Source organism: Cucurbita pepo, chromosome LG09, assembly GCF_002806865.2.
Source record: "Cucurbita pepo subsp. pepo cultivar mu-cu-16 chromosome LG09, ASM280686v2, whole genome shotgun sequence".
NCBI lineage: Eukaryota > Viridiplantae > Streptophyta > Magnoliopsida > Cucurbitales > Cucurbitaceae > Cucurbita > Cucurbita pepo.
Window position 1 is genome coordinate 598,681 of NC_036646.1, and position 135,428 is coordinate 734,108.

The following is a 135,428-nucleotide window of genomic DNA, read 5'->3' on the forward strand; positions in this document are numbered from 1 at the left end:
ATTACTATCAAAACAAAACCAGGTATTATCGAGGAAGAAATTGGGTATTAACAAAGACACTAATGATGGAGAAAGAGAGTGGAGGTACCTTCTTGAGCTCGGAATGATCTTGGTGATGGCGGAAGAGACGGTGGGAGTGGGAATTCAGTGAAGGAAGAAGAGCAAACACTGGAACAATCACTCCAAAAGCTGTAAGCAAGATGAGGAGGAGGAAGATTAGAGAAGCTCTCACAGGTCGTCTCTTCGCCATAGCTGAAAGTTTCGAACTGTAACTCATTCAACCAAGTCTTTATTTCCTTTTTGGCTCGAATTCGATCATATGTTAATAGATTAGTTAAATAATCTTCCAAATAGTCACGTTTGATAGATGTACATAGTAAGATGAGAATTTATGATTTCCTAATTTGGTTTGTATAAGATAATATATTTGGTTTGTAGTAAGATAATGTACTGATATGATTACGGAGAATCTATTATTTTATGATTTAGTTTGTAATAAGATGATGTACTGATTTAATCCAGTAGAATCTATGATTTTCTAGTTTTGGTTGTAGTGAGATAATGTATTACTGATTTAATCCAGTAGAATCTATGATTTTCTAGTTTTGGTTGTAGTGAGATAATGTATTGATTTAATCTCGAGAATCTATGATTTTCTGGTTTGGTTTGTAGTAAGATAATGTATTGATTTAATCAGGAAGAATCTATGATTTCCTGATTGTTTGTAATAAGATAATGTACTAATTTAATCAAGGAGAATATTTTATGGTTTGGTTTGTAGTAAGATAATATACTGATTTATTCAAGGAGAATCTATGATTTTCTGGTTTGGTTTGTAGTAAGCTAATGTATTCATTTAATCGGAGAATCTATGATTTCCTGGTTTGGTTTGTAATAAGATAATGTACTGATTTAATCAGAGAGAATCAATGATTTTTTGGTTAGTAGTAAGATAATGTACTGATTTAATTGAAGAGAATCTATGATTTTCTCATTCTGTTTGTAGTAAGATAATGTACTGATTTAATCAGGAGAATCTATGAATTTATGGTTTAGTTTATAGTAAGTTAATATACTGATTTAATCAAGGAGAATCTATGACTTTCTGGTGGTTTGTAGTAGGATAATGTACTGATTTAATAGGGAAAATCTATGATTTTATGGTTTGTAGTAAGATGATGTACTGATTTAATCAAGGAGAATCTATGAGAATCTATGACTTTCTGGTTTGGTTGGTTTGGTTTGTAGTAGGATAATGTATTGATTTAATAGGGAGAATCTATGATTTTATGGTTTGGTTTGTAGTAAGATAATGTACTGATTTAATCAGGGCGACTCTATGATTTCCTGGTTTGGTTTATAGTGAGATAATAATCAAGGAGAATCTATGATTTTAGGGTTTGGTTTGTAGGAAGATAATTGACTGATTTAATTAAGGAGAATATATGATTTTATGGTTTGGTTTGGAGTAAGATAATGTACTGATTTAATAGAATCTATGATTTCCTTGTTTGGTTTGTAATAAGATAATGTACTGATTAAGGAGAATATATGATTTCTTGATTTGGTTTGTAGTAATATAATGTACTTAGCTAGTAAGATAATGTACTGATTTAATGAGAAAGAATATATGATTTCCTCCTGGTTTTGTGTGTAGTAGATAATGTATTTTGTTTGTAGTAAGAGAATGTACTATTTAATCAATGAGAATCTATGATTTGTAGTAATATAATGTACTGATTTAATCAGGGAAAATCTATGATTTCCTGGTTTGGTTTGTAATAAGATAATGTACGGGAAAAATCTATGATTTCCTGGTTTGGTTTGTAGTAAGATAATGTACTAATTTAATCCAGGAGAATCTATGATTTCGTTTTTAGTAAGATAATGTACTGATTTAATCAAGGAGAATCTATGGTTTTATGGTTTGGTTTGTAGCAAGATAATGTACTGATTTAATCCAGGAGAATCTATGATTTTCTGGTTTGGTTTGTAGTAAGATAATATACTGATTTAATCGGTAAAAATCTATGATCTCCTGGTTTGGTTTGTCGTAAATACTTGGGTTTGTAGTAAGATAATGTACTGATTGAATCAAGGAGAATCTATTTTATGGTTTGGGTAATAAAACAATGTACTTATTTAATTAGGGAGAATCTATGATTTCCTGGTTTTGTTTGTAGTAAGATAATGTACTGATTTAATGGAGTAGAATCTATTGATTTTCTAGTTTGATTTGTAGTAAAATAATGTACTGATTGAATGAGGAAGAATATATGATTTCCTGGTTTTGTTTGTAATAAGATAATGTACTGGTTTGTAGTAAGATAATGTACTACTTTAATCAAGGAGAATCTATGATTTTCTGATTTGGTTTGTAGTAAGATAATGTACTGATTTAATCCGGGAGAATCTATGATTTCCTGGTTGGTAATAGGATAATGTAGTGATTTAATTAGGAGAATCTATGATTTTATGGCTTGGTTTGTAGTAAGATAATATACTGATTTAAATAGGGAGAATATATGATTTTATTGTTTTATTTGTAGTAAGATAATGTGCTGATTTAATCCGGGAGAATCTATAATTTTCTGGTTTTCTTAATCAGGGAGAATCTATGATTTCCTGGTTTGGTTTGTAGTAAGATAATGTACTGATTTAATAAAGGAGAATCTATGATTTCCCGAGTAAGATAATGTACTGATTTAATAAAGGAGAATATATAATTTCTTGAGTAAGATAATGTACTGATTTAATGGGAGAGAATCTATAATTTCCTGACTAAGATAATGTACTGATTTAATCGGGGAGAATCTATAATTTCCTGGTTGGATTTGTAATAATATAATGTACTAATTTAATCAAGAAAATATATGATTTTATGGTTTGGTTTGTAGTAAGATAATGTACTAATTTAATCCAGGAGAATCTATGATTTCGTTTTTAGTAAGATAATGTACTGATTTAATCAAGGAGAATCTATGGTTTTATGGTTTGGTTTGTAGCAAGATAATGTACTGATTTAATCCAGGAGAATCTATGATTTTCTGGTTTGGTTTGTAGTAAGATAATATACTGATTTAATCGGTAAAAATCTATGATCTCCTGGTTTGGTTTGTCGTAAATACTTGGGTTTGTAGTAAGATAATGTACTGATTGAATCAAGGAGAATCTATTTTATGGTTTGGGTAATAAAACAATGTACTTATTTAATTAGGGAGAATCTATGATTTCCTGGTTTTGTTTGTAGTAAGATAATGTACTGATTTAATGGAGTAGAATCTATTGATTTTCTAGTTTGATTTGTAGTAAAATAATGTACTGATTGAATGAGGAAGAATATATGATTTCCTGGTTTTGTTTGTAATAAGATAATGTACTGGTTTGTAGTAAGATAATGTACTACTTTAATCAAGGAGAATCTATGATTTTCTGATTTGGTTTGTAGTAAGATAATGTACTGATTTAATCCGGGAGAATCTATGATTTCCTGGTTGGTAATAGGATAATGTAGTGATTTAATTAGGAGAATCTATGATTTTATGGCTTGGTTTGTAGTAAGATAATATACTGATTTAAATAGGGAGAATATATGATTTTATTGTTTTATTTGTAGTAAGATAATGTGCTGATTTAATCCGGGAGAATCTATAATTTTCTGGTTTTCTTAATCAGGGAGAATCTATGATTTCCTGGTTTGGTTTGTAGTAAGATAATGTACTGATTTAATAAAGGAGAATCTATGATTTCCCGAGTAAGATAATGTACTGATTTAATAAAGGAGAATATATAATTTCTTGAGTAAGATAATGTACTGATTTAATGGGAGAGAATCTATAATTTCCTGACTAAGATAATGTACTGATTTAATCGGGGAGAATCTATAATTTCCTGGTTGGATTTGTAATAATATAATGTACTAATTTAATCAAGAAAATATATGATTTTATGGTTTGGTTTGTAGTAAGATAATGTACTGATTTAATTAAGGAGAATATGTGATTTTCTGGTTTAGTATGCAGTAAGATAATGTACTGATTTAATCAAGGAGAATCTATAATTTTCTGGTTTCCTTAATCAGGGAGAATCTATGATTTCCTGGTTTGGTTTGTAGTAAGATAATGTACTCATTTAATAAAGGAGAATTTATGATTTCGTGAGTAAGATAATGTACTGATTTAATCGGGAAGAATCTATAATTTCCTGGTTTGGTTTGTAATAATATAATGTACTAATTTAATTAAGGAGAATATATGATTTTATGGTTTGGTTTGATTTAATCAAAGAGAATATGTGATTTTCTGGTTGGGTTTGTAGTAAGATAATATACTGATTTAATCCAGGAGAATCTATAATTTTCTGGTTTCCTTAATCAATCAAGAGAATCTATAATTTTCTGGTTTCTTAATCAATCAGAGAATCTATGACTTGCTGGTTTGGTTTGTAGTAAGATAATGTACTAATTTAATAAAGGAGAATCTATAATGTACTTGTTGGTTTTGTAGTAAGATAATGTACTGATTTAATCAAGGAGGTTTGATTTGTAGTAAGATAATGTACAGATTTAATCCGGGAAATCTATGATTTCCTGATTTGGTTTGTAGTAATATAATGTACTTAGTTTGATAGTAAGATAATGTACTTATTTAATCAAGAATATATAATTTTATGGCTTGGTTTGTGGTAAGATAATGTATTGATTTAATCTAGGAGAATCTATGATTTTCTAGTTTTGTATGTACTGATTTAATGAAGGAGAATATATGATTAGTTTGGTAGTAAGATAATGTACTGATTTAATCCAGGAGAATATATAATTTTATGGTTTGGTTTGTAGTAAGATACTGTACTGATTTAATCCAGGAGAATCTATGATTTTCTGGTTTGGTATGTACTGATTTAATGAAAGAGAATATATGATTTTATGGTTTGGTTTGTAGTAAGATAATGTACTGATTTAATCTAGGAGAATCTATGATTTTCTGGTTTGGTATGTACTGATTTAATCAAGGAGAATATATGATTTTATGGTTTGGTTTGTAGTAAGATAATGTACTGATTTAATCCGGAATAATATATGATTTTCTGGTTTGATTTGTAGTAAGATAATATACTTGGTTTGTAGTAAGATAATGTACTGATTTAAAGAGAATCTATGATTTCTCTATAATTTTCTGATTTGATTTGTAGTAAGATAATATACTTGGTTTGTAGTAAGATAATGTACTATTTAGTCCAGGGAATCTATGATTTTCTATAGTAAGATAATGTTCTTATTTAATCAGGAAGATTTATGATTTTCTGATTTGATTTGTAGTAAGATAATGTACTGATTTAATCAAAGAGAATGTATGATTTTCTGATTTGATTTGAATTTGTTTAACATTGTTAATGAATATAACACGTTTATCTAATTTGATTTGAATTTGTTTAACATTGTTAATGAATATAACACGTTTAATAGATCACATTTGTACATAATAATATAGGAGAATCTATGATTTCCTGGTTTGATTTGTTCATAAATCTATGATTTCATGGTTTGTTACAATGTAATCCTCATTATACACGTTTATAAATACATGAGGTCGTGATCTATAAAGGTCAAACCTAACAAACATATGCTATAAAGTTTTAAAATATTAAAAAATTCAATAAAATTTAAATTTTATGTTTAATTTTTTTTTTTAAGTCAACCAAATTAAAACATTTTAATATCTTTCTTAAATCTTGGCTGGTTAAAAGAATTTTGGGGTGAACTTAGAATTTCAAGGAATATTGGGAGGAAGGGTGAAATTATGAAAGTTGAGGGAGTAAATTGATATTTTAAAGAGTTTAGCGCTATTTAATCGTATATAAATTCAAGCCGCGGCGGGCCTAACGTTCGTCGTTGTCGATTACTTCTGAAGTTCTGAAACTAAGGGTTTTAGGTGAATCCAGAGAGGCGAGAACAGCTTTCTATCGATCATCAATGGCGGATGATGATTACAATGACGTCGACATGGGGTTCTCTCTTTCTCCTTCTATCTATCTATTTGAATATATTTTTGTCGAATCTTTTTGTGTTACTCCTGTCAATAGGTTAGAAAATTTGTCAAATGCTGAACCCTAATTTCGAAACTAAGTTCGTTATTTCAAGTTCAAGATGCTGCGGTTAGGATTTGGAATAGAATTTGTTAGGGAGATGCTATCACGCATCAGAACCAAACTTGATTTTTCGATCGATTTTGCATCAGTCCGATTTTCTGTAGCTATGAGCTTGAACTAGGAACTTAAAAGAGTTGTGTATGCAAGCGCATGATTTTCTGGCCGCCTAACAGCTCACAATATCAAATTTTAAGGTTTAAGCGTATGGAATTAGGGGCTCCTGGCATATTCAATTAGGGTTTAAATTATTGACTTCTATTTCACTCCCAAGGCGTGGCTGCTGGAAGGATGTTCTTATTTAAAATTACAACTTTTTATTTTTACCTTCATTATCAGATTCCAAATGGAAGTTTGTAATTTGGTGGAATCGACAGCTTAAGCCCCGGGATATGAAACTTATGCTTGATACTTGATGCTTATGTTCGTAAGCATTATGTTTTAGTGAACGACTTTATCTTATAGGGGTTTTGCTTATTTGTTGGGAAATACACGTCTTCTTCATAGTTAAAAGGAATTCTAGTGACCTTTATCTTTGCAATGGATTACTGTGTCTCAGATTCAAGCTTGTGCTTATTTGAGTTAATAAGTTTTATTAATTATGCAAAACGTACACAAGAAAAGCAGATAAATGACGTATAGTTATAAAAATCTATGGGCGTGGACTTGAAATCCAACTCTTGGGCCTACGCACAATTGTTTGCTATTTGGTGTAAATTTACTAATACTCCATTCTTAGCTTGACCACACTGCTATAATCTTGTTTTTGTGAAAGGCCTTTATATTTTCATCTTGGGTGATTGGAATGTACAAATATCTTTCAACCCTTATATTAATTAGTGTTTTTTGCTGCAGATATGAAGATGAGCCACCAGAGCCTGAGATGGAGGTAACAAATAATTTGTTTAGTTCTCTATTGGGAAGAATATAGATAACTGTTCTTTTTTAAGTTGATTAATTATAGTGGAACTGTGGATGATGTACAGGAAGGAGCTGAAGAAGAATTAGATAACAATAATGCCGATGATGTTCCTGGTGAACCTGTTGAAGCAGAGGATAAGGAAGATGAAGAACCTATTGAACGTGTGCGTAAAACCTCAAAATTTATGACGAAGTACGAACGTGCTAGAATTTTGGGTACTCGTGCCCTCCAAATCAGGTTCTCTTTTTTTACATTTGTTACATCCAAACTTTTACATGCATCAAGTTGATAAATGTTCTGATGATTCTTTTTCCTTTTGGGCAGCATGAATGCTCCTGTCATGGTCGAGTTGGAGGGTGAGACTGATCCACTTGAGGTTAGACTTTTAAATGTTAAGATAGAATCTTTGAAAAGCCTTCTTTTGGCTTTGGCATTCTTTAGGTGTATTTTAGTTGTCTTACATGGTTAGTACGCCTACTCAAAAGAAAAATGTTAATCTAAATCATACAAAGCTGTCCCTGGGGGTTAAAATGAAGCCTCTCAAACAATAGGGAATGACTGAAAACCGACATCAAAGCTTGAAGGAAATTTCCATCAAGATGTTTACCGATTCAATCAACCCATGCTTACCCAAAGAAATATGTTGGATGCCGTTCATGGGTTTGGCTTACTAAGTTTCTTGAACTTATATTATTGTTTACAGTTCGTGATATCTCATTCTTTTCTAGCGAATGAGGATTTATGCTTGTCAGTCTTGAGTGCTTTCCACTTTTTTTGGTTGGTTTGGAATTATTCTCTGACATCTCATCTTATCCTTTGCTGTCTTAGATTGCAATGAAGGAGCTTCGTGAGCGGAAGATACCCTTCACCATTCGTCGCTACCTACCAGATGGAAGGTTAGGCTTCTTAGATCTTCTATATTTGTGCTAGTTTTTGTTGTTTTTACAGAAACCTTAATTTGTCGGTTTTGAAAAAACCAGAAGAGTTTTCTTCCCCATGTCTCCCCGGGGCTTGAACTGAACCAACTATACGAGTTTAAAACTAGTTTTTGAGGGGAAAAAAGAATTCCTTCTGAGGTTTAGTTTTCGGATTTTTTGGAAACCAAATGAAATCAAACATTCCAGTACTCTGTTGGCTAAGATAAAATGCTAAATCATGGAACTGTCTCTTCATTTTTGGCGCAGTTATGAAGACTGGGGCGTTGATGAACTTATTGTGGAGGACTCTTGGAAGAGGCAAGTTGGTGGCGCTTGATCTATATCCTTTGTTGTGTGGCTGTCAGCGTATGTGAGATAGTAGTTTCAACTGCATGGCGATTAGAGCCCCATGGTCCAATACAGTCATCTTCGAACGGTGAGATGGTTGCTCGCCATTATTGTTTTGTTATATAACTATCTATAGTATATTGGGAAAGAACCACTAATGGCAAACATTCTTTACTATTATAAAGCATGTCATTAACACTTCCATTAGTCGGTAGCTTTTTTACTCTTCAATTGTTCTTTCTAACCTGTCATTAGAAAATGCAAACAAAAAGAGTCCCAACTTTTTATTGCTCAGTTCAAACAATGCTTTCTTGTTCCATTAGCTTGGAGTAATTTTTTAGAAAAAAAGAAAGTTCGCGACAAATTTTTATGAGAACGTTAACCGCACGGCTAGGCTGAGCCTGCTGGCCGATACTTATCGTTTATGTTTTTCAACATGTTAAGCATAGATTACAATAGATGATACATTTGAAAGCACAAGAGAAGTACCAAAAGAAACGCTTTGGGGGTTCGTTTATGAATGTAATACATAAAAAGAAATGAAGATTTTCTTTTTTCAATTTTTTTTGGACAATAACGCTCATTTTAACATTAATCATTTCAACATTAGCACGTTAATTTTGATTCTCAATAAATTTACTAAATTAAATAGAAAAAAAGGGTAAAAAGAGGAAACGAAAATCTCTCCTTAAGGCTGCACCATTCACATGTGGAGGCGTATCAGTGGCCAAATTTTAGTTGCAGCTCAGCATTTTGTTTCGTCTGGAGGTGCCACGATTTAATATAAATAACGAGAATGTGAAATGAAAATGAACATTCACCAGGGCAGTTCCTTAGTTGATCTTTCGGACAAAAATGCACAATTCACGTTAAACTAAACGGATTTAAGATAAAAATAGAGTAACAGGAAACTAAGGTAGTTGCCAAGGTTGTTTTTAGAGTTTCCATGTCAATTGATTAAACTTGGAACCATGGAATGAAAGCCCCAAAGAGCAGTGCTAAATCAGCGAGGAGTTGACAGAGAGCATCTCCACATGCAGCAGTACCAACGGCGGGGAGCTTCCGTCGAGGCATTCAAATCAAATGATGCCACAGCAAAGCCACAGATTACGAGGGGGAAATAGGGAGGGAACAAAAAGGACCCAACTACTTCATCAGATTTATCATCCTGTACAGTTTTCTTCACCATAATTCGGGAAAGGGCCCAACAATGCCAGCCAAATTATGTTAGTCAAGCCTTCCAGACATAACCCAAATCCTCGTCAAGGTCATTGTTTATAAACCCATTTTCAGGGAAATCTTGGCCTATATCTTCTACCAGACCCTCAGGCAGAGGAAGATCTTGCTGCAAATCAGAAGCCTTCTGATTGAATCCACTGTTACCAGCTGAGGACTCGCTATTTGAAGCAGCTTTGAAGCTATTGCTTCTACTCGGGCCAGGGCCAGGGGCATTGCTCCCAGCTACAACTGATGTACTATTGCCCACAAAACTCATACCCCTTCTTCCCAAACTTCTATTTGCATTTGGTCCTGTCAGGGGCTGCTGTTGTGCACCACCACTCTTACTGTTACTTGACATCTGCAGTAGTTGTTGGATCATCTGTTGTTGTATGGCCTGGCTACCTTGAATTGTCTGAGGATGATTTTGTTGGACCAAGGAGCCAGTATTCGGTGGATGCTGCTGCAGCTGCTGCGATTGCTTTTGCAAGGTTTGCTGAACGCTTGAAAAGCCACCGACAGAGGAGTTCTGTATAGATCCAGGCATCAAGGATGCAGTCCCATGGAGTGTAGGGGATGGATTATAGTTGGCATTATTGAAAGATGACGAGGCCTCCTGTTGGTTTGGGCTCGGGTTGGAATTCATAGAGCTTTGTCTCATGAGCATATTCTGGTATGTAGTCAGTGCCAAAGCGGCTTGTGAACCACTCATACCTCCTCGACCAATCATTTGATGGTTGTTAATCCCATGATTATCAAGCTCAGAATGCATTGCCATCAGCTTATTCATTGTGTTGCGATCTGTGGGAAGACCTTGAATGCTTGCTAATTGCTCCATCTCCTGCATTTTCTGAATCTGGAGCTTGGCTGCAGTGGCATGTCTGGGATAATTTTTCAAGCCCTCTGTAAAAATATCAAGTTCCAACATGTAATAACAGAAAACTCGAGTTATTCATCCCCCTCCACCCACACACACAACAAAGAGGGGGGGAAAAAAAAGGAAAAGAAAAATCAGAGAACAGAGCACTGAATAAAGATAGGAGGACCAAGCAATTCAGATGTGAAAGAAAATATCGTCCATCAGAAAATAAAACATACCCGCAAAATAGACTACTCAAACGTTTTGAAGCTCAAAAGTATGATACATTTCATAATAGAAATTAATATTGTATTGTTATGCTTTAGTTTCCAAGCTTACGTCAAATTGAAGTTGAAAATCCCTAAATGCAGTTGTATATGGAAATTCGAAAGGTGGGGTTCTTATACAACTAACCCGCAGGTGCTGTATTTGACTAACGAAAGGAACGATTAGAAAGCAGAGTGGAACTGAGAGAGAAGTAAGATACACGAGGAAAATTGGTTTTTTCAATTTCAAGCTAGGTCAGGGGAATCTGGCTGATTTTGTAGCGAAATTTGATTTGGTGAATACACTCTTACCAAACAGATGTATCTACGTAACGCTTGTAAGTTGTAGCTTAGATAAGAGAGATAAATCCATATTTCAACCAAAAATAATTGGTTCACAAGTTGTCATTTTCAGTATGCTAACAGCCTACTCTCTTAGAAGCCAAACCTAGTGAAAGTGACGATAAAAAATAAAATTCAAAAAAAAAAAAAAAAAAAAAAAACCTTCAAACAAACCACAGTTTAGACAAAAAAATATTTTATAAACCTAAATACGTAATTCCAATTGAAAGAAATTTAATACAAAACCGCTACAATATCTATAGAGAATCACAGTCGATCATAACTAAGTTGCAGAAGATGAGGATATAGGAGCATTACCAATAGGCCCAACTTTTTGATCTCGGCAGAAGCCAATCAGATCTTTCATTCTGTTGACAACCTCTGATATCTGATAATATTTTGAGATTTTAACAAAATTAACACTGTGGGAGTGAAATAAAGAAAACAGTTCTCCAGTAATGGCTTTTAAGAAATGCATGAAGTTACCTGCAAGCATCTCACGTATCTTTTAGAGAAACCCAAGTCATTCAGCAACTGCAACTCCAGACTTTTAGCAAGCTGACGACCAGCCGTCAGTACCCTAAGAAATCAACCACATTACTGTGTCAGTACACATCCAACTGCACAATGAGTTGGTCGCCAGCCCTGGAACTCAATATGAATTGATAAAATGTCCAAAATAACGTTCCTATTAAGGGCAGACGGACATCAACAAAAGATTGTGCTATATAGACAGAACATGGTGTCAGAAGGGAAGTCAAACCCCTGTACACCTAAAACCATAGGGACGAACAACTCACATATTGCTATTTGCCTGCAAATCTTTCTGAGAGACACCATCAGGACCACTTTCAGCAATTGTGCTTTGGCTTTTCTGGGCAACCTGTAACAGCTGATTCACCTGCAAAATGAAACTACCTCGTTGAATTACAAGTATTTTTTCCATCTGAAAGACTTACAAGAATGTAACTGATTTTGTTTAATCAAATTCTTATTTTTAAAGTAAAAATAGAAAACCAATCTCAAAGGTAAAAAAAGAAAAAATAAGAGGAAAGGACAAGTAGCAAGACAACACGAAAAACTGAAGTTTAAGATGGCCTTTAGAAGGATAGTATAAGATGGCTGAAAATAAGAAAACTGAAGAACTATCACAACGATGTTCCATGTAATTAGTTACAGAAGAACGGGTATGCAGACATAATATGATTCAAAACATGAAAATAATATATAGAAGGCAGTCTGAACTTTTTTACAGCCAACCAGGGCCGTGCTATGGTAAAATTTAGAAGGGTTTCATTGCTTAGCAGTGAACTAAAAGTATCTTCCTACGCTTTTACCCTAGCTCCCTTTTGTGCATAAAAAGCCAAGCATGCTCTTCATCTGTGATAAAAACTCAAATGAAATAGATTGCCCACGCCTAGCAGCAAAAATAACTTGAAAAAGACAACAGTCCATATTACTTTTATTCCAAGTAGAAGTTGATAAGGTTCAAAAACAATACCTGAGGTGCAACCAACCTACGTGGAAGAAGTTCTTCATGACGCCGTGCACAAAATTCCCAAGACAAAATCTGATGATTACATTTACATTAGGCTAGTAACGATTAAATTAGCTGAAAATGCTGGTATGAATTAGCAATATATAAACCTTCAAGTCTTGTGTGAATATGATACGAAGATGACCCTCACGAACAACACGAAGTTGCTCATATACACTCTCTTGAATTGCTTTTTGATATTCTAACATCATAATTCCAGAAGGAAAGCTCCTTTCATGTGGACGGTCCAGAAATAAAAGCTCATCAATAACTCCACTTCCAAATTTGATCTCGTTGAGTCTTGGGAGAACTTCAAACGTGGCCTCTTCAATTCAACTCGTTAGCATGATAGCAAAAAGTTAGATCTGGAAAGAGACCAGAGTGCTAAAACCAGCATTCAAGAAGTTCAAGTTAAAAAATTATAATTCATGTGCTCAGCTTCAGTTAGTAATTCAAAATGAAGTATTATGGTACATAACTTACCAGCCAATGGGAATTATGCAAAACATTTGTTTTCGTCACTGAGTCCATAAAAAAATTAAGAACAGAAGGGAGAAGAATTAGAAACTAGGGAATCTAAATGAAGTAGTTTTTTACATGAGAAGAAATAAACAATTTTTTTTTTATAAATGCCGACCCAAATGATTTCAGCTAATGGTGGAAGTAAATCTGAAGTAATTTCTCGAGAAACTAAAGATTTAACTTATAAATCCAAATAAGACGCTACATAATTAGCTAGTTCTAAGCATCAATGAATGTCAAATAGATCATGCTGCATTATCAAAGAATGTAGATAGCTTTATGGATGGAGAACAGGTCCAATATGTAGAGATCATATATTCTTATGTACATGCGGGGGGGGGGGGGGNTTTTTTTTTTTCTTGCTGATTGTTTCTCTATTTATTATTATTATTATTATTATTATTTGGGTGCGGGGGATGTTGGAATTGGTCGAAAACAATATCTATCAAGGTCTCCAACATTCCACCCTGTGAAAATCAAATAGAAGATTGCTTTCTTCATCCTTACCAAATCCCCTTCCTGATTTGGAGCCACAGATGTCGCAGTGCCACGCATCCTGAAATCAATAAAAACGTATGTTCAAGGGAAGTTCACAATAACACAAAAATGGCAGACAGCTACAATGAATTGAAGCGAATGGGAAATAGCATTACTGAAGTACAGACAACAATTGAAATTTGAAACTAATAAATGTGACTGCAGTACTCATAGCATTTAGATTTCTAGAGTAGAGAAAGAGATACTCAAGACTTAAATCTAGATATATTATCAAAGAATTGTTTTGAAATGTGAATGTGGAAAAGGTAACCATATTAAATATGAATAGACGATCCTATCTTTTCATACCATTTAGCAATTAAAAAATGTAAAATATAATTGGGCAACTGATAATATTAGCAAAAAATATCACAAATGTATGAACTGACCATAGCTGCCTGGGGAAACACACCAAGAGCATGGTGGCCAACATTCTCGTACAATGACAAGCACCATCTTTTCTTCGCACGAGGAGAGTAATACTCTGCCACAAACTTTCTCCAGTAGGCTATACTATTCTCCTATAAAACGTCAATAAGAGAAAAGGGAAGACAAAAATAAATAGTTAAATGAAGCCTAAAAAGGTAGGAAGAGATACAATAATTAGAAAACAAAGAGAACCAAGTGAAAATAGTAGGTCACATGGATGAATATAGAATTTTAAGAATGATAAGATAGAACGAGAGAAGATAACTCACGGGAGGCCTTTGCCGCTGATGATATAAATATTGCATCATCCGACGAGAACAAACACCACCATCAAATGGGCGCTTCATGGGTGATACTGGCTGCATTGCCTGCGGTTGTTGCAACTGCTGCCTCAACTGTATCTGTTGCTGCTGCTGCTGCTGCTGAAACTGAGCTCTGTACTGAGGTAGAGACTGCAAAATCTGTTGCTGTTGTCGCATTCTTTGTTGTTGAAATAAAGCTTGTAACTGCGAGTTACTGTTTTGTGAATGCATGGAATCCTGTCTCTGAAATAGCTGCTGCAAAACTTGCTGTTGCAGCACATCTTCCTGCTTTATATCCAGTCGTGGTTTCTTCTGCATCTGAGAATAATTATTTGGATCTGGAATAAAAGACCCCTGAAATTTTGCACCCAGGGGAAGTGGTACTTGGCCTATTTGTGATGTTGGTAATGATGTGGCATGTGAAGCACCTTGCTGTGCCTGTTGCTGAATGTGTTGGACATTTTGGTCCTTTTGAGAATTTTGCTGCACCACGCAGGATCCATCTATAACTGAGGAACCGGACACACTAATGTTATTTGAATTGAATGACATAGGCGACGCAGGCAAGCGCATGTATGACTCCGTATTGATGCTTGCACTCCTTTGCAAATGTGGCCCTCCTGAAAGCGAAGAGTTTGCATCAGTAACCAATGAACTTGCACCCACACTGGGTCCTGAATTTGCCACACTATTTAAAACTGCATTATTCATGTCTCCGGAAACTGGACCAAAATCAGAACATCCAGTTCCTGGAATTGAACCCGATGAATTTGCAAATGATTGGCTCAAGTGGGAATTAACAATAGCTGAAGACTGCCCTTCTCCTTGGTAGAAAATCCCAGAACTCGATGAAGACTGCGCTAATCCTCCAGCCAAACGAGAAGATGCCATTGAAGCCACCACCCCTTGGCGGCTAGCGTCTAGGTAGCCAGCCAGACCTCACCACAATAGACATTCTGTAAACATTCACAAAGATAGAAAAACTATACCCACGAGAAAGAAACCCAGAAACCGCCCACAAATTCCTCATGTCAAATTTTATAAGAAGAAAATGTGGACAATATCATGATTCCACTTGAAACGTTAAATATAAAGTATCTGAGCCTTTGGACCCTGAAGCCGGGGGAAAAAAAAGAAAAAGTAAAATAAATCAATCTCTATCAAGACCAGTTGAGGCGCAGGGCTATTGAAGTTTCAACCGTAAGCCACAAGGATCTGTAAGGAAAGGGAAGGAAAGAAAAGAGTTAGTAGATGAATGAGAAAATGAGAGAAGCGAAATTCAATTTTAACGATTTTAAAATCAATCTCTTACAGAACCCTAACAACTTGCTCAAAACCAGACAAATTTCCCGTCCGACTGACGAAACCCTAAATTAGCTATACAAGAAATAAACTCCGGCAGAAGACTCACGATTGAAATTAAACTCAAATATGGCAAACTACATTCTCTGAACTTACCAAAAACAAATTAATCCTAATTTCTCATCGTTTAAGAATTAAAAACAGTGATGCAACAGACAGCAACTCAAATCGAACATGAAAACACTCCCTCCCTCCCCTGCTCAGAGTAAAGAGGGGGGGAAATGAAGAACAAACCAAACTCAGTAAATTAATCAGCTCAGCATCAAATTCCCCACCTAAACACAAGCCGAACATGAACATCGAGAGATAAAAAACCCAAAAACAGTGAGCTTTAACAGTGTCTGAGAGATCAAATCATGGAATCCAATGAATCGAAAAGAGAAGCAGAACAAGAAAACTTGAACAAAATTGTAACAATGAAGAGAAAGCAGCTAAGATTCGAAACCTTTGAGAGATTAACAGAACAGAGAAAGTCGGCTCTTTTTTTTTTTTTTTTTTTTTTTTTTTTTTNCCTGAAATTTCATACAAAAGAGGAGAAAGAGAGACTTGGAGGATACTTGTGTTATGTAGTGAAGCGTAGATAGCGGGAATTGCAGCGAGGGAGTAACCGGCTGCACTGATAAACCAGTCATCTGTCACCGACTACTCCCGGTCAATCTCGAAACACGTGTCGTCGCAGTGATCGAGAAACGTATACGATGCCCGATCTGGCGGTGACGAAACGAGGTTTGTTACGACGTGGCAGGCTCTCATTGGTCTGTTTTGGGGACGCTTATGATGGGTTTTGGAGATCTTTCGTCACCGTTATTCTTTAGAAGGGAAATAATCAGGCGCATTAAAGCCTATCCAAATTGAACATCCCCCGTTTGCCACCTCATCGATGTAAGGACATTTTTAGATTTTCGGAAAACATGTAGGGGCCATTTTGTCTTTTCGTTCTAACATTATGCAACGTGTCTCTCCTTTATTGGTTGGAAGTATGAGAATCCATGTGAGCGTAGACTTTCGACGCTGGTGATATTACCAATCACGGTTAATAAAGACCACGTTTAATTCGATTTTATAATAATTAAATTAAAATATTAATTTTTAGACTAATTTCATTTCATCCACATTTCCCCCCTAAAGTAAGGTATTAAACATGTGAATAAATTATATAATTAAACCATAGAATGATAAAAAAAAAAAAAGAAATTAGTTATCATTTTAATTTCATAACCATTTTTTAAACTTTAAATTACTTTTAATTTCTTAATTACTTAAATGTCGGTAACTAATATTCAACGAATGTTTAAAACTCACTTATTTAAAAACTGCTAACGGAGTAAGTTTATGAAGCTAATATAGTCACATACAACCTCGATTTATCATGATTCGAGCAAGACATGTCTAGAACATAGTTCATGATTGACAAATGACATGTTTCGTTGGACAACAAACCAACATATGAACTTGGGGTAGTCAGAGAAAGGTAACACGAACCGCCCTATTTGACATTTGACAATACGTGTTACATGCTAACACTAGACATAACCCATGCTCGTACTTTTGTATTAATGTCATTATTAGGTTGTACTTGAAAAAATGAACGAAAACGAGAGACAAAATATTTTAAGGTAGGTAGGCACTATATTGACAAGCGCTAATTGCTCTCTCCCGTTAAGTTGCTTGGAAAAAGCGCAAAAGGTTTAGTCAATGAGCTCCATCAAATGATTGCTTGTTTGGTACGCCCCTTTTATTTATTTATTTATTTTCGAAATATCATTTTTTTAATTTTAAATTTATTATTAACTATACATTTTTAAAGTATTGTAATTAATCAACCATTTCATTAAAAATTATAAATTTGGAATATAATTTTAACACTCGCATAAATTTTGTATATATAATTTATTTTTAATTATTTTTAATTATTTTAAAATAAGCATTTAAAAAGGAATGAATATGGCCTACCACAAAGTTTATTATTGACCATCGGAGGCACTAATTTTGATGTTTAGAAAGCAAAAGCAACAATTTGTCCTTTTATGTTTTTTGAACAATAAAATTCAAATTAAGAACTTGTTTTAAAACAAACTCCAAGATGCTTTTAACAGCCTTTTGTAATGTAAATTTTACAAGAACAATGAAGAATATAATACATTAATCTATCCATTTTGTAAATATATCGATCATATATGTAATACATAAAGTTTGATGTAAATAATTGAATGCATATTAAATTTATCATATGGTATAAATGTTTAATATATATATATATATATATAAAAGTTTCTTGTACACCGACCCCACAAATCAACATAAGTCACTCTGTTGTCATCAATTATAAAAGTAAAATCTAGTCGTCAAGAAGTTACTTGTACAGCTCATACCCCTACAAATTAATACGGTCCTTTCAACAGTTAAGAAGTCAATTGTAACAACCCAATCTCCCCGTAGGAAATGTTGTCCATTGTGACCCATTACATATCATCGTCAGCCTCATAGTTGAAAACATGTCTACTATGAGGAGAGTCTGACCTTATTTCAACTAGTGCCTCGAGCTGTCCGATGACTGACTCTTATACCATTTGTAGGAATTATTGTCCGTTTTGACTTATTACATATCGTCTCAGCCTCATAGTTTAAAAACATGTCTACTATAGAGAGAGTCTGGCCTTATTCCGACTAGTGCCTCGGACTGTCCGATGACTAACCCTGATATCATTTGTAATGCCTTAATTCAACCGCTAGCAGATATTGTCCTATTTGGGTCTTTCCTTCTGAGCTTCCTTTCACTGTTTTTAAACGCGTCTGCTAAGTAGAGCTTTCTACCCCCATAATAAATATTTCGTTACCCTCTCTAACCAATGTCACGTCACGTAACATAGAATTGTTACAAAACAAAACACACTTAACCTTAGAATTTCTAAAATTGAGCTATCAAAATGGAAGATGCGTTATAGACAGTAAATTTTAATTTTTTTAAGTATTTCCTAATCATCATATCCTTAAAAGTCAATTTCATACATATATGATCGCAGCATCACAATTTATTTTATTTTAATTAATTATTTTTTATATTTCTCATAATAAATATATGTTACAATAAGATCCCAATTAATTGGTATTATAAAATAATAAAATAAAATTAAAAAAAAATACACGAATATTTTTGTTTTTTGTGACCATAATTTTTTCACCATTTCCTAAATGTAAGCTTTTTCAATATTTATTTATTTATTTTCTTCTTTGTTCACAGTGCTTTTTTAAGAATAGTACATAATAAAGCAAAATTTAATATTATATTTCTATATAAACCATATATATATATTTTTTTATATTTATTAAAAGATAGTAATACATAATTTTTTTTCTTTTAATTTGAAATAAAAGAAATTAATCTCACTAGAATAATTTCAATTCAATTAAACAAAGAGTCAAAGATTGGAACCCTCATCTTGTATTAGATGAAATTGTCCAATTTAGGGAATGATCCTGAATTTATTATCAAAGAATACACTTTTCATGTAAGGTTTTTTGGGAAGCCCAAAGTAAAGCCATGAGAACTTATGCTCAAAGTGGACAATATCACAGAACTCCATTCATATTCATCGCGAGTCCAATTGAAGGGATTGGGATTGAGCAGGGAAGTGTCCGGCCCAATGATCCTCGGTGGAATTTAAGAGAAGTGTTTCTAATGGAATTTGTTTTCTCGATTGCCAAACGGGGAAAGATAATGAGCTGCACAATTCTCTCTCCCGACCCGTTAATTCGGTTGTCATCCACTCACCGATTTCGCGCTAAAAATGGGTCGAAGAGTCCAGTGATTACTGCTCGTCTTGACGATTCTAAGAACTCGCCCAATCGCCAACTCAATCTCTCTGTTCTTCGCTTCACACTTGGTATCTCTTTCTCTTCCTCTATTGTAAATGGGTAATTTCTGAAGGAATTTGATAACATTTCTTTGGAATGGGTTTAGGGATTCCTGGATTGGATGAGTCTTACTTACCCAGATGGATTGGTTATGGATTTGGTTCGCTTCTGCTTTTGAATCATTTTGTTGGTTCGAATTCAGCTGCTCCCATCACCTCAGCACAGTTAGTAAGCAATCACAGTTTTCTGGGAACGCCTTTGCTTTTAGGTTCTTGTTGGTGTTTTCGTTATTTCTGCTATTTGATGTGTTTTTTTCTTTTTTTTTTTTTGGTAGAGAACTGAGGCTTTAGGCATTTCCTTGGCTGCATTTTCTATTGCACTCCCCTACTTGGGAAAGTTTCTTGAGGTAACATACGAGATATTACATTATTGTCCTGATTATACAGTTATTTTTTAATGTTCTTCTTCTACTTGCTGGGAAACTTCCGTTAATCTCTGTAAGAGTGTGGAAAAAGGAGGATTCGAGGGACTTGAAACTGCTGGCTTGTGTAGTACTTAATGATCAAGTAGGGATTGTGATGGAAAACAAGAGACTGGGACGGGGGGAATATATATTTGATGGATCTTGTTAAAAGAGAATGACCTTAACGAGAGATGAACTTTTATGTGACCGGATTTGTAAAATAAAATTGTATCCCTTAAGAACAGGACGGGCATCTGACTCCTTCATGCAGGCCCCACTTGGCTCGGGGGGATATAGCTCAGTTGGTAGAGCTCCACTCTTGCAATTGGGTCGTTGTGATTACGGGTAGGATGTCTAATTGTCCAGGCGATCGATTTCGGTTGGGTGGATGCCTAATGACAATCCTATCTAATAAGTTCAAAGATGCTTCACCTGTTCAATCCAACTCTTCCCAAAGTTGATCCAGCCTGCCTTGAATTTGAATAAGATTGTCATTCTAACCCTGATGGTTTTCTAGACATTCTACGTGTAGTGTTCATCTCGGAATCTTCTTGAAGATTGAAGCCCTCTTATTCGTCCTCTATCTTGCGTAAATTTCTTTTCTAACGTCCTGTTATTGTTAATTCAATTTGGCTCAAATGTCACCTCAGATCTCTTTATCTAGCCTTCCGTCTCCGATAATGACCTATTTGGTAACTGCCCAAGCCCACAGCTAGCAGATATTGTCCTTTTTAGGCTTTTCCTTTCGGGCTTCCTCTTGAGGTTTTTAAAACGGTGTGCTAGGGAGAGGTTTCCACACCCTTATAAAGAATGCTTCGTTCTATTCTCCAACAATTCTCCTCTCCAACCAACGTGGGATCTCCCATATTTGCTAGGACCATACAAAAAAAGAAGTCTCACCACCTCCTTATATAAGATGTTCTCACATTGTTGACGAAGCCATTATCACTTTTTTGTTATACATTCTAGCATCATACCATTCCATGAGCTGCTGGCTTGCTTATTAGACTAACTTCATCAGGCACCTTGTTGATGTCTAGTTGAAGCATTGGGACTTTTGCTTGCAGGGTGCAGTTCCATCTGGCGAAGCTACCCTCCCTGAAGGTGCCGAGCAAATATTTGTCTTGTCACAAAATGTATCGGATAATGTGAAGGATGACTTGGCTTGGGCAACATACATCTTGCTGCGCAATACAAACAGTATATCAGTGGTATGGTATCTCACCAATTTTTGTAGTTAGAGAACACGCTGTGTTCAAAAGATTAAATTATTTAGCTTCCCTCGACACTGTCTAAATTTTAATTTTTGCATCAATTATTATCTTTGGAACCAGTTAATACAGATTCAAGGGGAGTTATGCGTTCGAGGATACTGGAATAGTCCAAATGATATATCAGGAACAGATTTACTTGCTTGGTTTGAGGAGCAGCTTCAGAGCATTGGCCTATCTGCATTAAATGATGCCCTCTACTTTCCTCAGATTTCAGGTATATGATTGCATTTTTTATGGTATTTTTTGCTCTCTTGCTGCACATGGAATAATGTCTTAGAAACGACCATAATTAGTGGAGAAAACGTTGTTATCTCCTTAAAAATCAACCGCTATCAATATTTGAAGACATTTGCAATGTCATATTGGTTTCTTTTCCTTATGGTGATGAGGTGTTTCTCCTGGTTGTTTTTCTGATGAAACATGCATTGATAGTAATAGTTAAACAAATGCTATGATGTTCTATGAAACCTTTCAAAATCATGGTTTTCATAACTTTTTCAGAATCTGGACTTTGGCAAATGCTGCCTAAGGGCACTCGCTCAGTTTTGGTACAGCCAGTGGCTCAAAATCTAAACCAAAGTGGCAATGAGATGGAAAAGATTGGAGGGTTCATATTGGTGGCTTCAAGTTTAAGTTATGCATTTAGTGATAAAGATAGAGCCTGGATAAGAGCTCTTGCTACCAAGTTTGATAATGGGGACATATCGGGGGGAAGTAAGTAATAAATCTCCAATATATTTTTTGGTTATTGACGTGCCTTTCTCAGAAGTCATGAGCATGGTACTGATACTCATTTTTGCCAATAAATTAGAGAATGTTACTATTTTTTTAGTTCAACAATCTTATTGACGCCCATTTCTTAGAGCTCACTAACCTTTGCATTGATTGACGTACAAAAATTACTTTTTGATGCAACTGTTTCGAGCAAGACATGGAAAGAACAGAAACGTGACGTTATGGATTTACTTAGAAACTTAGGAAAGGGATATAATCTGTATTTCAATGCTTTTTCTTATTTTTCACTGTCTTTGGGCCAAAATCTATGAGAGGTGCTTGTAATTTTCCCCTTAATATATTTTCTATCAACCTGCCTGTAACAGTCCAAGCTCACCGCTAGCAAATACGGTCCTCTTTGGGCTTTCCCTTTCGAGCTTCCTCTCAAGGCTTTGTAAGACGCATCTACGAGGGAGAGGTGTCCACACCCTTATAAACGGTGTTCCCTTCTCCTCCCCAACCGATGTGGGATCTCACAATCCACCCCCTTCGGGGACCCAGCGTCCTTGCTGGCACTCGTTCCCTTTTCCAATTGATGTGGGACCCCCCAATCCACCCCATTCGAGGCCCAGTGTCCTTGTTGGCACACCGTCTCATGTCCACCCCCTTCGAGGCTCAGCCTCCTTGTTGACACATTGCCCAGTGTCTGACTTTGATACCATTTACAACGGCCTAAGCCCGCCGCTAACAGATATTGTACTCTTTAGGTTTTCCCTTTCAGACTTCCTCTCATGGTTTTTTAGAGCGCGTCTACTAAGGAGAGGTTTCCACATCCTTAAAAATGGTGTTTCATTCTCCTCCCCAATCGATGTGGGATCTCACCCTGCCTTTTTGCGAAAATGGTTTTGTTCTAAATTCTCTTTTATTTATACCTAATGAAGTAAATTCTTGGAATAAAATTTGGAGTATCCTGCACCTAGTTGGTACATGTTGCCATTCGCGCTTGGGCAACCAAATGAATGCTTGTTACGAATTTGTATAGAACAGAAGCTTAGCAGATCTTGGCATGATAATTTGGACATGATGCAGCCTCAACATCTATTGAGAGCCTTTGATTTCTTGGGCTGATCTGCTGAACTCAACTCTTTTTCCTCAAATCTAATTTGTTGGGGTGAAAATGTAAGAATCTATTAGAATCTGTATGTTTGCGCGAAGAAAAATGTACATGAAAGAATATATGAAGAACAAATGAGGTCATACAAGTATCACAGTGACCCTTTTTAGAGGTACCCTTCTTTAAGAACTATAATTTAATTTCTCCATGTACACAAGGAAAATGAAAAACAAAAGTTATCTTTCAATTCTCTCTAACTTGAGCTCCTGACTCTTCTTTTTGTTATCAGGTCGAAAGTTCACTCTGTCCAATGAACAACGGAGATGAAGTTTCAGATTGAGCTACAAGGAGAGAGCCTTCGAAGCCTTATAAAAAATTCTCCCAGCCGTATACCAGATTCTGCCAAAGTAGCACAGAAAGGCGATAGTTTGACACAATACAGGATAAAGAAGATCATTCAAGAAAATTCGAGGTGCATATCCTGACGCGTGTTTAGGTACCTTAAGACGCACCACCTTTCTAATTGCCAATAACAAGCCTGGTATTAGACATTGCACGTTTGTAACATCATGTTTGAGAGTGTAAACCTGTGGTGCAAGCCAAAACCTACAACTCTGGTATGATATTGTCCACTTTGAGCACAAGCTTTCATGGCTTTGCTTACCAATAGAGATGTATTCCTTAGTTATAAACTCATGATCATCCTCTTAATTAGTCAATGTGAGACTCCCTCCCAACCACCACTCTGGTTGTAGAATGAGTAGAAAAGATTAAATTTACGAGTCTCTCGCAACTTTCCTAATGTTAGTTAGATAAGAACAGAAACACGATCTATAACTTATCCCTCCAGAAGTAGACATTGGTGCTGGAAGGATGCTCTGGAAGAACTAGGCTGTGCACTCGAACTCGATCTTCTCCAACATCTTGTCCCTTTGCCTGGTAGGAAAAAAGGAGAAATAAGCAAGCGAGTCTTTTTTCTAAATGGGCGTCTGAGTTTGATGTCTTTACGAGGTGAAAGTAAAGAGAATAAAAGCAGGTACATTATGATATATATTTTATTTCACATCATGTCTCAATTCTTAATGACTGATACATCAAATTAAATGAGGCAAGAGACTGCTCATGAATTCAGCTTACCAGTCTCCGGTTGAAATATCTTCTCTGTTGCAGTTCTGGCCCAAGTTTAAGAGGTTGTTAGCTATTTGAGATGCATCTGAAGATGGCACATCCTGTCACCAAAAAAGTCAGTATTTAATGCCCATCTGCTACATTTACTACTCTCTCTTAATGTCCTCTGGTATTTTTCATATTTTTTTAGTACAGCTTCATATGGTATTTTATAATACACTAATGGAGATTTGAAAGACTTGAATCCATGTACTTGATTCAGATGTTAAACTAAGCTAATGTAGGTGAGAGAGGAGTGCATGTTGATTCATCTATAGTTTAATGACAAAGGTCGCAGCGTTGTACGAATGCAATGAAAATGGAAAAGTATTGCCTATTTTTCTTCTTCTTTATGATTTTCTTTTCCTTTGAAACTGAAATAGCAGATTAGTTGATGATATGATTTGATTAACCTGTGCATTCTATCTGGATTCCACAGTCTCAACATTGCAGTAATGGGAGGAAGCTGAAATTGCAACTTGGTGGAGGAGGATAGAACCAATGGACTTAGTTGGGGTGACAAGCCAACCCTGTGACCAAATCCATTAAAGCAGAGAGAGAAAGAGAGGAGAGGGTTATCTTAGGAACCACACTTTCAAAATGGTATGATATTATACACTTTGAGCTCAAATGCTCATGGCTTTGCCTTTCGAGGCCTCGTACCAATGAAAATGTATTCATCATCCCTTTAATTAGCCAATGTGGCTCCCTCTCAACAATTCTCCCTTTGAATAAAGTATACCATAGAGCCTTTCCCGAGACCTATGGAGTCCTCGAACAGCCTCCCATTAATCGAGGATAAACTCTTTCTTTGGAGCCCTCGAACAAAGTACACTATTTGTTCGACACTTGAGAGTCATATTCGACTTTACTTTCGAGACTCACAACTTCTTTATCTGACACTTAAGGATTCTATTGACATGACTTTGATACCAGATAAGGAACCACAACTCTCCACAATGGTATGATATTGTCCACTTTGAGCATAAGCTCTTTTCTTAAAATGCGTCGTACCAACGGAGATGTATTTCTTACTTATAAACCCATAATCATCTCCTTAATTAGCCAACGTGGGCTCCCTCCCAACAACCATCCTCAGCAGGTTGAATTAAAATATCTCGCCCTGCACTCACCATGCTTGCTTTCTCACAGAGATAATGCAGTCACTGTGTCAACTTTTATTGCAGGAACATAAACCTCACTTCTCATACCAAATGAAGTTGCCTAAACTGAAAAAAGAAACAAGGCAAAGATGAAGATTTGGGTCTCGAATATTTGCAGAGGAGATAGAAGGGCCCATCAGAGAAAAGAAAAAAAAAAGTTTGATGTTTGCCAAATGGGGAAGAAAGATGAAGATGCTACCTGCTTCACGTTCTCATATACTTTAGAAGGTTGGGTAAAATCAACAACTCCTGTTTCCTTTGACTGCAAATTAGCAATAAAATAGTAAAGTTATAAGACTTAAAGCCAGACAAGGCAATAGATAAAGTTCCAGAGGTTCCTAACCTAATTTCATTTGTACAGATCAGCAAAAACACAGTGAGGAGAGAAATGAAACAGTGGGGTTTCATTAAAAAAGAAAAGAGATCCAGGGCCGCCATTGTTGTTGTTGAACAAAAGAATGAGAGTTATTGCAGGTGAGTGTGGGGTTACCTTGATATTACTCTGAAGAGAAGCGAATTCAAGATGTGATAGTGGGTTGCTTTTTCTCTGAGTTTTTAGACACTGTAAAGGGAATGAGCAAGCCAGGGCCGCCATTGTTGTTGGTTTCAAAGCTCTGTTTCTTCTCTAATTTCTCAAAGAAGATAAGCCCATTTTTAATTGCAAATTTGAGGTCATGCGAAAGCGACAGGATCACAATTTTCAAAAACATTAATCTTTCATTTTTAAATATCTTTATGTAGAGAATTAATAAATAAATATATTATTAATTAACAAACTAATAAAGAAAACTAGATAAAATTATAAAATGAAAAAATTAGAATATTACTCTCTATTTTCATAAAAAATTTAAAAACTAATCTTAAAATAGAATATAATCTAATAAAATATTAAACGTTTTAAATATAAAATCAAATTTGGAAAAAAAAAAAAAATCTATAAAATAAGATATAAAAATAATAAAAGTAGCAATAATTTTTTCAAGATTTTGTTGAGGATCTGAAAGAGGAAAGTATTAAAACAATTTATGAGTATTTTTTTTTAGATTTTTTTAAAATAAATTATAAAATTTAGGAGTATTTTTATTAATTTAAAATTTAAAAAATAATTAAGTTTTGAAAAGAGAAAACACTAAAAATGGGTGGGAGTAATTAAAAAAGATAATACCAAAATCCACGTAGCTTTCTGAAAACAAGTTACATTAAATTAAATAAACCAATCCCTAGTGACCCAATTAAAAGTTTTTTCTATTTTAATATATAGTATTTAAATTAAATTACTCTTTAATCCCTTTCCATCTAACTTCTAATTTTGATTTGGATTAATTTAAATAATTTTTAATTTTTAATTTTTTTTTGGAAAAAATAAGATTCCAAAATAAAGAGGAGATTGAAATATTAAATTATAAAAATAAGGAATCAATAATATAATTACTACAAAAAATATATTTATTGCTATTTTATTGAGTATTTACCAAATGGTTTAGGGATAATTAGAGAGGTAATTCGAAGTCCACCGACACTGTAAAAATTAATTAAAATATTTTTCAAAAGAAAAAGAAAATAAAGGTCCAAATTATATGCTTTAATAAAAGGTCAAGTCATAATAATAAAACAATTTAAATAGAATAATAAAGAGTCAACGAATAAAGTAGGTTGCAACGTCCCTATCGGAACGACGTCCGCATGGAATAAACTCTTTGATTTGACCTGCCACGCGCAATGACTTTTTTACCCAATGCATAATCGACGCGTGGTATACACACGCCGGAGTGTCGGTGGTGGTTGCCAATTCACCAGACCGTGATGCGTTGATGTGGCGTCCTTGTGTCCAATGGGTCCCACTGCCACATGTCATTGCTTAATTTTCCATATTTTATTCGGAGATTCCATTTTGAAAGATTTTTTTTTATTTCCCAAAATCTTTAGCTAATTTTAAAATTTGTTATATTTTGATATGTTTTTAATTTTTTTTTTATAGAAAATTTCTAATTTAATTATTTTTTTTATTATATTATGCATTTGCATGTAAATATATAAAATTAAAAAAATCAATAATTGGTTGAATAGATATATAATTATAAAACAATTATTTTTTTTTTCAAAATGTGAGATTTTCTCCATTTAAATGAAATTATGATTATAGGGAAAAAAAATTAAATAATGGAAGTTAGTGAAATGTCTAAATTACCCCTAATTTGGAGACAAAATGTTTGATGAAAAATGGGAAAAAGTGGGATTTTATTTTGAAGTTCCAAAATTATATTCATAAATAAAATTGGAATTAGTTTCATAAAAAGAAAAAAAAGGAATCTTATTTAGTAATTTACTTTAGGGAAGTTTCTACCAAAAACCAATTATGTTATGCAAAACTTATCTTCAAAAGGGAAAAATGTATTAAATACAATAATACCAAAATAAAATTATTTATTTATTTTTATTTTTTATTTTAGTAAATTTTATTTATTTATTTCTATGAATGATACTATAATAAGTTTCACTCTAAAATATTCATTGTTTTGTGTACTTAATTAAGAATATTAAATAAAAAATTCTTTAAAAAAATGAAAAATATTTCTTACAATATTCATGAAAAAAAAATAATACTAAAAATAGTTTTTAGCAAACATTCCCACTATAACTTATATCAATAAATCACATCTTAAATGAATTTACTTTCAATTTTGTGCAATAAATGGGTCAAACACTATATATATATATATATATATATATATATATTAGTTAATTTATTTTTGAAAGAAACTTCATTAAAAGGATTTGCGGATAATGAGCATAGTTGGTGATACCGAGTGAAAAAAGAATCCTCGGATGTCGAAATTTCAAGAATTTAGTAGAGTAATGAACATAACCGTTAAATCTTGATATGAGATACTTTGTATAAGATATATAGACTGACCGTTCAATCAATATAATATTGAATGAGCAATTGACGAAATTCTTTGTTTTCAATAGGCTTTAGTCATACATGTAATAGCATCACGTCCTTGAGAAAGATGATCACTATCTCCCTTTAACCCTTTGAGCAAAATGCAATAAAAGGGAGAGATTGATTGACCTCATTCCCTCTACTTTGTAGGAACTACCATATCAAGCTAAGGGTGCCTTTGGTGTCCAAGGTTTGTGAATCAACCATAGAACCTTGTCCAACAAATAAGTCGAAGAAGGTAGCTTGTAACAGCATAAGTCCAATGCAAGTAGATATTGTCTACTTTGGCCCGTTACATATCGTCATCAGCGTCACGATTTTTAAAATGCGTCTATTAGGGAGATGTTTCCACACTCTTATAAAGAATGCTTAATTCCTCTCTCCAACCGATATAGAATCTCACAATCCACACCCTATTTAGGGATCCAGCGTCCTCACTGTCACACCACATGATATTTGACTTTGATACCATTTGTAACCGCCCAAACCCACTGCAAGCAGATATTGTCTGCTTTGACCCGTTACGTATCGCAATCAACCTCACGATTTTTAAAACACATATGCTCGGGAGAAGTTTCCACACTTATATAAGGAATATTTCGTTTCTTTCTACAACTAATATGAGATCTCACATAGCTTGTTTGACCCTTACACTCGAACATATACAAGACATGACAATGTTTGACGAACGATTGTGATAGACAAGATAACGAGACACATTTTCACGTATACTAAATTAACAAAGCCAATGAGACGAACATAAACCAAATGGATAATTAGGAGATGGAAAACAAAGGGCACATGTAAGTGTTAAGTGTTAATGAACGAGAGGGGAAGGGATCTTTGCTTTGCTTTTAAGACACACAGAAAAACACGAACACAAAACAACACACCATAATACATATAATAATAACGTAATTTTGAGACACAACAGTTCCTCCACACATACGTAATATGTCTCTTCCATTTCCCCTTTTCCTTTATAACCCAACCCACTTCCAACACAACCTTTGGCGGCTTTTGATTTCCCCCTCTTTTCTTATATAATATATGAGAGTAAATCAACACCCAACTTAGCTGGCCACTCGTTTTTATGTTTTCTTTCCTCCCTTTTCTCTCTCTGCTCTTCGCTGCCTTCGTCCCTCGGTTTCTAGAGGGATTTTCTCGGGAAAGTTTGAGACTTTAGCAAGTGGGGTGGGGAAATTTTTCGCAGGGGAGGCAATTGGTGGCTGATTTGGGCGCATCCCGATTCTGGGTTCTTCGGATTTGAGTCAAAGGAGAAACCCCATTTGAATTTAAGAACAAGAATCGGATGAAATTTTGGCGATTGGGGGCTTTTGATTTTGATTTTGATTTTGTTTCTCAATACCTGTTTTAGACGCGTGGCTTTTGCAATTTGCTTCGACAACTCTGTTAATGCTGGCGTCACTGCCTTTTTCAACGATAATCTCTTGACCTCTATTGGGTGGGTCTCTTTCCATTTCTTTAACAGATCGCGGAAGAAAATTTTTCACGCCGTTGAGATCTGCTGCTTTCCGATTGGTTCTTCAGTCAAAGATGATGAAAATGAAGACGAAAACGACAGGGCTGTCTCAGATTAAGGGTAGTTCCGCAGTCGGTGACGGTGGTGGAGACGGTCAGTTGATGGATTGGGAATTACGGCCAGGGGGAATGCTTGTTCAGAAGAGAAACGCTGATTCCGACCGGGAATCAACTCCGGCGCCGCCGACGATTAGAGTTAGAGTCAAATACGGCTCTAATTGCCACGAACTTAGTATCAGTTCACAAGCCACATTTGGTGATGACCCTTTTCTTGTATCCAAATTTCTGAGAATCCCAAATGAATTGGAGGCTGATTTTCTGTTTTGTCGGTGTTTTTGTTGGTTTGAGTTGCAGGGGAGTTGAAGAAGATGTTGGTCGGACCGACAGGATTGCACCATCAAGATCAGAAGCTGTTTTTCAAGAAAAAAGAGAGAGATTCAAAGGCGTTTCTGGACATTTCTGGAGTGAAAAACAAATCAAAGATTGTTGTAATGGAAGACCCAATTAGCCAAGAAAGAAGGTATGTTGAGATGAGGAAGAACGCCAAAATGGAGAAAGCTTCAAAATCTATATCAGAAATCAGCTTGGAAGTTGATAAACTTGCAGGACAGGTAATTGTTTGTTTTGTTTTGTTTTGTTTGGTCTTTTTTGGGGAATCAAAGGTTAATGTTGTAATGGCAAAACACATAGGTTTCTGCATTGGAATCTGTGATTTGTAAAGGTGGGAAGGTTGCTGAGAATGATGTGTTGAATTTGATTGATTTGTTGATGAATGAATTGCTTAAATTGGATGCCATTTTGGGAGATGGAGATGTCAAATTGCAGAGGAAAATGCAGGTTTGGTTATTATTATGTTCTTCATTTTTCCTGTTGTTCTTGAGCTAAAACGACACAATTTTGAACCATTTTGATCGTATTTTGTAGGTAAAAAGAGTGCAAAAATATGTTGAAACTCTTGATTTGTTGAAGATTAAGAACTCCATGGCTACAATTCAAACACAAACTCACACCACCACCAACAATTCTAATCATCAAAGACAAACAAGTAGGCCTTCCTTTGCAAACAACAAACTATCAACAATTCAAGAGGAGCAGCAGCAGCAGCCCCATGACGACCTTATCGACCTTGACGATTCTGTACAATGTCGGCAATCTCCTCCGCATTCGACGAGGTCGACGGTGTCCTCCAGTACCATGGTGACAACAAAATGGGAGATATTTGATTCGTCCTCATCGGTTGCACCCGCCGAGCATCCCGTCCCACCGCCGAGGTTCAACTGGGAATTCTTCGATTGATAGAGAGGCAGTAGATTTTGTGAGGATGTGTGATTTGAATTCAGATTTAGGTGGTTTGGTCCCTTATGATGATAATATGAGGAGCCTTTTGATTCTTTAGTGTATTTAGATGGAAATTTAGAGTGACACCTCCCTCTTCAGGAAATAAATGGATCATCACTTCTGTTCTTTATTTTTTGTTTGGCATTTTGGAGTTCATTCTCCCTTTCCCCCATTTGTATCTTCTTCCTTTTTCACCTTATAAAGCAACACATCTCTACCAGATTCTCTTCCTTTGTTTCTCTGTTTCTGAGTTTCACAGACACCTTCAGATTCAAGACAGAGCTACTACCTTATTTCTTCCAAATTCAAAAGCTTCCTTCTTCTCCTCTGTCTGAGATCCCACCTCGGTCCGAGAGGGGAATGAAACATTTCTTATAAGGGTGTAAAAACTTCTCCCCAGTAGACGCATTCTAAAGAAGCACGAAAGGGAAAGCCCAAAGAGGACACTATCTACCAGTTGTGGGGTTGGGCGGTTACCAATTGTGGAATCCCATATTAGTTGGGGAGGAGAACGAAACACCCTTATTAAGGGTGTGGAAACCTCTCCCTAAAGGGGGTGTGTCACCAAGGAGGCTGAACCCTAAAGGGGGTAATAGTATCAGAGCCAGACACTGAGCGGTATGCCAACGAGGACATTGAGCACCAAAGGGAAGTGGACACTAGGTGGTGTGCCACCAATGCAAACAAGGACACTGAGCACCGAAGGGGAGTGGACACTACGTGATGTGCCAACAAGGAGGCTGAGCCCTAAAGGGGATGAACAGTGAGCTGTGTACCAGTGAGGACTCTAGGCCTTGAAGGAGGGTGGATATCGGGCAGTGTGCTAACAAAGACGTTGGGCCTAGAAGGAAGTAGATTGCGAGATCCCACATCAGTTGGAGAAAGAATAAAGAATGGTGGAGTCGGTAACACACTCTCTCTTTCTTTGTTAACAAAAAGTTGATCTCTTTCTCTCTGAAAATTAGGCCATAATTGAGAAGCAATGATTGGTTTTCTGTGGATGTATATGAAGCAGAAGGGATTAATAAGAAGAAAACAATGATGTTCCAAGACAAGGGTCTTTAGTGTGGGGGGGGCTACAAACAGACAAAGGAAATGGTTCTTGATGAAGATGATTAAAGAAGATGATACCTTTTCCTTTATATTAAGTATATCATATCATTCATTATCTGGGATGATGGGAGTTTTTCATCCCTCACAAGGCTTTCCATATTCAGAAATGTTGGCCTTCTTTTGGGTTTCTTTTTGGTTCTCTCAAGCAATAAAGGGAAGTCACAACAACTCTTCCATTGCCTTTCTGTGAAGCAAAGAAGCAAACAGGTAATCATATAAAAGCTCAAACTTCAATCCATCAAAAGCTATAAAGAAAGAATGATAATCAACACTTCTGCAATGGAAATGGACAAATCAGCAACTTAGCAACCAAAAGTATCAACTATCATACCCATCATGATTGCCAAAAGAAACCCATTTGGGGTATACTTAGAACATTATACTTTCATGAATGGATAATCTCTTTAAGCATAGTTAAGTGGTTATTATTATACAGCTCGATAGTTCTCGATCTTTCTCATTTCAAATTGTTGTTTTTCGTTTTTCTCCTCTCTGTTTTTTATTGTTAAGATGTTAGATCCCACATTGGTTGGAGAGGGAACGAGTGCCCATGAGGACATTGCCCTCGAAGGGGGTGGATTGTGAGATCCCACATCGGTTGGAGAGGGAAACAAAACATTCTTTGTAAGGGTGTAGAAACCTCTCCCTAGCAGACGAGGTTTAAAATCGTGACGCTGACGGCGATACATAACAGACAAAAGTGGACAATATCTGCTAGAGGTGGGTTTTCACTGTTACAAACGGTATCAAAGCCCGACATCGGGCAGTGTGCCAACGAGGACGCTAGGCCTTGAAGAGGGGTAGATTGTGAGATCCCATATCAGTTGGAGAGGGAAACAAGTGCTAGCAATGACGATAGGCCCCGAAGAGAGGTGGATTGTGGGATCTCACATCGGTTGGAGGGAGAGGGGAATGAGTGCCAACGAAGACGCTAGGCCCTAAAGGGGGTGGATTGTGTTGGAGAGAGGAACAAAACACTTTTTATAAGAGTGTGAAAACCTCTCCCTAACATACGCGTTTTAAAATCAAGGGTGTGGAAACCTTTCCCTAGTATACGTGTTTTAAAACCATGAAGCTATAACGATACGTAATGGACCAAAGCGGACATAAATATGTCCAAGAGAGGAACTTAGATGGCAAAGCCACAAATATTGAAGTTGTATAAACCCAATGAGCCCAAGTATTAATTGGGTTAGCCACAAGGCTCATTCCATCATCCAAGGAAAGGAAAGCCCTCAACTTTTGAACACATAGAATAGGCCTACAAGCGGTGTATCTTGCACATCAAATGGGTATCAATTTGAATCGAAAGCTCTCCACTTGGAGGCATTAAAGAAAAGAACCAAAAAAAGGGGGCCAACTTGTTGTCCTTTTTGAACATGTTGCTTTAGAAAGTCAAAGAAAGTGGAAAGGTGATGCTCAACATACAGTGCCAAAGACAGTTTCAAAGCTAAAACAATGGCCACAACTTCAAGCCATTACAACCAAGTTTGAGATAATTGAAACACTAAAGGATATGACCATAAATCACTTACCTTTTCAACACACTTTTTGAGATGGATCCTTCAAAGAAAAAGGGAGAAGCCAAACCCACAAGTTTTCTTGGCTGTCCGTTTCATAATCGACATCTCGTGTTCCTTAATTACCCGACTAAACTATCATCAACTTCTCATGTATTTGACCACATCGAGCCCTCTTATAAACCTATAATAAACTCCTTTTTTTTTTTTTTTTAATTATTCTTTCAATATTTAAACCATATTATAACAATACGGGTTACGAAATATGATTGATTGGTAAAAGTAAAACAAAAAGGTTGTATTTTTATACGTATGGATAAAAGGGTATGTGTGTAAAAATTTTATCTCCTCCTCATAGTTTATAGGAACCATTATCCGTTCCGTGCATAAGCTCTTATGACTTTGCTTTTAGTAGCTCCTACCAATGAAGATAATGCTCCAACTGTCTCCATTTTATCGAGACCTATTAGGACAATATCATATCATTAGTAGAGATATTCGTTCTATCCATTTATGTATTGAAATGATAGATCATGATTATATCACGTATGACGTAAGACTATTTAGACGTTGTTTTCGAAAATCTCAAATGAAATTGGGTTTAGAAAGGATCCAAGAAATGAAATTGGGTTTAGAAAAGATCCAACTTTCACTACTTTTGTTTATTATATTCAAAGTTAAAAGGTGTCACACATCTTTGAATTGAATTTGGTTTCAAGCTTTGATTTTTATTCATTTTTTCTTATCTTTCCCTTTCATCGGTGCAAAATGAGACAAACCCACTAGTCTTTGGGCAACCAGTTGTGGATAATCAATGCAAAATTCTCCATAACTCAATGGTCTGTCAACCTCAAATTTGAATCGATCTCTCAAAAATTACACGTAAATTAACCGTCCAGGTTTGATAACTATTTAGTTTTTGAAAATTACCCGTATAAATAATGAAACGAAAAAAATTCATAGGTGGAAGTAGATTTCTCAGCTCAATTTTCACGAAAAAAATCAAATAGTAATCAAACGAGATGTTAGTGTAAGACAACCATGTTTGAAACTTGTCATCTTCCAACATCGAGGATAAAGTATGAGACAGCCATGTTTGAAACTTGGTGTACACCCATGTTCGTGAATTTCAATGCTTTTAATTTAATTGTTGATTTTACTCTATTTAATTCAAAAGGTTGAATATTTGATTTAGAATAATGTGCAATAATCAATAAAGTATGTAATAATTTATTCACATTAACCTTATTAAGTTTCATTAACCATGTTTATAATTAATCTAATTACAAGTTATTTTCAAATTGAGTTTGTTTTATCTTTTTTATAATAATAGTAATTAAAATAAAAGTGATGTATTTGATATATGCCTAACTAATTAGGCACTATCTTTTTTTTTTAATTATTTTTATTTTCCTTTTTTCATTTTTTAAAATTAATTTTCATAGGGCATTATTTAAATTCCCTTGTCACAATGACAAAGATGGGTATCTTATTCTTTAAATATGATTCTATTATAATTTGTATTTTTTTTTTTAAATAATATGCTTTTAGTAATAAAATTCAAAATATATTTATTTATTTATTTATTTATATTTAATGCTAATAGATTACGTAAATATGAGTGTAATTAAATTAAAAGGAAATTATTTATCCAAGTTGACAATAAATATAAATACTTTTAAAAAATAAGATTATTAAAAGAAGGGGTGGGAGGTTGAATTTGAAATAAATAAAAAGTTATTATTATTATTATTATTATTAGTATTTAAATTGAAAAAAACAATTTTAAATTTTTTTTTTTTTGGGGCATCCGGGATCTTGCCGCGACTTTTGCCAGCCGCTGCGCGTCGTAATCAACAAGTTCGGCGCGTGATATTGGAACCTTCTAAAAGTGAAAGTGGGGGAGTGGGTGGATGTGGTTATTTTGCATACCAACGGAACTGACGCTGCTTTTGGAAAAATCTCACCTCTCTAATTCCCACACGTCACTCTACACGCGTGGATCTCACTTGCTGACGTCTTAACTCTACCGACGAACTCGCTTTTATTTATTTATTTAATGACTTCCTCTACTTTATTGGTCAACTCTCCTCCCACCGTTTATAATTTCATTTTTAATTAAATTATAATTTTAATATAACATGAATGAACCGAAACTACATCTAAATAAAAGTGATTTGAAGATAAAATAATTAAGAAAAACTTTAAAAAATGAAAGTTACTATTTATATCAGCAATGTGTCCCTTCATTCTCCAGGACTCAATCATAGGAACTATCAATTATTGATGACTAAGTGAAAAGTAGGTAACCTGGACATACTATAAGAGATGCACGGGAATGTTGAGACTATCATATGTTGAATATGGATTCCAAATCTTGAGTATGGGTCGTCAGAGTATACAAGTTTTTAAGTTCGGGTAATTTCCTATATTTTCAAAGAATTTTAATTTTAATAACATTTTCAAATTTTAAAAGATTTAATCATTAATTACCATATTATGCCTAATATTGAAATTTAGGCAACAAGGGAGAAAGCTTGTAATTAATTTTTTCTAAATAAAAAACTAGAAAATAATGGAAATCACTATTTTTTAGTTACTACAATTTATTTTTCAATTTAATTATTTATAATGTTCTTGAGTATTTTCAAATATAGAAATTCAAGAAAAAGAAACAAATAAGATTTAATAATAATAATAATAAAAAAAAGCGTGCAAGGAAAAAAGAAAACCATTGGATAAAATATTTTAAATTTCTAATATTCCTTTTTTTTTTTTACATAAAAAAATATTTAAATTAGTGGTTAGTACGGAGGAGTGTGAACAAACCTTATTTATTTATTTATTTATTATTTTTAAAAGTAAGGAACAAAAAAGCATCATAGTAACCTAGTTTCCTTATTTAATAATAATATATATATATATATATATATATATTTATAAAAAAAAATTCAAAAGTAAAAAACTTATATACTCTCCTCCACCTAAATTATGCTATTTATATTATAGGTACCATTGTTCTGACTGACACACTTGATGTCCGGCTCTAATACTATTTATAGCAGTCCAATTCTACTACTAACAAATATTGCTTGCTTTGACTCGTTACGTATCGTGTCAATCTTACGATTTAAAAATGCGTATGTTAAGAAGAGATTTTTACACTCTTATAAAAAATGTCAGTGTCAAAAAAATGGGGGTGAGTCGTTGAAGAAGTCAAAGTTTGATGACGTTGATTAATGGTAATCTTCAAAGTAAGTTATGTTATTATTTATAAGTCCACCATTTCAAGCGGTAGAGAGACAAAGTTTGACTTTGTAGCTGCAACATCAGCTAAGGGAAAAAAACTGCTTGATTTTGCATGGCTTGGAATCCACGAATCTGTTCCCTCTACACCCACCAGAAATATATATATATATATATATATATATATATATATATATATATAGAATATATATATATATAGAGAGAGAGAGAAAGAGAGAAGAAGAATCCAAGTAGAGGAGCTGGCCATATGAGAGGTGTGAGAAAGTGACGCCCAACTCTGCATGCAATGTGGTGCGGTGATGTGTTTGTTTGTGGCCTTTGGGTTGGCCTTTTCGTGGCGGCCAAGAGCCCTATCTTCACACGCCATCTCTTTCTCTTTGCCCATTCATATCCTTCAAACACCCCTTCTTATAAATTATTATATTCCCATCCTTCCATGATTCACGTTTTTATTATTTTTTTTTTCTAACCAATTTAGATATGTCCTCTTTGGACTTTTCCTTCCTTTCGGACTTCCCCTCAAGGCTTTAGAACACGTCTGCTACGAGAATGTTTTCACTTTCTTCTCCTCCCCAACCATTGTGGGACATCACAATCCACCCCCCTTCGGGACCCAGCGTCCTCGCTGGCACTCTTTTCTTCCTCCAATCAATGTGGAACCACCCCCAAATCCACCCCCATTTGCAGCGTCCTTACTGGCACACCGCCTCGTATCTACTCCCTTCGGGGGAGGGCGAGAAGGCTGGCACATCGTCCAGTGTCTGGCTCTGATACCATTTGTAATAACCCAGATCCACCACTAGCAGATATTGTCCTCTTTGGACTTTCCCTTTTCGAGCTTCCCTTCAAGGCTTTAGAACGCGTCTGCTACGAGAAGGTTTCCATGCCCTTATAAATGGTGGTTTGTTCTCCTCCCCAACCAACGTGGGATATCACAGATGCACTGTAACGTGTGCATGTACAACCTGACAACTCAAACGAATCGAACCCAGAAATACAAGGTTGATTAAGTTGGGATTGATTGGGTTGTGAACATTATTTAGGTTGATCGGGTTAGCAACCGAACCAACATGAAATTTTTGGTTGGTTCAAAAGATATCTTCTACTCATCGATATTATTTCATGCCAAATAAGTCAACGTTTATATAAGGATTGGTATCTCTAATAATGCTAACAACAAAAACTATATGGGATTCATATGACTAAATTTATAATTGAAGCTTAGTCATTCTGTTTGTATATATTTATTGGCAAAGGGTGATCATGCATGATAAGAATCAATAAATGCACTTTATTATCTTAACTAGGTTCACGATCAACTTTAATATATACATCAATCAATCAATCTCCATTATTAAAGATCATATAAAAAATATAATATAAAATACATAATATATACAACGTTTCTAAGTTAAAAGCTAAAAGAAATAATTATCAAATAATTTTATAGTAATTAATTATTAAAATTTGACTTAATTTTCTTTCTAAATCTTGAGCGACCACGAATCTTTTAGAGTTTAATGTGAGCCGTTGAATGTGTTTAGTGTCACGTCACTTACAAATAAAAATTATAGTTAATTAATTAGTTGTAGAGAATTTTAAACCGCTTTTATTTAAAAGAATCGATACGAGGAATCGTAACGTTTAAGATTTAATGATGTGATATTGATGGGACTAAAAATGTTGATTTTTTAATAAAAAAGTAAAAAATTATAGTAAAAATTATTAACACCTTCCAAATTATTCTATATGTTTTTTGAAATAGCCTCCACTACTAATAATAAATGGATATTCCTCATGATTGGAAAACAAATATAAATGGAATTGAATCTTTAAAGTATGATTAAATTATTTAAATCTTTATAATATGATTAAATGTTGTTTAAACTTATGGGAAAAATGCATTAACATATAAGAATTATTGATATAAGAATTGGAATGAAATTCATTCTCTAAATTAGTTTATTTTAGAGTTGACAAAATTGGAAGCTTCTACCACAAGATGTATATATATATATATATATATATATATATATATATATATATACACATTTGGGATTAGCATATATTCATTTGCATTAAAGCTAAGAGCTCACAAAAAGTGTTCATTTTTAATAAAAGGGAGTATAGAGTAATTTTTAGACATGTTATAATATATGTTTGGCAAGGATGTGAGACGTTTAAGAATGAGTAATTTGGATTAATTTGAAATTTCAGGTCGGTGACTCGAGCAATTCAATCGAACCCTCTATTTTCTGATTGAGCTAGGTTAAGTTGGGTTGTCGGGTTATTATTTTTTAATTATTTAAAAAATTCCATTTATCCACCATACATGTTACATTTATAATTAAAATCTGTAAAGTTCAAATATCAAACATTTATAAATGACAACACATCACTAAAATTGGTTACAAGCGTTAAATATTCTTAATGTGGTTGCATTTTAAAAATTTAATAATTATAAGGTAAGATGAAACTATCGACTTTTGAAATGATAAATAGTGTCTTATTATTTTGGTTATAAAGTATATATTCTCGGGAACGAGATTAAGATGAAATATTAAATATTATGTATATAATTTGGATGTGAAAAATGGAGATAATAAGGAAGAATTGTCCATATTTTAGAAAATAAAAGCGTGGACCAAATTTTAAATTTTCCAGATTGTAATAAACGTAAATGGAAAAGGATTAAAAGAAGAAAAATGTTTGAGAATAATTAATTTGACCAACTAAAGTTTGGGTGGCCCTTTAAAATTTAAATAAATAAATAAATAATAATAATAATAATAAAGACTTGGTCTCTTTGATCCATTTAGTACGTTAAATTTGAAGCATGTAATATCTGCTAGCGGTGAACTTGTGTTGTTATAAATAATATTAGAGCCAGATACCGAGCAGTGTGCAAGTGAAGACGCTAGTCCTCAAAGGAGATCAATTGTGAGATCAGTTGGAGAGGGAAACGATCCAAAACATGAAACTAATGGCGTAAAACGGACCATATTTGTTAGAGGTGACACGGACATACCACCCAAATGACTGGTTTTTTTCTACCAATAAAATGCATTTTTCTTAAAATATATATATATAGAAACACTTTTTATAAATTTAATCACAATTAAAAAAAAAATACAATTTCTAAATTTTGAAGAAAATATATGTTGCCAAATTGATCGAAGAAGAAATTAAAGTATTAAAAATTAACGTAAGAATATTAATTTTGAACTACTTAAGTATAGAATATATTTTTAGTATAACAAATATAAGGTATGAAAATTTAAATATTCGATCACGTTCAAACATGAATGAATACTTATTCTTCAAATTTTATAAAAAAAATAGAAGATTGTGACGTGTAATTTTATTTAAGAATTTTAAAATCTTAATTATATGAATTTTCATTAATAGTGAGTAATGAAAGCCCATGTGGGTTACAAGCACAACCCTACTAAGTTACATTAAATAAACATTAAAGGAACGAAATATAAAATAAATCTTAGAGAGGTCACAATAGAGTGACATAAGATTTATGAGGCGAATTGTTAACAAAAGATTATATTAAAATTATATAATATGATACGATCAATATTTATATGTTACAGAATCAGCCAAAATAGCTGGCCGCGATTCTTGTATTTTTTTTTAATTATTCTCATGCATTTATTAATTTCGCTATATTATATAGTTTACTTCTAAGATCCTCAACCTCTTGAATCTTTGTATTATTTAAATTTTTCTCTTACACATCACGTTTTGAGGTCAGTCCCTGTAACAACTCAATTCCAAATCCATCGCTAAGAGATATGTTATTGTCAGTCTAAACAATATTTTGTTCCTCTCTCCAACTAATGTGGGATCTCACAGACTGATTCAAATATTCATTCCACCTGATATAGAGATCGAAAGCGAGAGAAAGAGGAAATAGAGGTATGCTCGGGTTGAGTAGAACGGAGAACGGAGAGATACGAGTAATTGAATTTTGGTTCATATAGTTGATCGTAACATAGCAACCATTATCACCCACATGATCAAAATCCAACAATATATAAGAACCTATTTCTGCCTTTCTGTACGACCACCCCCCAAAAAATTTAATATATTTTTTTTTCTATCAAAAGAAAAAAAAAAAAAAACGGATTAAACGGATTATGTCATCAACTTCATCGTCAATGTCACAAATTTTAGTTCCGATCAGCTGAAATTAGCAGCAATCTTCCTTGTTCTTAGGAATAAGTGATTGAGCTTCCACCGCTTCATCGCCGCTACCGGTTAGCTTCTTAGCTCTAATCGCTTCAAATTCCCAATCTGTAAAGCCCAAAACTACCAACATCGCCGCCGCACAGCATCCCTGCGCCGCCAGTAGTCCCAGCCACAGTCCCCGGAAATCGAACCCACCGTAGAATGATAGCCCCACCGCCACTGGCATACCCACCAAATAAAAACATCCTAAATTTATATTCGCCCCGATTTTAGGCCTGGCTGTTCCTCTCAATACGCCGCAGCCCGTCGTCTGTGGGCAGTTCCCGAGCTCGCAGAGTCCGATTATGGGGAGCACCATCGTCGTTAGTGCTATGATCTCTTTATCTTCTGTGAACATACTCGTCCAAATCTTTCTTATCGAAACTGCGAAAAACAGGGCAGAGATTCCCAATACGAAGCTGCAAGACAGCCCAACAATGGCGGCTAATTTTGCCTTCTTTGGTTGCTCTGCTCCCAATTCATTCCCCACCCTTGTCGACACGCTGAAGCTCAACGAAGATGGGAATATGTAAATCAATGCCGTGGTTTGAATCAAAATGCCCATTGACGCCACCGTGGCTTTGGGGTTTAGCAGCAGGCCACAGAGCAAGATCATGATTTCATACCACCACCACTCGAGGCAGACGGATACGCAGCTTGGAATTGCCAAATTGAGAAGCTTCCCCCATTCTTTGAAGCATTCAAGCGAGAATCCTCCCCATGTTTCCTTATGAACTTGGAAGATTACTATATAGAGAATCAAAGAAGCCACCAAGTTGAAGTTTGTCCAAACCCCTGCTATTGCAACTCCTCGAATGCCCAAATTGAGATAAGAAACAAGAAAATAATTGATGGGTATGTGGAGAAAGATCGAAAAAGTGGCGCAGAAAGTGAGAGGGAGTGTTATGGATTGGGTTCGGAGGTAAATTCGAAGTGGGTGGATGAGGGATTGAGCGAAGAGGTCAGGAACAGAGTAGAGAAGGAACAATTGAGCATGGTGGGCAATGGATTCGTCCTGTTTGCAAATCAAAAGGATAGGCTTGACGTTGAGCCAGAGAATTGAAATGGGTATTGAAATCAAGGAGAGGAGAAGAATGGTCCTCTGCAGAGCAAGGCCAAGGAGAGTGAATTTCTTGGCGCCGAAGGCTTGTCCGCAGATGGGTTCCATGCCGATGGCGAGGCCAGAGAGAATGGAGTAGCCGGTGATGTTGGCAAAGCCGAGAGCGAGGGATCCGCCGGCGAGAGAGAGCTCGCCAAGGCGGCCGAGGAAGAGCATGGAAATGAGGGAGCGGGAGTAGAGAAGGAGGCTGGTGAGGATCATGGGGAAGGCGATTTGGGCGATGGAAAAGGCCTCTCCAAGGGCCAAGGAGAAATGGGTATCAATTTGTTTGGTTGGTTTATGGTGGGTTTGTTGGGATGTCGGGGGCTGAGGGATCAAAGGGTTTGTAAAATGCATATTGGAAGGCTTCAAAGAGTGATTAATTGAGTTAAGGTAAGCAACTTCATCGTCGTCGCCGCATAATCTGCTGGGGTTCGAACAACTTACACGACACATAATTTGGAGAACAGAGGATCAAAGACTTAATACGAAGACAGAGACAGAGACAGAGACAGAGACAGAGACAGAGAGACAGAGAGAGTCGGAGGGGGTTTTCTGCTAAAGACATGACTAAATGAGTCCCTTTTATAGCTTATCAGACGAAGAGCAAGCGCGTAAACTCCTCCTCTCTCTTTCTTACATATTTTTTAATACATAAAAAAGATCTTACATGTTTTTTACGCTATTTGGGAGTGTCTCTCCTTCAACTCTATATTTTAAACATTACCCATCCATTTCATTCCCATACTTTTATAGTCACCACCACCACCAGTTGATCTTTGATACATAAAGTTTTTTTTAGTTCAACGAGTCACGACGTGTAACGACCCAGACCCACTGCTAGCAGATATTGTCCTCTTTGAGCTTTCCCTTTCGGGCTTCCCCTCAAGGCTTTAAAATGGTGATTTGTTCTCCTCCCCAACCAATGTGGGACATCATACGACGATTTAAACTTCTAACTTTCTTGTACTTTCAGTGACTGGTTTTGATACCATCAAAGACGACAATATCTACTAGCGATAAACTTAAACTATTACAAATAGTATCAGGCACTGAGTTGTGTACGAATAAGTACATTGGGTTCCCCCAGAAGGTGAATTGTGAGATCCCTCCTCAGTTGGAGAGAGAAATGAAACATTCTTTATTAAGGGTATGAAAACCTCTCCCTACTAAACGCGTTTTAGTTGATGGCGATACGAACATGTATCTGTTGCAAAAGGGAACGCCCATCGACACTGGTTTGGTTCACATGACAGGAAAATCCAAATACCGAATCATTTGCATGAATCATCAACCAAAAGGGTTACGAAATAGGTTGGTGAATATGAATGCAAAGGAACACATATGATTATAATTATGAGCTTGTTATTACATCATCATAAGGATATAGGTATTTCAGGTAAGAGTACAAAATTAGATTCATATTGGAGATGGGCAGTCTACTTCTTTGACTCATGTGGTTTACCAAGGTTGATATGGATAGAGGGTTTGAAGTGGATTGGTCTCTCTTAGCTTAGTAAGAAACATAAGAGGAAGCTCCCATGAATTGACACTTCTTGAATTGTTTGAAACAAGAACAAAAAGAACAGCGGCTTGGTCTTAAAAACGTGTGGAGAAAAGGTCCAAATAATCATCATCCAATCTTCATCTCCATCCACATATACCCAACAAATATCAATACCCTTATTGCTTCAAACATTCCATTCCCATTTTGACAATTTTTTAAAAGGAATGTCTTTTTTTTAACTCGGAGAGAACGTTTTCGTGTTTTATCGCTAACCCTTTTTAGATTTGGTGACCCTTTCGGTGGTACCTCTGTCTCGGGCGTGCTTTTGAAGCTAAGTATCACATAAAATTGAACAATGTGTTTGAGAAGAAAAATTGATACTCGTTCTATTCAATAATCGAATATTACCTATCTAATGTTATATTCATTGAACATATTTCAAAATTATTCTAAGAAAAAGAATTAAGTATATTTATTAAAATAATGAGATTGTAAGAGGATGAGGATGCATTGAATTTGAGGCATGCATTTATCATCCTCATCTTCATCAATCTCTTATCTCTTAAGCTATGAAATGAGAACATCTCTTCTAAATAAATTAGTTTATCGGATTATGATTATGATTATGATTAGTATATCTTAGCCATAGAATTCAAACCGAAAAATAATTGTAGTTGAAATTAAATAGAGATCGGCAAATCAGAAGCTTGCTTAGACATGATTACTTACTTAGAAGAGATTCGAATAATTGAAACAAAAAGAAGGTGTTTTGAAACGTAATGATCTCAAACGATGAACACTAGCCACAAATATTGCATTTTTCTTAGTATTTTACAACTTCGGATTTGGTCTCCAGCATAATGTTGTTAGCAACTCAATCAGTCTTTTTTGACCATAAATGTTTCAAACTTACTTACTATTTATAATATACCCGACTTTAATGTAATGTTTATGCCTATGTCAAAAAGGTTCGATTTTTAAGGTTAAATTAAGTTTATGTTGACATAACACGCCGAAAGTGATCTGATATATAATGAACTTTATTACATTATTCAAAATCGGTCAAACTTTTAAACGTTTAAATTTCAATTAGATCTCGATTAGAATCTTTGAAGAGTTAATAGCAAATTAATTAGGTATGGTATGAATTAAAACTTGAAAAAGGGTTTGAATATGTGGAAGCAACAACCCCACCATATTAAAAGAAAATCTTTTGTTAATTAAATATATGATGATATATAAAAGATTCCTTTCTTCAACATAAGTCTCTAGCTAAAATCCCACTAAATCATCCATTTTTTTTATATATTTTGTTTAAATTTTCATCATCATACCAAGAATAATTATAAGTTTACTATCGGTTAAATGGACACGATATCAATTAGCATGTTAGAGGGCGATAGTTCACCTATTCGTATGCGATTATCGAATTCAAAAAGACAAAAAGAGCTATGAAATTAGTTTATTTTAGTCGTATCCATCTACCTAAACCACTGAGACAGTTCTAAAATTAAACTCGATTGGATTCTTAAAAGACGGTTTTTTTTAACCAATCGTTCTTCATCTTGTTGATGCTTTTCTTTGAATTTTGTGTCATTTTTTTTGGCTTTCTGGGTCACTTTTGTGAGCAATTTTAAAGGCTGTTTTCCCATTTTAGTTGGTAGTTATAGAGAGGTGTCAAATTCATATTGAATGTCTTAGTATGTTGTGTTTTGTAGCATGTCTTTATCTGCTCATCCAAAAAACAGCACCTTTTGTGATGAACTTTTTAGAAAAAAGAAGCAAAAAAGAACCTCTTCTCTTTCCGACACTAAACTGCCAACCAAATCCTCGTTCATCTTCAAACCATAATTTGGATATATTTGGATCTATCTCTAACTAGATTCTCCCATTTCGAAGCATCTATCATACTTCAAAATTCGAGAATTGAAATCAAGGACGAAACCAACCGACTATGCAATGAAAACACGTAGAAAAGAGATAAACAAGAAGATTTTACGGAAAAAATTTAGTGCTAAGAAGAAGAGTTTCAATCAAAACAAATATTCATGTAGTATATGAATTTCATAATAGAAGTTTATGGGGTACGAAACAGACTTCTACACGCCCCGGATTACTCCTCTGTGGCTTTATGACTCCTTAACACCCTCCTACCTTTGATCAGTGGCATCATTCACCTGAAAAAGTGTAGTAAGGGATGAGTATAAGAATACTCAATAAGCAACTTACTTGTAGACTATTTTCGCATCCTTAACCTAGTAAGTATCCACGGGATTTATTATGAGCTCTAAAAAGTGCGGTCTAAGCTCCGATGCTATCTGAGCAGTTGGATACTCGACTATTCGAGCCGGTTTCTAAACTGAAGCTTACCCATAGGGGTTTGACCCGTTTTCTTCTATTCTACAACTTAGGTGACTTACCTTACTTATGCAATGAATGAACAGTGTTCTATGTTGAGGCATGACCTCACAAGTAAAGCTAAAGGGTCAGTATGGCTGGATCTAAATATTTAAATCACTATGAAAATCATTCATGGAGGTTAGCTGACAACCCTCCCATGGAATCATACACGCTCCCCTACTCAAGGACGGGTTTACGGCTTAGAAGTCCTGTTTAGGAGACCCATAACTATCTCCACTAGGTTAGAGCACAAATCACACTGCCCTATATGGCTAAGCCTAACTCGACGATTCTGGTATCAAAGTAGAGCCTTGACGGTACGGTATCAGAGCAGTGAGTGAAGTGGAGGATCTGGTGACATTATTCACACTACTCAAGCCTGGCGAGCTACCTCGGTTGCCCATGGTTACTGTGGTGTTCTACTAGGTTTTTTAGGGCATGTCTTGATGGATTAGACACGGATTCACTCATCTCCAACGTTCTCGTGGAAGACCTCTCAAACCTGTCAAGGTTTGGAATACTAAGGCTAAGCCCACTGGCCACCCTTCGTGACCCTAAATGCACCGTCTCTTAAAGGTATCATATTCTAGGTCTTTGTCTAGCCCGATCAATCTCTAGCGCCCTACTCTAGGCTCGTTGTTTCTTTCTATTCTCAACCGGATAGAAAATAACAACAATTATAAGTTAACGATAATCTTAAATCTAAAGTAACAACAATTAGAAAGTTTTTTGAGCTTGATTCATGCATGGTGTGTGTGTACAGACCTCTCCAATTCTTTGGTTCTAAAAATGAGCAGCTTCTTCTTCCTCTTATGAAGACCCATCTCCCAAAATGGTGTCTAAGAGATCATCGTACCAACCCTACACCCAAACACCAACACTTCAGCTTAGCTTCTCATATATATATATAGTTATTCACAGAATAATATCAAGGGCTTCTACAACTAAATCTAATTATTTAGGGTTGCAATTACCTGAGCAGAAAGGCCTGAAGGTTGGAGATCTTCCTTTGCTGAACCATCCCTTTCGATCCCATTCCAGATATCACACTACAACAAATAATGGATACAATAGCTTACGAAAAATGCTATCATAGACTTTTTATAGCGTTTTTTGACAGCCCATGTTATTAAAAATCTAGGACATTTTATAGCGTTTTTTTCTTTTAGCTATAATGAATGCTGTAATAGAGTATGAAGTTATAGCTTATATACATTGTTAAGACGTTCATGTGATCACAGACTTTCATATCAACAAACAATGCTAATGCAATTTTCATACACTTATTTAAGCATAACTCATTTGGTTAAGATGTTTTATTCTCGACGAAAAGAACGGACATAGTTATGTACGAAAACGAACCTGTAAAGAAGTTTGAGTGTCGTTGTGCCCCATGAAAATGTCACTAAGAACATCAAAATAACTTTGGTCTTCACCAATATCACCAAAGGCATTGCTCTCATTAGCTGCTTTCCAAATATTATCATTCCCCACCTCTTCTTCTGATGAAACTAACACATTTTTCTCCACATTTATGTTAGAAACCACTGGTAAAAGTTGATTTGTACCTTCAAATTGCCCAAAATATGACCCTATTGATGCACAACCCCCATTGTTGAGATCATCAGAAGCTTGCACATTGCATACCCCATTTCGACTCGAACAAATCATTCGATCCTCTCCAGTTGTTCTTCCTGTTCCATCGCTCGAACACTTAGGGTTTTCATTTCTTACCAACACGAAATTTTGATCCCCATTGAAATTAGGGAAGTTAAGTTTGTTGATTGTCAAAAGAGTTGAGTACTTTTGATTCCAAAAATGGGCCAAAGGGTTTTCCATGGAAGCTCCTTCAAGATTAGGGTTTTGAGGGGTTGGTTGTTTAAAGGAGCCCAAAGTAGGAGATTGGTTGTTTAAAGGAACCATTAATTGTTGATTTTGAGGGAAATTTGGATGTTGGGCTTGCAATTTTGATCTGTATAATGGGTATTGAACATGAGGTGCAGCAGAATTTGATCTTTGCAATACATTATCACAATATATCTTCATTGAACGAGCACCCTTTTCTGCCACTCTTTTCAAGAAAATTCTGTACTTCTGAATCCATACATGAACAAAGCAATTCAATTTTAATACACTAGTTAGATTATGATATACCCCTTTTAATACCTAATTCAACACGTTCTTTTAATGACCTAGTGACGTGAAGAACTCGATCAACTCAACTCACCTGTATGGTTTGAGTTGGGTTATTAACATATTATAAAAACTTTATGGGTTAGGTGTCATGACCTAGACCTACTGTGGGCTTCCCCTAAAGACTTTAAAACGCGTTTTTCAGAGTTACACAGCAGAACAAGTGCTCATCCAGATATTGTCCTTTTTGGGCTTTCCCTTCCGAGCTTCCCCTCAAGGTTTTTGAGGTTTCCCATCCGGGCTTCCCCATTAAGCATATGCTAGGAGAGGTTTCCACACCCTTATAAAAAATGTTTCGTTCTCCTCCTGTAACGACTCAGATGGGCTTTCCCTTCCGGGCTTCCCCTCAAGGTTTTTGAGGTTTCCCATCTGAGCTTCCCCATTAAGCATATGCTAGGAGAGGTTTCCACACCCTTATAAAGGGTGTTTTGTTCTCCTCCTGTAACGACCTAGATTCACCACTAGCAGATATTGTCCTATTTGAGCTTTTTCTTTCAGGTTTCCCCTCAAGGCTTTAAAACACGTATGTAGGGGAAGGTTTCCACACTCTTATAAAAGTGTTTTGTTCTCCTCCCCAACCAATGTGGAACATCACACCTCCCCAACCGACGTGAGACATCACATTGGTACATCAAATTTACAAAACTTAATTTGAATTGAGCCGAACCATTATTTAATAACTCAAATAATTCGAACTAATTCAATCCAATCCAAATAAGAAAGACTCAAAGAAAAACCTGTAAATGGCTGGCAACATTTTCTCTAGTCAAGCCAGGAACATTCATGAACTCAAGGATCTTCTTTGGGACAGCCTCTGAACAAAATAAAAAGTATAAACTTAAACAAAATCATTAATTGATGAGAAAAAACTTAAAATTAGAATGATGGGCAAAGGATCTACTCACTGTCAAGCCCTATCAGTTTAATGGCTTGAAGAAACCGATTGTGAAGTGAATTTGTCCAAATAACCTTTGGCTTTCTCATTGCAATGGAATTCTTAGCAACCTTACTTTCCTTGGCCTTCTTGTTCTTGGGTTCTGAAGATTTAGATTTGATTTCCCTTCTCGAACAAGACGGCGAAGAACTCGAGTTCTTAAACGAAGATTTCTGAATCTGGATGGACAGTTCATGTGGGATAATGGTTGTTGTTTGATCAGGTGAAACCTTCTTGGGTGTAATAGCATATTGCCATACATGTTTGACATCATTTAGGCTTATTGGCTTTACCATGTAAAATGCAACACCTTCCTCTAAACTCTTCAATATCACACTAGGCTTTTCATCAGCTGACATCACTGAAAAAACATGAAGCTTTTGGTTAATTTCCTCTTAAATGGGTCGTAGTTCTCGTTGAAAATTGTTGGGAAAGAGTCCCACATTGGCTAATTTAGAGAATGATCATGAGTTTATAAGTAAGGAATACATTGTTAGGAATCACGACTCTCCACAATGATATGATATTGTCCACTGAGCATAAGCTCTCGTGGCTTTGCTTTGAGCTTCCCCAAAGGCCTCATATCAATGAAAGATGTATTCCTTACTTATAAACCCATGATCATTCTCTAAATTAGCCAACGTGGGACTCCCTCCCAACAATCCTCAACAATCCTCCCCTCGAACAAAGTACACTATAGAGCCTACAAGTTCCACTTAATCGAGTCTTGATTCATTCTCTTGACTCCTTCTCTGGAGTCCTCGAACAAAATACATCATTTGTTCGACACTTGAGTCACTTTTGACTACATCTTCGAGTCTCACAACTTCATTGTTCAACATTTAAGGATTCTATTGACATGTCTAAGTTAAGGGCATGACTTTGATACATGATCTCCACAATGATATGATATTATTCACTTTGAGCATAAGCTCTCATGGTTGCCTCAACATACATCTCCATTGGCATAAGGCCTTTGGAGAAGCCCAAAGCAAAGCCACGAGAGCTTATGCTCAAAGTGGACAAGATCGTAGATATACTTACTGATGACGGGAAGCTTGAATTCCTGCATTACTTGCTTCTGTAATTGAAGGCCACTCAATTGAGGCATGTGAAGATCAGTGAGAAGAAGATCAAAGAACCCTTTTCTTGCCCTAAGAGTATCAAGTGCTTCCATTGGATTCTTGAGCGTCACAACTGAAAACATAACAAAACATGTTACATCAAAATCTTAGCTACAAAATCTAAATTCATTTTGTTCATATCAACCTTGGTATTTGCAAACTCTAAGCATGGCGGACACCACGGCTAGAGAGGTAGCATCATCATCCACCAACAACACATGAATATCCACAAACTTTACTCCTTCACAAACTTCACCCATCCTTCAAATCTCGACCAAGAACTTTCAAATCATGAAGAGGATGATAATGAATGCTATGAAGTTTGTACTCATCGCTGAATGTTTTTGTTATGTAAAAGAATCTAAGGCCAAAGTTTATATTTAATGTTGCTTACCAAAGATGTGAGGCTCCCACTTGGAGTTCCATTTATAAAAGATTCGAGATCTTTCATTTGTTCATATCTTGGGCTCTATATTCTTTGGTCACATTTAATTAAATCCATGTAATGTGCGTTAAGGTTCCAAATAAATACCATTTCCACATGCATGCATCTAATTACTCTCTTAACTAAGTATAGAACAAACCATGACCTAATTACTAATAAAGTTGTCAACTTGATTTCAAATATTTTATCTTTGATTCAAATCTTTCTTATTTCGAATATATATTGAAATGATTAAACTTGATAAGAGATCTTAGATTCTTAACGTCTTGTTCACTCGTATGTATTGAAAAGGAATAAGCATATCATAATACATGGTGTGAGATCCCACATCGATCGGTTGGAGAAGAGAACGAAATATTTCTTATAAGGATGTGGAAACCTTTCCTAACAGACGTATTTTAAAATTGTGAGGCTGACGGCGATATGTAACGGGTCAAGGTGGACAATATCTGCATGTGCCAAAGAGGATGCTGAGCCCCCAAGAGGGGTGGATTGTGAGACCCCTCCTCGATTGGAGAGAAGAACGAATCATTTCTTAGGTTGGAGAGAGAATGAAGCATGTTTTATAAGGGTTTGGGAACCTCTCCCTAACAGACGCATTTTGAAACCGTAAGGATGATGGTGAAATGTAACGGGCTAAAGTGGACAATATTTGCTAGTGGTGGGACTGAGCAGTTACAAATGGTATCAGAGCCAGATACCGAGCGGTGTGCCAACGAGGACACGGGATGGATGTAGATCAATTTTCAAATGATTTTATTGAAAAATGGAGTAATACACATAAGGATCAAATCATCTCTTTACATGTAAGTTTTGAGTGGTATACTCTTGGATTGATTTTGTACAAAGGTATGGTTTGGAAAGATGATCAGCTAAGGCACTAAATGTAGTTGTTTCAATTGTTCATATAAAACCCAGAAGACAACACCAATGATAGTGTCTCTAACCAAGCTCTGCAACAGACTGCTAACAAAGCCATTGGAGGTTTCCCCAGCTCTCTTACCTGCAACGTCTCGAAATCGCAAGTCTCCTTGATCTGATATGATGGCATAGATGACGCCGTTCATATGGCCTCTTCCAATCACCCCCACCACCCTTTTACTCTTGTTCACCGCCTTGCTTCGCTTTAGAGACCATGCAAGGTACTGAAAATGCAGCTATTAACAACTTTACAGAGGTAAGAAGTAAGAGCTGCAAATGCATTATGTGATGATACTTACAGTGTCTCGTTCATGAATAAGAGGTTGAAGAAGAGATGGATATGAACAACTGAGCTGCTCATACAGCTGCAAGGAACTCCCATCTCTACCTGCTTCCTGAAAAGCACATTCACAAAACGAAGGATATGGTGATTCATGCACCTAGATTCGAACTTCAAGAAAAAAGAAGGATGTATGATTATAGTTTTTGAGATGTTAATTGTAACGGTTCACAACTCTGCTAGGAAGAGGTTTCAACACTCTTATAAAGAATGTTTCGTTCCCCTCTCCAATCGATGTGGAATCTCACAATCCACTTCCCTTTAGGGCTCAGTGTCCTCGCTGGCACACCGCCATGTCCACCCCATTTCGGGGTTTAATGTCCTCGTTAGCATACCGTCCGGTGTCCGGCTCTGATGCCATTTATAACAGCCCAAGCCCATTGCTAACAGATATTGTCCTCTTTGAACTTTCCCTTTTGGGTTTCCCCTCAAGGTTTCTAAAACCGGTTTGCTGGGGAGAAGTTTCAACATTCTTATAAAGAATGTTTCATTCCTCTCTCCAATCGATGTGGGATCTCATAATCCAAACCCCTTCAGGGCCCAGCGTCCTCACTGGCACATCGCCACGTCCACCCCCTTTCGAGGCTCAACATTCTCGTTGGCACACCGTTCGGTGTCCGGCTCTGATAACATTTGTAACAACCTAAGCTCACCACTAGCAAATATTGTCTTCTTTGGGCTTTCCCTTTCGGTTTCCCCTCAAGGTTTCTAAAACGCGTTTGCTATGGAGAAGTTTCAACACTCTTATAAAGAATGTTTCATTCCTCTCTCCAATCGATGTGGGATCTCACAATTCACCCCTCTTCGAGAACCAGCGTCCTCGTTGGCACATCGTCCAATGTCTGGCTCTGATACCATTTGTAACAGCTCAAGCACACAACTAGCAGATATCGTCATCTTTGAGTTTTCCCTTTCGGGTTTCTCCTCAAGGCTTGTAAAACGCATGTGCTAGGGAGGGGAGAGGTTTCAACACCCTTGTAAAGAATGCTGCGTTCCCCTCTCCAACTGATGTGGGATATCACGATCCACCCCCTTCGGGGCCCAGCGTCCTCGCTGACACTCACTTCTCTCTCCAATCGACATGGGATCTCACAATCCACCCCCTTCGGGGCCCAGCGTCTTTGCTGACACTCGTTCCTCTCTTCAATCAAGATCTCACATTAATAAACAAGATCCTAAGTAAAAGAAGCGATCATACAGAAGAAACAAGAACATGGGCGAAAACGACCAAATGAGAAAAAAGAATATTGTAACAGGAATTGCCTAATTATACAGATCTCTATGTTTAAAGCTTAGATTCAACTCCTTAGAAAGACATGTTTAAATCTATGTCGGATGTTCCTGATATGGTATGTAAGCCAGTCTATGCATTTCTTTTGCATCCGACTCCAGTTCCTATCTCTATCAAGTTTATGCAAAACTGTGCCTCACACTATTGAGGACATATTCTATTTATATTGGCAAAAGATTAACTAATAGATCCGATTTCATAGGAAACTAACGAAGTAAGCCTATTCTTATGGCATGACTAACTTCAAGCTATTCTAATGGATTGACCAATTCTAACAGTCCCCTTCAATCCCAACAAGTCTTGTACATGTTGAGATTGTTACAATGTGTAGTAAAAGGAGTTTTAGACAGTGGTTTTGTCAGGATATCAGCTACTTGATCACTTGATGAAATGAACCGAACTTCCATTGCTTTACGTGCTACTTGTTCTCGAACAAAATGAAAATCAACTTCAATATGTTTCGTTCTAGCATGAAATACTGGATTTGAAGTTAAATATGTAGCTCCGAGGTTGTCACACCAGAGGCGAGGAGCCTTTGATTGATACACGCCCAGTTCCTTCAGTAATGACTTGATCCAAATCATTTCTGCAGTAAGATTCGCAATGGCCTTGTATTCTGCTTCGGTGCTTGATCTTGACACTGTAGCCTGTTTTCTGGAACTCCATGAGATTAGATTTGCTCCAAGAAATACAGCAAAGCCGCTAGTTGAACGTCGATCATCGGGACAACCAGCCCAATCAGCATCAGAAAACCCCGACAACATCATGGTTGATTTCTGAATTTTCACTCCTAATGCTAGTGTGCCTTTAACATAACGAAGAATTCTCTTCACAGCACCCCAATGAGCATCAGTAGGTGTATGAAGATATTGACACACTTTATTGACAGCAAATGCCAAATCAGGCCTAGTCATTGTCAAATATTGTAGTGCTCCCACTGTACTTCTGTATTTGAATTGTTCTTCAGCTGATAAGGGTATTCCTTGTTCTCTGAATAATTTTTCAGCAGAACCCATTGGTGTAGACATAGGTTTGCATTTTTCCATGTTTACTCTTTTCAACAAATCTAAGGCATATCGTCTCTGTGACAGTATGATACCATCTCGTGTTTTCTTGACTTCAATACCCAGAAAATACTCAAGACCACCCAAATCTTTTACTGCAAAATCTATTTTCAATTTCTGAATCAACCTTTCGGTTGCTTGATCAGAGGAGCTCACAATAATTATATCATCAACATAGATGAGCATATAGATAGTTATCTCTCTGTTTTTGAGAATAAAAAGAGATGAATCAGCTACTGAAGCCTTGAAGCCTAACTCAATAAGTTTTCCAGTCAACCTTGAATGCCAAGCTTTTGGGGCTTGTTTCAGGCCATAAAGGGCTTTCTTGAGCTTGCATATGTAATTCTTTGGTTTGGCTGAGTCTTGAAATCCTGGTGGTTGTCGCATGTACACTTCCTCTTTCAGAATTCCATGCAAAAATGCATTTTGGATATCAACTTGTCTCATATTCCAGCCCTTGGTTACTGCTAGCGAAAGAATGACCCTGATTGTTGACGGTTTGATCACAGGGCTAAAAGTATCAGTGTAATCAACACCAAATCTTTGCTTGAATCCTTTGGCAACTAATCTTGCTTTTAATCTTTCAACTGACCCATCTGCTTTTCTTTTCACTTTATACACCCATTTACTATCAATGAGATTTATTCCAGGTTTGGGTGGAACTAGATCCCAAGTGGCATTTCGTTTTAGCGCTGAGAGCTCATCATTCATTGCTCCTCTCCATCTTGGATGTTGCATGGCTTCCTGCAGGTTTCGAGGTTCAGTAGCAGTCTCTATGATCGGAGTTGTGATAGTTACAGCGCTTGCGAATTTTCTTGAGGTTTCTGAATATCTGATAGTTCCATCAGTGAATTGTTTAGCTTGTACAATGTTATTTCTCAACCTTGTTCGCATTGGATGTTGACTAGCTGCTTCAGTTGGTTGATCAGACACATGTTCATGAGTTTGGTTTTGAGCATTGATCGAACTGCTCTCAGCTTCATATTCTGCAATTTCCTCTGAACTTCTTGTATTATCTGCAGAAGATAAGCTGACACCAGACAAGTTGTCACTAGCAATATTATCAGTTTGACCATCATTCATATGGGAATTACTAACAACTGGTTCAATATCTGTAAGAGCATTTTCAGTGTAAAAACTAGCAAGTTTGGCTAAGGCTGGAAGTAGAACAGGATGATGTGGATTTGTGGTTTTGTTTGGTGGCTTAGATTCTTCAAAAGGAAAAATATTTTCATCGAAAACCACGTCTCTAGAGATGTAAATACGTCCTGTACTTCTATTTAAGCATTTATATCCCTTATGAGAAGAACTATAACCCAAGAATATACATCTAGTAGTTCTGAAACTCAGTTTCTTGTTGTTGTAAGGCCTTAAATTAGGCCAGCAAGCACAGCCAAACACCCTAAGCATGGAGTAGTCTGGACTTTTACCAAACAATTTATGAAGTGGTGTGTCTTGTTGTATGGTTCGGCTGGGCATTCTATTTATAAGAAAGCAAGCTGTGTTGAAAGCTTCATCCCAGTAGGATAGAGGCATGTTGGCTTGAGCGAGTAAAGCAAGGCCAGTTTCTACAATGTGTCTGTGTTTTCTTTCGACTAACCCATTCTGCTGGTGTGTGTGAGGACAGGAGATATGATGTTCAATGCCTGTGGATTTGAAATAATTGTGTAACCGATGGTATTCACCCCCCCAATCTGATTGGACGGAGCGAATTTTGGTATTTAGCATAGTTTCAACATGTTTTTGAAATTGAAGGAACACAGACTCAACATCAGATTTGCATCTCAGAAAGTAAATCCAAACATAACGACTAAAATCATCAACAAAGGAAACATAATATTTGGAATTATTTACTGACGCAATGGATGGACCCCATACATCAGTGTGAATTAATTGAAGGGGTGCTGTAGATACATGCTGAGAAGAACCAAATGGCAATTGATGTGCTTTCCCTAATTGACAAGCATTACAAATTGAGGAAGAGGGAATATTAGTATCTATAGCTAAATTATTATCTTGTAGAATTCTAATGGTAATTGGAGATGCAGGGTGCCCTAGCCTTCTGTGCCATTGTTCTTTCGAAAGTTTGGCTGTCAGCAAGGCTTGACTGAAATTATGCGGTAGAACGTATAGGCCATTCTTACATCTACCGTGGAGCAGGAGTTTCTTCGTGACTCGGTCCTTAACCAAAAAATAGTTTGGGTGAAATTCTACAACAGCATTATTATCAGATGCTAGTCTTTGTACTGAAATTAGGTGCTTATTGATTTTAGGAACATATAGGATATGTTTCAGAACAAGAGATGAACCAGAAATTAATGAATTCCCAATANGGCCTACTATTCAAAACTTAGGAAGTCATGGTTATGAACAGAAATTTTCTTCCCATCTTGCAACCATATATTAAGGCTGAATCACTTCTAAAATATGTATCATTTAAAGCTGAGAAGTGGAGTAAAAGATTTCAGGTGGGATAGAACCTCATCATTGCTCTGAGAAACATTAGATTGTGAAGTTATTCCACGGATAACTGAGCTTACTAAGCTCAACTTCTGGTTCCATGTCAAAGCGTTCCATGCCCTTTCTAGCTGCACAATCAACAAATCAAATTGAAGCGAGTGAGAGGGCAAAACATTACTGGTTAGTGGCACTTGGAAAAGCAAGAAATTGTGTCATCTTGCAGGAGAGAAACACATACAGTTATTTCAATTGGCCGATCCCCTAGAACTATTTGAGCACCAACTTCTTCAGATGCTTTACGAGCAGCCCGAAACTGCATGATTGATGAGAGTTTCATGAACTTAGTCTATACATTACTTGGTGAATTGAAGATCTGTTACCTCACTGCCAAAAGGACGGTTTGTTAGACGAACACGACTCTCCACAATGGTATGATATTGTCCACTTTGAGCATAAGCTCTCATGGCTTTGCTTTGGGCTTCCCAAAAGGCCTCATACCAATGGAGTTAGCATTCCTCACTTATAAACCCATGATCATTCCCTAAATTAGTCGATGTGGGACTTCCATCATCCAACACCTCCCCTCGAACAAAGTGCGCCTCCCCTTAATCGAGGCTCGACTCCTTTGGAGTCTTAGTCATTTTTGACTGCCTTCGAGGAGGGGCTTGACTCCTTTTCTTTAGGAGTTCTTTGTTCGATATTTGAGGATTTGAGGATTTACCAATTTATTGGCACGACTAAGTTTAGGGCATGGCTCTGATACCATGTTAGACGAACACGACTCTCCACAATGGTATGATATTGTCCACTTTGAGCATAAGCTCTCATGGCTTTGCTTTGGGCTTCCCAAAAGGCCTCATACCAATGGAGTTAGCATTCCTCACTTATAAACCCATGATCATTCCCTAAATTAGTCGATGTGGGACTTCCATCATCCAACACGGTTGACATCTGATGAAATTTTGGAGGAAAAAACAGCTAAAAGCAGGCGCAAAGCAAGAGCTGTTTGGCCTCCTGAAGAATTATTGACAAGTTTTAGACAGCTTATATGCCAAAAACCAACAGAAAACAAACAAAATGTTGGGCTCACCTAGGTTTATGCTGCGACCAACAGCACCCAAGAAACCATCTCCACTCAAGGAGAACATGTTGGACTTTAGTTTTTGGTGTGGCTCACCAGTTTCTAATGTATACATGATTCCAGCTCTGGAACAAATGTCTGGAATCGTTTTAAGATGTTCATTCTTTTAAAGCAAAGCAATAATTCAACACATCAGATATGTTGATTCTTTTTAATTGGTAAATGAAAGAAAATACAGAACAAGAATGAATTCAGAACAATGTAGACTACTTTGCTTAATTTGCGTATTGAATTACTGATAGAAAACCCCAAATTGGAAATCAAACTTGCCTGCTCCGGCAAAGCTCGACGACCACATTATCGGGCTTCACTGCTCGAACCACTCGCTCGACATCCTTAACCGATTTGGGCGAAATATGCGAAGTTGCGACCAACCATATCGCTTCCGGCTCCACAAATTCGGCTCTCCAAGCAGGAACAGGGCCGAATCTCCTCTTCTCGACCAAAACCAACGTGCCATCGTCAACCAAATCAAGCAACTCAGGGTGAGCTTCAGCAATGGCGGCTCTGGAATCCCGAGAGATTTCAACTCGGAAATCGAAGTCCGATGGAGGCGGTCTAATGGAAACCTTGATGGGTTTCATAGATTTGGTCGCGATTGAAAATGGGTAGGGCCTGAAAATGGGAATAGCCGTGGATTTGAGAGCCTCCATGGATGAAGAAGATAAGAAAAAGAAGGTAGCTTTAACGGCCATAGAGATTTGGGGTAAGTTTTTTTAGGATAACAAATTGATTTGGCAGTTGGGGTCATGGTGATTTGACAACGAAAAAAGAAAAAGGAAAAGTATGGAGAAAATGACCATTTTGATATTGATTCAGTGCCCTACTTGTGCAGCAGTGGCACTGAAATGACCTGGATTTATATTTTGTGGACTCAAAGGCAAGCAATTTCAAATCCCTCTCTCCTCTTTCTTTTCTTATTAAATTCTCCATTTTGGTTTCAAACCCGTGTTTGGACAAGACTTTTACTCACAATTTAAGCTATCAACATAAACAAAGATAGGATATTGAAGAACAATAACGAGATTGAATGGAGTATTAGATTAGAAGCAGGGTAAGAACTCAAGTAAATGAACGCAATGATGGGTAAGGTTTAATACTAAAAGATGAAATGGGTAGTGGGAAGCATGAATGTCCCAAATTAATCATCACCAAAAAACATGAAAGTTTATTTGATTTAGGTTAAAAAAATGCGTGTGGCTTCTCACTCAAAGCTCTGGGAATGTTGTCCACGAATTCCCCACGGCTTTTACAGCTCTTCCCCTTTTCCTTTATAAACTCGTCTCTGTTTCTTCCCCCATTTCATTGCATCTGCTTCTGAGTTTGATTCTGATTCTTTCATGTCTGACGATACTCAATCTTCTTCTTCTTCTTCTTCTTCTTCTTCTTCTAATCGCCACCCCAAGTTCCGTGGAGTCCGTAGCCGAAGTGGCAAATGGGTCTCTGAAATCCGCCAGCCTCGACAGACCACTCGCATTTGGCTTGGTACCTACCCTACTCCTGACATGGCTGCAGCCGCCTACGACGTAGCTGCCCTCGCCCTTAAAGGCCCTGATGCCTCTCTTAATTTCCCAGACGCTCTCTTATCCTATCGCATTCCTTCCTCCACTTCCCCTTCTGATATCCGCGCCGCTGCTGCTCTTGCCGCTGCTGCCAGACACCCCGACACAGCTCCTGCTCCTGCTGCACATACCCACCCTGTTGGTGGGTCTGGGTTTTCCTCTGACGCTACAGCCGCCGCTGCCGCCGGGGAGTTCGTGGACGAGGAAGAACTACTGAACATGCCCAATTTACTGGTGGACATGGCTGAGGGAATGCTGGTGAGTCCACCACGGATCAAGTCGCTGTCTTCCGATGACTCTCCCACAAATTCTCCAGGGGATGGATTATGGAGCTACTCCCAATAATTTGTTGTCCTTAATAAAAAAATCCACATTTTCATGTCCTCTAAATCACTTTATTATATGGTTCTGTTGCAGTGTGGGGTTTTTGGTGTTTATTCCGATGAAAAGTTAATGGATTTTTCTGAGTAAGGTTACAGAATTGGAAGGTTGAAGAAGGGTTTGTGTTATATATGTAAATTATTGGAGACCATCCTGGTGCTGCTGCTGCTGCTACTGCTGCAGTTAATGCAACTCGGCTCCAAAGCTGTCGCATTCCATCAAATATCTTTCCCAAAATTTGCCATTTGTCATCTCCTTCCAATAATGTTCCTGGTTTTGATTTGTCATCTTCCATGTGAAAATGTTCCATAATGGATTCAGCCTTCAAATTCTAACCCCTTTTGGCCACAACTTCTTGGTTTCAACTCCAATAATTATCAACAAACCATTCGTTCAATGATGTTTAATATCGTTATACACAGTTTGCTTGAATTGTTTCTAACAAACCAACATGTGATTTTCCAAGCATGTTTTATCCTTACCCACATATTTCTTATATAATTTTTCAAAGGGTCTCCCAATTTAAAATTACTGGTAATGTAAGTGTGCTTAGCTTGGAGTAATCTTATGTTTGTTGGATAATGAAAGTCTCACATCAGCTGATTTAGGGAATGATCATGAATTTATAAGTGATGAATATTAACTCTATTAGTTTGAGGCCTTTTGGAGAAGCACAAACTCAAAGGAAAGTCATGAGAACTTATGCTCAAAAGGGATAAACCATAAAAACTAAGTCATATAATATCAACATAGACAAGCTCAATGTTTACCCATTGCATTGAAGCTAGCTACCAATATAATTTTAAATATTGTATATACATTTATTTTATTTTATTTTTTTACCTGCACGGTCTACATGTTTTGTTTTTACTCACATCTAATATGGAAAAAAAAATTACATTTATTTTATTTTTTTACATGCTCTGTTTTGTTCTTACTCACATCTAATCTGAAAAAAAAAAATTAAGAGGGTTTGACTTGGATAACCAATTAGAAATTTGTTAGGAAACATGTCAGTTAGGACAAAAAAAAAAAAAAAAATGTNATGACTCGTGTTAATTTATGAAAATAAATTTCGCTTTTAAAAAATACTTAAAAATAAGTATGTAACGTGATCATGTCACAAAAGATGCGATGAAAAGTTTGAGTATCAATTTTGGTAATATAAAAAAAAAATAAAAAAGAGTAAATAAGTGAAGGGGTACTGTTTGTACGGACACGACATATTTCCCAATAAAGCTCCGTGCACTGAAAAATGGGGTCCCTTTTAATTTAAGTGTTTCTGCGCCCCCTTTGTTCAAATGGAGTAAATTCATGTTTCCATTTTTTTTAAATTAATAATAATTTAATTTCTTTATATATTTATTTACATCGATGGGTCTATTTTATGTCTACACACAAGCACACACATGAATCCATTATATTATATCCCATATGCTTTTCTTTTTTGTTTTCTACTTCCTTATACCCATTTTCGTAATTTCCATATTCAAAATATAAATACAAATAATTATATTATATATATATATATATATATATATATATATATATATATATATATATATATANTATAGTTTGTAAGAGACAAGGGAAAGGCTATAGCTCATATAGGGGCATCTTTATTCCATTATTCATCCAATCATTTACTTTATTTCCTCTTCGTAATTTTTTTCTTTCTAATTTTAGAAATTTTTAGACTTTTTCTCGAGTTTTTTAAAATTGAAAGAGGTTTTCAGACCTATATATCCCACCGACGTGGGATTTCACAATCCACTTCCTTCAGGACTAGTGTCCTCGCTAGCACTCGTTTTTCTATCATTTCCTTCTCCAATTGAGGTAAAATCTCACATTAAGATATTAAATAATTTTAGATCTAAAGTGGGGTGGCATTTCCAGCTGACCCATGTGCGAATATATATATATATATATTTATGTACGAAATAATATAAAATGGTGTTTCATTAATACTAATTAAAGTAAAAGAGTAATATACTATACTCTAGCTTTGTACCTTTTATTCTTAATTAAATTTCCAAAAGAGGAAATAATGGTCGGATTAGGTTAACTAATCGAGTTAGTCCCAATATCGATGCAATTAATTATAATAATAATAAATAAATAAACTTTCCTATTTTAGCGATGAAAAAGGGTTGGGGAATCATCAATCCTTAAAATAATCCAACCAAAACTCCGACAGAACATTTTTCCTTTCCTTAATTATTAACTAAAAAAAAAAAAAAAAATTGATGTGGGAGAATCTTTTTTTTTCTTTAATTATTGATAATTTCATTCAATTTAGCCCTCTATCTTGTTCTTATAAAATAAGTTAAAAAATATATTTTTTTTTTTATCATCGTACGCTCACAAAATTATGATAATTGTTATATTATTTAACCCTGGTCAAGCATTGATATTTTCGTTCTTCAACTAGGGTTAAATCTCTTTTTCTTTTTCTTTTTTTTTTAAATTTAAATTTTCCATGGACCCATGTTACTTTAAACTTTTATTTAAACCTTAGTCCTTTTCTTTTTGTAGGACTAAATTCTCCATCTTTTTCATTACGGTCAAAACTCCATCATTATCGTTTAAAAAATAATAAACAAAATTAATTACTGTTGTCTTAATTTAGATTTAATTCTTAATTTAAAGATTAGTGAAATGAAATATTTTTTCCCTTTGTTTAATTAAATATTAAATAATAAATATTAAATAAAAGTGTCCGTACGTTGAAAAGAAAGTATTAATTTTGTAGGTTGTAGTTAGATTCAATCATTATTGGGTTAAGCAATGTCCAATTTTGGAAAATTGCATTTGGGATTTAATAAATAAAAATTGTATTATCTTTTTTTAATTTCATGTTTTATTATAATAATCGCTAATCATAACTGGTTGGCTATTCCGCCAAATACATTATAACTAAAAATAATATAATAAGGATCACATCGAATCTAATTAATATATAACCTATAGTTTTGGCCTACACTAAATCTTGTTAACTTAGTTTGTGTTTTTTTTTTTTTTTTCATCCCCAATTAAAATTTAAATTAATAAAAATATTGTAATTTGTCTTAAAAAAATATCTCTCGACTTTAAATTTTTTTAATAATATATTTAAATTTAAAAAAAAAATCTAAAAAATACCCCTATTATTAGTTTTGGATGAAAACGGTTAGTATTTTGTTTTAAAAATATCTTTTTTAACTTTTAACTTTGAACTCAAAAATACCTTTATTATTAATACTCTTTATATATTTTAAAATAATCTAATTTTTTATTTTATTTTACTTTTAGTATTATATTTAAGAAATATATATTTTAACATGCTTACCATTTATAAAAAGAAAGTTTAAAAAAATAATTTATCGTCTATATTTAGACGGAAGCTGCCCATCCACACCTCATAAATTATCTTCTTTTTTGTGTTAATATTGAAAGTTAATTAGTATTTTTGAAATAAAATATTAATGATTTTTGTTTAAAATTATATTTTTTAATTTTTTTTTTCTTTTCCTTTAAAAGTATTTTTGAGATTTTTTTTAAAAGTTTAAGGATATTATTAAGACTTAATAAATATGTTAAAGGATATTTTTGGGAGGGTAAAGTTTAAAAGTTTTTTTTTTTATTATTATTAATTTAATCATTTCTATACCATATATGTTTTTTAAAAGCATACAATAATACTATTTTAAAAAAAATTTAATTTCCAAAAAAAATGGTTACATTTTCAAGTACAAAAGTAAATTTGCAACATTTATTAATAACCTTAGGAGTTACCTATTAATAAGAATGCCCCAATTCTCCGCAATTTGGACCACACAACTGTGCCATCGTAAAGTTTTAATGAATGGACCACCTATCATCGAAAGGGATCCTCGATAATATAGATAGTAACTATAAGTTAACTGTTTAATTGTAAAGTTTTTATGAATAGACAATCCATAAAAAAAAATTGGCGTCGGTGGTATAGATAGAAATTATTAGCTATTTCAGATCTGTTTTAGGTTTCATTGTGTTCGTAATTACCAAAAACCGAAAAGCATGTTGTATGATTTGAGGCTTTCTGGCTACCCGTAGCTACCAAAGACCTTAATTTTTCTTGGCTACGAGACTAGGTAGCTGCTCGTACATTTCTTAATTTTATGATCACATGACGAGGGCATAGAATTAGGCCGAAATGTATACACGTTTAGTTTTTTTTTTATGGAGTCGTCTCTATCAGAATTGAAGATTGGGGGAAGCATAGGTAGAGGGCCAACATGGGAGCTGTGAGGGTCTAGAAAACTTAGCACAGAAACGACATATCGTACATAACCCCCCCCCCCCCCCCCCCCNAGTGGTTGAAGGGGGTTAACGTGCAGCAGGGTGGTGCAGTTGTGGGTATTAAATTTAGGACTCAATTCAGTAGTGTATTATTTAAACTTCTTCCAGGTAGTCAGTGGTCACCCCCTCTTCCTCCACTCCTTGTTTGCTTTATGGATCAAACCAAACAACCCTAACCCTAGCTACTCTTGCACTATACGTGTTTGGTTTGGAATGGTTTGGAATAATCTTGTCTTGTGCGATAGTTTTGAAGATTTTCTTAGAAATTATGTTCATGGGGTCGAATCAAATTGAAAAACTTGTGTTGATCGTCTATAGGGATAGCATTCACGCTCACAAATAGCTTGAGGAAAGTGAGTAAAGGTGTCGTATCATGACATGATTTTTGAGGCTTCAAAAACCAAACTGTAAAATAAACAACTTGTCTATGGCACCTATTCTAGAGCCCGCTCTCGACCTCGACCAACTCCTTATTTACCAGAAAAATATGGAGTGAGTACAAAGACTCAATAAGTAGCTCAGGGTATCACACTTCTTCTTAACTTGTTTTGTTGCAAGTACTTAAGCCCTTAAGTTATGTTGAGTTATGAGTTTTTGTCATGATCGAGGTCTCAACCTTGATTCTGATCTAAGGGTTTTAGTATTAAGTTTCAGATTCTCGTCTTCATAACTTGGATCTTGATCCATGTTCTAGTTCTTGACTGTGTCTTGTTCTTGGTTAGTATCTATGTTCTTGTTTTGTTCTCGTTTTGTTCTTCAATACACTTATCCTAGGATTTACGGTACAAGTCATGAACCTAATAACTTATGTTTGAGGCTTTATACGTTCCAAGTGACATAGTCTTAACCTACGTCCAAGGCTTCATGCGTTCCAAGCGACGTAGTCTAAATCCACATTCAGACTCTAAAACCCTCAATAAAATCTTAGAAGTTCAACTTTAAAAGAGAAGATCCAGTATTTATTAAATTTGAAATCCAAATTCTTATGGAGGTAAAATTAGTAAGGATGAGATAATTTAAATCATTAAAAAAATGAAAAAAAAAAAATAATTAGGGTTGAAATGCAATCACTATATATATATATATATAAAAGAAAATAAGAGAGATACTTTAAAAATAAAGTTAAATGTCACAATCAAATTATTATAAAATGATATAATATATTAAAAACAAGTGGGAGGTTGTGGTTAAGGAGTGGACCTGGTACTGCCACATACATAGCTGCCACGTGGTTGGCTGACGCGTTTCCGTGGGAAAACCACTGGTCAGTCTAATCTCTAATTCTCTGTCACCCACTCTCAGTCACAGTCAGTGACCGTATCATCGGTATCGGAAATTCAGTTTCCCTTCATTTAACTGTCGAGAAAAAACCGTGTCTTGTTTTGGAGTTTTCTGCCACGTCATTGAAAGGTCGTCTTCTTTTGTCCTTATTTGCCACGTCGCCTTACATGCTGTCTTCTGCCGCGTTCGGCCCCACAACACCCTTTAATCTTTTTCTTGTTTTTCCTTTATTGTATTTCCGTACGTATCAACTTTTTTTTTTATTTTCCTAATTGATAAGAAATAGAATTATTTATATTTTAAAAAAAGTTACAACTTTAATTGCATGTTTGTCGAGATCAAGTTGAAAACAACGTCGTTATGATATATCGACCTTTTGTTTTAACATTCTATTAGATTTCTAATTCACAGTTATAAAAAAGCAAAACAAGTTCATGTGTTAATGAACAATACATAAAGTTGTGCATCAATTGCATTAAGTTGTCTAGTGAGTTGTTTTGATTTGACTAGATATCGACCCTCGTTAGTCATATCATGGTATTGGAAGAGCACCCAAGTTTCATATTAGATAGATAAAGAAATATCGTGAGTATATAATGAAGAAAACTATCTTGATTGATGTGAAAAGACTACATGTTGTGAATTGGGTGTGTGGTTTGATTAGAACATTTGAATCGGTTGTTAGTAAAATATCGTCTAAAATGGCTTCAATCTAAAGCTATGTGTAGAGATATGATGTGAGATCCTACGATGGTTGAGGAGGGAGAGTGAAAATCTCTCCGTAACAAACCCATTTTAAACTTTGAGAGGAAGTCCAATAAAGAAAACTCATTATAAACCTTGAGCGGAAGTCCAATAAAGAAAGCCCAAAGATGACAATATTTGCTATTGGTGGGCTTGGGCTGTTACAAATAGTATCAGAACCAGACATGGGTCGGTATGCCAGTGAGGACGTTGGGCCCCAAGGGGGTGGATTGTGAGATCTCACATCGGTTGAAGAGGGGAATGAATTCCTTACAAGGGTGTGAAAACTTCTCATTGATTGGAAGCCTAAAAGAGAAAGCACAAAAAGAAAAATATTTGCTAGCCATGAGCTTGAGGTGTTATAAATGATATTAGAGGCAGACATGGGGTAGTGTACTAGCGAGGACGCTGGACCCTCAAGAGAGTGGATCGTGAGACCACACATTGATTGGAGAGGGGAACAAATTCCTTACAAGGCTGTAGAAGGAAACCTCACCCTAACAGACACGTTTTAAAACTTTGAAGGAAACTTTGAAGGAAACTGAGAAGAACATATAAAGTTAGCCAGCCTGCAAGAACATATAAAGGAAAATGAAAGAAAATTGGGTTTGAAAATGATATTGTAAAGCAAGCAAAGGAGAAGACTTGAATAACACAAACTGTTGATATCAGCAAAATATTGTATGTTTACATTGAGAAGAACTGGCATGGTGCTGAGGGGCTTTCATCTGTTGACCCACAAATATCTCAGGACCAAAAAGTTAAAAAAAAAAGGAAACACAGACTGAACAGAAAACAAAACTCATTGGTCCTGATATGCAAATATGATTATACAAACAACATTTCTGGGCAACATTTTGTTAATCGCCAAGCAACACCAGAAAAACAAGGGAACCTACCAGAGTGTTGATGAACTAACTAACACTGAAATGAAAGTGCTTTCAGAATTTCCTCCATCTGATTAACATCACATATTCTACTTCATCTTCTTGAGAACACCAGAAGTTATGAATTCAGCATCATCTCTCACGAAACTCCACCATATATATGAAAGAGGTATTGAAGTAGCATGCCAGAGTGCATGAGCATCCACATATCCTCCATATGGAGGGAAATCGAATGCCTTCAACAGCATCGTAATTGCACCGCCTGAGACTAATGCCCACAGCTTCCATTGTGACGGATGGTGAGAAACAACGCCCCATGCTGCCCAAACAAGAAGCTGAGTAATGCCCATCACCAGGCAGACCTTAGTATTCAGACCTGAAATGTAGCAATTTAAGCAAGTCATGATCCTCATATCAAGAAATAGGTTATTAGCCCAAGCCCACTACTAGCAGATATTGTCTGTTTTGGCTTGTTACGTATCACTGTCAGCCTCACGGTTTTAAAACGCGTCTACTATGGAGAGGGTCTAGCCCTATGCCAATCAGTGCATCGCACCGTCCGGTGATTAGCTCTAATACTATTTGTAACAGCACAAACCCACCGTTAGAAAAAATTATCCGCTTTGGCCTGTTACGTATCGCCGTCAACCTCACAGTTTTAAAACATGACTACTATGGAGAAGGTCTAGCCCTACTTTGTTATGTATCGCCGTCAGTCTCAAAAAGCGGGTCGTTACACAATGAGAGATGGAGTCCAGTGATCCATTCATCTCTTTGGACACATCACCTAGCAACCTGATCTAGAGGCAACAGAAGCTAACCTTCAAATTTTCTTTTGCATAGCCTTGCAAGGATATTGATAATTGAACAACAAACATGGAAGCCATTTAGACAGTTGATAACATACGAGGAAGGGATCAGACAGAGAAACAAGTTGTCTAATTGAGACAAACAACGTAGGTGAGAACAATATGTAAAACAGGGAAACGGTGAACTTCAGCAACAGATATTACCCACCAAATCCAAGAATATTTGGAATGACTTTCAACAACTCTTAGACAGTTCCTAAGAGTGTTAAAAAAAGTATTTCTAAGCGTCGAAAAGTCATTTCAAACAGAATCATATAACTACGTTCAAGAAATACAGTCTAAGAAATCGATGCATTACCATGATCAAGTCTATAGAAGTTGAGATACAAGATATGGGTTGTGACGAATGAGATAATTGGAGCAGAGACCATGACTCTAGCAGCCTCATCCCTCACATTAAGAGCTCGCACTATGGCTACAATTAGGGAAAACCCAGTAAATGCCACAGCTGAAGAATAATCCAGCTTCTCAGTCAACTCCACATGTCTACAAACAATTCAATTCCAAACACCATAGCAATGCAGATTGTAAGTTAGAACTGTAAAGAATAGCCTACGGTAGGGTAGAAAGATGGGCACAAATGTTGAGTTGGCTAATAATAACAAGGCAACTAGCCATATTCATATTAATTAAGGAAAGAGCTCAGGACTATCTTTTGAAAGCTTGTAGAAAGCTTACCTACAGTGAAATGCAGCATCCCAGAACCAAGAATTCATGGCTAGGATGCCATAGATATGCCACAGACCAGTATATTCATAATATGTCTTCTTATTTGGCTTCAGTGGAAGCTTGTAGTTTAGAAGAAGGAAGAAAGATATCCAGCCATGAAATTGCACGGCAAGATTGAGTGCGGCAAGAGCAACTGCAACTGGCTCCTATCATATCAATGGCAAAAGTTCAAGATGAGCAGAAGAGGAAGAGCACAATGGGGATGAATTTCATTTAGAAATTAGGCCAATTCAATGAGCAAACCTGAATGCCATAGACTCGCCTAAATGGCCATTTCCCATGGTATTTGACAGGCTCACCACCAAGATTTGTTCTTTCTTCCTCCCTTGATAACATGCAGTGGTACCTGCAATCAGTCTGGCAGTCCCACTGTTTCCATCGAAGATACAGAGGCTCCTGCAGATACCATGGACCATCCACAGGCTTCCCATCAGATGAGAATTTACAATGCTGAAAACATTTGTCACCAGCGCATCCAGATTTCTCACACTGCACCACACAATCCCTGAAGAATAATAGACAAGGAAATCATGAAGATAAGCAGCACGTTTGCTGAACAAGGAAATGAAACCCCCTTCTTCACACTCTTATCCAAACCAATATCAATGGTCAAAACCCAATTCAATGACTTAATCTAATACCTACCCATTGAAGCTAGTGCCTAAATAAACAGTGTTCACAAATAACAAGACCTGACGAATTTCTTGTAATAAGATGAATTGGTGCTGAATTAGTGAACTAAAATTTCAAAAGTTGAAGCAAAAAGAAAGGGGAGAAAATTCAAGCAGTGGGTAAGAGGGCACTTGGTATTTGGGAGATTACCCAATAATTAGTGTACAATAAAAGGATGAAAACGTTAAAAACTCTGACGAATTTCTGAGTAAAAGGTAGTAGAATAATAGAATGAACGGTAAAGAAGCACAGAATTAGAAAACATTGCATGCGTTGATTATCACACAACCACAGAGCAACCCCTTTTATTTGAATAAATAAAACAAAGTTCCCAGCATCATTCGGCAATCAGGAGCAAGGAGCAAGCGATAATTTGAAAATGAAAATACCCATTAACGGGAGAAGCGTAAAAAGGGCAAACTGAAAATGAGGACCCGAATAAAACCCAAATCAAAACGGCACGCAGAAGAACGAAATGAAGTGGGAATTACTTGTAAAGTGGATCAGAGTCGCCGGGGCTGGCGTGTAGGGGAGGGAAGAGGAAGAAGAAGAAGAAGAAGAAGAAGAAGAAGAAGAGGAAGAAAGGGAGAGGAAGGAGAAGGGCCATGAGATGGGGTGGAAAGTGAAAAGGAGTTAACAATAAGAGTGAAGAGAGTGAAGATTGTTAAAGAGGAAAGGTTCCATGAATCACAGAGTAAAGGGATTGTTGAGAAACAGAGAGGAGAGGATTGGATTGGATTGGAGGCGAGGGAGGAAGAGATGAAGAACAGAAGGGATAGAGAATTTGGAAATGAAAAATGGGGAAATCAAAGGCGGAGGGGGAAAGAGTGGTGGTGATGTGAGCTGATGATCTTCGCCTTCCTACTGATTGACACCTGCACCCATTCATCCTCTTCTCTCCTCTCCTCCATTTTACTCAAACACCTTCCCTATTATTAACTCGGATCTTCTTTCCTTCCATTAAATAAATAATTCAGACCTCTCAATTATATTTCATATTTATTAAATTCATAACAAAGTCTTTTCATTTATAATTATTCTAGTACAAGTGTATGAATTTCCCCCCTTTTTTTATTTTTTATTTATTTTTAGAGTCTATCCTATATTGACAATAATGTTTGTTTTTTACTCCCTTTCTTTTGGGATTAATATTTTTCAAAAAACAAAAAGATATTTTATTCTATGATAATTCCAAATAAATTAAATTTGAAATTTTGTTTGTTTTTTTTTTTTTTTTAATATATAAACATTACACCGTCTCATCCATATGTGGTATGTGTTTTGTAATCTCTTCTTGATAGGTATTAATAAGGTAAAACATAGTACTTAGCCCTAATATTCTTAAGATTTAGATGTGATTGGAGAGGGGAATGAGTGCCAACGAGGAAAAGGGATGGATTGTGAGATCCCACATTGATTGAGGAGGAGAACGAAACATCATTTGTTAACGTTTAACTTTAACAAATTTACAATTTAGCCATTGAAAAGACAAAACGTAGTAATTTCAACCCTTCATTTACTCCACCGTTACATGTTTTTCATAGGTCGAAGTTCTGGGTCTCATTCCTAAGGTATTGATAAAACATTAAATATAACTTTACACTGGTCGGGTTAAAAAACTGAACTGATTCATTAGCGTGAGAAGATAAAAAGAAAAAGCTTTAATGGGAACCGGGTTCGACTTTTTTTTATTAGGATGTAACACTACAGATACCGCGTAAAAATTGGAACCTTTCATTTATATATATTAAAAAGTAGTAATAATTTTTTTTAATAAATTATTCTAGATTTTATAAAATAATGAAGGGAAAACTAAAACCATGTTCTTCTCCTAAAACAAAATCTCAGCCATATAAAGGAGATATTATTAATATGCTCTCCACTTCAAACACAAATAGAAATGATGGAAGAACAGAACAAGTACCTATGCAGTAAAATTGTTGGTTTCAATATGTATGTGTCTGGTTTTGTCCCAAACAAAAATTACAGTTTCTTCTTTGTGTGTCTAAGAGAATGTGATTATGGCATTGAGTTTTGCAATGCATTCAGTGGGGAGAGAGAGGAAGGAGTTGAGAAGCAGATCATCAATGGGGTCAACAATGGCTACCCCCACCAATCTGCACTTTCCCTTTTCGTCTAATCTTTCACCTTTTCCACTTCTTATGCTTCCTTTTGATTCCTCAGATGTCAGCACTGTTTCTACCAGCAATGGAGGAGCTTTATACACATTCCCAACTGAGAATAAGAACTTTGCCTTGAATTCTAGCTCAATCTGCATCAAAATTTGCACATATAGCACATCAATGTTTTCGTATTGGATTTTGTTCGGATGGGTAGGACTTTTATCAGACATTACCTTGCCGGATTCTTGATTGATGTTCCCGTGGAAGAGTTCTGGGACGATGTCGATCTTCAGAAACGGTGGCAATGGAAGACCAAAAAACTTTGTGGTTTGAGTTGTCAATGGCGGGATATAGAGGGTGCCCACATCGAATGAAACTGAAACTTCGCCGCTGCCACCGTCGCCGTCGATCTTGGCGGACCCAGTTCCTGTTCCTCCTTCAGCGTTGTATTCAAAATCAGGGTATCTGGAGATGCCAAGCTTACAGGCTGTGAGAGACTTGAAATTAACGGTGGAAAAATTAGATTTTGGGATCTGGGTTTGAGGGGTTTTGGCGGTGGAAATGGTGGGTGTTTCTTGGTTTTGACTGCTGAGACAGAAATTGGGACAGAAAGTGAAGGTTTTCCCTCCAAGTTTTGGGCTTTTTGTGGGGAATTTGAAGAGAAATGGAGCGTTGGGGGTGTTTAGCTTACAACCCATTTGGGGTAATCTCCTTTTTCTTCCTTTGAAACCAGCTCTGTTTCTGTTAAAGAATATCCGAATTGTCCATGAAATCAAAGCATAATGTTCTATGAGGCTGTCTTGAATTTGTGTGGTTCTAATCACTTATCCCTTATCCTTTATCCTTTATCTTGTGGCTATCTGATCTTCGAAACTTGGCCTTCACGCCCCTATTTTAGTTACATTTATCTTCCATCACCAAAACATTTGTTTCTGGACCAATGACAAACATGAACACCAACGCTCAAGGGCTCACACATGACTCCTTCCTCTAAGCTAAAGTTTTCTGGCAGCTTAAAACAGAGGTCTGCTGGATGAACCACCAGTTGGAAAGAAATATACATGATCATCATGCAATCTACGAGAACTCTATAGACTCAAGATATACATCATATATGTGAGATCTCACATCACTTAGAGAGGGAAACGAAGAATTCTTTACCTCTCACTAGCAAACGTGTTTTGACAACCTTGAGGGAAAACCTGAAAGGGAAAGCCTAAAGAGGACAATATCCGCTAGCGGTAGGCTTGGGCCGTTACTGTATGTGAGATCCCACAATCCCACATTGGCTGGGGAGGAGAACGAAGTACCCTTTATACAGGTGTGGAAACCTTTCTCTAGCAGACGCGTTTTAAAAACCTTGAGGGGAAGCCTGAAAAGGAAAGCCCAAAGAGGACAATGTCTACTATATGTGTCTAATCATTCCGATCAACTCAAATGAGCATGAAGAGTATATGGCACACAGGTGACTCCCACAATGTAGATCATTTAATAACAGACTTTCCACAGCATCAACCGGTAAAAGTTAAAGTTCAAGAGCATGGACAAGGAGATATTCACATCAAACACAGCATGATAGAATGTAATAGTCCATTTGAAGCAACGTAATTATGTACTAAAAGGCAAAGAAACATATACTAGAAGTGAACCAGCAACCTACAATGGGTGCATCAAATGGCTTTCATGGAAGACAGAGTTAATGAGGGTTAACACCTTGTAGATTTCTTCGATTTCAAGGGTACTAATATCGCCAGCCACGAATTCGTGAGCCTTACCATCCACCTCAATGACACTTGATCCAGGTGATTTCTTTACACCTCTATCTTTCATCAACCTCCTTAATCGAGTCACATTGGACCATCTTTCATTAGTAGCAGATATATTGGACAGCAGCACGAAGACTCCGCTATCCTCCGGATCAAGTTCCAAGATGTACTCTTGTATGTGTTGAGAGAGCTCAACATTTCCAACAGTTTTGCAAGCATTTAGTAGCACTCCCCAGATAAGCACATCAGGCTTCATTGGCATGGTCCTTACCAACTCCACAGCTTCCTCCAAGAGCCCCGCTCGACAGAACAAATCGATCATGCATCCATAATGCTCCAACTTCGGAGACAAATTGTACCTTTGACTACTCATGTTATCAAAGTACTTGCGCCCTTCATCAACCAGACCAGAATGGCAGCAAGCTGTCAAAATTGCTAGAAATGTTACCTCATTAGGCTTGACACCAGATATTATCATGACTTCAAAAAGATATAACGCTTCGTGCGCAAGTCCATGCATAGCCAGACCGCATAGCCAGGCGTTCCAAGTGAAGGTATTTCTTTGAGGCATGTTATTAAAAATTTGCCGAGCCATTTCGACACAGCCGCATTTGGCATACATGTCGACAATAGCAGTTCCAATATGGATATCCCATTTGATTCCTCTTTGATCAATGTACTCATGGACCCATGTTCCATACTCAAGTGTTCCTAGGCTAGCACAAGCAGATAGAACACTAGTTAAGATAATACCATCAGGGCTAATGCCCAAGTTTCGCATCATCCAAAACAGCTCCAAGGACTCTTTTGGATGGTTACTCTGCACCAATCCAGTGATCATGATAGTCCATGACACAATATCTCTTGTTGGGAGCTCATCAAATATGTTCTTAGCTTCATATAAACATCCATTCTTTGCATACATATCCAGCATTGCATTACCTAGTACCAAATCCAACTTAAACCTTCGCTGGATCATACCATGAATCCCCTTCCCCATGTACAAGTCTCCCTTTCTTGCACAAGCAGCAAGCACACTAACTAAAGTTGCAACGCTCGGTTCCACATCCATCCTGAAAAACAAAGAAATTGCGTCATCAAAACGCCCCGCCTTCATGAACCCAGATATCAAACTGTTCCACGAAACAACATCTCGAACAAGCATTTCATCGAACACCTTACCTGCACAAGAAAAATCCTCACAAGCTCCATAGCAACAAACCAGCGAGTTTTGCACAAAAATATCACTCAAAATCCCCAACTTAACCACCACGCCATGAACCTGTCTACCTTCTCTGCTCCCTGAAAAGTTAGAGCATGCTTTAAAAAGCACTGGAAAAGTAAACAAATCAGGCACAAACCCATCTCGCGCCATCCTTCTATAAACTGAAACCGCCATTTGTGGGAACTCACCACCAGCATATCCATTAATCAGTGAGTTAAATGGAAACGAACCTAAGCGCGTGTTGAGTTGTTTGAGATAATCACAGGCATAGTCGCCAAACTCAACAAAATTGGCAAAGAATTCAACCACTTTGTTTGTGACAAAATCATCGTAAACTAATCCTGATGTTACCAACTGCGCATGAATCTTCTTAAAGATCCTTAAGTTCTTACAATCTTTGATCGAATCTAACAAACCCATTTCAGATTGAACATAATATTCCCCCAACTAGTTACACAATCCCATCTTTTTTCTCAACGCGAATGTTGTACACAACTTCGACTTCACTACCAAAACAAGCTCTTGATGGCTAAATAGTCGCTTTATGTCAAAATTTCAATATATATATATATATATATATGCAACCTCTATTTTTAATTAATTAAATCTTTTTGGGCGGAAACCGAAGAAATCTTTGACCTAAGCAAAAACGTGGCAAGATCTGAACCGTCCATTAATGTAACTCCATAAAATAAATAGGGTTTTGATTGAGGGTCCCTCTTCAAAGGAAAAAGTGGGGTTGGCTTATTGCTCTCTGCAACTGCTCCTCGGCTCTAGGGTTCGTTCTTTGACTTCAAATTCTAAGTCTAAACTCAATTTTTTGCTTTGATTTCTGTATCAGTCTGTCTAATCATCCACACTGCAAATTTCAGATCAGATTCACTCTGCTCTGGTCAACGTTTTATTCCCTTCTTCTTCTTCTTCTTCTTCTTCTTCTTCTTCTTCGAGTTCATCTTCTGAAACGCTTCACTGATTCGAAATTTCTCGATTTCAGGCGTTTTCGTTGTTGGTTGATCGACCTTTAAACAGAAAGATAATTGGAGTAAGATGGGTNTTTGGGGTTTACATGGAGGAAGCTAATCAAAACCATCGCGTTGAGGAAGAGGAACAGGAAGGAACCTCCAATGGCTGCTCTGAAACCCAGACCCAAACTACTGTGGATTCTTTAAATCTTGTTAAGGCTGAAGATAGTCTGTCGGGCCAACCGTCGGATCATCAAACAGCGGTTTCGGAGCACGGATTGGATACTTCGCATCCTTTCAGTCTTTTCCAGATACCGTCGACGCGGGCGAAACCGGCGAAACGTCCGTCCAAGGACCGCCACACGAAGGTGGAGGGCCGCGGCCGGAGGATTCGGATGCCGGCTGCTTGCGCTGCCCGTATCTTTCAGCTGACCAGAGGACTCGACCATAAGTCCGACGGGGAGACAATCCGGTGGCTACTCGAGCACGCAAAGCCGGCAATAATCGAAGCGACGGGAACAGGCACCGTTCCGGCCATCGCCGTTTCCGTTGGCGGGACGCGCTTAAAATCCCAACCACATCTCTGGCGAGGCCAAATGCGGAAATTTCCGAAGCACCGAGAAAAAGAAGACAAAAACACGCTTACGCCGAATCCAACAATGGCAACGATCAAACTTCTGTTTCCTCGGGGCTTACGCCGATTACTCCAATGGCAGCTTACGGCGCCGGTATCGTTCCATTCTGGGCAAACGCCGGTGGCGTTACAGAGCAGTTCTTCATGGTTCCGGGAACGTCGAGCAACCAACAGCCGCAGCTCTGGGCGGTGCCGGCGAGACCCATATCTAATTTCGTGTCGTCAATAAATCCCAGTTTGCAATTCGGGGGTGTAGTGCCAGTTCTAGCCAGAGGTGTAACAAATTGTTCCAGTGGAATGGGAAGTGGTTCTTCGCCGGCTACCGCTTCTCAGAGTTCGATTCCGGTGACGATGAGTGCTCCGTCAACGTCCAGTGCGGCGTCTTCAATCGGTACCACTCGAATGTTGAGAGATTTCTCAATGGAAATTCACGAGAAGAAGGAACTGGAATTAATGGGTCGGGCAAAGTCTGCAAATTCTGAAGCGCCATGTTCAAAACCTTGAAAATTTCGTCATCATCTTCTTGTTCTTCTTCTTTGCAGTGTTAGAACTTAGTAATGTAAAAAGAGTAGGAAAAAACCAGTTCTTTGGGACCTTAATTGTGAGCCTTTTTCGTTGCTCTGTTTGAATTTATATGAAATTTTGTGTTAACTGTAGTGTAACAGTAAGAACACTGTAGATTTAAACAGTTGGGGACAGAGCTTACTCAAATATCTCACTTCATCAATGGAACTAAGTTTCCTTTTTTAGCAGAGCTCACATATCTCATCTTCATTTGCGTGTAAACTACCCTAATAGGCTCATTTTACCATTTCTATTAGTCGGACCTAGTTTTGTTGGATGATGAAAGTAGGGAAGCAAATTATGAAAGTAGGAAAGTAAAAAACAAAATCACGAGAGCTTCTATTCAAAGTGGACAATATCATACCATTGTGGAGAATCGTGTTCATCTAACAAGTTATTTTGTTTATATAGGTTATGACAAAATTACTCTCGTTCAGTTGTAGTTTCCATTCGATTCATTCATGTTGATATTTTAAGATGTTTAAAACTTTCAACAATTGCATAGTGTTATATAGTAAAATTTAAGATTAAATAAGGAGGGTTAGGAGAAATTGGTCACGTGACTCAGATGTTCCCACGTGCAAGGTGGTGGGTTAGGAAAAAGATTGGGATGCACGTGTATGGAGGGTCCCGCAAGCAAGGCGTGCCGCGTGGTGGGGCCCACATTAGGCCTATTGGATTATTTTTTAAATTGTAAAGGAGTTAGGTCAGGTAGAGTGGGCCACATCATCGAAGCTAGCTGTCATGTGGCAGACTTACACGTGTCAACATTAGGTTGGCTGATGCTGGTCTCCTCAAATCCTAAGATTTTTTTTTTAATTCACGGACAGCTTATGGCCATATCTCAATATTATAATTAATCCAATCGCATCATTTATTTTTCTCAATATGAAAAATGAATGTTTATATGCCCTTCCATTAGGATTTCTTCGATGTCCTTTACGATCGGAGTTAGGCTGATCAAGAGATATTAGATTAGGCTTCGTGTAAGGTCGACTAGAGTACATGGCCTTCGACTCAAGTCTCTTCTTTCTTTTGATTGGTGGCTCGAGACACCGATCGGTGATGTTTGTACTTTCAAAATCAGAACTAAGCTCGTAATATATTGTTTTTGTACTATCACATTTTGTTGCCTACCCATCCATCCACATCCACACCAAACCTGATGGACACTGCCTACTAATCAACCCTTTAATCTAATTTTACCCTGTTTATTATTTCATCTATGACCGATAAAATTATACTAAAATGAATCTAATACAATAGGTTCAATTTTAACTTCTCGTATTCCACACTGAAAATAGAGTTACATTAGAATTCTACCCTATCCTACTTTTAAAATGATTAAAAATATTTAGTATTTGTGACGGATGATGTTAATTATGCACGACGACAATTGAATTTTATGAAAAAAAAGAACCCTACAACCCAACCTGAAAACAAGGGTTGGGTTGGATTGAATTGTGAATACTATTCAAGTTGTTCAGCGTACCAACCAAATTAACTCGAAATTGCAGGTTGATTGAAGAGATTTTTCCAACTCAACCTAACCTAACTCAATCCGTGAGGGGGTGAATCTTGGACTAGAACAACTAGAAGAACACAAAAAATTATTATTATTGATGCTTTTTGCATGGTTGCTTAATGGGTTCTCAAAGTTTGAGAGGAGGAAAAGTGAGCAGTACAGCTGATCTCTTATTCCACAATGGAGTGGCTTGGAAGTACAGTAATAGTAGGATGAATCCCAATGAACACAGCTAATTTTCTCTTATAAAATCTCCATATAATGATTCACAACTTTGTCAAGCAGAATATACCAAAGTAGAGTACCTGATCAGGACAAGCTTTTCTGTTTCAGACAATGGCTAAAAATGCGACAGTCTTGTTTCTAATGATGATTGTTTGTGTGTCGGAAGCAGTTCTTCATACCAATTATTACTCTAAAACATGTCCCAATGCGGAGAAAATCATCCTCCAAACCGTCTACAATGCTTCCATTCATGACCCGAAAGTCCCTGCTCGTCTTCTCAGGCTCTTCTTCCACGACTGTTTCATAAGGGTAATCTTCCAAACATCTTCTGCTACTCTCTTCTGTTTCAATTCCTTGCTGACATGACTCATAACTTGATAGGGATGCGATGCTTCGGTGCTGATAGATTCAACGCCAGGGAATCAGGCAGAGAAAGATGCGCCTCCAAACATCTCGCTAAGGTCGTTTTATGTGATCGACGAGGCCAAATCCAAGCTTGAAACTGCTTGCCCACATTCTGTTTCTTGTGCTGATATTGTCGCCATTGCTGCTAGAGATGTCGTTACTCTGGTAAGTAACTCATCATCGCTACCCCTCCAAACGTCTTGCTCATTAATTCAAAAAGTTCAATAATATTTACTTTGCCTTCCTAATGTCTTGGAAAAATATGCAGTCTGGGGGGCCATATTGGAGTGTACTCAAAGGAAGGAAAGATGGGAAGATTTCCAATGCTTCTGAAACCATCAACTTACCAGCCCCAACTTTCAATGTATCTCAACTAATCCAGAGCTTTGAAAACAGAGGATTGCAAGTTAAAGACTTGGTTGCTCTATCAGGGGCTCATACACTTGGATTCTCTCACTGTTCTTCCTTTCAATCTAGACTTCGCAACTTTAGCACGATTCATGATACTGATCCAACTTTGGAATCTGGGTTTGCTCAAATTCTGAAAAACAAATGTCCAAAACCAAATTTGGACAAAAATGCAGGACAGTTCTTGGACCCAACTTCATCAACTTTTGACAATGTGTATTACAAGAGATTGTTGGAAGGAAAGGGTGTGTTTGGTTCGGATCAATCTCTGTTTGGTGATTCAAGAACTAAAACGATTGTTGAATCGTTTGCTAATGAGCAGAACTTGTTCTTTAAGGAATTTGCAGCTTCAATGGTGAAATTGGGTAATGTTGGGGTTATTGAAAATGGCAATGTCAGATTCAATTGCAGGGTGGTGAACTGACAGAAAGAGGGAGAGAGAGAGGGACAGAAAGAGTCTTTTTAAATTTTTTAACGAAAGTTATGTAATGTTGAATTCATACTGCTTGAAATAAAGTGAGATTGAGCCAAGAACAAGTTCACTGAACAATAGCAACTATAACAATAACCATTTCCCTGCTGTATCGGACTTTTTCTGTTATTTTGTAAAGGAATAAGACAGTATCAGAGACAAAATGGCCATGTTTTTAAATATTCAACAGCCCCTGGGGTTGAATCCCTTCATCTTTCCAAGTGAAAGAATCTGATAGATATCTATGAATCTATAATCTTGACAGTGAGGGTTTCTCTTCCCAATTGTGGAGAATGAAAGAACTAATGGCTCAACTTTGACCTTAAATAGTTTGAGGTGTATAAACTTCGACATGGTTAACTTGAATTTGGAGAACCAACATTGGTAACTTTTCTGGTAAAGAAGCTATTAACTCCATTTCCATTTTCTATTGCGAACTCCTCCATCCATCCCCGGTCAGTAATACCAAACAAGTTAGTTTTCGACATAGAACTTGTAGAGTCATAGACTACTCACGACACGAAAAAACTCACTAATAGTCTCAAAATATTGTTTCTGATGTGGGAAATCAGTCAGAGCTGCAACCACATAGCATACTAAGAGTTTTAGGAGATATGATAACCTATACCAACCTCGCTCTAATGTCATATTGTTGAACACAACTCTTCAATCAAGAAGAGTTTTTTCAAACAATACACTCACCCGTCCTATAAATCTAAGTTTCTGAATACGATAAAAATGAACCATTTTGTAATGCCCTAATTCAAAAGCCACAAAAAGATGGAAATTTTGAATTACAATCATGACACAAGAGATGAAACATCAAATTTAGAAAATAAAATTCCTTTGGCAGAAAAGGAAAGAAGGTAAATATAACAAACAGCATATATCAGTGGCATATGCAGTAGAATGTCATATATTTCAACAAGCCACCAAGTAATACAGCTTATAAGACTATGAACAGTTCCATTTCAAGTAGTAATACACTGAATTCTTTAGCTATTCCAGGGACCAACCTGGACGCAAGAAAATCAACTTTGGACGAGCTCTTTTACAATATAAAATCTGGTGTTTAGACATTGAATCAAATGAGGAGGATACCTTAGTGACCTGCTTGGCAGTTTTCCCGACATCATGGAGCCTGTAGATAACCAAGTCAATAGCACAATCTTAACCATGTGTAGGTAATTCAATTATCTTTCGTCAAGACTGACAACCTGTCATCAATTATATGTATTAGTCGATGAAATATATAAATTGTGGACAAATAAAATGGAACTAGGGAAGAAAAGAGAAGGCTAGGTTACAAATACTGCTACATAACATGAAACTCAACCAATGAATCAACAGAATTACCTAAACTTATCGTCAAGAAAATATGACGTCTGAACGGAAAACATATTTGACACCCTTGGTAACGTTGCGAGCTTCATGCAACAAACACTTGTCTCCATGAAGATGCAGAAGAGCCATCCCTTCAGTAGGAGCAACCTACCAAAGCAAAGAAAAACAAAAATGCAAGGAACTTGAAATACCAGGAAAAGGGAAAGACAAGAAGACGAATAAGGTGACTCTCATGCAAGTTCATGAGTGATAATAAGGAAAATCGTAAGTAAACGGAGCAAAGAAACTGGAAATAAAAATAGGGAATTCACCTCAGCCACAACGACATTCCTCCAACCATAGAAAACAGTTTCCCCACCAACTAGAGGCTCAGAAGAAGGATCTTTGGAATTGTTGGTATCATTTTTTGTCTTAGTTTTGGAACCTCCACTTAAATATATTAACAAAGTATAGTACGTTCGCTTGCCTTCTCCAAGATCAACACTTTCATCAATATGACGTCCAAAGCGCTGACCAACGTTGTATCTGAAATACCATAGTTATAGCAAGGTGTTTGTTAAGGGCAGACTATGATTGTTATAGCAAAGTTAATAAGCATGCTTCATCCATTCAAAGTAGTAGGAAAACGAAGTATAATCTGTGCATTATAGCTCAACTTAGATTGATATAATTTGAAACTTGAAGGCAAGAAGAATAAGCATGTGTATCCATGTAACACTTAATCGTATCCAATTCATCCATAAGTATCGAAAGCTTTGTAATGAGCCAACAATCCCCTAAAAGCATAGTAGCTTGATAAGAAAGTAAAGCTGAAGTCACCTGTAAAATCTGATATTTGGATTCAACCCAACAGCAACTTTTCCCCGTATTTTAATATCAGCAAATTGTTTATCAAGTCCCGAACGCCAAATGGTGTCTGCTAAATCAGGATCATTCACCGAGATTCGATCATTATCTCTATAAGCTTCTCCTTTAGAAGGACCGAGGCTCCCCTGATGAACAAAACCCATCGACTCTGCAGTTTTGATGAATGCTTTTGACTCCACACTTGTGAAAAAACTTGGTACCTGCATAGATTCAACTCTTACATTCATTCCGACACCAAAAAGTACTGAAGCAAAGCATATGGAATTAGCTAGTTATCAGATACATTTCAAAATTGTTGAGAATCAAATTTAGGTAATTTCTTATTCAGAAAATGGAAAATTGAAATGGGTATGGCAAGAAATATTGCAAGTTGCGTCAAGAAGCCATTTCACGATATAATCTCGACAGTAAAAAGTAATCCACTAGCGAGAACGGGGAAAGATGAATGAAAAACAGAGAAAGGAAGAAATTGAGGGATTGAAGAAGAATGAAGATGAACAAAATGAAAACCTATTAAGAAATGGAGAGTTCAAAGGCAATTATGATCTGAAGTCTTACAGTGAAAAGATCATTTTCTTTGAGGCGATTTATCTGAAGATCCTGCTTGGGTTTAATGGCTGGCCACTGGGAAGATGGGTGGGAAGATGGGGCTGTTTTCTTCGAATCTCCCTCCCTTCTTCTACCCGCCATTTTTCTCTTCTGTCCCTGTGCTTCTGCCATCAGAGAACAATCAACCCCTCGCCCTATTATTTCTCGATCAAATTGTTGGACCCGAATGCATCAGACCAATATTGGGCTTACAAGAGTTTGGTTGCCTGGGCCTAATTGGGCCTTCAGGATTATCGTACCAATTAAAGGATTACTCCAGCCCATTACTCGAGCCCAGTTCACAACCCAACCCAAATTTATTAGTTGGATAATTTTTTAAAAAATATATTTTTAAAAATATCCAAATATATATATATATATATATATATATATATATTACATTAATAAATAAAAAAAAAAATCATAAACATCAAATATTAAACTAATATTCTTAATCTTCCTAATAATTTTAAAAATAAGTAGTGGTCAACCATATTTTTGTTGAATTAATCAATAAAAAATGTCAACCTCCCAATTAACTTAAATTTTTAGTTTTTAGAAATTCAATCCAATCCAAATTGAAAAAAAATAAATAAATAAAAAAAAAAATAAATCTAACATACTTAACCTCTGTGATTTAGGGTCGGATTCTAGGTCATATAAACACTTGTAACTGTGATATCTCAAGAATCAATGACAACCATACGTGTGTTCTACAAGCAGTGAAATAGTATTACGTAGCAATAGAAAGAGTGTCATGTTGGGGGAGAACTTCAAACAGATTAGATTTGACTAAATTAATAGCCTCTACAAAGACTGATTCAAACTTTCTCGTGTTTGTCAATGTAGTTTATCGATTCACATTTTAAATATTATATAAAAAAGTCGAGAATATAATAAAGTTAAAAAAATATTAAATTTTAGTTGATAAAAATATTTAAAATTTTATGTAACGATGGAGTTTAATTTGAGTTAAAATCTTTAAAAATATACAGATATTCTCTTTGTTTATGTGTTAAAAAAATGAATCAAATAACTTATTATTATTATTATTATTATTATTATTTTATCCACAGCCTGCCTAACTCTTGCCCCTCAACGGTAACATTCTTCATTTTATATTATTATTATTATTCAGAATAAAATAGTTTTTGAATAAGAATATTCAATATAAAATACTGAGTTTTTGCAATATTGAAGGCTTCATAATTTATCATCTTATTAAATAATTGAACTTGTCAGAGTAATACGATTATCAAATGGCATTTAAATGTTACTAATAATCAAATTTATAAAAAAAAATATAATATTATTCTTTTTAAATACAAACGGTCATAATATTAATAGTTTAAACTCAATTAGTTAGTTCGTTTTAACTTGTTATGTATCACACCAGTTTCACGATTTTAAAACGCGGCTGATAATGTTACGTAATGGGCTAAAGCTAATACTATTTGTTAACGGTGTGTATGAACTGTTACAAATAGTATCAGAGTCAATCGTCAAGTGGTGTTCCAACTAGGACGTTGGGTTAAAACCGTGAAGCTGACAACAACACGTAATGGATCAAAGCGGACAATATCTACTGGTACTCGTCACAATAATATTCAAATTCATTGTTTTGAATAATTGTATTAAAAAGAAAAGTAGTAATAACCCTAGTGAAAAAAGTTAAAACTTTTTTTCTCCTTTTGTTTTGTTTTTTTGCTGTTCATTTCCTCGTAATTGCAGCAGTAAAACCGAGTCAAAAGAGTGTCCTGCACGCTACATACTCATACTTTAAAACCAACATGTTCAAGGCAGGTGTTCCACGGTGGCGCCGCCGGTCGTGGCTGCCGGAGGAGCTCCCAATTGTGTAATAGTCCCATGTTGTATAAGATCGATGTAATATGAGCGTTGAATAATGAATGTGTTTATGATTCAAAGCTGAATCATTGTGTTTTTGCTTTAAATTTCAACATCAAACTATGCGTTCCTTATGTTCTATATATCCAAAGACTTACTGACAATAGAAGAAGAATATTAATAATTGAGAAAGGGAAACCCCATCTCTCTCTTAATAATGGAAAAAGTGGTATGATTGAATAAGGTTATGGGAACAAGGAGGGGCCTCACACCCATTTCTCTCAACTTTCCTATCTCCAAATAGTACCATTTTTGTGTTCTTGTGCACTTTTCGAGTAAAATTTTCAATTTTGATTCATAAGTTTGAAGCGTTTCGATAAAACGACAATACCCATTTCTCCAAATTTCTATAAACTGATGACTTCAATATCTGCCATGATTCGAGAATATAATGCCTATCAAATATCTAATGTGTTTAATTTCAAGTTTAAAGTATTTCTCTTCCGTACGTGATTTGCTTGAGTATGTTGTCTAGCATGGCGATGAGAAGCATCTAATTATTGAGTGAACTGATTTTGAATGATTATGACCGGTAGAAGGCTCCGTAGTTTATGATGATTGTTGTGACAATTGTCTTTCAGTGCACTTCTTCTTACATGTGTTTTTCATGAGGTACTATGAGGGGAACGGAACATTTCTTTATAAGGGTGTGGAAACCTCTTTTTAGTAGACGCGTTTTAAAATTGTGAGGCTTACGATGATACGTAATGAGGCAAAACAAACAATATCTACTAGTAGTGGACTTAGACTGTGACAAATGATATCAGAGTCAACCACTTAGTGGTGTGCCAGCGAGGACGCTGGGCTCCTAAGCGTAGTGGATTGTGAGATCCCGTATCGATTGGAGAGTGAAACAAAACACTCCTTATAAGGGTGTAGAAACCTCTCCCTAGTAGACGTGTTTTGAAACTGTGAGGCTGATGACGATACGTAACGAGTTAAAGCGGACAATATCTATTAGAGGTACTATCATAATATAGACCAAGTTTTGCAAGAGAGTCGTCAACTAACCTCTAACGATGTGTTGTCTTACATGATTAACTCATACTTTAGTTTCGGGTATCTCTCCTTCATGTTTGGTCAAAATATTTTGTTCGAAATATTGCGTTGGGATAGACCTAATACCACCAAAGGGTCGTAAACTAACATCTATTAGCATTTGACCTCACAAGTAATGCTACTTACTGAACATTTTTATTCTCTCGTTATTACCTTTCTTTTCTTTTCAAATGTTACAAAAGTACATGAATACATAGTCAAACTCGAATTCATATTTTACATATCGTTCTTTTATTCATTAAAAAATTCTTTATTTCTTAACATTTCAAACTTAGGGTTTCTATGAATGATTCCATACACTCGAACTTTTCCTTTACTTTTTCAGTCATATTTTACCTGCATATAGTAACACTTTTAAGTCGGGAAAGCGTGATTCGGGGGACATAAGGATGTGTGTGGGCTAAGGAGTGTTTGTGTGAGTGGTATTTAGAGATGGAACATGAATGCATCAAAATAATGGCATGTCACTCCAATTCACCATATAATCATATGTCCACCACTCCAATACTTACCCAAACTTTTGAATTTTAAATCTCTCTCTCTCTATATACATATATATATATATATATATAGATAGATGAGGATTAAGTTGAAAGGAATATTATCGTAAGGAGGGAATCTGCAAAGTTTTTACCCAAAAACTGAAACTGAAACAAGACATTGTCCTAGAATAATGTGCATAACTATTATCTTCTTTTTATATAACCTAAGATTTATCAAAAATAGCTTCTTTATTTATTATTGTTATTATTTTGGTAGCATTTTACTTGTTTATAGGAAATATGCAAATAATATTGGAATATTTTTCAAACACGAACACATTTTAAAAACAAAAACAGTGATACTTGTTAGCAGTGAGTTTTGGCTCTTATATTATGAAGAGAAGTTTTTGTATCGACATATATATATTTTGTTTTTATAGTTTCTTTCGATAATTTCTCGATGTTCAAAAGGGTTTAAGACGGAAGATTGAATAGAGTTGAGATGGTGTTTGTCAGTATGTTTGGAAGTGGGATTAAAAGTGAGCACTTTACAGGTTGATACTGTCCTCCATATCCCTCTTTATGCCTTCTCATGTCTCATATCCAAACAACCCCCCTTCACATGCATTTCCCAAACTATACTATTAATATACTTTCAACTTTATTTAATCTTTTCATACATTTTCTCATCAAATCTTGTTTGAATTCAGCACACAAAAACAAAAAGCTTCCCTCTTTATCCAACTTTAGTGTAAAGTTTTTCAATTTCATTTTTATTCCTTTTCCAAAACCATGCATCGTATCAACGCTTTTTATTATTAGATCTATCTTAATACATTCAAAGTTCAAAGGGTATAGTTGTGAGATCTCACGTTAATCGGAGAAGGGAACGAAACGTTCTTTATAAGGGTGTGAAAATCTCTCTCTAATAGACACGTTTTAAAACTGTGAGGTTGATAACGATATTGACATGACAAAGTGGACAATATTTACTGGACTTGAGCTGTTATTAGTGGTATTAGAACCAAACACCGAACGGTGTGCTAACGAAGACATGAGGTGGATTGTGAGATCCCATATCGGTTGGAGAGGAAAACAAAACATTTCTTATATGAGTGTGGAAACCTTTCCCTATCAGACGTATTTTAAAACTGTGAGACTGATGACAATATGCAACGGGTCAAAATGAACGATATCTGCTAGCGGTGGGCTTGAGGTGTTATAAATGGTATCAGAGCTAGACCTCAAGAGGTGTACCAACGAGGACGTCAGGCCTCCAAGGGAGAGTGGATTGCGAGATCCCACATCGGTTGTAAAAGGAAACAAAATATTCCTTATATGAGTATGGAAACCTCTTCTCAGTAGATGTATTTTAAAACTGTAAAATTGACGACAATACACAACGGGTCAAAACGGACGATATCTACTAGCAGGGGACTTGAGTTGTTATAAATGGTATTAGAGCCAGACCCCAAACGGTATGCCAACGAGGACGTCGGGCCTCCAAGGGAGAGTAAATTGTAAGATCCCACGTCGGTTGTCTGAGAGAAACAAAACATTTCTCATATGGGTGTGGAAAACTCTCTCTAATAAAGGCGCTCTAAAACTTTGAGACCGGCTAAAACTGGCTACATAAGAGGCTAAAACTTTGAGGCTCTCTAATACCACGATACCATACATAAGAGGCTTAATAGCGCTATACATAACAGGCTAAAACAGACAATATCGATCCACATATTATGATATAAAGTTAGATATTAGAAAAATAGGCTAAAATAAAGCAGCTATCCAGCCCACGTCTGCTAACTGCAAAGGCAACCAAGTGTACGTTCTCCATCGTATTTACACTTATTCCCTTCGGCCATTTCAATTCCCTAGAGAAAGATAAAGAGAAAAAAGGGTTATGGTTTTTTTGGGTATCGGTGCAGTAAAACTTGGGAGTGAGTGTAGAACAGTAACCCAAGAGGGAGAAACTGTCTGCTTCTGCAACAATGGCGGATAGAAAGTCGAGGTAATTTCAGTGAAAAATAACTATCAACCTCAATTTTACAGAACAACAATCATCATACTCGTTGTTGGTGTACTTAAATTCCTGCATTCTAATCCTCCTGCCTTGTATAAATATGCTTCATTTCATCCGCTTTTCGAGAGCCATATAACAAACAATCTCTCTCTCTCTCTCTTTCCATTTCGTCATAATTGAAGCTCCAAACCCAGGGGTTTGCCCATTATGGGGAAGCAGAGGTCTTCCACCGCCGGACATGCCGGAAGAACTGCCAGAGCTAATAAGGATCCAAATGGTGTTCTTGATGATCATGAAGCTTCTTCTACTTCTGCTGGCTGTATGTGCGCTGTGTTTCATCTCTTTGATTTTCATCCTTTGAATCAACACCACCATCACCCTCCTCCTCCATCACACCCTGTTTCTCTCAACCCACTTGATCATCGTATTTCCACAGGTACTGAATTTTGAATCATGGGTTTTCTTTATTTTTATATTCTCTCTGTGATTCTGTAAAAAAAATCGGATTTTGAGTAATGGGTCTGTGAAAAATTCAGGTACTGAAGCTCCAAGAAACAGTTTGGAATCAGAGGAAGAATCTCCATTATCATGTACTCGAAAACAAAAACAGGATGCTCTGCATTTCCCAGTAAGTGATTTGATTGATGTTCTTGAGAAAAATCCATATTGAAATACGAAATTGTAAACGAATTGTAATGGAATTGCAGAAGGGTGTTCTTCAAATCAAAACCAAAGGATCACGAAATAATGAGGCGAAGGAGAAATTTTCCGGCGACTCTCCGAGCACCAAGACGCCGACTTTAGTGGCGAGATTAATGGGTTTGGATCTTCTTCCTCAATCAAACTCTCCTTCAACCACACCAAGAACAGCCTCTGCTTCTCCTCTTAATTACCCAATTCTTCATAAGCAGCAAAGAACAGCCTCTCGTTCCTTACCGGAAACCCCAAGAAGTTCCTGTGAAAGAAGATCAAATGTGGAAAATTATCACCCACGCCTTTCACTTCAAATCCCCAATTATGATAAAGAAAATGCAAGCCCAAGCCCAAGTCCAAGCCATTACGCTAAGGAAATTGTGAAGCAAATCAAAGAAAGTATGAGTAGAAAAGGTGGTCTCAATGATATCACCAACTATGCAAGAAGAGATCATGAAATGGTTAACCAAACAAAACCCAGAAAGGTATTATCTTGTTCTTCGGTATCTCCGAGACAGAGAGTAGTGGAGCCGAAGAATTTGAACAAACCGAAGCAAAAAGTGATATCAAAGGCGGCGTTGAAGAAGAGTAATAAGCAAGAGGAGCCATTTGTTGTCCCCTCGAGAATCACCAAGGCCGCCATTGACAGTCCTCTTAAGAAAACTCCATTGTCGGATAAGCTTTTGAGCTTTAGCTCTGTTCCGACCGTTGTCATCAAGAAAAACCCCCCATTTTCCTCACCCATTAAACCAACTCCAATGCAGGTAAATTTGGTTCATACAAAGTCATCCTGAAATGATCATGGATTTATAAGCAAGGGATTGTACTCATTGTTTCTTATGCTTAAACTGGAAGATATCATACGGTTGTGATGTTTATCTTGTTTTTTTTTATTTCTTACAGCCGCCGCCGTGCAATCGGGATCAAGCTGCAGGACAGACGGGCGATAAGGAATCAAAGCGATGCCTGCAGTCATCGAACCACCAATCCCACTTTCCAATTCATCATCATCACCAACACGTCATCCAATTACCACCCATTAATAATATCAACATCACAACCGCTTCCGCCGCCGCCAACCGCCGTAACCACCACGACATCACGGCAGAGGTGGAGTACATTAGACAAATTCTCCTCCGCCGTAGTACTACTTCCACATCAGTGTACTCCTCTGTTAATTTCCTTGAAAATGGCAACACCCATCATAATATTTCAATTACCCATAGAAAATTACTCTCCCACTTGGTGGAAGAGTTGCTGAAGCCGTACATCGAGCGTAGGCCGTATCGGCGGTCGGCGGCGGAGCGGTGGGCGGAGGTGGTGGAGAAAGTATGCGAGAAAGTTAGAAAGTTCCCACGTGCGAAGTGTGAGGTGTTGGAGGACATAGATGGAATAATTGAAAAAGATATGGACATTTTGGGAATTGGATTTGAAGAAGAAGATGAAGGGATAGTGAAAGACATCGAGGAGTGGGTGGTGGAGGAGCTTTTGAACGAAACGGTGCGTTTTGTTTCGGAGGTTCGAGTCGGAGAGAGCGTTGTTGGTTTAGTTTAGGTGGTGGACAGAAATGGCAGAAGAATCACGTGGGAGATGCCACTTGGATGATCAGGACCCACATAGCTGGGGTTAAACTGCAGCGTAGGAGTTACACGTGGATTGTTGACCCGCCAGACAAGCACTGAGATTTTTCGGTTCTGAAAAATACAGTATTTATTACCAGAGTGTCCTCCTCTGTACAAATTTTATTTCTATCCCTAAATTTCCCTAAATTACAAAAAGAAACCCATTTCATTAATAGTGTAAATTAATATTTTAATTATCCAATTCGTATGGAGATTATTTAGTTTTAAAGTTATTAAAATTAAAATTATATTTAGATTAATTATATTAATATTGTGCCTTTTCAAGCCTACGGAAAGTCACTAAACTATATTATATGTTCTTAATACAGATGCTGACAATTTCACAGAGATTCTTGGACCACCTTTCTATATTTCTTTTATTGTTAGACTACCTTAACCTATAAATTTAAATTATAAAAATAAAATTTTAACGTTTAAAATTTTAACGACTAAATTCTAATTTTTTTTTAAACAATAGAGATTTGTAACGGCTTGTTTTTCGATAGACTCGAGTTACAGACCATCTCTTGTTGACTAGGTGTATTTGAACGTACACAATAATTTAAAACTTTTTAGAATTTGCCTTGCCAAATCAAACATTACAAGTATTTCAAAGACGACGGGACACAACTTTTTCAAAACAATTAAACATAAAATACTGAGTTAATAAGACATATCATGTGAGGAGACAAGACACTAATCTAGTTTGGCCTCTATAGCTCTGCAGCTTGTCTACGCCCTCGTCTTGATTGCTCCATCTAGACTTGATTTAAAAAGATTAAAGTAGCATAACTATAAAATACTCCGTAAGTAGCTTGTTTCTAGTTCTTAGTCCGTTTCTAAGTCTTATGTCATTGGTTGGTTGGTTGAATCGTTCGATATTTTATTCATACTTAAAAGTTACATGTTTTTCTTAGGCAGTCTAGGATATGCGCGAGAGTCCTTGACAGACACTCTAGAACCTGCCAACTCTCATGAAAACTCGGGTCGGTCCTCCATACCTCAGGCTTTCTTATTTTACCTATGCTCAACTTAGGGTAAGCTCGATAACTTTCGACGAGAATTCCTTCACAATTTAGGGTCTCTTCCTCTAATCGTCTCAATCATTCTCCTTAAAAACACCTCAACCCATTAAATTCACAAATTTAAGCAAATATCGTTTTGGTCATTGTTCCATGCCTTCGGTCTACTATTGCGGTTGTCGCTAGCTATAGTGTACAACGAACGACAATCGCACGTTTCTTCACTTTATTAATAAACTTTAGGTATTACAAGATCAAATTTATAATTTAGAAGGATAATATGTGTAAATATAAAATCTTCCACATTCAATTATACCACAGTAATATTATCATTTATATATATATATATATATATATATATATATTTAAAGATTAAAATAATGGAGACAATGTGGATAAGGTATGGCCGACATGTGGTCACGATAAATAAATAAATAGGCAAAAAATGAAATAATTAAAAACGAGCAGGCTGGGTGCAACTTGGAAATAAAGGAAAGTGCAGGGTCTGAAGTACAAAACTAAATGTTGGCAGGGGTTTGAATGCAAATTTGAGATTTAAAATAACAATAATTCCATGACTACAAATATTTAAAATGGGTGAAATTCAGAAGGGGTAAATTATATATAATAAGAGTCGGGGGACAGTATGAGTGGAAATAATTTTTAATAATGTCACACATGAGCATAATTAAATTATAAAATTAATAAACAAATATTTAATTATGTTTATAAAATAAATTTATTTATATAATCGAGCGGGAAAATTCAAACACATCAAACTTCATGTGGGTTAAGATAATGAATATATGTGTGTATTAATTCATTTTATATATGGTCTGTGTAAAAAATGAAAAAAAAAACTATATTATAATTAATACTTATTAAATGCATGTGACAGGTTTGCCTTCAACCTTCACATCTTAAATCATATCCTATAATTCAAATTTATAAATAATAATTAAAAATGATTTATGAACAGAAAATTCTGAAGGTTTAATGCATAATGGAGTGTAGTTGGGGAGGCCCATAAGATCTAATTTCCATGAAATAAATGATGGTGGCAGTAATAATATAGTTCTACTTTGCTTCAATTGCAAGTTTTTGTCATGGCCGATTATTAATAATTAATAAATGTACCTTTTTTCACATTAAAATTCTACTTTAATGTAATATTGTATTCACAGTACCTTTGTTTTTCAATAGTTTTAATGTGAGGTGACAAGTTATATTCACTCGCATTTCTTTTTTTGTCACGTTTTAATTCACGTTCAAATGATATGACGTCGATCAATTAAAAAAAAAATGTAACAGTCTAAACTCACCACTAATAGATATGGTCTATTTTGGTCAATGGGAGGTTTCCACGTCCTTGTAAAAAAATGTTTCATTCTCTTCTCCCATTGACGTGGGATCTCAAAATTCACTCCCTTGGAAGCCTAGCATCCTCACTAGCACACCGTCCGGAGTCTGCCTCTGATATCATTTATAATAGGCTAAGTTTGCTATGACCCGTTAAGTATTGTCATCAGCCCGTTAAGTATTGTCACAAGTGTGGTTGTGTCACGAAGTAAGTCATCAATGACGATGACTAGTTTAAGTGGGGGAGAATGTCACAACCCAACAATGGTTGTGCCCCCAAGTATGTCATCGAGGATGATGACTAGTTTAAGTGGGGGAGAATGTTACAACCTTACTATGAAGAGAGTAGGTTGTGACCCTCATGTTGCGACAATAGAAGCGGCGACCCTCAAGTGGCACCCACCCGACCACGTGAGGGCCTAGACAATACCATGATGCGACCGAGGAGAACAGTGCATCATCTACCACACCACACGAAGTGGGCATTGAAGACAAGCTGAGACATAAGGAAGATGGAGACATCGAATAGACAAGAGGGGCAAAGATAGACTTGTTGAAAGGCCGGGTAGGGTCCCGGGCCTTAACCTCGAAAGTCGGGGTTTCGGAGAGAATTTGGGCATGCGGTTCGGAAATTAAGTTCATCCATATGAAACATGAATGCTCACCAAGTTTGGTGTCAATCGGACACCGGATGGACAATGCACGACACCGTATGACCGTTCACCAAAATCATATCTATGCGTGGAAGATTGAAAATGGCTCAAAATGTACCATAGGTTATCATGGTGTTAGCTCTCCACCACCCATGAGCCCTGTTGCCTAAGTGAGCTACCCTGTGGCACACACGTGCCGAGACGAGTGTCTCGGGCGACTTCCTTTGAAATGGGTTTTTCAAGGACAGTACCAGGCGGCACGGGTGTGCCAGTATTGCGCTCCAGCCCGCGTGTTGGAGGTTGCTACATACACCCACTATCCGATACGGTATCCATAAATGACACGGCTTGGGCACGGGAGGGCCAATGCCTCGATAGAACCCAGATGGATTGATGTTTGAGAAGTCCTGATGAGATTAGCGACACGCGGGCCCGTTCTCGGTGGCATGACCAAGCGAGTTGCGATGACCGACGACACTCCAAGACTTGGGAGGGCGTCAAGGCATATGAACCATGTCGATAGGGATCGAGATGACAAGATAAAATGCGATGTTAATAACCTAAGTCTGCTATGACCCGTTAATGTCGATAGGGATCGAGATGACAAGATGAAATGCGATGTTAATAACCTAAGTCTGCTATGGCCCGTTAAGTATTGTCATCAGCCTTATGGTTCTTAAAATGCATATGCTAGGGAGAGGTTTCCACACTCTTATAAAAAATGTTTCATTTTCCTCTCCAATTGATGTGAGATCTTACAATCCACCCCCCTTAGAGGCCCAACATCCTCGTTGGCACACCGCCCTGGCTCTGATACCATTTGTAACTTGTAATAGCATAAGCTCACCATTAGCAGATATTGTCCACTATGGCTCATAATGTATTCTCGTCAACCTCACAGTTTTAAAACGCACATTCAAGAGTGGATTATGAGATTCCACGTCAGTTGAAAAGGGTGTGAAAACTTCTCTCTAGTAGACGCGTTTTAAAGCCGTGAGACTGACGACGATACGTAATGGACCATAACAAACAATATCTGCAAGCAATGGTATTGAACCCATCACCGATACACAAAGAGGAGCGTATAATCTAACAAGAGATCACACATCACTAGAGCCATTCTCTGACTCCTATAAAAGTCTTATGGTTTCTCTCACTTCACTCCACAAGACAACGTAAATTCAGGTATGCCACAAAAACCTCTCTAGGAACTCCTCGATCAACAAACACCTCAAAGAATGAATTCTAAATTGTTTGAACTTAGTTTGGTCAAATATCATTAATGGAAGAATCAACTCAACAGGCAAGCTAGTGACAGTACAGAAAACACTAACCTTTCAGGAACAAGTTGAACAAGAAGCATAAATAAGAACACTATAAAAATGGGGGCTAAGAGTATAGTTCCTATTCCACCCTATAATAAACTTATTTTTCTTTTGGTGTTGTTTAAATAAAAGAACCATTCTGACAGTTGATCGAGTATTGATATTGATATTGACAATTGGAAAGTTGATAGTATAGAGCTTAGGCTTATACCCTACCATCCACATCAAACCCAGAGCCAGTCCACCCAGAGTCTGCAGAGCTTCTTCCTTTAGGCACTGCTCCAATTCCCTTCCCTCTTCCATGAAACTGGTTTTTCTTTTTTCCTCTTACTTCTGTCTCAGAAGATGCCTTTTGATTTTGGCCATTCACCACTGGAGCATCACCACTGACTGCTTGAATACGTGCACTTTCATTTGCTTTTGCACCTGTTGTTTCTGTTGATGTAGCAACTCCAGAAGAATCTGCAACTCTGCTGTTCTGAGCACTTCCCATTGTTTGGCCTTCTTGTGTAACCTGAAAGCCATTTGTTTTACATCATATCTCTCAACAGGGCTATGTTAATGGCTAACAAGCAGACATCATTACTTGAGAAACAGAGGTTGATACTCGGTTTGAATTCAAAGCTTCCATTCTTCGTTTTAGTTCTTCGAGCCTCGTCAACTGCGAATTATTGCTTTCTTGAACCTATTAAGAATAAATGACAGTACTATCAAGCAGTTGTGTTTGTTAGTTTTAACATAACCAAATATAACACAAAGTTATGTACCAGATGATTCAAGTCATCACACAGCTTTTGCTTAATTGCTTCCTCGTCCTGCACGACCTTCGACGCTGCTTCCCAAGCCTGAAGGGAGAACATCAGACTCAATTCATTAAATTCCAATTAACGATCTAAAGAGGAAAGCCCATGTAACGACCCTAGCCCACCCCTAGCAGATATTGTCCTCTTTGGACTTTCCCTTTCGGGCTTTCTCTCAAGGTTTTAAAACGCGTCTGCTAGGGACTTTTCCTTTCGTTCTCCTCTCTAACCCGTGTGGGATCTCAGCCTAGATGTATGTATTACACTAAACTCGTGTAAAAATTGACAAGGGGCAAACCTTCTTTGCTTGTTCTTCCTTCAACTTGGCTGCATGTATTCTTTCCGTTGACATCTCTATTTTCTTCCGCAGATGTTCGAGGGCTAGAGATATGTAACCATGCTTGGTGGTAAGCCAAAGCCAATTAATGAATATAAAACAACTGACAGTAAGCTCAACCTGCTTTTTTTGGACCAGATGTGAGTTTCATCTCCATTGTAAGCTCTGCCAACTCTCGTTCAACATCTCGAATCTTAGAATAATTCTCATCAATGTATCTGAATGAAATTACGACCCGAACAATAAACAAAATTTCCCATTTAACGATACGGGTAAGAAAAGAAAAATAAAGAACTTGATGAAGAGTCTACAGAATACAGAATGATAAACAAGAGTCATACCATAGTGGTAATCCTACTGCTAGTTCTATGTTCTTGTCAACTTTAAGTATTGGCGTCAAATATCACAACCATCAGCAACACGAGATGTTGGAACTAATATCAACTCTGTCTGAGATATCATTATGAGTTAATCAATGGTAAATGATCACATTATCCTACAATGCTTCGGATATCTCAATTTACCCCAATCAACACCCTCCTGAACTTTGCCTCAACACTATCCTTCATTCGTCTATACCAATTTCAAACCTAAGAACTTTTCCAAACATAAAAATTCCCCATGTTCAGATCATTCACTTAATCTCCACACAAATTATAGTTCATGTAACAGCCCAAGCCCACCGCTAGTAGATATTGTCATCTTTGGACTTTTCCTCCAGGTTTTAAAACGCGTCTACTAGAGAGAGGTTTCCACACCCTAAGGAATGTTTCGTTCCCCTCTCCAACCGATGTGGGATCTCAAGATCCACTCCCTTGGGAGCCAACGTCCTCGCTAACACACCACCCGATGTTTGACTCTGATACCATTTGTAACAATCCAAACCCACCATTAGTAGATATTGTCCTCTTTGGTTAGTAGATATTGTCCTCTTTGGGCTTTCTCTTCTGGGCTTCCCCTCAAGGTTTTAATACACATCCACTAAAGAGAGGTTTCCACACCCTTATAAGGAATTCACTACGTCGGAAAGAGATGAGGGGGCTTAATAGACAATATTTGTTAGCTGTTACAATTCACCATGTCATTGATCTTAACTTAATTAACCTTCAACCTGAACATAGCTTAGAGGTTAGACATTTGTTCCACTCCATAACAATTGGTATTAGAGCATTGAGGGTTTTGACATTAGGTTACAACAAGTAGTATCAGAGCAACGATGGTTGTGACCTTTTGGTACAACCAATGGTATCAAAGCATCGAAGGTTTGACATTAGGTTACAACACAAACTCGTAATACACCGTTAGTAGATATTGTCCTCTTTGGGCTTTTCCTTCTGGGCTTCCCCTCAAGGTTTTAATACACACCCACTAAAGAGAGGTTTCCACACCCTTGTAAGGAATTCACTACGTTGGAAAGAGATGAGGGGATTTAAAAGACAATATCTGTTAGCGGTTACAATTCACTATGTCATTGATCTTAACTTAATTAACCTTCAACCAGAACATAGCTTAGAGGTTAGACATTCGTTCCACTCCATAACAATTGGTATTAGAGCATGGAGGGTTTTGACATTAGGTTACAACAAGTGGTATCAGAGCAATGATGGTTGTGACCTTTTGGTACAACCAGTGGTATCGACATTAGGTTACAACACAAACTCGTAATACACCAAGAAAAAAAAAAAAAAAATTTAACTAAGCCAAGATGGTTCCTTCAAGACTTCCTCAAGTCAAGTACCATTAATTGCACACTTATGCATTATAAACTATAAACAAAGACTTACTGCATCCATATCTGTTACCATGTAAGAATGTAACTAGGATAACGCCCCACACTAAAATTTCCGTGAACAGGGAAGATAGAATAACAAGTAATACTTCTAATTTACCAATCATAAGCAAATAAACACATAAAGAGAGTTATAATGTGAGAAAAACCAGATCCGTAAAGGTAATAAAAGAAATTCGTACTTTCTCAATTGAAGACGCCCTTCCTCGATTATCTGCAACATAATCCGATAACAAATAAGCAAAACTGAAAAGATAAAATAAGAATTAAATTAGGAAAAATCTTGTAGCCCAAAAGTCAGATCGAATACCTTTTCAGTGTAGGCAATTACAGGAGCTTCCCTGGCAAGCCCATCAGGACCAATCTCAGGCAAAAGGAAGGGATCGGAACCCATTTATTCCGAGAGAAAAAAATAAAAGAATTGTTGTGGGAATCAGAATCAGAAACGAAAATGGCGTTAAGGGATTCTGGATTTGACCCAAACAAGAAAAACCCAGTTCGTTAAAGCGTCTACTCAGTGCTCGAAAATGGCGATGGCAAGATCTCGGAAACTGGGTTCTGCGTGGGGGAAAGCAAGCTCAGTTTCGCAGGCAAAATGAAACGTCGAGGTCCAGCAATTGCATCCGCGAGTTGACCGATTGCATCGCTCGTGCTACGCACGTGGATAAAGAGAATGTTCCGCAGCAATTTCTGGCAAAAATAAAAATAAAAAAATGAAAAAAATGAAAAAAAAAAATCATTCTCAAAATACAAGTTAAAGATGTTATATTATATTTAATTTTATGTCTTATGACTATACATAATAACAATAAATGTTGTAAATTATAAGTCGTATACACGTACATACTCATCATAATGGGGAAGTATCGTGATACATGTGGAACAAAAATATGTATGAGGTCTCCATAGCTTATAGTTATGGCATAATTTATGATGCAAGACAAACTTCCATTCATCTATAACATAATGAGTTTGTGAATGATTGATACATTCTTTCATACATAGCATATCATTATAACATGGTCTATGAAGGTTTATACATCATAGAGCGTCGATTCATAACAATTTTATACAATATGACATGATCGCATCATAGCATAAATGTGAGATCTCACATTGGAGATGGGAACGAAACATTTCTGATAAGAGTGTGAAAACCTCTCCTTAGCTTGAGAAGGGAATGAAACATTTTTTGTAAGGGTGTGGAAACCTCTCCCTGGCTGGAAAGGGGAATGAAGCTTCCTTATAAAGGGTGTGAAAAACTCTATTCAACTGGAGAGGGGAATGAAACATTACTTATAAGGTGGTAGAAACCTATGGTGTTCCAGCGAGGACGCTGGCCTCCAAGAGGGGTGGATTGTGGGAATGGAGCATTACTTATAAGGGTGTGGAAACCTATGGTGTGCCAGCGAGGATGCCGGGATCCCAAGAGGGGTGGATTGTGAGATCCCACATTAGTTATAGAGGGGAATAAAGGTGAATGAAGCATTACACTTATAAAGGTTTGGAAACCTATGGTGTGCTATGCATTCCTTATAACGGTGTGGAAACTTGTCCCTGGTTGGAAACCTATGATGTGCTAGCGAGGACGCTGGGCCCCCAAGGGGGTGGATTGTGAGATGCCACACTGGTTGGAGAGGGGAACGAAATATTCCTTATAAGTGTGTGGAAACCTTTCCATGGTGGGAGAGGGGAACGAAACATTACGTATAAGGGTGTGGAAACCTATAGTGTGTCAGAGAACGTTGGGCCTCTAAAGGGGGTGGATTGTGAGATCCAAACATTCCTTATAAGGGTGTAGAAACTTCTCTCTCACAAACTCGTTTTAAAATCTTGAGGGAAAGCTTAAAGAGGATAATATTTGTAGCGGTGGGCTTGGGTTTGGGCTGTTACAATAGCTTTTATACATGACATAGCATAGCATACAAGGCCTAGAAGCTCGATAGGGAAAGCCCAAAGAGGACAATATCCGCATACAGGGCCTAGAAGTCCGAAAGGAAAAGCCCAAAGAGGAGAATATCCGCTAGTAGTGGGCTTGGGCTGTTACATACCTTTTATACATGACATAACATAGCATCGAACAACATAGCATACCGGAGCAAAGAAGCCCGAAAGGGAAAGGCCAAAGAGGATAATATCTACCAACATTGGGTTTGACTCTTATAAAAGTCTTAATATATGACATAGCATATCATCGAACAACATAGCATACAGGCACAAGGCACAAGACACACATCATCATACACAATACAATTTGTCCAACTAAGTCGATAGTAGAGCTACTTACTTAGTTGGCCTAAGCCGATATTACTGAACTCTCTTTGTGCTAGCCTAATTCTGATTTTTTATATGAAACTTTTAAGTTCACGACATTATTTAAGAAATTATTTAACAAATTTTTTGTGCATAGGACACAAGTCATGCATGCATATTTGCCTTACTTTTAATAGGAAAATAGGACACTACATCTAGAAAAAAAAAAAAACTTACATCCCTCCTCCTTCACCAATTATTTATAGCAATTGAAAATCACTGAGATACAAACATAAGAGAGAAAAGAACACTTAATTTTGTTCCTCTTCCATTCATCTTTACGTTTTTAGGAAGAGAAATCTCAATTCAGACATTGTTTTTACTTAATATGGAGTGAGAAAAAAGAAAAACAAAATATATTTTGTTTTGAATGCAAGGTGTCAAACATGCACATCACTACCCCACAACAAAACAAAAGATGAGCAGCAAAGTAAGAACATGTGATATTAAAGGGTTTATTTTAATTGCAACTTCCAGCAACACACAAGAGAGACATAGACCGAACGCTACACGATGTTCTTCTTCCCTAGAAAGCTCATAAATATAGAAACATTTATTGGCATACATAGAGAGACATAGTTACGGTTGGTTTAAGCAGACGGGGCGATAATAGTGGACCCATTGTCCATCGCCTTTCCCTCTTTAACCCAAGTTTTGAAGGCTTCTAAAGTGTTGCAATCAGGTCGGTAACGCTTTTGGGTCATTTCAAGCAACATTGGCCATTTATAATCTGGATACTTTCGTGGTGGACTCTTCTCCACCAATTCCTCCGGTGCTCGCACCACTTTGTCATGCGATGGACACAGAAAGAAGGCCAATGATTTTCTTGCATTCATGGAATTCACTACCGCGCGGTGTATGCAGCCCTTGTAAATCCCATTTGTGAGAGACTTCAAACACACAAAAACCAAACAACCCATTTCAAAATCAGTCGAGTTTAGAAGAAGGAAGATGAAAAAATGAAGAACCCTAATTGTAATTTTGTGTGACATACCGTGAAAGTGTCACCGATGTTGATGACAAAGGCTTCTGGGTTTGGAGGGATTGAATACCATTGATCATTGGAGCACACTTGAAGGCCACTGACAGGGTCTTGGTGAAGGAGTGTGACGGAGGTGGGATCAGTGTGAGGGCCAGTTCCCAACACAACCTCTGGCTTGTCGCATGTTGGGTAATAATTAAGCCTCAATATTGAATCGTTGTCCTCATAGAAATTCTTGAAGTATTCTCTTGAAACGCCAAGGCTCAGCCCCAAAAGCTCCACAATCTTCATACCAAGCTGGTTCAATGCTATCCCACACTCTTGATACGCCTTCCTAAAAACACCATCAAGCAATTAAAAAAAGTATAAGAATTGAATAGGCATAGGTAGAGAGAATGGAATTTAGATACCCATGATGGGAGAATGATGAGCCTAAAGTGTCAAGAACATAGTCATGAGCAGCGGAGGAGTTTTGAGCAGCCAAACAGCGAAGGGAAAAGGTTTCCTTCCATGGAAGATTGTTCGCGAATCTCCCAAAGAAGCTATTAGTATATCCATAACTCTCACCTACCCTCCTCTTAGCCCTCTGCTTCACATCCAAAGGCATTGTAAAGAACTCATTCATACAGTCATGAACACGGCCCATCATTTCCATGTCCACTCCATGGTTCACCACAAAAAATATGCCATGTTGTCTACAAGCCTCATCCACCAGCCTTGTCGCCTCTTCCACATAACTTTTGTCGCCACTCATGAACTTTTCCAAGTCAATATTTGGAACATCCAGCACCGGCAGCAACTCGGACGCCTCAAACTTTTCCGACCAAATGAAATCCTCCGGCACCTTTGACTCGTCGGAGCCCCCAAATGGCGGACGGTACTCCCCTTTCGTCTCCTCATTCAAGTTTGAGGGAGCAGCTTCGGTTGCCACCTTGCCGTTCAAAGCCATTGTATGCAAAGAAGAGAGAATAAGGGAGGAAACTGAATGGATTTGGATTGGTGGGAGTTGGGGAGATTTATAGGGTGGCAAGAAGGGTAAATTGGGAATTTGGGGTTCTTTTTATCTCTCCTCTCCTCACATGCATCTTACAACACATAATTGTCACTTCTTCGAAAGTACTCATAAGTGAAAACTCTTTTGATTTTCTGAAAGGGGATNATACCGTGAAAGTGTCACCGATGTTGATGACAAAGGCTTCTGGGTTTGGAGGGATTGAATACCATTGATCATTGGAGCACACTTGAAGGCCACTGACAGGGTCTTGGTGAAGGAGTGTGACGGAGGTGGGATCAGTGTGAGGGCCAGTTCCCAACACAACCTCTGGCTTGTCGCATGGTGGGTAGTAATTAAGCCTCAATATTGAATCGTTGTCCTCATAGAAATTCTTGAAGTATTCTCTTGAAACGCCAAGGCTCAGCCCCAAAAGCTCCACAATCTTCGTACCAAGCTGGTTCAATGCTATCCCACACTCTTGATACGCCTTCCTAAAAACACCATCAAGCAATTAAAAAAAGTATAAGAATTGAATAGGCATAGGTAGAGATGGTGGAATTTAGATACCCATGATGGGAGAAGGATGAGCCTAAAGTGTCAAGAACATAGTCATGAGCAGCGGAGGAGTTTTGAGCAGCCAAACAGCGAAGGGAAAAGGTTTCCTTCCATGGAAGATTGTTCGCAAATCTCCCAAAGAAGCTATTAGTATATCCATAACTCTCACCTACCCTCCTTTTAGCCCTCTGCTTCACATCCAAAGGCATTGTAAAGAACTCATTCATACAGTCATGAACACGGCCCATCATTTCCATGTCCACTCCATGGTTCACCACAAAAAATATGCCATGTTGTCTACAAGCCTCATCCACCAGCCTTGTCGCCTCTTCCACATAACTTTTGTCGCCACTCATGAACTTTTCCAAGTCAATATTTGGAACATCCAGCACCGGCAGCAACTCGGACGCCTCAAACTTTTCCGACCAAATGAAATCCTCCGGCACCTTTGACTCGTCGGAGCCCCCAAATGGCGGACGGTACTCCCCTTTCGTCTCCTCATTCAAGTTTGAGGGAGCAGCTTCGGTTGCCACCTTGCCGTTCAAAGCCATTGTATGCAAAGAAGAGAGAATAAGGGAGGAAACTGAATGGATTTGGATTGGTGGGAGTTGGGGAGATTTATAGGGTGGCAAGAAGGGTAAATTGGGAATTTGGGGTTCTTTTTATCTCTCCTCTCCTCACATGCATCTTACAACACATAATTGTCACTTCTTCGAAAGTACTCATAAGTGAAAACTCTTTTGATTTTCTGAAAGGGGATGAGAATCAAATTAACAACTCCCTTTAAATGTGGCCCTCAAAATGTCTTTTTATTTTCTGATTTTGTCTCTTCCTTTTTTTTGTTTTAAAATCATTTAATTTTGTTCTTTTTCATACCTGCATGCTTAACATTTTTCAATGTATCACCATATTCTTGCATGCTCTTACTTTTTTTTGTTTGGACCTTCTCTAATTTTCGTCCTTTTGTAGTTCAAGTTTTTTGTTTTACTTTTACATACTTTTCTATGCTTTTTTCTACCTTCCATCTAAGTTCTCCAACTGCCTTTTTGACACAAATGGCAAGCGATTCCTATACTTGTGAGCTAATAAGGCTACATGCATAATTTTACATTTCTTCTCAAAATGGATATGCTGTGGATATGCTGTGCACGACAAACCAATTGAGCTATCGGTAACACAACCCTAACCGACCTTGGCCTAGCTCGATAGCACTGATACGGGAGGGGAAAAGGAGGTTACCTTTGTCTTGCTGAGTTGCTACAATCTTTCTACTCTTTGACCTTGGTAGCTTACTTTGACAATGTAGTGAATGACCGGTGACCTAAATTGAGGAACAACCTCGTATACTCTATAGGGACAAAATGGTGTCTGCTAATCTGAACATCGTCCATGAAAGGTTAGTTGGTGGACCTTTTCAGGAGACCATAAAATCACCAAAGCTTGGGGGAGCGACCCCCGTATGTCCGGGCAACTACTAGATCAACCTATGTGGTCCCACACCCCCCTCAGGAACAGGTATCAAAGTGGATAGGTAGCGGAGACTCTAATGACACCGTCATACTACTATCAGTTTGAAGAACTACCTTGGTCGCCCTTGATTGTTGTGGAGGCCTACTAGGTTCTTAGGGGCTTCTAAGCAGTTTAAATTTCATTGCTAGTCTTCAGGACGCTCGGGGTTAGCTTCGCGGGGCTAATCCAAGTCTTTAGGTACACTCAGATCTAGACCTCTGATCGCTGCTCATGATCCTAGGGTGTAGAGTATACTGGAAACGTTTTGATCTAGGTCAATGTGTAAACTGCATTAGCTTTAGTGCCTTAATCTTAACTGAGATTTCCCATGCATGCTTTGCTAGGGAGATATACCAATCGATCACCTTAGCACGTAATCTATAATTTAAACATCGTCTTGGTCACCTCTGGGAGCTGAGAAGGTCTATTGGATTCCTAAAGTGGCCAGGTAGCTTAATGCAGACTTATGGCTCCGGGTTTCTCTACTCCGACTTCTCGATTCTTTCTTAATGTGGGAGCACTAGGGTCTAGACCTCCTAAACGTCACTCACGATCCTAAGGTTCTTAGTCTATTAGAGGCATCCTCTCCTGACAATGCTGCGGTAATTGGTGGAGTCGACTGCCATCGTAGTGTCGACCTTTCTTAGCTGGAGTCCAGCCTCCATTGGCGTCCTTGTAGGGTTACTGTCCGCTAGCCCAGCTGTGTTCAACAGCTTCTTTGCGTACGCACCTTGACAGATGGTGATGCCGGCAGTACTCTGTTGCAATTTGATGCTGAGGAAGTAGTTGAGCACGCCGAGATCACTCATCTTGAAGTTTTTTGACATCTCCCTCTTGAATCTCCCAAGAACTTCCATGTTGCCTCTAGTGATTATGAGGTCATCGATGTACACTCCCACGATCAGTCGCTGCTCGCCGTGGCCGTGCGCGTACATGCCATGCTCCGAGGCACAATGCTTGAACTTCAGCGACAGCAGGGTACTTTCGAGCTTCGGGTTCCAGGCTCGTGGTGCTTGTCGAAGCCAATTGAGTGCCTTGTGCAGGTGTAGTACCTTGCCAGGGTTGTTGTTGTCCAAGAAGCTCGGTGGTTGTCAGACATAGACGGTTTCCTTCAGCTCTCCGTTGAGGAAAGCGGACTTCACGTCCATGTGGTAGATTTTCTAGGAATGATGTGTCGCGTTCACCAGCAATAGGCGGACAGATTCCAACCTTGTCACCAGTACGAATACCTCTTCGAAGTCCACTCCTTGCTTTTGGACGTTGTCCTTCGCCACCAGACGGGCCTTGTGTTTCACAACTTCTCCCTCGTCGTTACGCTTCAGTTTGAAGACCCATTTGAACCCTATGACTCGGTGTCCTGGCGGCATGTCCTTCAGACTCCACGTCTTGTTCTCAGTGATGGATGCCATCTCTTCCTACATTGCCTTCAGCCAGCACAGATTCTTCTCTGCTTCGGCGAAGGAGTTCACTTCATCCGCGCTGATGGCATGCAATTTGGCCACCTTTTCTTTGAGCTCGCGCGCCGCCAGTCTAGGTGGTTCACCTTCTCCCAGTAGGTCTTCCATCCTCCAGTACCTGGCCGCCAGACCATCATCGTAATCGACATCCAGCGTTGAATCTGCAGTACATGGTGTTGTGAACTCCACTAGTTCAGGGGGTGTAGCTGGAGTTGTGGTTGGGGTTGGCGTAGGCGTGCCCGGTGCAACTATTGGCAACGGTGATGGTTCTCGATGCTGCACTCCTTCTTCTCCCGACTTGGTGACGAGGTACTCCACTATGAATTGATTTGGGTTTTGGTCCACCTCGGTCACGTCGTTCCACTGCTAGAAGATGCTCTCGTTGAAGATGACGTTGTGCGACACGTTAGCTCGCCCCCCGCAGGATCATAGAGCCTGTTCGCCTTGCTCACGGGTTTAGCCGATTAAGACAACCTTCAACCCCTTAGGATCGAGCTTGGCAAGGTGGGGACGCGTGACCTTCAAGTATGCGACGCAGCCGAACACTCAGAGATGATGTATCGCTGGTTTTCTGTTGTACCATGCCTCATGTGGCGTCTTCCCATCGAGGGTTTGCGTTGGCAACTGATTGAGGAGGTAGACGACCGTCATTACCGCCTCTCCCTAGAACCTCTCGGGCATCCCGGCCATCATCAGCAATGACCTTGCTATCCCGACGATGGTCTGATTTTAGCGTTCCACCACCCCGTTCTGCTGGGGGGAGTAGGGCGCCGTTAGGTACTGTTGCATGTTGAGCTCGTCGCAGTAATTACCAAAGCTCGTCGAGGTGAATTCTCTACCTCCGTCCGTGCGCAGCACTCGCATCTTCTCGCATTCGGCCTCCTCCACTCGCACTTGAATGCGCTTAATCGCCTCTGCCGCCTCACTTTTCACTTGCAGTAGGATCAGCCACATGAAGCGGCTTTTGTCATCGACCAGCAAGAGGAAGAGGGTCTTGCCACCTGGGGTCGCCGGCTTGATGTTCCCGCAGATATCGCTGTGCACGAGCTCCAATGGCTCACCGACGCGTAGGATGCTTGAGGCGGAAAGGGGGTGCGCCTCTGCTTGCCAATGAGACCCGTAACACAGTCTGTTCACACCTTCGATCGTCAACAAACCGTGCACCATCTCGTCCTTGTGTAGTTTTTGTAGAGCAGGAAAGTTCAGGTTCCCATACCTTGCGTGCCACCTCCAAGCTACTTCTTAGGTTCTTGCCGAGAGGCTGACCGGTTGCTCTATCTCCAACTCTAGGATGTAAAGGCGGTTTGTCGTGCGCCGAACTTGGGTGAGCAGCCGTCATCGATCATCGCAGATCTTGAGTAACCTGCACTCGATGGAGATGAAGCAGCCGACCTTATCGAGTTGACCCAGGCTCACAAGGTTAGCCTTGAGACTCGGGATGAGGTAGACGTCGGTCAGTCCACGCTCGATGGAGATGAAGCAGCCGACCTCATTGAGTTGACCCAGGCTCACAAGGTTAGCCTTGAGTCTTAGGATGAAGTAGACGCCGGTCAGCTTGCAATTCTCGCCTCCCTTGCCGACGAACAAGATGGGTCGCGCCCTTCGATCTCGACAACAAAGCTGTCGCCAAACTTTGCCGTCCCACGAATCCCCAAGTCGAGCTCGGAGAACGTAGACCTGGCCCCGATCATATGGTTTGTTACCCCTGTGTTGAGGACCCATCGTAGGTGCTTTTGCTGCTCACCTATTTTAACATTTTGAGCGAACAGTCGCTCCTCCTTCAACTGAATTGGCTCTCCAACTGGTGCCTTTGTCACGCCCAGCTGGAGCTCTTCCTCGAGTTCGACGCTCACCAGAGCAGTTATGCCGTTGTCGATTACCTCTGTGGATTTGGAATCAGAATTAGGGACGTTGGATAAGACCGATGCGCTCACCATGAAAAGAGCTGACTTTTCCTCCTCGGATCAAGCCACATGGGACTTCTCCTTGTTCCTGAGCTTGCTCCAACAACTTGTTCCCGCAGTTCCAAGCTTGCTCTAGCAACTTCTTCCCTCAGTTCTTTGTTCCTGAGCTTGCTCCAGCAACTTCTTCCCGCAGTTCCTTGTTCTTGAGCTTGCTACAACAACTTGTTCCCGCAGTTTCTTGTTCTTGAGCTTTTTCCAGCAACTTCTTGCTCAGATATTCCTTCTTCCTATTCCACTTCTTCCCGTAGTTCCTTTCCTTATTCATGAGCTTGCTCCAACAACTTCTTCCTACAGTTTCTTTCCTTGTTCCTGAGCTTGCTCCAGCAACTTCTTCTCGTTCCTAAGCTTGCTCTAGCAATTTTTGCTCAGATGGCCCGGCCCTCTAGCAATTCTTGCTCAGATGTCCCGACCCTTCTTCCTGTTCCTGAGCTTGCTCCAGCAATTCTTGCTCAGATGGCCCTTCTTCCCGTTCCTGACTACTTCCCGCAGTGAGATGGCTCGACCCTTCTTCCCGTTTCTAACTTCTTCCCGCAATCAGATGGCCCGACCCTTCTTCCCATTCTTGACTTCTTCCCGCAGTCAGGCCCTTCTTCCAGTGCTGTCAGGCCCTTCTTCCCGTGCAGTCAGCCCCATTCCTGACTTCTTCCTGTGCAATCAGGCCCTTCTTCCCGCAATCAGGCTTTTCTTTCTATTCCTGACTTCTTTCTTCCCGCAGTTAGACTTTTCTTTCTGTTTCTGACTTCTTTCTTCCCGCAGTCAGACTTTTCTTTCTGTTCCTGACTTCTTTCTTCCCGCAGTCAGGCCCCTCTTCCCGTTCCTGGTTTCTTTCCACAGTCATCCCCTCCCTTTCACTCATTGCTGTCACATTTCTTCCGCCGACTTTTTTGGTGACGATATTTGTTTCAGCATCCTACCTCTGATACTAAATGTTGGATATGACACACGATCGAAATATACCAAAACAAATATATTAAGCATAGAGAACAATTTGAGGGGGGAAATCCTTTGAACTTAAGAACCTTAAGTATTCACGGTTTTCAAATTTCTTTTTTTTTTTTTTTTTTTTTTTTTTTTTTTTTTTTTTTTTTTTTTTTTTTTTTTTTTTTTTTTTTTTTTTTTTTTTTTTTCNCACCAATTAGCAACTACTAATAATTCTCCTAAAAAGAACTAACAAAATATATATATATATATATATATATATATATATATATATATATATATATATATTTTTCTAAGTAAAGTTTATGCCTCACAAACTCCATATCATGTATGCAATTAATTTTTTTAATCATTCAACAAGTATTTAATTCATTTAAACGAATAAAGGTTTGATTTTGGTTTAAATGGAAAGTGTCAAACATGCACATCACTAGCATAGAACAAAAGAGAAGCAAAATGGAACATGTGTATAATAAAGAGTTTTTTTTTTTATGCAACGTCCAGCAACACAGAAGAGATACTTAGATGACCGAATGCTACACGATATTCTTCTTCCCTAGAAAGCTCATAATCAAAGAACCACTTATTGACATACATAGGGAGACATAGTTACGGTTGGTTTAAGCAGACGGGGTGGTAATAGTGGACCCATGTCTAACATTTATTGTTGCAATCAGGTCTGTAATGCTTTTGGGTTAGACGGGGCGGTAATAGTGGACCCAGTGTCCAACATTTATTGTTGCAATCAGGTCTGTAACTCTTTTGGGTCATTTCAAGCAACATTGGCCATTTCAAGCCTCAATATTGAATCGTTGTCGATCCTCCCCCATATACTCGATTGCTTCTCCTTCCTCCGGCGTGTCACAACTCTTGGCGCTTGTAGGTTGACGCGCATTAACAAGGACCACCGTTGTAGTTGGACTTCGTCAACCCCCCAGATACTCGATTGCTTCTCCTTCCTCCGGCGTAATCAGGTCTGTAACGCTTTTGGGTCATTTCAAGCAACATTGGCCATTTGAAGCCTCAATATTGAATCGTTGTCGATCCTCCTTTAGATACTCGATTGCTTCTCCTTCCTCCAGCGTGCCACAACCCTTGGTGCTTGTAGGTTGACACGCATTAACAAGGACCACTCGTTGTAGTTGGACCTCGTCAACCCCCCAGATACTCAATTGCTTCTCCTTCCTCGGGCGTGCAACAACCCATGGCGCTTGTAAGTTGACACGCATTAACAAGACCAGTGTCCAACAACTTTTCCTCTTGAACCCAAGTTTTGAAGGCTTCCAAAGTGTTGAAATCATGTCTGTAACGCTTTTTCTTTTGGGTCATTTCAAGCAACATTGACAATTTCAAGTCTCAATATTGAATCGTTGTCGATCCTGTGGCATGCATTAACAAGGAACAAGGAGTTTTGAAGGCTTCCAAAGTGTTGGAATTAAGTATGTAACGCTTTTGTTTTCGGGTCATTTCAAGCAACATTGGCCATTTCCAGCCTCAATATTGAATCGTTGTCGATCCTCCCCCAGATACTCGATTGATTCTCCTTCCTCCAGCGTGCCACAACCCTTGGCGCGCATTAAAAAGGAACAAGGACTGGTCATTTCAAGCCTCAATATTGAATCGTTGTCGATCGTCCCCCAGATACTCGATTGCTTATCCTTCCTCCGGCGTGCCACAACCCTTGGCACGCATTAACAAGGAACAAGGACTGGCCATTACAAGCCTCAATATTGAATCGTTGTCGATCGTCCCCCAGATACTCGATTGTTTCTCCTTCCTCCAGCGTGCCACAACCCTTGGCGCGCATTAACAAGGAACAAAGGCTGGCCATTTCAAGCCTCAGTATTAAATCGTTGTCGATCCTCCCCCAGATACTCGATTGCTTCTCCTTCCTCCGGTGTGCTGAATCGTTGTCGATCCTCCCTCAGATGCTCGATTGCTTCTCCTTCTCCCGGCGTGCCACAACCCTTGGTGTGCATTAACAAGGAACAAGGACTGGTCATTTCAAGCCTCAATATTGAATCGTTGTCGATCCTCCCCCAGATACTCGATTGGCTTCTCCTTCCTCCGGCGTGCCCCAACCCTTGGCGCGCATTAACAAGGAACAAGGACTGACCATTTCAAGCCTCAATATTGAATCGTTGTCGATCCTCCTCCCCCAGATACTCGATTGCTTTTCCTTCCTCCATCGTGCCACTACCCTTGGCGCGCATTAACAAGGAACAAGGACCTGGTGTCCAACACCTTTTCACATTAACAAGGAACAAGGACTGGCCATTGACGCGCATTAACAAGGAACAAGGACTGGCCCTTGATGCACATTAACAAGGAACAAGGACCCAGTGTCCAACAAAGCAAGACAAGAAGAAATGAAGGAGTTAGCAGCTTTGAAAGACGAAAGAGAAAACCACCTTTTCGCATTAACAAGGAACAAGGACTGGCCATTTCAAGCCTCAATATTGAATCGTTGTCGATCCTCCTCCCAGATACTCGATTGCTTCTCCTTCCTCTGGCATGCCACAACCCCTCCTCCCCCAGATACTCGATTGCTTCTCCTTCCTCCGGTGTGCCACAACCCTTGGCGCTCATTAACAAGGAACAAGGACTGTCCATGAGGGGTGAGATCCTTTGAACTTTAAGAACCTTAAGTAGCCTTAGTCAACGGTTATACATGGTAAAGCTATATATATGGTAAATGACATATAAAGTAAATTGTCCTAAATAGTAAATAGATATGTATGGTAAGAAGGTATATCCGGCCAAGCTATATATGGATGATAGTTATATATAGTAGATGGTTATATATTGTAAAGCTATATATAATTAGCTTAATCATATCCACTCCGACAGAGTTTTGAAAATGTACTTTCTGTATTTTTTTGCTGTACATAGTTGCAGTCATCAATACAAATCCTTTAGCCAATATTCTCATTGCATTTTCTCTATCATCTAGATCAAGTGTGTGCGTTGTTGTGCGATCCTAATAGTACTAACAAATTTTTTAAACTTTCTCCACAACTTAGTCACGACTAATAATTCTCGTAAAAAGAACTAACAATAATTTTTTTTTTTTAATAAGTAAAGTTTATTAACTCACAAACTCGATTCATGTATGGAGTTAATTTTTTTAATCATTCAACAAGTATTTAATTCATTTAAACTGATAAAGGTTTGATTTTGGTTTAAATGGAAAGTGTCAACCATGCACATCACTAGCATAGAATAGAACACCACATAAGTAAAATGAAACATGTGTATATTAAAGAGCTTTTTTTTTTCTACAACGTCCAGCAACATAGAAGAGATACATAGACGACTGAACGCTACACGATATTCTTCTTCCCTAGAAAGCTCATAATCAAAGAACCACTTATTGACACATATAGGGAGACATAGTTACGGTTGGTTTAAGCAGACGGGGCGGTAATAGTAGATCCATTGTCCAATGCCTTTCCCTCTTGAACCCAAGTTTTGAAGGCTTCCAAAGTGTTGCAATCAGGTCTGTAACGCTTTTGGGTCATTTCAAGCAACATTGGCCATTTAAAATCTGGATACTTTCGTGGTGGACTCTTCTCCACCAATTCCTCCGGTGCTCTCACCACTTTGTCATGAGATGGACACAGAAAGAAGGCCAATGATTTTCTTGCATTCATGGAATTCACTACAGCTCGGTGTATGCAGCCCTTGTAAATCCCATTTGTGAGAGACTTCAAACACACAAAAACCAAACAACCCATTTCAAAATCAGTCGAGTTTAGAAGAAGGAAGATGAAAAAATGAAGAACCCTAATTGTAATTTTGTGTGACGTACCGTGAAAGTGTCACCGATGTTGATGACAAAGGCTTCTGGGTTTGGAGGAATTGAATACCATTGATCATTGGAGCACACTTGAAGGCCACTGACAGGGTCTTGGTGAAGGAGTGTGACGGAGGTGGGATCAGTGTGAGGGCCAGTTCCCAACACAACCTCTGGCTTGTCGCATGGTGGGTAGTAATTAAGCCTCAATATTGAATCGTTGTCCTCATAGAAATTCTTGAAGTATTCTCTTGAAACGCCAAGGCTCAGCCCCAAAAGCTCCACAATCTTCGTACCAAGCTGGTTCAATGCTATCCCACACTCTTGATACGCCTTCCTAAAAACACCATCAAGCAATTAAAAAAAGTATAAGAATTGAATAGGCATAGGTAGAGATGGTGGAATTTAGATACCCATGATGGGAGAAGGATGAGCCTAAAGTGTCAAGAACATAGTCATGAGCAGCGGAGGAGTTTTGAGCAGCCAAACAGCGAAGGGAAAAGGTTTCCTTCCATGGAAGATTGTTCGCAAATCTCCCAAAGAAGCTATTAGTATATCCATAGCTCTCACCTACCCTCCTTTTAGCCCTCTGCTTCACATCCAAAGGCATTGTAAAGAACTCATTCATACAGTCATGAACACGGCCCATCATTTCCATGTCCACTCCATGGTTCACCACAAAAAATATGCCATGTTGTCTACAAGCCTCATCCACCAGCCTTGTCGCCTCTTCCACATAACTTTTGTCGCCACTCATGAACTTTTCCAAGTCAATATTTGGAACATCCAGCACCGGCAGCAACTCGGACGCCTCAAACTTTTCCGACCAAATGAAATCCTCCGGCACCTTTGACTCGTCGGAGCCCCCAAATGGCGGACGGTACTCCCCTTTCGTCTCCTCATTCAAGTTTGAGGGAGCAGCTTCGGTTGCCACCTTGCCGTTCAAAGCCATTGTATGCAAAGAAGAGAGAATAAGGGAGGAAACTGAATGGATTTGGATTGGTGGGAGTTGGGGAGATTTATAGGGTGGCAAGAAGGGTAAATTGGGAATTTGGGGTTCTTTTTATCTCTCCTCTCCTCACATGCATCTTACAACACATAATTGTCACTTCTTCGAAAGTACTCATAAGTGAAAACTCTTTTGATTTTCTGAAAGGGGATGAGAATCAAATTAACAACTCCCTTTAAATGTGGCCCTCAAAATGTCTTTTTATTTTCTGATTTTGTCTCTTCCTTTTTTTTGTTTTAAAATCATTTAATTTTGTTCTTTTTCATACCTGCATGCTTAACATTTTTCAATGTATCACCATATTCTTGCATGCTCTTACTTTTTTTTGTTTGGACCTTCTCTAATTTTCGTCCTTTTGTAGTTCAAGTTTTTTGTTTTACTTTTACATACTTTTCTATGCTTTTTTCTACCTTCCATCTAAGTCCTCCAACTGCCTTCTTCACACAAATGGAAAGCGATTCCTATACTTGTGAGCTAATAAGGCTACATGCATAATTTTACATTTCTTCTCGGGATGGATATGTTGTGCACGGAAAACCAATTGAGCTATCAGTAACCCAACCCTAACCGACCTTGGCCTAGCTCGATAGCACTGACATGGGAGGGGAAAAGGAGGTGGAGGCTATGTCGTCACTATACCAATTACTAATCGTCAGTGGTTACCTTTGTCTCGCTTAGTTGCTACAATTTTTCTGCTCTTTGACTTTGCAGCTTACTTTGATAATCTATTGAATGACCGGTTACCTAAATTGAGGAACGACCTCGTATACTCTATAGGGACAAAATGTGTCTGCTAATCTAAACATCGTTCATGAAAGGTTAGTTGGGGGACCTTTTCAGGAGACCATAAAATCACCAAAGCCTTGGGGAGCGCCCCCGTATGTCCGGGCAACTACTAGATCAACCTATTTGGTCCCCCCACCCCCCCGGAACAAGTACTAGAGTGAATAGGTAGCGGAGACTCTAATGACGTCGTCACACTACCATCAATCTGAAGAATTATCTTGGTCGTCCTTGGTTTCCGTGGAGGTCTACTAGGTTCTTAGGGGTTTCTTGGCAGTTTAAATTTCTTCGCTAGTTTTCAAGACGCTCGGGGTTAGCTCTGCAGGGCTAATCCATGTCTCTAGGTGCACTCAGATCTAGACCTCTGATCCCCGCTCACGATCCTAAGGTGTAGAGTATACTGGAAATGTTTTGATCTAGGTTAATGTGTAAACCGCATTAGCTTTAGTGCCTTAATCTTAACTGCTTTCCCATACATGCTTTGCTTGGGAGATATATCAATCAATCACCTTAGCGCGTAATCTATAATTTAAACATCGTCTTGGTCAACTCTGGATGCTGAGGAGGTCTATTGGATTCCTAAAGTGGCCAAGTAGCTTAATGCAGACTTATGGCTCTAGGTTTCTCTACTCCGACTTCTCGATTCTTTCTTAATATGGGAGCACTAGGGTCTAGACCTCCTAACGTCACTCATGATCCTAAGGTCCTCAGTTTATTAGAGGCATCCGGACCTAAGTCATCGTCGAGCCAACCTAACTATAACGCCCTAGTTTTGTGCAGATAAATACGCTCTATAGAGAGAACACACTTGGAGCTTTGTTTGGTCCCTGGTCAACTCCGTCTTCTTCAAAAGAAATTTTAATTCTAAAACGTGCAATTTCTTTCACTCCTCTCATATGTACAAAAAATTTATCATCACGCTTTCATTTAAAAGCTTCTTGTAACATACTCCTCTGTTTTTTCAACCTTCTTTTTAGACCTTCATCTAGGTTTCTTTCGTTGAGATGAAAGTTTGAAGTCTCATTTTTTCTTAAGCCCTGGTGGCCTTCCTCTAGGCCTCCTAGGTTGAGATGATAAGTTTGATGAAACACATCAACTTGTAAGTTGCACTTCGTTAATTGATCAAAGCTAATAATATTGCTACTTTCTTCGGTCATTTGACCAAGGCTAATAATAATATTGCTTTTCAAACTCGGGATGTAACACATCTTGATCAATAGACGTTGATCGAGTTTCTTACATTAGAACAAGATAGATCCTTTGTCTTGTATTAGTCCAATTTATCTGTCGCAAAACTTCATGTTTTCAATGAACTTCTCATCAAACTCCTTAAACTTTGCTCGATCTCTAGTATGTGGTTGCCCGCTTTGTTATCTAGGTACCACATGTTGATCTCCACTGGGTCTTCTCCATCTATGAAGGGGTTCATCGTGACCTTCTCTTCGTTGAGCATTAACAGGTTGGACATTTTTTAGATCAACATTATTGCGGGCTCTTCATCATCCATGAACATGAGGTTTGTCTCCTCATCGTGCTCTTTCTTGCGGCACTCTGCCACATATTACCTATATTTTCCACAATAGTAACACTTGATCATACTCTTTTCCTTCTAGAGATATGCATTTTCATGGATTTGTGAGGTATTGTCACGACCTCCTCTGCCACCACGTCTGCAGCAATGTCCGTGACCTATGATTTCCTTGTTATGGCGGCCACATCCCCTTGTACTTAAAAAAGAAGAGTCAGCCGCATCTTTCTTTTTTGTCTTGTGCGAGCCACCCCTCATGTGTAAGTAAGAGGTATTCCTCCTCTTTGAATTCGTAGCCATGAAGTCTCTCCTCATGGACTTTAAGACGGCCAATGACCTCCTCAACCAACATATTTTTGAGGCTGCTGAACTTCTCAACAGAGGCAACAATCTATATGAATCTTGGGGGAACAACTCAAAGGAACTTCTTGAAGACGGAGATCTAATTTACCTTGTCGCCCAACAAGTCGTCAACTTCATGGCAAAGTCATCTATTGACTCACCGCCCTTCATGCGAATAGCTTTAAACTCACTCTTTAAGGTCTGCACTTTTGATTCTTGACACGTTCCACACCCACATGCATTCTACCTTTGCCAAGTTCTTCTCTGCCAACATGAGAAGGACGTCCTCCAAGACTACTTGATAGATGGAAGCAAGAATCGTCCTATCCTTGCGCTCCTCGACATTGTCACCATGCTCGATGACGTCCCACACGTCTTGTGCTTATAAGTTAACATGCATTTTTGTCAACCATGCTGCATAGTTACCCTTTAAGGTCTGCACTTTTGATTCCTTGACACGTTCCACACCCGCATGCATTCTGCCTTTGCCAAGTTCTTCTATGCCAACATGAGAAGGACGTCCTCCAAGACTGCTTGATAGATGGAAGCAAGAGTCGTCCTATCCTTCCGCTCCTCGACGTTGTCACCATGCTCGATGACGTCCCACATGTCTTGTGCTTGTAAATTAACATGCATTTTTGTCAACCATGCTGCATAGTTACTCTTCGTGAATAACAGATACTGGAGCGTTAAGACTCCCCTCTTTTCACTCCTTATTGTTGTCACATCTCCTCCGACGACTTTTTGGACGACGACATTTGTTTTAGCATCCTACCTCTGATACCAAATGTTGGATATGACTCACGATCGAAATACCGAAATAAATAGATTAAGGAGAAAGAACAATGCGAGGGGAGAGATCCTTTAAACTCAAGAACCTTCAAGTACTTATGGTTTTCAATATATATATATATATATATATATTTTTTTTTTTTTTAATAGAAGATAATGTGATTAGTATTGAGGGTGGATTAAGTACTAACAAAATTTTCAAACTTTCTCCCTAAATTAACTAACAATAAGTTTTAATAATCCTCCTAAAAAGAACTCACAACAATTTTTTTTTGGTAAGGAAAGTTTATTAACTCACCAATTATCTTTTTTTAATCATTCAACAAGTATTTAATTCTAAGATTTGATTTTGGTTTAAATGGAAAGTGTCAAACATGCACATAGAACAGAACAAAAGATAGAGCAAAATGAAACATGTGTATATTAAAGGGTTTTTTTCTTTTCTTTTTTTCTGCAACATCCAGCGACGCAGAAGAAAGACATAGACAGAACGCTGCTATGATGGTCGCTACACGATGGTCTTCTTCCCTAGAAAGCTCATAAACATAGAACCACTTATTGAGAACCACTTATTGACATACATAGAGAAATAGAGCACAAAGACACATAATTAAGGTAGGTTTAAGCAGACGGGGCGGTAAGAGTGGAGCCATTGTCCAACGGCTTTCCCTTTTGAATCCAATCTGTTAAGGCTTCCAAAGTGTTGCAATCAGGTCTGTAATGCTTTTGAGTAATTTCAAGCAACGTTCCCCATGTGTAATCTGGATACTTTCGTGGTGGATTCTTCTCCACCAATTCCTCCGGTGCTCTCACCACTTTGTCATGATTTGGACATATAAAGAAAGCCATTGTTTTCCTTACACTCTCGCTATTCACTACAGCTCTGTGTACGCAGCTCTTGTAAATCCCATTTGTGAGAGACTTGAAAACACAAAAATTAAAACAACCCATTTGAAAATTAGTTGTGTTTAGAACAAGGAAGATAAAAAATGAAGAACCCTAATTGTAATTTTGTTTCACGCATACCTTGAAAGTGTCACCGATATTGATGACAAAGGAATCTGGGGTTGGTGGAATTGAATACCATTGATCATCGACGCTCACTTGAAAGCCACTTACCTTGTCTTGGTGAAGGATTGTTATGGAGGTGGGATCACAATGAGGGCCAGTTCCCAACACAAGTTCTGGCTTCGCGCATGGTGGGTAATAATTAAGCCTCATTATGGAATCATTGTCCTCATAGAAATTCCTGAAGTATTCTCTTGAAACGCCAAGGCTCAACCCCAAAACCTCCAATATCTTCATGCCCAGATCGTTCACTGCATTCGCACAATCTTGATACACCTTCCTAAAACACCATCAAACTTATTCAAATCTCATTTCCCACCTTTAATTCAATTAAGTATCTAAAAATTACATTAACAATCAACCCACCTCACACTTCTTAAAAAAAAAAGATCAAAACCAATTATTAGTAAATATTTACTTACCCATGATGGGAGAATGATGAGCCTAATTTTTCAATAACATAGTCATAAGCAGAGGAGGAGTTTTCACCAGCAGCAACACAGGGAAGGGAAAAAGTTTCCTTCCATGGAAGATTGGAGGAGAATCTCACAAAGAAGCTATAAGCATATCCAAAATTCTCACCGAACTTCCTATGAGCCCTTTGCTTCACATCCATAGGCATTGAGAAAAACTCACTCATACATTCATGAAGACTTTCCATTACTTTCATATCAACTCCATGGTTCACCACCACAAAGAATCCATGTTTTCTACAAGCCTCATCCACCAGCCTCGTCACCTCTTCAACATCACTTTCCTTGCCACTCATAAACTTATTTATGTCAATATGTGGCACATGCAGCACCGGCACCTCCTGCGATCCCTTAAGATCATCTGGCCAAACGAAACTCTCCGGCACCTTTGACTCGTCGGGGCCCGCAAATGTCCCACGGTACTCCCCTTTCGTCTCCTGGTTCACGTCTGAGTTGGCGGATAATAAGGTTTCGGTTGCCATCTTGCAATTCAAAGAAATTCCCCCTTGAGAGAGATTTGAGAAGGGAGTATGATGGGGAAGAAACTGAATGGATTTGATGGGTGGGATATGGGGAGATTTATAGGGTGACAAGAAGGGTAAATTGGGAATTTGGGATTGTCTTTATCTCTCCTCTTCACATGCATCTTACAACACATACTTGTCACTTCTCCCAAAGTACTCATAATCTAAAACTCTTATGATTTTCTGAAAGGGGATGAGAATCAAATTAACAACTCCCTTTTAAATGACCTTAAAAGTGTCTTTATTTTCTGATTTTGTCTCTTCCTTTGTTTTGTTTCTTTAAATCATTTAATTTTCATCTCTCTCTGAGTTGTTCTTTTTCCTATCTGCATGCTTAACATGTTTCAATGTATCACCATATTCTTGCATGCTCTCTTCGGATCTTCTCTAATTTTCGTCCTTTTCTTGATCATTTTACATGCTTTTCTATGTTTTTTTTTTTTTNAGTTCTCCAATTGCCTTCTTGACCCAAATGGAAAGCTATTATCTTTTAAGTAAATGATTACCATACTGGTCAACTAATAAGCCTACATGCATAATTTTACATTTCTTCTCAGAATGGATATGTGGTGCAAAACAATCCAATTCAGCTGTCGGTAACACAACCCTAACCGGCCTTGGCCTAGCTCGACAACACTGATGCGGGAGGGGAAAAGGAAGTGGAAGCTATGTCGACACTATACCAATTATTAATGGTATGTGGTTACCCTTTGTCTTTCTAACTTGCTACAATCTTTCTGCTCTTTGATAATGTAGTGAAGGACTCGTGATTTGAATTGAGGCACAACCTAGTATACTTTGTGGGGGACAAAATGGTGTATGCTAATCTGAACATCATCCATGGAAGGTTAGTTGGCGGACCCTTCCCCGAGACCATTAAGTCACTAAAGCTTGGGTGGAGCGATCCCTATGTGTCAAGAAACTACTCGGTCAACCTATGTGGTCCCACGTCCCCCCGTCAAGAATGGATATTGGAGTGGATAGGTAGCGGAGACTCTGATGACACCATCACACTTCTATTAGCTTGAAGAACTACCTTGGTTGCCGTGGAGGACTACTAGCTTCTTATGGATTCCTAGGCAGATTAAATCTCATCGCTTGTTTTTAGGACGCTTGGGATTATCTCCTCGAGGTTAATCCAAATTTCTAGGTGCACTCAGATTTAGACCTCTAATTGTCGCTCACATAGGGTGTAAAGTATACTGGAAATGTTTTGATCTAGGTTAATGTGTAAACTGCACTAGCTATAGCACCCTAATCTTAACTGAGATTTCTAATGCATGCTTTGCTAGGGAGATATACCTATCGAACACCTAAGCTCATAATCCATAATTTAAACGTCACCTTGGTCGCATCTAGGAATTGAGGAGGTTTATTGGATTCCTAGAGCTTCTTGGTGGCTTAATTTTTGTTGGGATATGGAGCCTGATGCCTATATACAGTAAAAGATCGAGTAGAAATATAGTGTAGATATTTAGTAAAAATCCAGTAGAGGTAGATATTTGGTAAAGATTAGATACAGATATATTTAGTAGATTATAGGTTAAATCTTTAAAAGCTATATTTAGTAAATTGAAACTATCTTTGTATTCTCTATATATAGTTCTTCCTTCTTCTTTGTATTCTCTATACAGATATATTTAGTAGATTAGATACAGATATATATATAGTTCTTCCTTCTTCTTTGTATTCTCTATTGGTGCACAACTCAAGTTATTAATAAAACCTTTAGCCAATATTCCTTCTTGAATTTTCTCTCCCGCTTCTTTGTGTTCATATTGATAGTGATCCTAACAATGCGAACTTATGGCTCCAACTTCTCGAGTCTTTCTTAATATGGGAGACTAGGGTCTAGACCTCCTAACTGTCACTCACGATCCTAAGGTGCTTAGTCTATTGGAGGCATCCTGATCTAGGTCATCGTCTAGCCAACCTAACTGTAACACCCTAGTTTTGTGCAGATAAACACGCTCTACAAAGAGAACACACTTGGAGCTAACAAATACTATATCATGCACACATACAAGCAAGCAAGCTCAATAGGGAGATAGCACCCATCAATCTCCCGAAGCACAAATCATAGAGTCCATCCTCTTTTCTAACAAAAAGGAAAGCATATAAAACAACATTCATCACAAATCTCATCATAGAGGCATTTTGGTAATTTCTTACCTCATACATAATGCACTCATCCATATTGCCATTTTGGTTCTCCATATTTTCTTTCTAACTTAGCATAATATACTAACACATCATGTTTTTGGAAATCTCAACTTAGGGGCAAAATGGTAATTTTACCATAACATTCAAACCATACATAACTTATCTAAAAATGTCATTTCTTAACATGCATCTTCTAACCACCTACCGTAAGAAATTGATACGAAATAAGATGTTTTAATCATGCCACAAAATCGTGGATGTTGTTTAGGGTTTGATTTTGGTTTAAATGTAAAGTGTCAAACATGCACATCACTGCCATAGAACAGAATAAAAGATAAGAAAAGTGAAATATGTGTATATTAAAGGAGTTTTTTTGTCTGCAACTCCAGCAACACAGAAGACAGACATAGACCGTACGCTACACGATGTTCCTCTTCCCTAGAAAGCTCATAAACAAACAACTTATTATTGGCATACATAGAGAGACATAGTTATGGTTGGTTTAAGCAGACGGGGTAATAGTGCAGCCCGTGTCCAACAACTTTTCCTTTTGAATCCACGTTGTGAAGGCTTCCAAAGTGTTGCAATCAGCTCTGTAATGTTTTTGGGTCATTTCAAGCAACATTGGCCATGTTAATCTGGATACTTTCGTGGTGGGTTCTTCTCCACCAATTCCTCCGGTGCTCTCACCACTTTGTCATGCGCTGGACATAAAGAGAAGGCCATTGATTTTCTGGCTTCCTTGCAATTCACTACAGCTCGGTGTATGCAGCTCTTGTAAATCCCATTTGTGAGAGACTTCAATACACAAAAAACAAACAACCCATTTCAAAATTAGTTGAGTTTAGAAGAAGGAAGACGAAAAATAAAGAACCCTAATTGTAATTTTGTGTGACTTACCGTGAAAGTGTCACCGATGTTGACGACAAAGGAATCTGGGGTCGGAGGAATTGAATACCATTGATCATTGACGCACACTTGAAGGCCACTAACATGGTCTTGGTGAAGGATTGTGACGGAAGTGGGATCAGTGTGAGGGCCAGTTCCCAACACAACCTCTGGCTTGTCGCATGTTGGGTAATAATTAAGCCTCAATATTGAATCGTTGTCCTCATAGAAATTCTTGAAGTATTCTCTTGAAACGCCAAGGCTCAGCCCCAAAATCTCCAATATCTTCATGCCCAGATCGTTCAATGCTTTCCCACACTCCTGATATACCTTCCTATAACACCATCAAACCTATTCAAACCTCACTTCCCACCTTTAATTGAATTAAATTTTAAGTCCAACTAGTATCTAGTATCTTTTCTGTTGAGAATTATTGGGAGTGAGTTTCATATTGGCTAATTTTCGGAATGATCATCGGTTTATAAGTAAGGAATAGATCTCTATTGGTACGAGACGTCTTGAGAAGGCCAAAGCAAAACCATGAGAGCTTATACTCAAAGTAGAAAATGTCATACTATGTTGAGGATTATTGGGAGTGAGTCCCACATTGGTTAATTTAGTGGAATATCATTGGTTTATAAGAGAGGAATACTATCTCGAGGCCTTTTGAGGAAGTCCAAAACAAACCTATGAGAGCTTATGCTCAAAGTAAACAATATCATACCTTTGTGGAGAGTCATGATTCATAACAGGGTATCAGAGTCATGCCCTAAACTTAGTCATGTCAATAGAATCCTCAAATATCAAACAAAGAAGTGTGAGCCTCGAAAGTGTAGTCAAAAGTGACTGAAGTGTCAAACAAATGGTGTACTTTGTTCTAGGGCTCCAGAGAAAAGAGTCGCCTCGATTAAGGGGAGGATTGTTGAGTATTATTGGGATTGAGTCCCACATTAGTTAATTTAGTGGAAGATCATGGGGTTATAAGTGAGCAATACTATCTCCATTAATATGAGGCCTTTTGGGGAACTCCAAAGCAAAGCCATGACGTGATTCATAACATACCATTGTGGAGATTCGTAGCTCCTCACATAATGCCCTTAACTTAGTCATGTCAATAGAATCCTCAAATGTCGAACAAAGAAGTTGTGAGCCTCAAAAGTACAGTCAAAAGTTATTAAAGTGTCGAACAAAGAATGTATTTTGTTTAGGGGTGGATTCGAGTCTCGATTAATAGGAGGTTGTTCAAGGGCTCCATTAGGCCTAAGGGGAGGATTGTTAGGAGGAAGTCTTGTCCACTTATGTTCAAAGTGGACAATATCATATTATTGTGGAGATATCATATTATCATATCCTAGTGTAAATTTTAAGTTTTGAAAAACTATATTAAAAAATCAACCCACCTCACCCTTCTTAAAAAAAAATAGGTCAAAACCAATTATTAGTAAATATGGATTAGAAAAAATGAAAAATTTAGAAACTTCAAACTATATGAATTAAATAGACATATCTCTTAATCTTATCAAACTAGATAGTGGAATTTAGATACCCATGATGGGAGAATGTTGAGCCTAAAATGTCAATAACATAGTCACGAGCAGTGGATGAGTTTTGAGCAGCCACACAGCGAAGGGAAAAGGTTTCCTTCCATGGAAGCTTGGATGCGAATCTCCCAAAGAAGCTATTAGTATATCCATAACTCTCACCTACCTTCCTCTTAGCCCTCTGCTTCACATCCAAAGGCATTGTAAAGAACTCATTCATACACTCATGAACACCTTTCATCAATTCCATATCAACTCCATGGTTCACCACTACAAAGAACCCATGTTCTCTACAAGCCTCATCCACCAGCCTCGTTGCCTCTTCTACATCACTTTCATTGCCACTCAAAAACTTATTCACGTCAATATGTGGAACATGTAGCTCCGGCACCAACTGCGATCCCTTAAACTCGTCCGGCCAAATGAAATATTCCGGCACCTTTGACTCTTCGGAGCCCCCAAATGTCTCACGGCGTTCCCTTTTCATCTCCTGGTTCAAGTTTGAGTGAGCGGATAATGAGGATTCGGTTGCCATCTTGCAATTGAAAGCTATTGCATGCAAAGAAAAAAATAGTTTTTTTTTTTTTCCTTTTTGAGAGAGATTTGAGAAGATAGAATAAGTAAGAGAGTATGATAGCCAACAAACGGAATGGAATTGATCCGGGGATTTCGGGACATTTATAGGGTGACAAAATTTGTTAGGAATAGCGACTCTGAACATAAACTCTCATACCTTTGCTTTGACCTTCTCCGAAAGGCCTCATACCATTAAAATTGTATTTTTTATTTATAAATTCATGAAAATTCGAGATGTGACTAAAAGTTTTGTCACTCGGACATGTACCTTAAAATGAACATTTAATTTTCATCTCTCCCGGTGTCCATATCTGCATGCTTAACATTTTTCAATGTGTCTCCATATTCTTGAATGCTCTCACTTGTTTAGTGTGGACATTCTTTCGTCCTTTGTCGTTTTGTTCTTCAAGTTTTTTGTTTTACTTTTAGATGTTTTTTTTTATGTTCTTTTCCCTTCTTTCAGCTAAGTTCTCCATCATCGTCCACGAGTGCCTTCATGTGTCTAGCTATTATCTTTAAGCTGAAGTGTTGTTTAAAATGAATTTTACAAATGGTGTTGTAGAATAAAGAAGCAGACAATGAAGTGAAAAAAAAAAAAAAAAAAAAAAAATTTTTAAAAGATAAGGTTAGAGTTAGGTTGGTTAGACAATGATCAAGATCATTATGCTTCTAATAGACTGAGCACAGTAAGATCGTGAGCAACTGTCAAAAGGTCTAGACTCTAGTGCTCTCAGGCTAAGAAGTTTAAAACCACCTAGTCACCCTAGGAATCCAATAGATCTTCTCAGTTCCGAGATACGACAAAGGCGAAGTTTAAATTATGGATTACGTGCTTAAGTGATGGATAGGTATATCTCTCTAGTAAAGCATGCATGAGAAAACTCAGTTAAGATTGAGGCGCTACAACTAGTGCAATTTACACATTGACCTAGGTCAAAATATTTTCAATAAACCTGAGTATACCTACATATTTGGATTAGGCTCGAGGAGCTAACCCCAAGTGTCCTGGAAACGAGAGATGAGATTTAAACTGCCTAGACTCCTAAGAATTTAGTAATCCTCCACGATATCTAAGTTTGACCACAAAAGTTCTTCAGGTTGTTAGCAGCGTGAGGGTATCATCAAAGTCTTCGCTACCTATCCACTCCGATACACATTTCGTCGAGATTCTACTCTTATTCTTGTACCATTGAGGTAGGCATAACTGGATAGGGGAGGTGCGTCGAGAGGACTAGGTGCCCAACCATGTAGAAATGGCCAGCGGTCTCCTGAGCAAGGCCTCTATGATATAAACTCGTTCTTGAGAGGAGGGGGGGTGTGGGACCACATAGGTTGACGCAGTAGCTGACCGGCACATGGGAGGTCGCTCCCCACGAGCTCTGGTGAGTTTTATGGTCCTGTAGAAAGGTCTACCAACTAACCTTCCATGGATGATATTCAAACTAGCAAACACGATACTGTTTCTATAGTGTACAAGGTCGCGCCTCAACCCAATTCACCGTTCATTCAATGCATAAGCAAAGTAAGCGGACAAAGATAACCTCCAAGCCATATTGGTACGATGTCAACAGAGCTTCCATTTTCTTTTTCACTCGATACCAATACCGTCAAACCAAGCTTAGGCTGGTTAGGGTTGTGTGATCAACATTTAAGTTGAATTACCTACCCAACAAATGTACCCGAAAGGAGACATAGGATTATGTAGGTAGTCTTAGTAACCGGCAAGCATAGAAGAGTCGCTCCCCCAACTTGGGTGACTAGATGATGGTGTAGGTAAAGTTCACCAGCTAAGCTAACCTAACCTCTGCATGAGATTTGTCTTCAACGAACCTCTAATGATCTAGTTTTCTCTTTATTATGTAATGGAATATATAGATATGGTTGGAACAATGAATTTTGTTTTTTATTTTCTAAAAATGTCTCCCGATAACTATCATTTCCTTTATTTATATATCCATAATTTTTTTCTTAATTAGCTATGTGAATTTTTTACAAATAAGTTTATAAATTAAAAAAATATCAAATATATTAAGAATCTATTTAAATACCAAATTAAAAATTTCATGTGGGCCTTTTGTTTACTTCAAAAGATGCAAAAATAGCTTGACAATTAAAAAATATTTAAAAATATGCCTGGGTTTACGTTGAGTTTATTAGATACGAACTCTATCCATCTTTACCATTCATTTTAGATATAATGGTTGATCAAGAATATTAGATATTTGAAGAACATATAAATTTAAAGAGATCGATAATGATTTAGAAATTGAAAGCTTTTAAACATTTATATGACAACCTACGAACAGAACAAAAGATGAGTGAAGCATAAACATGTGTATTGTGTACATTGACTAAACACGAAACGAACACGAAGTGGTCTTCTTCTTCTTTCCAACAAAGCTCATGAATGAACATCTGGTTGGCATAGATAGAGAGATAGTTAAGATTGGTTTAAGTAGACGTACCAGCTGGGGAGGTAGTGTCCTCCAACGACTTTTCCTTTTGAACACGAGCCATGAAGGCTTCCAAAGTCTTGAAATCAGCCCTGTAATCCTTTTGGGTCATTTTAAGCAACATCTCCCATGTGTAATCTGAATAATTCCTTGGTGGATTCTTCTCAACCAACTCCTCCGGTGCTCTCACCACTTTGTCATGCGCTGGACATAGAAAGAACGCCAATGATTTTCTTGATTCCTTGCAGTTCACTACAGCTCGGTGCAAGCAGCTCTTGTAAATCCCATTTGTCAGAGACTTCAAACACAAAAAATAAAACAACCCATTTCAAAACTAGTCAATTCATATGAAAAATGAAAACCCTAATGTTAATGTTGAGAATTATTGGCAGGAACTCTCACATTAGCTAATTTAAGGAAACATCATGAGTCTATAAGTAAGGAATTAGAATATATCTCTATTGGCATGAAGCTTTTTAGGAAGCTCAAAGCAAAGTCATGAGAGTTTATATTCAAAGTGGACAATATCATACTACGTGGAGGTGGAGACCGGAAGACTAATTCTAATTTTGTGTTGCATATACATACCATGAAAGTGTCACCAATGTTGATGACAAAGGAATCTGGGGTTGGAGGAATTGAATACCATTGATCATCTACGAACACTTGAAGGCCACTAACATGGTCTTGGTGAAGGATTGTGATGGAGGTAGGATCACTATGAGGGCCAGTTCCCAACACCAATTCTGGCTTATCGCATGTTGGGTAATAATTAAGCCTCAATATTGAATCGTTGTCCTCATAGAAATTCTTGAAGCATTCTCTTGAAATGCCAAGGCTCAGCCCCAAAAGCTCCACAATCTTCATACCAAGCTCGTTCAATGCTATCCCACACTCTTGATACAACTTCCTAAAACACCATCAAACAATTAAAAAAAGTGTAAGGATTAAATAGGCATAGGTAGAGATAGTGGAATTTAGATACCCATGATGGGAGAATGGCGAGCCTAAAGTGTCAAGAACATAGTCATGAGCAGCGGAGGAGTTTTGAGCAGCCACACAACGAAGGGAAAAGGTTTCCTTCCAAGGAAGCTTGGACGCGAATCTCCCAATGAAGCTATTAGTATATCCATAATTCTCACCTACCTTCCTTTGAGCCCTCTGCTTCACATCCAAAGGCATTGTAAAGAACTCATCAATACACTCATGAACACCTTTCATCAATTCCATATCAACTCCATGGTTCACCACCACAAAGAATCCATGTTTTCTACAAGCCTCATCCACCAGCCTCGTCGCCTCTTCAACGTCACTTTCATTGCCACTAAAAAACTTCTTCAAGTCAATATGTGGAACATGCAGCTCCGGCACCACCTCCGCCGCCTTAAACTCTTCTGGCCAAATGAAATCCTCCGGTATCTTTGTCTCGTCGGAGCCACAAAATGCCGGACGATACTCCCTATTCTTCACATGGTTCAACGCCGGTGAGGACTCGGTTGCGTTCATGCAATTCAGCGCCATTGTTGCCTTCTTGGAGAGAGATTTGAGTAGTAACACTAAGAAATTGAGTGGATTTGAGAGGTGGGAATTCCGGAGATTTATAAGGTGGCAAAGGGTAAATTTGGAAATATCAAAATACTTATTCAAAACTATGTATTATCCTCTTTTCCAAATAGGTTTGCATGGTAATAATGTTATATTTTATCGCTAATATGAATATTTAATAATTTAAAACATGATAATCACATTGAAATTATTTCTCATTTCCACAATTTGGTGTAAAATTTATAACAAAATGGAATATTCTCCGACATTAATGATTTCCAAACAGTTTCCCATTTGAGGAATTTATGTTACATATGTGTGTCTATATATATATATATATATGGTTTTTTATACTTATTTAGCAAAGTGGTAAAAGCCATTTAACATAAAGTTACGTTAATGATCGTTAAATTCGACTTCTATGATTATGTAAGGTGTGAATTTTATTTTGAATATTTGAAATAAGATACGCCTATAATATTCCAATTATAAAGATTGGTTTATAGAGATTTATCCAAATTAGAACTTATCTCGAGACCACACATAATGATAATGATTTGATGTAATTATGCCTAATGTCAAATTGCCAAAAGTTTTATGTAAGATTGGATTTTTGTTACTTAGTTGCCTATTATAACTCCTTTTATCTTACGTTACATGACCGTTACTTTTCCGTATGTAACGGCTCACATTCATTACTAGGTTGTCTTTTTTGAATTTTTCCTTTCATACTTTCATCCATAATTTTAAAACAAGTCTATTAGAGATAGGCTGGAAAAGTTCAAAGAGGATAATATTTGCTAGCGGTGGGCTTGAGCTATTATAAATGGTATCAAAGTAGACACCGGGCGGTGTGCCAACGAGGATGTTGAGCCCCGAATGGGAGTCGATACTAGGCGACGCTTGGCTCCGAAGGGGGGTAGATTGTGAGATCCCACATCGATTGGAGAGAGGAATGAATTGTGAGATCTCACGTCGGTTGGAGAGGGGAACAAAACATTCTTTATCAAGGTATAGAAACTTCTCTGTAGCATACGCGTTTTAAAAACTTTAAGAGGAAATTCGAAAGTAATAATTCAACGAGGCCAGTGTGAACTTGGACTGTTACATGATTAATAGAAGACTGTAACGTATCATATTTTTAAATTTGAAAACTCGGTCTAATAACTATTTTAGTTTCTTTCCAAATTTGATTTAATAGTTATTAAGAGATAACCATATTGTGATGGTCTCTCAATTCAAATACATTGAAATACATTGAATTTGAATTGGAATGGAGTTGAAACGGCGTTGGTTCCTTTATTGGAAACAAAGAAGGCCAAAAAAGAAAAAATAATAAAATATGTTGAATTCGATGAAGTGAGTACCAATGCATGTTGTTCCTTTGCCATAAACAAAAAAGAGCCAAACAAGAACAAAAAATAATTTGCTGGTTGGGAAAAATTACAAAAAAGAACAGCTGTTTTTGATTATCCCGAATGTTACGATCGGATTGCCACCAAAAGATGAACATATAAAGAAATAAAATAAAATAAAAGTAAAATAAAGTAAACAATTAAAAAAATTACTAAAGATACCGTAAAATTTTAAATAAGACGGGATACAAAAAGAATGCAATGACAACCCGAAAAAGAATACACATAAACATTGACGCCCGGGTCGATACCTCTCTGTGACAGGACAACTCTCAAGTGTCTCCCCACCTCAACCGGTAATAGCCCTACTCAGACCATTGACGGGCTCTGATAGTATTTGTAATAGTTTATGTCCACCGCTAGCAGATATCGTTCGCTTTGGCCCGTTACGTATTGTCGTCGGCCTCACGGTTTTAAAACACGTCTACTAGGGAGAGGTTTTCACACCCTTATAGGAATGTTTCATTCTTAGTTCAAGAATCTCTTAACTATTACCATATACCATAGGGATGCCTATCATGAGCTATACTATTTATGTAGTCTTTCATCTCCTATTAGAGTGGGTTTCCTTCCCACGCAATAATAGCTCTTCTATATACTGCTTATGTAGTCCATCGATCCCTCTCAGGGTGGGTTTGTCCCATACACAATAGTATATCCTCACCTAGCTACTTGTAAAGTCCCTCGTCTCCTATTAAGGTGGATTATTATACACATCGTAGCGGTTCATCATGTTATCTACTTATGTAATCCCTCATCCCCTCTCAAGGTAATTTATCATACATATGGTAGTTCCCCACATTTCTACTTATGTAGTCCTCGTCCCCTCTCAAGGCGGGTTATGTCCTACATGCAATAACGAGTCTTCGGGTAAACTATTTATGTAGTCTCTCGCTCCCTATTAAGGTAGGTTATATCCTACACACAACAACGACTTCTCAAGTTGTTCCATTCACGTTACCATCGTTCTTATCAGTTCTCCTAGTTTTCCTTGGATGCCATGGAGGTTTACTAGGTTTTAGGGCGTTCAGGTGGTTTAAATCTCAACTAGTTTCTAGGGGTTAACTCCACGTGGTTAAACCAAATCTGTGGGTGCACCTAGGTCTTTGATTGCCGCTCACGATCCTAGGGTGTTTGGTCTATTATTAAGATATTGACCATAGTCAATATATAAACTGCTCTAGCTCTACCACCCTAATTTTATCTTAATTCATGCATTCTTTATTAGGAAGATATCTATCGATCACCTAGAGTACTGAAAATAAGATCTAAACGTTCATGTAAGCTTTACTATAGAGACATTCTTATTGGTCAACTAAGCATACATAATCCATACAAACATCCACCTAAATCTAACACACAATTTAACATACAATTCAAACATGCTCAACAGGGAGATAACATCCATCTAACACCTGGAGCATAGATCACAAATTTTCGATTCTCCATTTTGTACATCGGAAAGTATTTAATAGACAATGGAATTGTCATAATTTATCTTAACATATATGTACTCCTATCTAGATTTGCCCATATAAGTCCTAAATATGCACACTCAAACTACCCAAGACCCAAGGTAAGATAAATTTGCATGCTAGTACATCCTAGCAATCACAATAGGTATTACTTGCCTAAAGTCCTTGTGGCAACTTATAAGTTTGTCATGTGCCTTTTCGAGTAATTACTAGCTAGAGGAGTCTAAAAATTCTAGAAATCTCCTAAAGGAACCTAATTCCCGTAAAAATACGATTAATATCAAAATCGAGATGAAAAACTGACAAACATGCATCAATTTCCTCACGAAGTAAATGCACATGAATTATGAATTATGATCAAGGTCGAACTTTGGACGACAGTGGGCTTACAATAAAATTGGATATACTCAACCCAACTTTATCATGGACCCATATTTAGTGGCCTCTAAATGAAAAAGCTAAAATATTTCGTGAGGCTACCAGGTTTCTAGGTGATCGAGGGTGAATATTTTTTCTTTTGGTTTATATGTCGGGTATATACGGCTCTTGATTCTTTAATTAGTACGTGATTGTATACCACCACTAATAAACACCAGAATAAGCGATCTTCACGGTCACGAACAAAGATAGAATCAGACCGATTCTCTAAATGCTTTTCTGGATATTGCTCAATGTTCCGACTATTCACGGAACGTGAGTGAGAAGCAGATGAATATCGGCCGATGTGTCACCACCCCCAAGATGTATGCACTTTCAACCTAGTTTGGATTCATAGTTCATAGTCAATATCATACTAGTGTAGAGGTCGTATTTGAAAGTTCGATAATCTCACTAACCGAACTACTCTAGAGGATTAATCTAATCATGTTCATCATCTAAACCCTCCATAGTTCAAATCAAAAGGCAAAGATTCAAGAAATGACAACAATGAAAATGATTGAAGATTATTCGGATGAAAAGAAAAACAAACCCGTGAAAAAAGGGAAAATTTTAATAAAAAACACTGTTGAACTTACACATCAGTCCTGAAAATTGGCTGCTCTGATCTGATTAAACACGACGGCAACCACTTTTTCGATCAGAAACAGCCGCCATTTTTCGAAGCTAGAGCTTGCCAGACCAGAATTACCAGACACCCACTTCCTGTTTCAGTCACTTTTTTTCTTTTTTTTCTTTAATTTTAAGGTAAATTTTTTATTCTCTCAACAACACATCAAAACACAACAACAAAAAAAAAAAAAAAANTTCTTTAACAAACTCTCATCTCTTACTGTCAAATCAACCCACCACCGGCTGCTCCGGTTGACGTTGACAGAGACGACTGAAGCTGCAGCAGGTGGTGGTAACAGTCGGCGGCGGTTGGCCGGTGCTCAGGGTTTTGATCCATACACCGGTTTTGAAGTTCATTCAACATCTTCGGAATCCCAATTAACCCACAAGTTTTAATCAAAAATCCCACTCCCCACATATCCACTTTCACCCCATGCAAACCCCTTTCCATTTCCGGCGCGTGCCTTCCACTCGCTGCCGTGGCTTCACCGTACGGGTAAATCTGCGGCGCTCCAACCGCCTCTTCAAACCCACAAAGAATCCACTCCCCGGTGGCTGTCTCATCGTCGTTTGTTTTTTTCATCACCTTTTCCCAACAAATATCTCTATGCATGAAACACAAATCGTGCAATGCCACAAGCGCTTTGGTCACGTTTTTGAGTGCCTCAATTAATTGATCATAGCTTGTGGGCTTCAATCTGCAAACCCTTGGCTTAAAAACCAATGCCAAATCTTCCTCGGATGCTCCGAAGATGAATTCCGAATGAGGGATTCTTTGATCCAAGACATCATAAATCTCTTTCGCCGCCGTCCACTTCCTTCTACAAGAGAAAATTTTGGTCACCAAATTTGGCGTCATTTCCACCACAATTCCATTTCCCATATCAATTCTCTCAAAATCACTATAAATTGGCAATTTCTTGCATCGATCGGCTAACAATGATAAAACACCACCAATTCTATAACATGGGACCAACGCCTTCAATCTCTCACTAGGTGTTGATAAATCCAACGAATATAGATCGGTTCGGACGACTCGGTTGTCTCGACCTCGACTTAGTGAACAAAATGTTACCAAGAACCCTATGGTGTAGTAACCTAATAAATAAGGGATGTCTAAATAGGTCCAAAGTAGCTTCTCCACTATTGAATTAGAGGGGTCGAGATCTTGGTGACCATCTTTGATTTGATCAGTTTCTTCACCTCTCCATAAACAAAAATTTCTGATGAATCCCGTTAAATTTGGCCATTGATCTTGCAAACTATGAATGTTGGTGGATGAAGGTGAATTGGGTTTGCGGATTATTTGCATTTCCATGCAACAAAACTCGGAAACAAGGCGGTTGATGCAATCATCCCAAAGGCCTATGAATGAGTCTCGACTTGAAGGGGGTGTTGTAGTGCTAATACAAGGGTTGGTGCGTATGATAGGACATAAAATCTCGTAAATGAAGGATTTGCAATCTACCATTTCGGTTGTGGTTGTAAAGAACACCTCTTTCCCTTGTGGTAAGTATGCATATACATCCTTTCGAATTGGGAATCGAAGCTCTTCCGATGGCGGTTCTTGTATGTGCCATGGAAGCTCCGATAAGCTCGGAAGAGATAGCGGCGGGATTCTAAGACACCCGACATAGTATTCCGTTGAATCTTGATAATTCCACAAAGAACTTGCTGAACAAAAACCGATTAGGTCCCCTAAAGTTAGCCATAGTCCACGTACCAAATACTTGCCAAACCCACATCAACGATAGATTAAACTAGCTCAAGTCCACTGCTAGCAGATATTGTCTTTTTTGGTTTTCCCTTCAAAGTTTTTAAAACGTGTCTGCTAGGGAGAGGTTTCCACACTCTTATAAGGAGTGTTTCGTTCTCCTCCTAACCGACGTGGATCTTACAATATTCATATTGAAAATGAGTAGAAAGTCGGTGAACTTACATCTTGAAGAGAGTTCGGTGGAGTGAAGAATTGGGGGTCTCTCATGAGGAACTGACATGAACACGATCAGCCAATGTTAGATCAATTAGAGAGATGATAAGAAAAAGTAAAGAACAAAATGATGATGAAGCGAACCAGTGGAAGTGTAGAATGGGGATTTTCTTCTGCCAAACACTTTGATTTGCTGTCCGGGAACGAATCTATCAACTGAGAGGCCCTTAAGAGGGCCATCGTCATTACATTCCATAGTGCAAGCAACCATGGATTCATCAAAGAAAGTTAGCTCGTCAGCATTCAAAAAGCTACATCCTTCAACTCTAATCATCCCTCCTCTCTGCTCTTCACTTCCTTCTTCACCCCACAAACTCACTGATTCCTCCCATACCATTCTTACTTTCCCAATTCGACGAACACTACTACAATCAACCGAAGCATAATCGACTCGAAACACTTGTTTTTCTCGACCTACACGAAAAAGAATATGAACAAAAGATTAAATTCATTGCAGTTCATCAACTAAACTTCTAAATTCACTCAATTGGATCACTTACTCAAAATTGGGAGGTGTTCTTCTGTAAAGGGAGGGGGTGGAGGGAGGGGTCTAGTTAGAGGAAGAATTGGGGTAGGTTTTGTTCTCATTTTGGAACCCATAAATTGTGAAAGCTCTTCAAAAACTTGTTCATCAAAAGAGGCTGGAAGTCTATGGAGCTTACGCTCATAAGGTGAGAGACGAAAGTAGCTTTTTCCCATTAGTTGCTCTCTCTCTCCTCCTCTTTCCCATTCATAAACCTTTCTAAATTCACCCAACATGTTGTCCCACTTTGTCCCTGCCGTTTTAGCATCTCTATTAACACCATGTTTTTGGAGATACTCAGCCACTTCCCTATCTTTATCCGCCCTTGTTTTCCCACTTCCTCTTCCCCCTTGACCTCCCATAATGCCACCCTCATCCGATCCACCTGCAAAAATGGCAATCAAAATTTAATTATTGGAAGAAACGATGATGACCCATGTGTTGAATCTTCATAAAAATTGAAAAAGTTTGAAACTAAGGATGACCCATGTGTTGAATCTTCATAAAAATGAAAACTTTTGATGACCCATGTGTTGAATCTTCATAAAAATTGAAAAAGTTGGAAATTTTAGATGAATTGGAGAGACATTTTTGAAAAAAAAAAAAGAACCTAATTTAACAGTTGTTTTGTGCGACCTTGATATTGGACCCTCCAAGCCCTAGCTAACCACAACATCTCATTAGGTTTCCAGACTGGGCTAACATACTTCCCCTTTCTGTATTGTGGCTGATTTTGAGATTCCCCTTCTCCTTTATTCCCCGTCGTCAACGGCAAAGGGGAATGAGAAGGAGATGATGTTGTATCCGACGACGACGCAGCGG

General features: G+C 37.7%; 22 protein-coding genes and 2 pseudogenes across 35 annotated transcripts in view; 7 read left to right on the forward strand and 17 right to left on the reverse strand.

Annotated features, from left to right (window-relative positions):
- The window catches only part of LOC111801977 (beta-galactosidase 17), a 10,143-nt gene extending 9,834 nt beyond the window's left edge, over positions 1-309 (reverse strand). Inside the window, exon 1 of the mRNA XM_023686230.1 lies at positions 89-309. Coding sequence (XP_023541998.1) covers positions 89-277 — 189 coding nt within the window. The 5' untranslated portion in view covers positions 278-309. The remainder of the gene's footprint in view (positions 1-88) is intronic.
- A 5,539-nt stretch (positions 310-5,848) lies between these two features.
- On the forward strand, positions 5,849-8,538 carry LOC111801352 (DNA-directed RNA polymerases II, IV and V subunit 6A-like). Its single transcript, XM_023685312.1, has 6 exons — positions 5,849-6,006; positions 7,000-7,033; positions 7,131-7,303; positions 7,391-7,442; positions 7,895-7,962; positions 8,251-8,538. The coding sequence occupies exons 1-6, from the start codon at positions 5,972-5,974 to the stop codon at positions 8,318-8,320; spliced, it is 432 nt and encodes a 143-aa protein (XP_023541080.1). The 5' UTR covers positions 5,849-5,971; the 3' UTR covers positions 8,321-8,538.
- A 587-nt stretch (positions 8,539-9,125) lies between these two features.
- LOC111801636 (probable transcriptional regulator SLK2) lies at positions 9,126-16,223 on the reverse strand. 2 transcript variants are annotated; one of them, XM_023685693.1, is made up of 10 exons: positions 16,151-16,223; positions 14,311-15,558; positions 14,002-14,133; positions 13,583-13,631; positions 12,664-12,878; positions 12,518-12,586; positions 11,817-11,917; positions 11,503-11,596; positions 11,335-11,404; positions 9,126-10,452 (listed from the first exon to the last, which is right to left on the reverse strand). In XM_023685693.1, the coding sequence occupies exons 2-10, from the start codon at positions 15,232-15,234 to the stop codon at positions 9,563-9,565; spliced, it is 2,544 nt and encodes an 847-aa protein (XP_023541461.1). In that variant the 5' UTR covers positions 15,235-15,558; positions 16,151-16,223; the 3' UTR covers positions 9,126-9,562. The 2 variants fall into 2 exon arrangements, with proteins under 2 accessions (XP_023541461.1, XP_023541462.1); XM_023685694.1 differs by lacking the exon at positions 16,151-16,223 and adding an exon at positions 15,981-16,124.
- Positions 16,224-19,369: 3,146 nt separating this feature from the next.
- Positions 19,370-25,981, forward strand: LOC111802652 (protein COFACTOR ASSEMBLY OF COMPLEX C SUBUNIT B CCB2, chloroplastic). 7 transcript variants are annotated; one of them, XM_023687088.1, is made up of 12 exons: positions 19,370-19,589; positions 19,667-19,788; positions 19,895-19,966; positions 21,091-21,234; positions 21,358-21,511; positions 21,799-22,011; positions 23,415-24,161; positions 24,296-24,368; positions 24,516-24,619; positions 24,732-24,895; positions 25,480-25,683; positions 25,817-25,981. In XM_023687088.1, the coding sequence occupies exons 1-7, from the start codon at positions 19,385-19,387 to the stop codon at positions 23,450-23,452; spliced, it is 948 nt and encodes a 315-aa protein (XP_023542856.1). In that variant the 5' UTR covers positions 19,370-19,384; the 3' UTR covers positions 23,453-24,161; positions 24,296-24,368; positions 24,516-24,619; positions 24,732-24,895; positions 25,480-25,683; positions 25,817-25,981. The 7 variants fall into 7 exon arrangements, with proteins under 7 accessions (XP_023542856.1, XP_023542855.1, XP_023542857.1 ...); XM_023687087.1 differs by having other exon boundaries at positions 24,538-24,619; XM_023687089.1 differs by having other exon boundaries at positions 23,415-23,621; positions 24,069-24,161; positions 24,296-24,619.
- LOC111802654 lies at positions 23,250-26,151 on the reverse strand. 3 transcript variants are annotated; one of them, XR_002816282.1, is made up of 5 exons: positions 25,946-26,037; positions 25,655-25,717; positions 25,426-25,521; positions 24,263-24,354; positions 23,250-24,061 (listed from the first exon to the last, which is right to left on the reverse strand). XR_002816282.1 is itself a non-coding variant. In XM_023687092.1 (4 exons), exons 1-4 carry the CDS (start codon positions 26,048-26,050, stop codon positions 24,013-24,015), a joined length of 309 nt encoding a protein of 102 aa, XP_023542860.1. In that variant the 5' UTR covers positions 26,051-26,151; the 3' UTR covers positions 23,250-24,012. The 3 variants fall into 3 exon arrangements, 1 of the variants encoding a protein (XP_023542860.1); XR_002816283.1 differs by lacking the exon at positions 25,946-26,037 and adding an exon at positions 25,799-25,890 and having other exon boundaries at positions 25,426-25,717; XM_023687092.1 differs by lacking the exon at positions 25,426-25,521 and having other exon boundaries at positions 25,946-26,151.
- A 3,262-nt stretch (positions 26,152-29,413) lies between these two features.
- LOC111802672 (BAG family molecular chaperone regulator 3-like) lies at positions 29,414-31,499 on the forward strand. Of its 2 annotated transcripts, none has more exons than XM_023687117.1 (4): positions 29,414-30,197; positions 30,290-30,552; positions 30,632-30,778; positions 30,866-31,499. In XM_023687117.1, exons 1-4 carry the CDS (start codon positions 29,957-29,959, stop codon positions 31,235-31,237), a joined length of 1,023 nt encoding a protein of 340 aa, XP_023542885.1. In that variant the 5' UTR covers positions 29,414-29,956; the 3' UTR covers positions 31,238-31,499. The 2 variants fall into 2 exon arrangements, with proteins under 2 accessions (XP_023542885.1, XP_023542887.1); XM_023687119.1 differs by having other exon boundaries at positions 29,417-30,197; positions 30,296-30,552.
- Positions 31,500-41,148: 9,649 nt separating this feature from the next.
- On the reverse strand, positions 41,149-43,057 carry LOC111802299 (protein DETOXIFICATION 49-like). The gene has a single exon (XM_023686610.1). The coding sequence runs from the start codon at positions 42,971-42,973 to the stop codon at positions 41,381-41,383; it is 1,593 nt and encodes a 530-aa protein (XP_023542378.1). The 5' UTR covers positions 42,974-43,057; the 3' UTR covers positions 41,149-41,380.
- Positions 43,058-47,768: 4,711 nt separating this feature from the next.
- On the reverse strand, positions 47,769-50,935 carry LOC111802001 (putative two-component response regulator ARR21). Its single transcript, XM_023686260.1, has 5 exons — positions 50,821-50,935; positions 50,596-50,748; positions 49,523-49,912; positions 49,355-49,431; positions 47,769-48,518 (listed from the first exon to the last, which is right to left on the reverse strand). Exons 1-5 carry the CDS (start codon positions 50,933-50,935, stop codon positions 47,769-47,771), a joined length of 1,485 nt encoding a protein of 494 aa, XP_023542028.1.
- Positions 50,936-51,855: 920 nt separating this feature from the next.
- Positions 51,856-59,222, reverse strand: LOC111801982 (traB domain-containing protein). 2 transcript variants are annotated; one of them, XM_023686235.1, is made up of 8 exons: positions 58,608-59,222; positions 58,287-58,402; positions 58,143-58,210; positions 57,577-57,597; positions 57,435-57,509; positions 57,217-57,324; positions 52,341-52,436; positions 51,856-52,265 (listed from the first exon to the last, which is right to left on the reverse strand). In XM_023686235.1, the coding sequence occupies exons 1-8, from the start codon at positions 59,030-59,032 to the stop codon at positions 51,993-51,995; spliced, it is 1,182 nt and encodes a 393-aa protein (XP_023542003.1). In that variant the 5' UTR covers positions 59,033-59,222; the 3' UTR covers positions 51,856-51,992. The 2 variants fall into 2 exon arrangements, with proteins under 2 accessions (XP_023542003.1, XP_023542004.1); XM_023686236.1 differs by having other exon boundaries at positions 58,287-58,415; positions 58,608-58,774.
- Positions 59,223-59,340: 118 nt separating this feature from the next.
- LOC111801983 (ethylene-responsive transcription factor ERF025) lies at positions 59,341-60,524 on the forward strand. Its single transcript, XM_023686237.1, has one exon. The coding sequence runs from the start codon at positions 59,678-59,680 to the stop codon at positions 60,242-60,244; it is 567 nt and encodes a 188-aa protein (XP_023542005.1). The 5' UTR covers positions 59,341-59,677; the 3' UTR covers positions 60,245-60,524.
- Positions 60,525-67,266: 6,742 nt separating this feature from the next.
- Positions 67,267-70,744, reverse strand: LOC111802633 (post-GPI attachment to proteins factor 3-like). Its single transcript, XM_023687065.1, has 5 exons — positions 70,274-70,744; positions 69,354-69,615; positions 69,060-69,256; positions 68,680-68,867; positions 67,267-67,888 (listed from the first exon to the last, which is right to left on the reverse strand). The coding sequence occupies exons 1-5, from the start codon at positions 70,387-70,389 to the stop codon at positions 67,602-67,604; spliced, it is 1,050 nt and encodes a 349-aa protein (XP_023542833.1). The 5' UTR covers positions 70,390-70,744; the 3' UTR covers positions 67,267-67,601.
- An 884-nt stretch (positions 70,745-71,628) lies between these two features.
- LOC111801589 lies at positions 71,629-73,023 on the reverse strand. Its single transcript, XM_023685618.1, has 2 exons — positions 72,139-73,023; positions 71,629-72,054 (listed from the first exon to the last, which is right to left on the reverse strand). Exons 1-2 carry the CDS (start codon positions 72,601-72,603, stop codon positions 71,788-71,790), a joined length of 732 nt encoding a protein of 243 aa, XP_023541386.1. The 5' UTR covers positions 72,604-73,023; the 3' UTR covers positions 71,629-71,787.
- A 435-nt stretch (positions 73,024-73,458) lies between these two features.
- LOC111801641 (pentatricopeptide repeat-containing protein At4g38010) lies at positions 73,459-75,900 on the reverse strand. Of its 3 annotated transcripts, none has more exons than XM_023685701.1 (2): positions 75,127-75,900; positions 73,459-74,973 (listed from the first exon to the last, which is right to left on the reverse strand). In XM_023685701.1, the coding sequence occupies exons 1-2, from the start codon at positions 75,314-75,316 to the stop codon at positions 73,562-73,564; spliced, it is 1,602 nt and encodes a 533-aa protein (XP_023541469.1). In that variant the 5' UTR covers positions 75,317-75,900; the 3' UTR covers positions 73,459-73,561. The 3 variants fall into 3 exon arrangements, with proteins under 3 accessions (XP_023541469.1, XP_023541468.1, XP_023541467.1); XM_023685700.1 differs by having other exon boundaries at positions 73,459-75,003; positions 75,085-75,900; XM_023685699.1 differs by having other exon boundaries at positions 73,459-75,900.
- Positions 75,901-75,956: 56 nt separating this feature from the next.
- On the forward strand, positions 75,957-77,144 carry LOC111801643 (annotated as a pseudogene).
- A 1,573-nt stretch (positions 77,145-78,717) lies between these two features.
- On the forward strand, positions 78,718-80,251 carry LOC111801644 (peroxidase 66). Its single transcript, XM_023685703.1, has 3 exons — positions 78,718-79,115; positions 79,188-79,376; positions 79,480-80,251. The coding sequence occupies exons 1-3, from the start codon at positions 78,918-78,920 to the stop codon at positions 80,041-80,043; spliced, it is 951 nt and encodes a 316-aa protein (XP_023541471.1). The 5' UTR covers positions 78,718-78,917; the 3' UTR covers positions 80,044-80,251.
- Positions 80,252-80,908: 657 nt separating this feature from the next.
- On the reverse strand, positions 80,909-83,032 carry LOC111801646. Its single transcript, XM_023685705.1, has 5 exons — positions 82,861-83,032; positions 82,255-82,502; positions 81,747-81,960; positions 81,448-81,582; positions 80,909-81,308 (listed from the first exon to the last, which is right to left on the reverse strand). The coding sequence occupies exons 1-4, from the start codon at positions 83,020-83,022 to the stop codon at positions 81,460-81,462; spliced, it is 747 nt and encodes a 248-aa protein (XP_023541473.1). The 5' UTR covers positions 83,023-83,032; the 3' UTR covers positions 80,909-81,308; positions 81,448-81,459.
- Positions 83,033-88,250: 5,218 nt separating this feature from the next.
- LOC111801640 lies at positions 88,251-90,847 on the forward strand. The gene is made up of 5 exons (XM_023685698.1): positions 88,251-88,347; positions 88,542-88,795; positions 88,896-88,987; positions 89,067-89,816; positions 89,956-90,847. Exons 1-5 carry the CDS (start codon positions 88,328-88,330, stop codon positions 90,604-90,606), a joined length of 1,767 nt encoding a protein of 588 aa, XP_023541466.1. The 5' UTR covers positions 88,251-88,327; the 3' UTR covers positions 90,607-90,847.
- Positions 90,848-94,962: 4,115 nt separating this feature from the next.
- On the reverse strand, positions 94,963-98,593 carry LOC111801645. Its single transcript, XM_023685704.1, has 7 exons — positions 98,270-98,593; positions 98,142-98,173; positions 96,291-96,388; positions 96,132-96,214; positions 95,801-95,878; positions 95,620-95,718; positions 94,963-95,547 (listed from the first exon to the last, which is right to left on the reverse strand). The coding sequence occupies exons 1-7, from the start codon at positions 98,351-98,353 to the stop codon at positions 95,239-95,241; spliced, it is 783 nt and encodes a 260-aa protein (XP_023541472.1). The 5' UTR covers positions 98,354-98,593; the 3' UTR covers positions 94,963-95,238.
- A 2,098-nt stretch (positions 98,594-100,691) lies between these two features.
- Positions 100,692-102,251, reverse strand: LOC111802753 (gibberellin 20 oxidase 1-like). Its single transcript, XM_023687240.1, has 3 exons — positions 101,665-102,251; positions 101,267-101,588; positions 100,692-101,162 (listed from the first exon to the last, which is right to left on the reverse strand). The coding sequence occupies exons 1-3, from the start codon at positions 102,201-102,203 to the stop codon at positions 100,863-100,865; spliced, it is 1,161 nt and encodes a 386-aa protein (XP_023543008.1). The 5' UTR covers positions 102,204-102,251; the 3' UTR covers positions 100,692-100,862.
- Positions 102,252-102,751: 500 nt separating this feature from the next.
- On the reverse strand, positions 102,752-103,402 carry LOC111802002 (gibberellin 20 oxidase 1-A-like). The gene has a single exon (XM_023686262.1). The coding sequence runs from the start codon at positions 103,352-103,354 to the stop codon at positions 102,752-102,754; it is 603 nt and encodes a 200-aa protein (XP_023542030.1). The 5' UTR covers positions 103,355-103,402.
- Positions 103,403-111,907: 8,505 nt separating this feature from the next.
- On the reverse strand, positions 111,908-119,021 carry LOC111802006. Its single transcript, XM_023686266.1, has 7 exons — positions 118,413-119,021; positions 117,949-118,270; positions 117,554-117,843; positions 113,592-113,617; positions 112,882-113,527; positions 112,484-112,805; positions 111,908-112,379 (listed from the first exon to the last, which is right to left on the reverse strand). Exons 1-7 carry the CDS (start codon positions 118,943-118,945, stop codon positions 112,080-112,082), a joined length of 2,439 nt encoding a protein of 812 aa, XP_023542034.1. The 5' UTR covers positions 118,946-119,021; the 3' UTR covers positions 111,908-112,079.
- Positions 119,022-121,637: 2,616 nt separating this feature from the next.
- Positions 121,638-124,343, reverse strand: LOC111802007 (annotated as a pseudogene).
- Positions 124,344-126,457: 2,114 nt separating this feature from the next.
- LOC111801914 (gibberellin 20 oxidase 1-like) lies at positions 126,458-128,155 on the reverse strand. The gene is made up of 3 exons (XM_023686143.1): positions 127,594-128,155; positions 127,197-127,518; positions 126,458-126,906 (listed from the first exon to the last, which is right to left on the reverse strand). Exons 1-3 carry the CDS (start codon positions 128,127-128,129, stop codon positions 126,607-126,609), a joined length of 1,158 nt encoding a protein of 385 aa, XP_023541911.1. The 5' UTR covers positions 128,130-128,155; the 3' UTR covers positions 126,458-126,606.
- A 4,160-nt stretch (positions 128,156-132,315) lies between these two features.
- LOC111802354 overlaps positions 132,316-135,428 on the reverse strand; it is a 3,512-nt gene continuing 399 nt past the window's right edge. The window contains exons 1-5 of the mRNA XM_023686684.1: positions 135,243-135,428; positions 134,584-134,991; positions 134,168-134,497; positions 134,033-134,083; positions 132,316-133,767 (exon numbers count right to left, since the gene is read on the reverse strand). The exon at positions 135,243-135,428 is cut by the window's right edge and continues 399 nt beyond it. Coding sequence (XP_023542452.1) covers positions 132,317-133,767; positions 134,033-134,083; positions 134,168-134,497; positions 134,584-134,991; positions 135,243-135,428 — 2,426 coding nt within the window. The 3' untranslated portion in view covers position 132,316. The remainder of the gene's footprint in view (positions 133,768-134,032; positions 134,084-134,167; positions 134,498-134,583; positions 134,992-135,242) is intronic.

What these genes read in the sequence shown, in the direction of transcription:
- LOC111801640 (XM_023685698.1), top strand. Translation starts at nt 88,328, where the DNA reads ATGGCGGATAGAAAGTCGAG. An exon ending in ATGGCGGATAGAAAGTCGAG is followed by an intron (nt 88,348 to 88,541) that starts GTAATTTCAGTG and finishes TCATAATTGAAG; the next exon opens with CTCCAAACCCAGGGGTTTGC. An exon ending in TTAAACCAACTCCAATGCAG is followed by an intron (nt 89,817 to 89,955) that starts GTAAATTTGGTT and finishes TATTTCTTACAG; the next exon opens with CCGCCGCCGTGCAATCGGGA.
- LOC111802652 (XM_023687085.1), top strand. Translation starts at nt 19,385, where the DNA reads ATGGAATTTGTTTTCTCGATTGCCAAACGGGGAAAGATAATGAGCTGC. An exon ending in CCATCACCTCAGCACAGTTA is followed by an intron (nt 19,789 to 19,894) that starts GTAAGCAATCAC and finishes TTTTTTTGGTAG; the next exon opens with AGAACTGAGGCTTTAGGCAT. An exon ending in CTACTTTCCTCAGATTTCAG is followed by an intron (nt 21,512 to 21,798) that starts GTATATGATTGC and finishes TAACTTTTTCAG; the next exon opens with AATCTGGACTTTGGCAAATG.
- LOC111802001 (XM_023686260.1), bottom strand. Translation starts at nt 50,935, where the DNA reads ATGGGTGAAGTTTGTGAAGGAGTAAAGTTTGTGGATATTCATGTGTTG. An exon ending in ATTCAAGCTTCCCGTCATCA is followed by an intron (nt 49,913 to 50,595) that starts GTAAGTATATCT and finishes ATGTTTTTTCAG; the next exon opens with TGATGTCAGCTGATGAAAAG. An exon ending in ATGTTGCCAGCCATTTACAG is followed by an intron (nt 48,519 to 49,354) that starts GTTTTTCTTTGA and finishes GTATGGATTCAG; the next exon opens with AAGTACAGAATTTTCTTGAA.
- LOC111801982 (XM_023686235.1), bottom strand. Translation starts at nt 59,032, where the DNA reads ATGGCCGTTAAAGCTACCTTCTTTTTCTTATCTTCTTCATCCATGGAG. An exon ending in GTCGAGCTTTGCCGGAGCAG is followed by an intron (nt 58,403 to 58,607) that starts GCAAGTTTGATT and finishes CATTTGTTCCAG; the next exon opens with AGCTGGAATCATGTATACAT. An exon ending in TTATTCATGAACGAGACACT is followed by an intron (nt 52,266 to 52,340) that starts GTAAGTATCATC and finishes CTGCATTTTCAG; the next exon opens with TACCTTGCATGGTCTCTAAA.
- LOC111802299 (XM_023686610.1), bottom strand. Translation starts at nt 42,973, where the DNA reads ATGTGTCGTGTAAGTTGTTCGAACCCCAGCAGATTATGCGGCGACGAC.
- LOC111801644 (XM_023685703.1), top strand. Translation starts at nt 78,918, where the DNA reads ATGGCTAAAAATGCGACAGTCTTGTTTCTAATGATGATTGTTTGTGTG. An exon ending in TCCACGACTGTTTCATAAGG is followed by an intron (nt 79,116 to 79,187) that starts GTAATCTTCCAA and finishes ATAACTTGATAG; the next exon opens with GGATGCGATGCTTCGGTGCT. An exon ending in CTAGAGATGTCGTTACTCTG is followed by an intron (nt 79,377 to 79,479) that starts GTAAGTAACTCA and finishes AAAAATATGCAG; the next exon opens with TCTGGGGGGCCATATTGGAG.
- LOC111801636 (XM_023685693.1), bottom strand. Translation starts at nt 15,234, where the DNA reads ATGGCATCTTCTCGTTTGGCTGGAGGATTAGCGCAGTCTTCATCGAGT. An exon ending in ATCAGCGGCAAAGGCCTCCC is followed by an intron (nt 14,134 to 14,310) that starts GTGAGTTATCTT and finishes GACGTTTTATAG; the next exon opens with GAGAATAGTATAGCCTACTG. An exon ending in TTGCAGGCAAATAGCAATAT is followed by an intron (nt 11,597 to 11,816) that starts GTGAGTTGTTCG and finishes TTGATTTCTTAG; the next exon opens with GGTACTGACGGCTGGTCGTC.
- LOC111801589 (XM_023685618.1), bottom strand. Translation starts at nt 72,603, where the DNA reads ATGGGTTGTAAGCTAAACACCCCCAACGCTCCATTTCTCTTCAAATTC. An exon ending in TCAATCAAGAATCCGGCAAG is followed by an intron (nt 72,055 to 72,138) that starts GTAATGTCTGAT and finishes ATTTTGATGCAG; the next exon opens with ATTGAGCTAGAATTCAAGGC.
- LOC111802753 (XM_023687240.1), bottom strand. Translation starts at nt 102,203, where the DNA reads ATGGCTTTGAACGGCAAGGTGGCAACCGAAGCTGCTCCCTCAAACTTG. An exon ending in TCATCATTCTCCCATCATGG is followed by an intron (nt 101,589 to 101,664) that starts GTATCTAAATTC and finishes TGGTGTTTTTAG; the next exon opens with GAAGGCGTATCAAGAGTGTG. An exon ending in ACATCGGTGACACTTTCACG is followed by an intron (nt 101,163 to 101,266) that starts GTATGTCACACA and finishes GTGTGTTTGAAG; the next exon opens with TCTCTCACAAATGGGATTTA.
- LOC111802654 (XM_023687092.1), bottom strand. Translation starts at nt 26,050, where the DNA reads ATGGCGGCCCTGGCTTGCTCATTCCCTTTACAGTGTCTAAAAACTCAG. An exon ending in CTCTTCAGAGTAATATCAAG is followed by an intron (nt 25,718 to 25,945) that starts GTAACCCCACAC and finishes GCTAATTTGCAG; the next exon opens with TCAAAGGAAACAGGAGTTGT. An exon ending in TATATGAGAACGTGAAGCAG is followed by an intron (nt 24,355 to 25,654) that starts GTAGCATCTTCA and finishes TTTTGGTGACAG; the next exon opens with GATGTGCCATCTTCAGATGC.
- LOC111802633 (XM_023687065.1), bottom strand. Translation starts at nt 70,389, where the DNA reads ATGGCCCTTCTCCTTCCTCTCCCTTTCTTCCTCTTCTTCTTCTTCTTC. An exon ending in GGCGAGTCTATGGCATTCAG is followed by an intron (nt 69,257 to 69,353) that starts GTTTGCTCATTG and finishes TTGATATGATAG; the next exon opens with GAGCCAGTTGCAGTTGCTCT. An exon ending in CTTCTATAGACTTGATCATG is followed by an intron (nt 67,889 to 68,679) that starts GTAATGCATCGA and finishes GCTACATTTCAG; the next exon opens with GTCTGAATACTAAGGTCTGC.
- LOC111801983 (XM_023686237.1), top strand. Translation starts at nt 59,678, where the DNA reads ATGTCTGACGATACTCAATCTTCTTCTTCTTCTTCTTCTTCTTCTTCT.
- LOC111801645 (XM_023685704.1), bottom strand. Translation starts at nt 98,353, where the DNA reads ATGGGTTCCGATCCCTTCCTTTTGCCTGAGATTGGTCCTGATGGGCTT. An exon ending in TAATTGCCTACACTGAAAAG is followed by an intron (nt 98,174 to 98,269) that starts GTATTCGATCTG and finishes ATTATGTTGCAG; the next exon opens with ATAATCGAGGAAGGGCGTCT. An exon ending in GTGATGACTTGAATCATCTG is followed by an intron (nt 95,719 to 95,800) that starts GTACATAACTTT and finishes TATTCTTAATAG; the next exon opens with GTTCAAGAAAGCAATAATTC.
- LOC111801352 (XM_023685312.1), top strand. Translation starts at nt 5,972, where the DNA reads ATGGCGGATGATGATTACAATGACGTCGACATGGG. An exon ending in GTGAGACTGATCCACTTGAG is followed by an intron (nt 7,443 to 7,894) that starts GTTAGACTTTTA and finishes TTGCTGTCTTAG; the next exon opens with ATTGCAATGAAGGAGCTTCG. An exon ending in CGCTACCTACCAGATGGAAG is followed by an intron (nt 7,963 to 8,250) that starts GTTAGGCTTCTT and finishes TTTTTGGCGCAG; the next exon opens with TTATGAAGACTGGGGCGTTG.
- LOC111801641 (XM_023685699.1), bottom strand. Translation starts at nt 75,316, where the DNA reads ATGGGTTTGTTAGATTCGATCAAAGATTGTAAGAACTTAAGGATCTTT.
- LOC111801646 (XM_023685705.1), bottom strand. Translation starts at nt 83,022, where the DNA reads ATGGCAGAAGCACAGGGACAGAAGAGAAAAATGGCGGGTAGAAGAAGG. An exon ending in AAGAAAATGATCTTTTCACT is followed by an intron (nt 82,503 to 82,860) that starts GTAAGACTTCAG and finishes GAATCTATGCAG; the next exon opens with GTACCAAGTTTTTTCACAAG. An exon ending in GGAATGTCGTTGTGGCTGAG is followed by an intron (nt 81,583 to 81,746) that starts GTGAATTCCCTA and finishes TTGCTTTGGTAG; the next exon opens with GTTGCTCCTACTGAAGGGAT.
- LOC111801914 (XM_023686143.1), bottom strand. Translation starts at nt 128,129, where the DNA reads ATGGCGCTGAATTGCATGAACGCAACCGAGTCCTCACCGGCGTTGAAC. An exon ending in TCGCCATTCTCCCATCATGG is followed by an intron (nt 127,519 to 127,593) that starts GTATCTAAATTC and finishes ATGGTGTTTTAG; the next exon opens with GAAGTTGTATCAAGAGTGTG. An exon ending in ACATTGGTGACACTTTCATG is followed by an intron (nt 126,907 to 127,196) that starts GTATGTATATGC and finishes TTGTGTTTGAAG; the next exon opens with TCTCTGACAAATGGGATTTA.
- LOC111802006 (XM_023686266.1), bottom strand. Translation starts at nt 118,945, where the DNA reads ATGGCAACCGAAACCTTATTATCCGCCAACTCAGACGTGAACCAGGAG. An exon ending in TCATCATTCTCCCATCATGG is followed by an intron (nt 118,271 to 118,412) that starts GTAAGTAAATAT and finishes ATGGTGTTTTAG; the next exon opens with GAAGGTGTATCAAGATTGTG. An exon ending in AAAAGAGTTTTCACTTATGA is followed by an intron (nt 113,528 to 113,591) that starts GTACTTTCGAAG and finishes AGAGATAAAAAG; the next exon opens with AACCCCAAATTCCCAATTTA.
- LOC111802672 (XM_023687117.1), top strand. Translation starts at nt 29,957, where the DNA reads ATGATGAAAATGAAGACGAAAACGACAGGGCTGTCTCAGATTAAGGGT. An exon ending in TTGATAAACTTGCAGGACAG is followed by an intron (nt 30,553 to 30,631) that starts GTAATTGTTTGT and finishes CAAAACACATAG; the next exon opens with GTTTCTGCATTGGAATCTGT. An exon ending in AATTGCAGAGGAAAATGCAG is followed by an intron (nt 30,779 to 30,865) that starts GTTTGGTTATTA and finishes CGTATTTTGTAG; the next exon opens with GTAAAAAGAGTGCAAAAATA.
- LOC111802002 (XM_023686262.1), bottom strand. Translation starts at nt 103,354, where the DNA reads ATGGCTTTGAACGGCAAGGTGGCAACCGAAGCTGCTCCCTCAAACTTG.